Source organism: Phycodurus eques, chromosome 9 (assembly GCF_024500275.1).
Source record: "Phycodurus eques isolate BA_2022a chromosome 9, UOR_Pequ_1.1, whole genome shotgun sequence".
Lineage (NCBI taxonomy): Eukaryota > Metazoa > Chordata > Actinopteri > Syngnathiformes > Syngnathidae > Phycodurus > Phycodurus eques.
In genome coordinates, this window is record NC_084533.1 from 1,275,698 (window position 1) to 1,382,444 (window position 106,747).

The 106,747-nt window shown below is 44.5% G+C and overlaps 8 protein-coding genes across 10 annotated transcripts; 3 read left to right on the plus strand and 5 right to left on the minus strand.

The window, feature by feature from the left end:
• Nucleotides 1-411: 411 nt before the first annotated feature.
• On the minus strand, nucleotides 412-2,922 carry eif1ad (eukaryotic translation initiation factor 1A domain containing). The gene is made up of 5 exons (XM_061685478.1): nucleotides 2,390-2,922; nucleotides 2,011-2,123; nucleotides 1,768-1,876; nucleotides 1,305-1,413; nucleotides 412-1,228 (listed from the first exon to the last, which is right to left on the minus strand). Exons 2-5 carry the CDS (start codon nucleotides 2,095-2,097, stop codon nucleotides 1,030-1,032), a joined length of 504 nt encoding a protein of 167 aa, XP_061541462.1. The 5' UTR covers nucleotides 2,098-2,123; nucleotides 2,390-2,922; the 3' UTR covers nucleotides 412-1,029.
• Nucleotides 2,923-3,018: 96 nt separating this feature from the next.
• Nucleotides 3,019-8,976, minus strand: ctsf (cathepsin F). Its single transcript, XM_061685474.1, is given in 15 exon segments — nucleotides 3,019-3,508; nucleotides 3,619-3,677; nucleotides 3,872-3,962; nucleotides 4,045-4,083; nucleotides 4,085-4,110; nucleotides 4,284-4,403; nucleotides 4,521-4,601; nucleotides 4,787-4,883; nucleotides 4,986-5,134; nucleotides 6,219-6,332; nucleotides 6,461-6,533; nucleotides 6,690-6,745; nucleotides 6,909-6,990; nucleotides 7,179-7,289; nucleotides 8,598-8,976. Coding segments are annotated over 15 exon segments (1,395 nt in total). The 5' UTR covers nucleotides 8,820-8,976; the 3' UTR covers nucleotides 3,019-3,433.
• Nucleotides 8,977-10,372: 1,396 nt separating this feature from the next.
• aup1 (AUP1 lipid droplet regulating VLDL assembly factor) lies at nucleotides 10,373-24,252 on the plus strand. Its single transcript, XM_061685185.1, has 13 exons — nucleotides 10,373-10,596; nucleotides 10,671-10,773; nucleotides 11,148-11,285; nucleotides 11,734-11,884; nucleotides 13,011-13,198; nucleotides 16,749-16,821; nucleotides 19,173-19,246; nucleotides 20,349-20,415; nucleotides 20,601-20,703; nucleotides 20,786-20,923; nucleotides 21,501-21,640; nucleotides 21,789-21,877; nucleotides 23,890-24,252. The coding sequence occupies exons 2-13, from the start codon at nucleotides 10,733-10,735 to the stop codon at nucleotides 23,933-23,935; spliced, it is 1,248 nt and encodes a 415-aa protein (XP_061541169.1). The 5' UTR covers nucleotides 10,373-10,596; nucleotides 10,671-10,732; the 3' UTR covers nucleotides 23,936-24,252.
• Nucleotides 24,253-24,329: 77 nt separating this feature from the next.
• fnta (farnesyltransferase, CAAX box, alpha) lies at nucleotides 24,330-36,417 on the plus strand. Of its 3 annotated transcripts, none has more exons than XM_061685187.1 (9): nucleotides 24,330-25,123; nucleotides 25,418-25,503; nucleotides 26,109-26,223; nucleotides 26,536-26,640; nucleotides 28,088-28,214; nucleotides 29,817-29,965; nucleotides 30,172-30,213; nucleotides 35,703-35,892; nucleotides 35,971-36,417. In XM_061685187.1, exons 1-9 carry the CDS (start codon nucleotides 25,002-25,004, stop codon nucleotides 36,118-36,120), a joined length of 1,086 nt encoding a protein of 361 aa, XP_061541171.1. In that variant the 5' UTR covers nucleotides 24,330-25,001; the 3' UTR covers nucleotides 36,121-36,417. The 3 variants fall into 3 exon arrangements, with proteins under 3 accessions (XP_061541171.1, XP_061541170.1, XP_061541172.1); XM_061685186.1 differs by having other exon boundaries at nucleotides 30,151-30,213; nucleotides 35,971-36,416; XM_061685188.1 differs by lacking the exon at nucleotides 30,172-30,213 and having other exon boundaries at nucleotides 35,971-36,416.
• Nucleotides 36,418-36,555: 138 nt separating this feature from the next.
• On the plus strand, nucleotides 36,556-38,879 carry LOC133407375 (transmembrane protein 271-like). The gene has a single exon (XM_061685189.1). The coding sequence runs from the start codon at nucleotides 37,367-37,369 to the stop codon at nucleotides 38,222-38,224; it is 858 nt and encodes a 285-aa protein (XP_061541173.1). The 5' UTR covers nucleotides 36,556-37,366; the 3' UTR covers nucleotides 38,225-38,879.
• Nucleotides 38,880-42,107: 3,228 nt separating this feature from the next.
• On the minus strand, nucleotides 42,108-89,699 carry pigg (phosphatidylinositol glycan anchor biosynthesis class G (EMM blood group)). Its single transcript, XM_061686671.1, has 13 exons — nucleotides 89,273-89,699; nucleotides 88,983-89,188; nucleotides 87,008-87,214; nucleotides 84,903-85,091; nucleotides 80,728-80,866; nucleotides 78,556-78,768; nucleotides 71,399-71,616; nucleotides 68,976-69,260; nucleotides 64,620-65,008; nucleotides 62,649-62,840; nucleotides 54,491-54,800; nucleotides 50,027-50,190; nucleotides 42,108-44,193 (listed from the first exon to the last, which is right to left on the minus strand). Exons 1-13 carry the CDS (start codon nucleotides 89,421-89,423, stop codon nucleotides 43,971-43,973), a joined length of 2,886 nt encoding a protein of 961 aa, XP_061542655.1. The 5' UTR covers nucleotides 89,424-89,699; the 3' UTR covers nucleotides 42,108-43,970.
• A 2,395-nt stretch (nucleotides 89,700-92,094) lies between these two features.
• Nucleotides 92,095-95,129, minus strand: LOC133408159 (wee1-like protein kinase). Its single transcript, XM_061686673.1, has 9 exons — nucleotides 94,799-95,129; nucleotides 93,907-94,091; nucleotides 93,760-93,808; nucleotides 93,448-93,602; nucleotides 93,080-93,348; nucleotides 92,917-93,006; nucleotides 92,551-92,636; nucleotides 92,294-92,464; nucleotides 92,095-92,210 (listed from the first exon to the last, which is right to left on the minus strand). Exons 1-9 carry the CDS (start codon nucleotides 95,006-95,008, stop codon nucleotides 92,118-92,120), a joined length of 1,308 nt encoding a protein of 435 aa, XP_061542657.1. The 5' UTR covers nucleotides 95,009-95,129; the 3' UTR covers nucleotides 92,095-92,117.
• A 940-nt stretch (nucleotides 95,130-96,069) lies between these two features.
• Nucleotides 96,070-102,506, minus strand: LOC133408158 (plastin-3-like). Its single transcript, XM_061686672.1, is given in 17 exon segments — nucleotides 96,070-96,577; nucleotides 96,853-96,977; nucleotides 97,195-97,318; nucleotides 97,404-97,537; nucleotides 97,643-97,763; nucleotides 97,862-97,940; nucleotides 98,210-98,396; nucleotides 98,599-98,694; nucleotides 99,289-99,428; nucleotides 99,574-99,739; nucleotides 100,005-100,086; nucleotides 100,155-100,287; nucleotides 100,480-100,609; nucleotides 100,766-100,917; nucleotides 101,410-101,478; nucleotides 102,369-102,426; nucleotides 102,429-102,506. Coding segments are annotated over 17 exon segments (2,007 nt in total). The 3' UTR covers nucleotides 96,070-96,444.
• Nucleotides 102,507-106,747: the final 4,241 nt, after the last annotated feature.

Below are 106,747 nucleotides of genomic sequence, written 5' to 3' on the forward strand. Positions count from 1 at the left end.
AACCACATTCTGCACGTATTACAACAGCGTGGCTTCGTCGTAAAAGAGTGCGGGTACTAGACTGGCCTGCCCGCAGTCCAGACCCCTCTCCCATTGAAAATGTGTGGCGCATTATGAAGCGTAAAATACGACAACGGAGACCCCGGACTGTTGAACGGCTGAAGCTGAACATCGAGCAAGAATGGGAAAGAATTCCACCTACAAAGCCTCAACAATTAGTGTCCTCCGTTCCCAATGTTGTTAAAAGAAAAGGTGATGCAACACCGTGGTACACGACCCTGTCCCAGCTTTTTTGGAACGTGTTGCAGCCATAAAATTCTAAGTGCATGATTATTTGCTAAAAACAATCGAGTTTATCAGTTTGAACATTAAATGTCTTTGTATTGTATTCAATTAAATATAGGTCGAACATGATTTGCAAATCATTGTATTTTTTTTATTTATGTTTAACACAGTGTCCCCCCTTCATTGGAATTGGGGTTGGACTAAAGGAGCTGCAAGCTATGAAATTGCAACTTACATAATTCTCTTTCATAAAATGATAAACGTGATACAATTTAGGATCCAGACAAAGTTTATAAGCACAAAATAAACGAATGGTGGTTTGGCTATATGTGCCCTGCGATTGGCTGGCGACCAGTTCAGGGTGCACCCTGCCTCTCGCCCGAAGATAGCTGGGATAGGCTCCAGCACGCCGGCGACCCTAGTGAGGAGAAGCGGTACAGAAAATGGATGGAAAACCGTGTGGAAATGTTCGTCGTCAATTTCAGTGAAATGTTATAATTTTATAAAAAAAAAAAAAAAAAAAAAAAAAAACATGTTTCTTGAGATTCAAATGTGGGTGCCCGTGCACCCAACAATTAATGACGTGCAAAAATGAGGCCAGCCCTCAAAGCGTCCATGCGGCTGTGATGTGAAGCCCGGAAGGAACGAGGAAGCTGTAGGATCAGCGGGGGGGGGGGGAAAAACTAAATATAACGCCTGAGAATTGTCACAATATGAGTCGGCAGCCTCAGTGTCCCCCCACTATCACTCTGTGTCCTCAGCGTCGCTGTCCTCTCCGTCGTCACTCTCGCTGTACTGGTAGGTGGAGCGGTTGGTGTTCACAAACAAATCGTCCTCGTCTTCGCCGTCGCCAGCGCTGTCCTCCTCTTGGTGTTTCTCCTCGGTGGTGTTTTCCTGGTCTGGCTGTTGGTTTGTCTTGGTTTCAATCACAAAGCCTTGGGGCCTGGAGGCACACGATTGGGACAATTTCACTCAAGCACGCACCGGTCAGTGTATGTTGCGTTTGACTTGCCACACACCAGAGATTCTGTTTTTGCAGGTGCACAATGTGATCTTTGTAAAGAATGGAGCTGATTTCTGCCTTCACCTTCTCTCCCTCCTCAATTGGATCCACGATCACATAGTCACCTTGATGCGAGGGAACAAATCCAATCAGAACGTCGGGTCAGAACCTTTTAGAGCAAGACCAAGGTGCGGAAAAATGAGATCACAAAACCACAAGCGTTGGCAGGCACATGGAAATGTGATGCTTTGATATGTCCAAAAACACGGAGGAAACAGGAATATTTGATATCATTTTGGTGTACTGGAAAAGACATTTTTAGTTGCGGTTAATGTCACCCAGAGAGAAAAGCATGACGGGTTCACGGTAGCATTAGGTTGGTAGGATGGGAGGTCGCAGGTCAAAAAAAAATAAAAAGTTGTGCGTCACAGACGTCGTGGAGGGCTACTGATGGCATGTCTTCCAACTCTTGCACTCACCTCTCTTGATCCAAATATTCTTGCGGAACTTTGTGGGCATGCTCACCAGGAACATCTCGCCCTGAGCTGTGACAGTTTCATGGAGGTTGTTACCACGGCTACCGGTCACCTACGAGAGACAGCGAGGGGGGGGGGGGATGAAGAATACAGCATCATCTTTAAATAGTTGGGATCCTGGCTCGTATGACAGGATTTGCAAGCCATTGGAGTAAAATATCACGGAGCATGAAAAGTCTTCCGAACCTTCACAATCTGCTGCTTCTCCGTCGGCACGAAAACGTCTCCAAGAATCTCCTTGACGACGTGCTTGCGTTTAGTGGCCTGTGACATTGTGAAACGCTCGCGTTCTAAGCCAGCTGAGGAAATGGGGAAAAAGAAACAAGCACATAAAGACAAGTCTACTGTTATTGTCACGCGAATCGTGAGAAAATGGTAACAGCCATTTTTTTCCCCCATCATATCACAACAACTTTTACAACAGAGACATTTTTGTAAGCTCCTCTCTAAACGTGTTTGCGAACGTGTGTTGACAATTTGACGTGAATCCTTTTTCCTCACGTGACCGCTACTTAGCTGACGTTAGCCAAGCGCTACCGGTTTCGTGCTAGTTATAAAAAAGTACCTTGAAATGATGAGCGTCTTCTCAGTAGCAGATGTGTCCCTGTGTCTTGTCAGGCTCCAAAAGTGGCCTCAAAAGAATGAAAGGGCTGTTGTATTCACAGTTCAATTGGACCACATGCGTTGCGCGTCCACTTTACTTCACTCCACTTCCGGAACACGTTCGAGACCTTCTTCTTCTGCTGCTGCTGCTGCTGCTTTTTCCTTCTTCTTCGTTTAACGACGGCCGGCAACAAACGTTCTGGTCCGTTATCGCCACCTACCACGGAGTTTGGACCGCCGTCACGATGCCTCCAGGGTGAACGCAAAAGAAAAAAATGCAGTAAAAATAAATAGATAAATAAAATGTTTTTTTTTTTTAATTTTAATAATACGTACAAACAGCTTTTCTGTGTGTTATTTATTCTACTTTGCAGTAAACTCAGACCGGTAGTGTGGCTGTGCCTTTTTTTTTTTTTTTTGCAAAAGTAAAAATATTTCACAGTAATTTGTTACTGATTTTTCAGGTACGTTTTAAACCAGATATCTACTTTCTGCTCCTTATGTTGTCAAAATGTTGTTACTATTTCCAGCCTTATCATTTGACCACACCATATAAACAAGCAAACACACAAATAAATAAATAACTACGGGTCCAATTCATTTGAATTTATTTCTTATCAGCTTCTAACAAACGTAACAGTAGGTAAACAAAAATGGGCTAATCTGGCCAGATGACCGTTGGTAAGAAAATTCATAGCACATGTGGCCTAACTATGACTAGTGCCTCATATAGACAGTTACCGTCAGAGAAAACGACTTCAAACCAAATGCTTGACATTTAAACAATTAAAAGCGCACATTAAATCGACGGCACAATCACTTAAAATTTCAGTATATTATTTTGAAGCTAGTGATAGTAGACGTGGTATGCGTTTGAAGGAAAACGAGGCTGGTTTCACGGTACGAGGACGCGTCATGCAAGTCCGGCTCAAGCGTCTGCAATCGCAATAGGGCATTTACGCATCTGCGCGAGGGGAAACGGCAAGAAAGTGCAAGTTTCATTGATTTAGGCGACAACAGCAGACGAGGCCATCCTGTTGATCCCACATGCATTGGAGCCCCTGTATAGGTAGTAGTAACCCTGTGTGAGAAACAAATAATAACGACACAACAGATCGAGTTTTACTGCGTTCAACGGTCCTTTTGTCATCCGCAAAGACCGCTTCCCTGTCTGCCTTGGGTTTGACTTACCTGCTCCCCATAATCCTCACCCCAGCTGTTTTTGATGGCCCAGAATGGAATTCCCTGACCTGAAAAGACCACAGTCCATGATGCCGGATTGATACAGCCTCGATGTCATGATCATTTCATATATGAAACCGAAAATAAGATGGATACAATTTGCCCAGTTGTGTGTCAATTCGCTCCTCCTGTTCACGTTGTAATTCGGTCGTCGGAACCGCCGCGCAAGCAATGGCTTCGCCGTTCGTAGAAAACCACTTACGATCTCCGTAGCCCACCAGGAGCACTGCGTGGTCGATCATCCAGGGGTTACAGAAGATCTTGAAAGGGTGGGAAACACCCTTCTTGTAAAACTGCACGATAAGTCAAATGAAAGCAATTTAGCCGCGCTTCTGGCTTCTTCTCAACGGAGTCGACGGCGACGCTTGGCCTTACCTGCATGGCAAAAGCATTCAGAGCTACAGAGATGGGGCCAGTTTTCAGCCAGCCAAGCTGCAATTTCTGCGAAAACCAATCACACACACACACACACACATATAGATCCTTTTCGAACAGATATTCAAAAGCCGAAACATCCACCACCTGCGCTGACCAATGCTGCCTTTTTGACAATTGCACATGATCAGTCGACTGAATGTCACGATGAGGTCTGCTCCTTCCTTTTGTGGCCTCACCATTTTCATCTTTGGACAGCTCCGCAGAGCTGTTGATGTATGCGGCGACCTTCCTGCTGGCGAACTCGCACTTCTGTTTGCGGCCGGTGTAGGAGTAGTCGCTCTCCGACTCCAGGCCGCCTGAGCCGCACGTGCGGGAAGACCATCGTGAGACACGCTGGGCAGCACGATGCATTGTTCCAGCACGATCCTCGGCGAGGAACAATGGGAATTGGAAGCGGCTTGACTCACGCTTACCGAGATTCTCAATTGCTTCGTAGGCATTGGACGGCAACCCGCCTCTGCACGCCTGGTCCAGCCCGTCGCAGTCAACCAGCTCTGTAACCCAGAATTCAATAAACCAATCGCACCATCCATCCATCCGTCCGTCCATTTTCTGAGCCGCTTCTCCTCACAAGGGTCGCGGGAGCGCTTGGAGCCCAACCCGGCGATCGTCGGGCAGGACGACCGTACCGTGCTGAGAATTTATTTCACGTAAAACAACTCCGGCGGCGGGACATTACCTTGCTCGGACAGAGACTGCAGAGTTCCGTTTTTCAGAAACCACTGTCCTTCGATGTTCCCCGTGACTGAAAATGCCCAGCAAGATCCACACATACCCTACAAGACGCACACGCACATTTAATACTGTGCGGTCTCGTCGTCGGTTTGAGCATTTCACTAGTCACGTGCTATCGAGCGCAAGTCCTACTGTCGTGGTACCTGGTTCTTAACAGGGCTAACGGCGCCATGATCTCGCCAATCCCAGCTGGCAGGGGCGGGGCTTCGGGCCGAAGGGGCCAATTTCATTGGTCGCTGGAGGGTCCACTGGCTCAGCAGCGGGTTCAGGTATGTCGAGCGAAACTCTTCCTCTGGAAGCAAAGTGAAGGAAACCGGTTCGCTCATGACTATCTTTTGAAAGAAAAGATCATCTTGTGTCTAGCTCGAAACAACGTGGCAGTTATATGCTAACATACAGTGGGTACGGAAAGTATTCAGACCCCCTTACATTTTTCACTTAAGTTCATTCCCCCCCCCCCCCCACATTAATGTACACACGGCGCCCCGTATTGACAGAAAAAAAAATGGAATTGTTGACATTTTTGCAGATTGATGAAAAAAGAAAAACTGAACTATCACACAGCCAGAAGTGTTCAGACCCTTTGCTCAGCATTTAGTAGAAGCACCCTTGTGAGCTCATCCAGCCGTGAGTCCTTTTGGGAACGATGCAACAGGTTTTTCACACCTGGATTTGGGGATCGTCTGCCATTCGTCCTTGCAGATCCTCTCCAGTTCTGTCCGGTTGGATGGTGAACGTTGGTGGGCAGCCATTTTCTGGTCTTTCCAGAGAAGCTCAATTGGGTTTAAGTCAGGGCTCTGGCTGGGGCATTCAAGAACAGCTTCAGGAAGGGTTCTGGTCGGCCCAAACGTCTTCCATTTAAGGGTTATGGAGGCCACTGTGCTCTTAGGAACCTTAGGTGCAGCGGAATTTTTTTTTGTAACTTTGGCCAGATCTGTGCCTTGCCACAATTCTGTCTCTGAGCTCTTCAGGCAGTTCCTTTGACCTCGTGATTCTCATTTGCTCTGACATTCACTGTGAGCTGTAAGGTCTTAGACAGACAGGGGTGGGGCTTTCCTCATCAAGTCCAATCAGTATAATCAAACAACGCCGGACTCCAATGAAGGTGGAGAACCATCTCAAGGACGAGCAGACGAAATGGACAGCACCCGAGTTAAATATGTCACAGCAAAGGTTCTGGCTGTGTGATATTTCAGTTTTTCGTTTTAAATGTAAAAACAATTCTGTCACTATGGGGTGCAGTGTGTACATTATTGAGGGGAAAAAAAATGAACTTAAATGATTTGAGCAAATGGCTGCAAAATAACAAGAGTGAAAAATTGAAGAGGGTCTGAATACTTTCCGTTCTTTTCCGTACCCACTGTATGTATACGCACCAGTGAGGTCACTGAACTTGGTGATGCCATACTCGGCAGATCCTTCATCTAAAGACTGGATTTTTGCAGCGGTCTTAAAGTTCTCGTGGAAGATCTGCAAGCGGCGGTCGGTCTCTAAACACGCAAAATAATACACAAGACGACCAGATTGTGCATTGCGTATTTGAAAAAACTCAATTCACATGAAATCCCAATGTGTACATGCGCAAACGAAGTCTTGCTTTGTATGCGGTTCTACTCACCCTCCTGGGTGCCATACACCTTACTGTGTTGAACCATGAAGTCTTTGAAAAGGCCCACCAACTCCACAGACCCCTGATGAATAGAGAACAGCCAAACGCGCATGCTCAATCTTATCCTACACTTCAACTCGATTGATCCATTGACTCAACAAAGACAGGCTCCGATCAAAACGACCGGTATTGCACTGTACACTGTCAACTGATTGAAGCATGACGGTTTTTTTTTCACCTCCGGATGCTGGTCAGGGGAAGCGTCCTCAACTGCAGTTGTTTCTTCCGGTCCGGCTGGTAAGAAAGAAGTTTGAAGTCAATACGTAACGTAATACACAGGGAGAACATGCACGTTCCACAAAAGAACCCAGACTATCATATATATATATATATATATATATATATATATTTCAAAGTAAAAAAAATAAAAATAAAAAATGACAAAGCTTTTATTTACCTTTTGGTTGGCATTTCTGTTTGAGCAGATTTGAAGTCGCCTGCCAGGGTATGTCCCAGATTTCAAACACACACACCTCAGGCTAGAAACAAAACAAAACAAATAAAACAAATAAAATCACACGCAAGCCTTTGTTTGACGGAATCACGTGCATCCAGAATCGCTTTAAACTGTTTAGGCACGGGCGGAAAGTCAATGTGCTAATCGGTCTGCTGAACATTTAAAAAAAAAAAAAAAAAAAAAAAAAAAAAAAAAAAAAAAAAAGCCTACCTTAAGTTGTCGTAACTCGGGATAGAAGTCGCAAGTCCGGAGCATCGTGGATTTCTTACACTGAGTGTTACTCATCTCCACCGTTATAGTGTAGCGGATTCCCTTAACCAGCTGGAAATAAAAAAAGACGGCATTTATTTGGATTGAACAAAGAAAAATCATTCTCTATATCATTGAGGCAGACATTGTTTTGATACATGCTTGTCCGAAGAAATACGACGGCCACTCCGGAAAACTACGTACAAGACAAGTTGTAATCTTATGAGGGGAAAAATACATATATTTGCTAGAAAAACATTTATACTTATTCACTAAAATATTGTGTATTTTCCAGATCAGATCACCGTGCCGCCGACTTCATATATTGAAAATATTAAAAAGATACATATATAGATCGATACACATAGATACAAATATAGTTTTTTAAATTGTCCTAATTATAAGCACAGCACAAATTCAAACTCTATCTTACATATATATATATCTTTTATGATGATCACTTGGGCGTACTATGTTACTTTATTTTATTGTCGATCATTACGGTGGTTCTTGATGAGTCAAGCATTTTTTTTAGGTGATAGTGGGAAAACATTGAGAACCAGTGAGCTAGGAAAAAAAGAACTTTTCATCTCAAAAATGGACAACTTTATTCTTCTAAAATTACAACTTTATCATTCTCGAATTATAGTACTTTTTTATTGAGAATATAAGACTTTGTTTCCTCAAAAATACAAATGTATTTCTGTAAAATTACGATTTCTATTTTGAAACTGTAGGACTTCACCATCGTAAAATAATGACTTTATTTCAGTATTTTAGAATTGTTTTTAATCAAGAAAATAAATGACTTTGTTATCATAAAAATAAAACTCCAATCATTATTTAGACTTGACACAGTTTTGAAACCATAAAATGTATTTTTTTTTTTTTTTAATCTTGAAAATACACAAGTGCATTCTGGTAAAATAATTATTTTCCATCTTCAACTCGTACTTGAATCTCTCTATTTTCCCCCGTGAATTTTCGCTTGACCCCACTTGTTCCGATTTTTTTTTTTTGTTCCGGTAATCTGTTGCCTACGTCATATTGTTCCCGTCGGACTGCTGCACCTGGCGGCTTCTTCCTGTTGTCGAACTTGAACTGTCACGTGATCCCATCTCGACCCAAAAAAACAAAACAAAAAAACACTTTCACTTCACTAAATGCCAGTTAAATAATTTCCTTTTACGCAAAACAGGAAACACGGAGAGTCGAGTTACCATTTTTTTTTTTTTATTATTATTTTTTTATTATTTTCCTTTTCGGATTGCAGCGAGGTCAGCGATGTGCTCCGCAGTCTATTTGTGGTGTCGTTTGAAAATGACAAAACACATGATTTCAAATATTTTGTGTGTGTGTGTGTGTGTGTGTGTGAAGTACCTGTTTGGTGGCGGAGATGAGCCGGCTGACTTTGCGGAGGTGCATCGCGTTGGAGCCCGAGTTGTAGCGCTCCTCGGCGAACCGCAGAGCCTTCCTCAAGCCGGGGTCGGCCTCCCTCACACGGACGGCGGAGCCGGGAGGGCCGTCGACGTCCTCGCCGAGCCCAGCGCCGAGCACCGCGACCAAAGCCGCGCACACAAAGGCCTGAAAGCCAGTCGCCATGTCGCCTCCGATGTGGCTGAAGAAGAAAGAGGACGACGCGCTTTCAGTTCGCAAAAAAACAAAACAAAAACAAACGAGTTCCGACTGTGAGATTTAGTTGTTGCCAAACAAATCTGCGACGGCTCTGTGGGAGGAGGCAGTGGAGTCGGCGAGTGGGGCGTATTCAAGAACACTCGAGTTCAAGCACTGGCACCAATGCGCACGCTAATTTAGCAACGCTGCCTTTCGTCACCGCTTTCAACCAGGAACTTGAACGGCGACATAATAAATATTGAAATCGACAAATAGTGCTCGCATTTACCCACACGATGGCTGCTAACGCTCTTTTCACATCAAAACAAAACGCATCTGACATTGCTCGATGAATAGGATGACGATTCTGATGAGGCGCAATATTGAACTAGCGAGCGGGGTGTGTTCAATAGCGACACGCGCCTCCGCTTATTTAGCATCGTCCTACATCTTTATGTACAGCATGTTATGGAACGTTCTACTTGTAACTTCATAAGCGACTCAGGTTGCCCTTGCCCGGACGCGGGTCACCGAGACCCCCTCTCTCTGGAGCCAGGCCTGGAGGTGGGTCTCGAAGGCGAGCGCCCGGTGGCCGGGCCTGCACCCGTGGGGCCCGAAAGGGTAACGTGGGTCCCCCTTCCCATGGGCTCACCACCTGTGGGAGGGGCCAAATATTTCTTTTGTAATTTAATTTACAAAATATAAATCACATTACTGGGAGAAAACCTGTAAGTAAATTACAGAGGCTTTTGGAAATTTCCACAATTACAATTTCAGGTACTTTTGAAGAATTGCTGCAAAAGCTCAGATTTTATATATATATATATTTCTTTTTCATATCACGTCCTCCTTCTAAAGCCAACGCTTGTGATTGGCTGTCTCTGGTCACGTGCTATTCTGCGCACACGCACACACACACACACACAGAAGAGAGAGTGAGAGAGACTCACATACAGGTTTGTATGTGTGTGTATGTATAATGCAACAAAAAAATTTTCATTAAACATTTTATTACGTTAGTTTTTCAATGTATTATTTGTGTAAAGAACAAATACATGTGGTGAAATCCTAAATAATGATGTGGTTTTAATCCACTTTTTAGAGGAAACATTCAAGAATCCTGTTGATGCAATCATTCAAAATTAAGAAAAGGAATCAAAATGCAAAGATCATGATTTATATTACTTTTGGCCCTCATCATTTTGGGTATGACGTATGCCCACAAGAGGACCACGCGCGTCGCGTGAGGACGTTTTTATTTCCAACCTACCTCTTGGAGGTCAATACCACATTTCACATTGTATTATCATGTTATTTAGCCGAAACATCGCGTATTTGGACATAATAGACGTTCACAGGTGATTTCATATTCGACAGTTGTGTTGATTCAAGAGGAGGTTGAGAAACAAGTCAATCGCCATAAGCAATGCCGATTGATTTTGTTCGATGTTGTTTGTTTTAACTTAAGTCACATAATACAATTTTGCTCAACATCCACAGTAATACAGTACATAGACAGCATTAACGTGTTGGTTTGTTTGTTTTTTTCGCTCGTTGGTCATTTTATTTTGCAGGGTTTGCTCCGGAAGCGATTTGGCGAAGGTTATTGGAGCGAATACCCACTAGCATGGCTAACAGAACCGACATTTAAGCTAACTCGTCAACTTTCACTTTGGGCTTTTCGAAAACCCCCCCCCCCCCCCAAAAAAAAACCTTTGTGTCCGAATTTCGTCACATCGTCGAGTGAACAGTAGCTTCCACACAGGTTTGCTTCCCGTGCGCTCTCGAATAAACGACACGTTTGTTTTTTCCTCATCGTGATGATTGATTTATTTTCAGGGAGAAGGAGCTGGTTGTTTTTATAGAGGCGTCGACTTGCGTAAAGCTCTGAGTCGACAGACATGGAGGCTCCGGTTATTGAAGATATGATTGACTTTCGCCGGTAAGTCAATGAAGGGTCACTGTGTTATGTAATGCTAGCTGCCTTATTACGCTCCAAATATTTGTAAGTAGCCATATTATCGGTAATGACCTTTCCGATGGTATCGTCTTTGCCCAATATACTCCAATTAGGGAGAGGTCATTCCGAATTGAGCTAACGTTTCTATTGGAATGATGCAACTTGTTGCGAAACATACACGTATTGCGACGTGTCGAAAGTGTCAACTCTTAACGTAGTGCTCGTTCTCTAAGGGCACTTAAAAGATTGTTTTCAATAATTATATGAAAGAGTATTCGATGTCTCTTAAGGACCTATTTAGTCATTTGTTCATGTCATGTTATATTCCTGATTATTCCCCATTTATTTTTGCACAGGTTACCCAAAGATACACTTGTCCTGCTGCTGTTGATGATTTACTTTCCAGTTGGCATTTGTTTGATGTTACTACGGATTTTTATTGGTGTCCATGTATTCTTGGTCAGCTGTGCCCTGCCAGAAAGTTTTCTAAGAAGGTAGGTAACTGTACATTGTCTGTCATTTACTCCCCTGACACACACAAACACACACACAAGATGTCGACTGTTGTGTTCTGCGCAATTTCCTCAAAGAGCAAACTTGATTGTTCTGAATATCGCTATCAGTATGTGAGTTTTAATGCTTGCTCACGCCGGTCGGTCATATTATTGTGGGACTCAAATGTAGTATTCTTTTGTTTTTTTTTGGTTATCCTGAACATTGCCTCATGTACCGTACAGGAAATACTTGCTGAAGGGCTGTCTTTCACAACTACAATGCCCGCGCTACATTTGTCCGCACGGGTTGCTGTGAGGTTATTAGCTGTTGACTAGTACAGTCAGGCAGCTCATGAGCCAAATTTTGCTTTTAACGTTGTTGAACTAATCTTCTCAGTCTGTACCTTTTTTTTGTTTTTGAGAAGTCACTTTTTCTCTGCCCTGACAGATTCGTTGTGCGGGTTATGTGTTCAGTCTTGGGAATGCACGTGAGGCAGCAAAATCCTCGCTCCAGAGACAAAAATACCAAACTTTACATATGCAATCACGTGACAGAGTTTGATCACAACATAATCAATCTCCTGACCCCCTGCTGTACTGTGAGTCTTTTTCTTTTTATTCTTCACTTCTACTCAGTATTTTTACTGAATGTGCAGTGAGACCCCTCAGGTGGAACATATTTCTCAAGTGTCCTAACATGACCTCAAAATTTCCCGTTGAAAATTACGAACGTTGACTAAATCTGTCCCAGGATCAAACTGTTGCCTTTTATGAATTGTCCAGGCATCGTCTCAGTTAATGTTCTCCACTGTCATATAAGTTAAAAAGATAATAATAATGTCTGTGTATTAAAACTTAAGTGTTCACACAGCGAACTACATTACCTCACTCCCTTATCTTATTGGTTACAACAATGTAAACACGAATGCTGAGTGCAAGTGATATCTGTCGCATTACAGAATGCAGTAAAGCTCGTGACGACGAGTCTTTCCCAACTTTTATTGAGCCCAGGCACCGATTTTTTTATAGGAGAAAAATCTCACGACACATTAGAAAACAAAAATGTCACAAAAATATGAATACTGAAATAATTCAGACTTTTTTTTTTTTCCCCCAGTTTACTCACAAATTGACTTGCCCAGTGCGGATTTTGGGCCTGTTTGCATTGAACACAACGCTGGTGTACAAGAAGCCCTGACTTATTCTGGAAGGATGGCAATGGGGATACACATTTATTGTACCTTCTGGGATTAATAAAGTACTATCTAGCTATCAAATGGTAATGCAAAAAGTTGGAAAGGCTATCAAAGGTGTATTGGTAAACCTATCCCGTTTCAACCCGACTAACTACTTAGCAGTCAGGATAGAGATACGCGTACCACGTTCTTGTCACTACGACGCTGCTACATCGTAATAAAATTTTTATTTATTTTTTTTGTTCGATTATTGTAATCGTCACACTTTTCCTCTTTGACCGATTACATTTCGACTGAGGTTTATTTTGTCATAAATGGAACCAACCAAATAAAAACACTAGCTATAGCAGTGATTGAGTGTGCCTTCTTATGCCACAGGACAACGTACTCTTATCCCGCCGGGAGTAACTTCGAAACCTCATAATTCAGGACTGCAAACCAAGGACTCCCTGCACTTCATTGAATGCTGAATATGTATGAAAATGGAAAAATTGTGTTTACTGTGCAATCCCTGTTCCTTGCTCACTAGCCCCAGTTTGAGGGCTCCACAGGTTTTGTGTGCTGGGCCAGAGGCTTCATGGAAGTGCACTCTACGCTTGGCAGAGGAGCGATAGGAGAGTCACTTCAGAGGTACTGCTCCACCGAAGGGGCCTCACCATTGCTTTTGCTCCCTGAAGAGGACACCACAAATGGGCGTGCCGGCCTGCTAAAGTTCAGGTCAGTGCAGCTACGAGAAGACTCTTGTCTTCAAATTTGAACAACTTGCGATACATCTGGGTTCGTACGCGTGGGTATCTTAGGGATGTTCAACACCACTTTTTTTTTTTTCAGACCCATACCAGTACGAGTATTCACTCTTCAGCACTCACCCAGTCTCACCGATACCATTGGTAACTTTGATACATAAAATTTCAATTAGGACAATCACAGATAATTGTGAATACAGACCTTTCTTTCTCTCTGATGCACATGATGATTCGCAGATGGACAGCGCAGGTCCCACTCACACAAAGACAATGGCTGTGTCCAAAATCGTTCACTCACTCCCTACTCCCCATGTAGTGTTGCTTTCTCTGAAGACGCAATGCATTATGGTGTATCATGACTCGGTGCGTGACCATTGGTCGCTTGCTACTTTTTGCAATGCTTTGTGAGACAATTTTAGTGCACTACATACGTTTGTGTGTAAATATTTGAAGGTGAATCCCTCCCGTGATCTAATGCTAAAGTTAGCTAGCCCGTCAATACGGTTTTCCACTGACTGATAGCATAGGTTGGCGATTTATAAACCGATGTGTGTCTTGTATTTAAATATTCAATGTGAGTCATTATTTTTGTTTTGCGTTTAGTTTGACAGTAAGCTCCAACTGGGGTGTCACGAAACGGCTTTAAGCACGCTCAGGGAAGGCAGAAGAACATGCGTCATACGTTTGCCACAAGCAACACGGTGCATTCAGGGTGCGTGTACAGCGCAGGAACTTGCATACACAACCGGTGCATCGGTACATTAATCGGTTTTCTTCGATTATAGCGTTTATATGATCGTGAGAAGCCAAAATTGAAATCACAAATTTTGGTTAATCGCCCAGCCCTACTGCCAGCATTGCTGCAGAGGTTAAGGGGTGGGGATTAGCCTGTCAGTGCTCAGACCATCCGCCGCACGCTGCATCAAATTGGTCTGCATGGCAGTCATCCCATAAGAAAAGCCTTGTCTAAAGATGATGCACAAGACAAGAAACAAGCAGGCTAGGGACTAGTGTTGCACCAAGTACCGAAACCAGTACCGTACTTTGGTATTTTGATGGGAAAAAAAGCACGGTACCAGTTGTTTTTTAGGCCCTGTAGTTTAAAAAAATAAAATAAATAAATAACTTATGCGACAGCACTCCATTCAAACGGTGTCTTAAAGGTCAGTCAGTACCCAAAAAGCCGACAGTGAGCCAATGACTGCCTGTCTTCCAACAAGTTGTGTGTGCGTGACTGTGTGGGAGCCGGGAGCATGAAATGGCTTCAAACTGCCGACAAGCTCAATATTATCTGCGGACAAGTTAGCACGTGTTAGCTTTAGCCACCGGAATGTAACCTCAGAGTCCGCAGCTCACAAGGCTATGTGAGCAAAGACAGTATTACAGCGGCTGAAAAAAGCATTGCATGTCACCCTTTTTCTCACTAAATATACTTCCAAAGGTGATATTGACTTGAACATTTCACCAGATGTTGGAAACAACCCAAGTAATCCATACAAACAAAGAAAGTAGAAAAATATGAAATGACACAGGGAAAAAGTATTGAACACATGAAGAAAGGGAGGTGCAAAAAGGCATGGAAAGCCAAGACAACACCTAAAATCTATCAATAATCAAACAGCAATCCAGCCCCTTGTCAGTGCAAATGAATATCAGCTGGTTCAGTCCTATTTGATGGTCTAGAAAAATGTAACATTGCCAAGGTGTGAGTCAAGACACATCTCAAAATGGGTAAGAGCAGAGAGCTGTCTCAAGACCATCGCAAACTAATTCTTGGAAAACATAACGGGCACATATCTAAGCTTCTAGACGCTCCAGTGACCTAGGTTGGGGCCATAATACGTAAATGGAAAGCCAATCATACCACCATAAATTTGCCTTGATCAGGTGCTCCTCGCAAGATTTCTGACAGAGGAGTGCAAAGAATAATCAGAAGAGTTGTCCAAGAGCCAAGGACCATCTCTGGAGAGCTTTAAAAAGACCTGGAATTCGCAGGTAATGTTGTCTCAAGGAAAACAGTGAGTAATGCACTCGCAGCGCGTCAGATGCTACACATCGCGAAAGCCTCCTTTGCACAATGTAATCTTATTCCAAGTGTTGCACTGAGGCCAATGGTCATTAATTTTAACAAAGTTAAGACACACTTTTGTTCGCCGCAGCCGCCATTGGGCACAAGCACGTCATTGTGCGCATTCTTCTTTGTTGGTTTACGCCGCTTCTTCGTTGTTTTCCCCCCACTTCTTCGCAGCTGGAGGACGAGGCATCGAAACCGGAACGTTAGTCCCGATTCAATCGGTTCTCGATGCCCAACCTTATTATTGAAGGAAGGATGAATGGGAAAATGTACCGGGACATTCTTGACAAAAATCTGCTGCCATCTACGAGGATGATGAAAATGAAACGAGGGTGGACATTTCAGCAGGATAATGATCCAAAACAAACTGTCACGAAAACTCTAAATTGGTTTCAAAGAAAAAAAATAAAGCTACTAGAATGGCCCAGCGAATCACCTGACGTGAATCCAATCGAAAATCTATGGAAAGAACTGAAACTCAAGGTCCATAAAAGAAGACCATGGAACCTTCAAGATTTGAGGACTGCTTGTGTGGAGGACTGGGCAAAATCACACCAGAGCAATGCATGCGACTAGTTTCTCCATAAAGGAGGAGTCTTGAAGCTGTCATTGCAAACAAAGGCTTTTGTACAAAGTATTAAATAAATACCAGTTGGCGTGCCCAATACTTTTTCCCTGTGTCATTTGACATTATTACACACAGCTTAATTTCTGAGCTTGTTTGTTTTACCTTCTTTGTATGTATGGATTACTTGGGTTGTTCCCAACATCTGGTGAAATTTTCATGTGAATAGCACCTTTGGGGAAAAAAAAAACCTTTTGGTTCAGATAATGTCAAGCATGTGTGGCGGCAGCAAGCATAGTGGAAGGATTGTCATGATGTTGGGATCCATGATTGCTGTTGGCATAAAAGTGACCCCAAACACAAGTCCAAGCTGACGAAGGAGAGGTGGAAAGTGTCTTCTTAGAAAGAGAAGAGTAGAGAAGAGGAAAGGAGAGAGGTGTCAGGTGTGTTATGTGACAGAAGCGTCTCTGCTAGGATGAAGAGCAGTTTAGAAGACAGTGGTGAGGTGAGGGGTCGCAATATCGTTAGGCCATATCGCCCAGCACTAGTGAGAACGTACAAATTCCGCACAGGAGGGCCTGATTAGAACCAGTAACTTTGACTATGAGGCTGACTTGATAACTACTAGTCCACCATGCCGCCAAATGGGACATTGTGTTTGTAATTCTTTTGTTTTTGTTGTTTTGATCATGGTAAAATGACAACGTATACAGTGAAATTATCCATCCATCCATTTTCTATACCACTTATCCTCTTCAGGGTTGCGGGAAGCTGGAGCCTATCCCAGCTGGCTTCCGGCGAAAGGCGGTCTGCACCCTGGACTGGTCGCCGGTCGATCACAGGGCAACACTCAAACTAATCTTTCTGTTTTTTTCTTCTCAGTTCTTGGCCCTTCTCTCTGACTGACTCCATTCAACCTGTGGCCTTGAGGGTGGCAAGACCTCTGATTGCTTTGGTAATATAATTTTTTTAGACATCTATAGGCCTAAGTGTGCAGAGATAAATATATAATTGTTATTTTATTGCAGAGTATTTTCAAGTGCATTATGTCTTCTATACTGTATGTTGTGTGTTGCACAATTAATAGACCAGAGAGAGTGGCTGTGCTAAAAAAATATATATATATATATATTTTGCCTTCCCATGGGCTCACCACCTATGGGAGGGGCCATAGGGGTCGGGCGCAGTGCGAGCCGGGCGGTGGCCGAAGGCTGGGACCTTGGCGATCCGATCCCTGGCTACAGAAGCTGACTCTAAGAACGTCGAATGTCGACTCTCTGGCAGGGAAGGAGCCCGAGCTGGTGTGTGAGGTCGAGAAGTTCCGACTAGATAGTCGGACTCGTCTCCACGCACAACTTGGGGCTCTGGTACCAGTCCTCTTGAGAGGGGTTGGACTCTCTTCCACTCTGGAATTGCCCACGGTGAGAGGCGCCGAGCAGGTGTGGGTATACTTATTGACCCCCCCGGCTCGGCGCCTGTACGTTGGGGTTCACCCTGGTGGACCCCTGTGGACGATAGGGTAGCCTCCCTCCGCCTTCGGGTGGGGGCACGGGTCCTGACTGTTGTTTACGCCCGTGCACCAAACGGCAGTCCAGAGTACCCACCTTTTTTGGAGTCCTTGGAAGGGCCGCTGGAGAGCGCTCCCGCTAGGGACTCCATCGTTCTGCTGGGGGACTCCAATGCTCACGTGGGCAAGGACAGAGAGACTTGGAAGGGCGTGATTGGGAGGAACGGCAGCAAAAGGCCCCGCGGGTGGATGAGATTCGCCCGGAGTTCCTAAAGGCTCTGGATGTTGTGGGGCTGTCCTGGTTGACACACCTCTGCAACATCGCGTGGACATCGGGGACAGTCCCTCTGGATTGGCAGACCGGGGTGGTGGTTTGGCAGACCGGAGGGTGTGTTCCAACTACAGGGGGATCACACTCCTCAGCCTCCCTGGTAAGGTCTATTCAGGGGTGCTGGAGAGGAGGGTCCGTCGGGAAGTCGAATCTCAGATCCAGGAGGAGCAGTGTGGTTTTCGTCCTCGCCGTGGAACAGTGGACCAGCTCGACAGCCTCGGCAGGGTGCATGGGAGTTCGCCCAACCAGTCTACATGTGTTTTGTGGACTTGGAGAAGGCGTTCGACCGTGTCCCTCAGGTAGTCCTGTGGGGGGTGCTTCGGGAGTATGTGGTACCGAACCCCTGATATGGGCTGTTCGGTCCCTGTACGACCGGAGTCAAAGTTTGGTCCTCATATCCGGCAGCAAGTCGGACTCATTCCCGGTGAGGGTTTGACTCCCGAGGGCAGCCAAGGCTGCCCTTTGTCACCGATTCTGTTCATAACTTTTATGGACAGAATTTCAAGGCGCAGCCGAGGCGTAAAGGGGGTCCGGTTTGGTGCCCTCAGTATTGCATCTCTGCTTTTTGCAGATGATGTCGTTCTGTTGGCTTCATCAACCCGTGATCTCCAACTATCTCTGGAGCAGTTTGCAGCCGAGTGTGAAGCAGCTGGGATGAGAATCGGCACCTCCAAATCTGAGACCATGGTCCTCAGTCGGAAAAGGGTGGCATGCCCTCTGCAGGTCGGGGATGAGATCCTGCCCCAAGTGGAGGAGTTCAAGTATCTTGGGGTCTTGTTCACGAGTGAGGGAAGAATGGAACGGGAGATCGACAGGCGTATCGGTGCAGCGTCTGCAGTGATACGGACTTTGTATCGGTCCGTTGTGGTAAAGAAGGAGCTAAACCGAAAGGCGAAGCTCTCAATTTACCGGTCGATCTACGTTCCTACCCTCACCTATGGTCTCGAGCTGTGGATCGTGACCGAAAAAACAAGATCCCCGATACAAGCGGCCGAAATGAGTTTCCTCCGTAGGGTGTCCGGGCTCTCCCTTAGAGAGAGGGTGAGAAGCTCGGCCATCCGGAAGGATCTCAGAGTAGAGCCGCCGCTCTTGCACATCGAGAGGAGCCAGATGAGGTGGCCCGGGCATGTGATTCGGATGCCTCCCTGACGCCTCCCCGGTGAGGTGTTCCGGGCACGTCCCACCGGGAAGAGACCCCGGGGACGACCCAGGACACACTGGAGAGACTGAGTCTTTCGGCTGGCCCGGGAACGCCTCGGAGTCCCCCCGGAAGAGCTGGATGAAGTGGCTAAAGCTACTGCCCCTGCGACCCGACCTCGGATAAGCGGAAGAAAATGGATGGATGGATGGATGGATGGATATTTTTTGCTTCCTTTACATATAGCAATTAGCTTGCCCTTGTTTGTCAGTAAGATGCACCTAAAATGTTTTGTAATTCAACAAAATAATTTCTGTATTTCATCTGCAGAGCACTCCTGAGACCAGTTGGTTGACAGAGCTGCTATGGACATTTTTTTCTCCATTTACAGTGTATCATGTAAGGTACTAAATATCTTGTATCATTATCGCTTGCTTCTTGGTTAAATCATCAAAACGTACAGTCCGTATTTTTCCTTATGGTAAATGGACGTCATTTGTATCGCACTTTTCTACCTGCAAGGTACTAATTAAAGCGCTTTTACGCTATTACCCAATTCACTCAGTCAAGATGATTCGTACAATATAATAGGAAAGTAACACATTCAGGCACCAAGACCAACTTTGGCAGTATCTTGCTCAGTGGGCTGCAAGATGTTATTTTTAAGATAGCAAACAGGAAAAGTATAGGGATGTCCCGATCACATGTTTTTAAATAGCTACTATCTTTCTGATCACCTTGACTGTTGTGATCTGGTCTTCTGGAAGCTCCTTCTGTCCACCGAGGGCCTGTCTCATCTCTTCTTGAAAAGCCACACAACACTCTTCCTTTCTCAGCTTCTACCAAATGGTTCTCTGCTCTGCCTTTTGTCTTCTTAATCGTCCTCCCCACCACCAGAGTGATTTTACACACCACCATCCTGTGCTGTCTAGCCACACTCTCCCCTACCACGACCCTACAGTCGGTAACCTCCTTCAGATCGCATCTGATCTACTTCGCCTAACTCCTTCCAGAACGTCTCTTTCCCCTCTAGGTCACATCCTCCCTGTGGGGCATAGCCACAAAAATCACATTATACATAACACAATCGGATACTCGTCACCTCCAAGACATTCTTAGCTAACTCTTCCTTTTAAAATCACCCACACGTCACTTTCACAGAAAAAAAAAACAGAAAGGTTACATTGTGTAATATCAGATGAAGCTATTACGGTTCCATTTCGCAAGATATTTGTATTTTTGGATTATTTTGTCACACTGTGACATTTAAAATGTCAAAAATCTTATGATCGAGCCCAATTTTCAATCACGTGAACGGATCGGGTCATCCCTTGTTTTTTTTAAAGCAGAAATCACAAACAGCCTCAAGAAAACTTTTACTCAACTTCTCCCTCATAAATGTATAAATATACCTGTACATTACAATTTAGTTGCACTCACAAGAGAATAGATTTTTTTTGAAATTATTTTCCAAATGTCCAAACTTTTTTCATTTTTTGCCTTCAGTTGGTTGCCACCTATTTTCCGACAAGATGGTGAGTCCTCCCAGGAGTTTGCCAACAAAGTCCAGGAGGTAAAAAAAAAAAAGCCACTTGAATACAAATTTGTGAACGTCCAGTCGCAGAAATCTTTTCTTAACTCTGCATTGCTATGTTTGTGCTCGCTACTGTGTTTCTAAGTGCAGAAAGGGAATCGCTCACTGGTCGATGGTTGCCTGCCAACTAAACTGTGTTTACTATGGGATTTTTGCCTTTGCAGTTGCTCGCCTGTGAACTCGGCTTGGTCTCAACAAAGATCACCAAAGCTGACAAAGCTGAGCACATCAAAAGGAAGCGACATGCTCTGCCGCAAACATCTACAAGTAAGCAAGTAAATCCAACGGATGCAAACAAATATCACTCCGATGTTTTTTTGTATTTTGATTGACGTGTTCCTCACTTTAGGCATAAGACCTGCATCTATTGGCCTGGGTTTTATGGTGCAGGGTTTGGGAACAGATGAGCGTGGGATAGCTAAAATGGCCCAGCAAGTGAAAGATGTACTGCCTCACATCCCCCTGAATGTCATCACAAACGACTTGGGTATGACGCTCTCGGCACACTTTTACTTTCGAAATCCCCCCCCCCCTGTGCTGTCTTCTGCAAAATTCAACCTTCTTACAAAAGTTATTGCATTGATCTGCTCCAACATCTTATCCCAGATTCGCTGCTTACTCACTTTTTTTTTTTTTTTGGGTGCACTTAAATACGTCATTTTCCTGCATGTATTTCATCAAATGTTGCGGCCACCGACCATTTGAGAAACTGAAAGCAGACTCCTCTTGGTTGCTGAAAGAATTCGCTTGTGGAGTCAAATAGTGAAAGAATGCAATCCCGAAAAGCCAATGATTGTACTGCGCAAGCACAAGTGTTTTAAAGGGTGTGGGAGGGATAAAGTAAATCATTATCCCTAACATATCCCCCGTGATAAGCAGGGGCTTCACTGTAGTTCAAACCTTTAGGAAGTGTGTGCCAATCAATTTGGCCAGATAACCGGGACCATCACAGTCAAGTTGGCCTGCGAAAATAAAATGACGAGTATGACCTCTTTTTCCTCAGTCTGAACAATTTACATCTTCTATGCAGTGACTCTGAAAGTTGCCTTTTGATTATTTGACAGCAAAAACCAATTGTGTTAACATCACCATAACAAACCTGCTGGAAAACAAAGAGGAATCTTCATTAGAAGATACTGAGACGTCGGCGTTTGGAGCATCAGTGAACAGCTCTCATTCCTCCAGTTCTTCTCCGACCATAAAGGTTTTCTCTTGGATTCCATGCTAACGTGTGCCATTCGTAGGACAATTTGCGTTGAGAATTTCAACAAAGCTACGATAGTTGTCACTCCTCCCGTCTTTTTAAATGTAATCCCTCAATGCAATCTCATTCCATCTTGTCTTCCCCACAGCCTGCTGCAACATCTTTTGGGAAATCACCTGGTGACAGGCATTTGTCCCTCCAAGAGAGGAAAGAAGCGCTGTATAATTTTGCAAGAAGGTTTGATTTCCTTGTCCTCAGCAATATTGTGTCATAAACATGTTATGTACTGTGCGAGTTGCAAGAAAACGAAATTGCAACTGCTGTAGTTGTTTGAGAGATGCTCTTCAGCATCCTGGCGACTATCGAGGTGCCCTTGAGCCAAGGCACTGAACCGCCCCTGAAACTCAGCTGAGTCATCTCACGTTGCATCTCTGTTTTTGTGTGGTCTGCAACCAAAAATATACAACAGTGTCATTTAAATTTCATCTTGAGGGATTATATCTATTCATTAGAAACTAAATAGTGTTAATTAAGCAGTAAAAAAACATAAAGGTAGCTATTAAATACTTTAAATTGATTAAAAAAAAAATACTCAGCTTTCCCTGGGAAAATCCAAATTGGCTTCAATGTGCGCATGTTGTATCAGCGCACGAGAGTATTGCTCACTGCATATTGACTGAATTATTTTCCCGTCCGTTTTTAGCACATTTGACACGCTTGCATTGTAGCCTGCTAGCATCACTACAAATTGATTTGGATTGGTTCCTAAAGTTGTTGTTTTTTTTTTTTTTTTTTTTTTTTAACCTGAAGTATGTAACTATTTTAGTTTGAGGGGGAAAAAAAAAAAAAAGTCAATTTTACCCAAGCCACTATTAGAGATGACACAATGCCGATTAAGCCTTTTAGCTCCTTCTCCATCCAGCTCTAAATCAACATCTTGCTCTCGTTTTCAGTATTTGATTTTTTTTTTTAAACACACTATTGCCAAAAGTATTCCCTCACCTGCCTTGACTCTCATATGAATTTAAGTGATATCCCGTTCATCATAATCTGTAGGGTTTAATAGGACATGACCGTCCCCCCTTTGCAGCTATAGCATCTTAAACTCTTGTGGGAAGGCTTTCAACAAGGTTTGGGAGTGAATTTATGACCGTTTTTCCAGGAATATATTTGTGAGTTTACACACTGATGTTGGATGAGAAGGCCTCGCTGTCAGTCTCCGCTCTTAATTCTTCTAAGAGTGTTCGTATATGGTTGAGATCACAGGATTTGTGCAGGCCAGTCAAGTTAATTCACATGAAACTCTCTCATCAGTGTCTTTGTGAACCTTGATTTGTGCACAGATTCACAGAGATTTTGGAACAGGAAGGTTCCATCTCCAACTTGTTCCCACAAAGTTTCAAAGGTCCAAAATATTAGCTCCAGTGAAAGGAACTCTGAATGCTTCAGTTTACAAAGAGATTTTGGACATTTCCACCTCAGTGGGCACAGTTTGGAGATGGCCCGTTCCTCTTCCAAAATGATTGTGCATCAGTGCACAAATCAAAGTTTATAAAGACATAGATGAGGCAAATTACTGTATTTATTGAATGCCTGTGAATTAATTTCCCATGCTGGCCCACTTGGTGGCGCACTGAAAATGACGGCAGAAAAGTGATGCCTTCTACCTAGCAATGGACGGAGCGCGGCCCCTTGTCTTTTGAAAAAAGCTCATTAAACATGTTTTTTTTTCTGGAGTAGAAAATAGTCACACAGTAATTACTGTGTAAACGAAAACAATAATAATAATTGCTGTGACAGAACAAAACCTTTTTGCGAGGAACCCTTAGCTGCCCATTAAGGTATCTGACTTAAAATACACGCAGCGACCAATGTATACACAAACGCAGCAATGCTAGGGAATGACTCACTCTGTCTGCATTGTATACTGCCTCTTCTGAAGAATCCATCTCCCCCCCCCCCTCCACCGGCTGTCCTTCAAAACAATAAAAACATTGTGGAATCATCACATACAATGGGCCCCGTTCGTCATATCGAAGCAACAGTTTCTGTTGTTGTAACACTGAAGTCCAGTCTAGGGGGCGACAGAACTTCCGAATTATAATTTTAAGCAGTGTCCTGACAAACAGCAATTGTAACTGTACGGCAGCACTAATGGGGGAGAAGGTCACTTGAAGAAGCTGAAAATAAGTGTTTGTCGCTGTGTTAAACCCCTATTAAAGTGTCTTTGTTTTTTTTTGTTTTCCCAGACGCTATATTGAAAAACATGGATTGGATCAAGAAGACAGTCACTGAACACTTTGGGTCAAGTCGTCATTCTCCAGAAAGAATCTTTCAATGAATCTGTCTCGCCTGAAAGATGATTTTATATTCAGTCAACTGGTGGTGGTGGTGGTGGAAAACCGACTTGCTAGACAGGTCATGGAATGTTCTGACCGTGTACAGTTTAAGTTGGTGGAAAGGTGATTAATGCATGTGTTGAGTTCGTCATTCTTGCTGATGCATACTTTTGATAACACTTTGTATTATGATCCACTTGGCTGTGAATCATCTATTTATTTTTATATTGTCCAGAGTTGTCAATTACAAATAAAGTTCAGTTTGACCTTTCAGTGGAATCATTTCACAACACTGCGATTGGCTGGCGATCAGTTCCGGGTGTACCCCGCCTCTCGCCCGACGATGGCTGGGATAGGCTCCAACGCGCATGCGCCCCAAGTGAGGAGAAGGGGTACAGAAAATGGATGGATATTTCACAACACTCGCACTATACAACCGGACACAAGATTGATGCAACAGCACGTGATATTCTAAGCGTCATTGTTTTTGCTCTCCCCAAATGTTTGCCTTAGAATGTGAATATACTGTTTAGATAATATAGTGTGCAGTTCGTGCCATTCCTGTGCATACACATGGTTAATTGGTTTAACACTGTAACGTAAAATAAATGTAATACCGGGACAGGACGAAAAAGTTTCCTGTACGCATAATTTAAGATTGACACTGTCATGGGAAATGTATTCCGTAGTGCAGATAAATACTGTAATGTAAATTAATCACAAGGACAGAACTGCATCGTGGGGGGGGGGGGGGGGGGTTGAAATCCTGTACGTACGCTGTACGTATTTGAGTAACACTAACGAAATATGTAATTAATGTTAGAACAAAACGAAATAATCATTGGGGTGTGCAATTCCTGTATATACAAATAATTATATGGATACTGAAACGTGCTGCAGACTATCCGTATGTTTTCTGCTGTAGCACAATGTCCCGCTGAACTCAAATGCGTCTTCCCGTCCAACCGGAAGTCGCGTTGCCGCCTTTCCTTCCCTGACCCAACTCATTTAGCACGTTAGCAATGTCGGGCATTGAAGAGATTTCCAACGATTCTGTGACATTTAAAGAAGACAACGAGTTTAACGTGGAGGCGGGGGACCGCATGGACGATGACTTTGTCATTCAGCGATATATTTTTTACAGGTATTGTTCCGTTCCAGAAACGTACTTGTGTCTAACGAGCTAGCTCTCTTCCACTCAATAGAACCTCCACTGAATCTACTTTTGAGTGCAAAAGGCATGAATGAGCTTCGAGCCATTGGGCATTGTACAGTATTTACCGTTGTCTAGTTGTATTGATTTTCTTCCAACGCTCTCAATGTGAAATCACTCCCTGAACAAGTCCCCCCCCCCCTTATCTGTCGTGTTTTGTGTCCAAGTTTGAATTTAGAGCTGAATTTGATTGTCAATGATCAAGGTTCGTGTTCTGTGTTCCAGAGACAGGAAGGAGTGGGCTGACTTGGAGCCTGTTCCTCAAGATGATGGACCGAACCCTGTTGTCAAGATTGCTTATTCAGAGAAGTGTAAGTAAGAGAAGTGTAAGAAACATGATTTGCTGGCATTCCCAGATTCATTTCTAATTGAACAACAGTATTGCTTTTCATCAAACGCAGTGATGTCGCGTCATAACATTCTCTGGCCCATATTCTCGCTCATCTCACACACTTGCGCTGACATTGGTGCACATTTAGTGTGATTGCACAAAATGTTCTTTTGTTAATGGGACTTTTGTTGTCAATGCATAGCATGTATACACGCACCTGTGCGCTTTGCCCGTGAGAAAAGTCGCAGTTAAACGCCTGTTAACTGTAATGGTGGAAGAAAAAAAAAAAAAAAAACTTATTGTAGAAATAGTTTATCTGAACTCGTATTCTATGTTTAATTAAATTGTGGTAGACACGCTGCTGCTCAGACTGGGACCAGGCTAATTTAGGGGTGGGCAAAGTAGACGGGGGGCCCCGCTCCGTGATGTAATCTGTGCTGCTCAGCCTTTACATTATCAAGAGTTGCAAGTATTTATTGCATTAATATAGGCCATAATGAGTATAGTCGATGGATGAAGGTATAACTGTAACCAATGTGTCTGTTTCGGTGTCCTAACATTTGAAGCTTCCCCCCCCCCCAACAGTCTCTGATGTCTTTGACTATTTCCGTGCCCTGCTGAAGAATGACGAAAAGAGCGAACGAGCTTTCGCCTTGACAGCAGATGCTATTGAGCTGAACGCAGCAAATTACACCGTGTGGTGAGCTTGCTCTTAATGTGTTTTATTGGGGGGGGGGGGAAAAAATGATGGTTTCGATGTGCATTGAAAATGGTTTCCTTTGAGATGGTCACCATTGCCTCAATTAATAAATACTGTAGCATTGTTTTAGCCAGGCCATTACCTCACGACATAGGTTCAGTTCTTACCTTTGGCTGGCTGGTGATTGTATTTGTAAAAGTTAGTTCATTTATACGCAGGTTCCAAAGGACCAACGTACTTTTGCAAGTTACTATCGGCATGTAGATAATTATGGTGTGGAAAACCGTTTTTTTGTTGTGTGGGAACATGCAGGCACTACAGGCGGGTTTTACTACAAGCGTTGTCGAAGGACCTAAGGGACGAAATGAGGTACATTACGGCCATCATTGAGGACCAACCGAAAAACTACCAAGTCTGGTGAGTGGCAAACCAGTATACGTTTCATCCGTGCGTCCATTTTCTGTACCGCTTCTCCTCACGAGGGTCGCGGGCGTGCTGGAGCCGAGCCCAGCTATCTTCAGGCGAGGGGCGGGGTACACCCTGAACTGGTCGCCAGCCTATCGCAGGGCACATATAAACAAAACAACCATTCGCATTCACATTCACACCTGCGGGCAATTTAGAGTCTTCAATCAACCTACCACGCATGTTTTGGGGATGTGGTAGGAAACCAGAGTACCTGGCGAAAACCCACACGGGCACGGGGGAAACACGCAAAGTCCACACAGGCGCGGGGCCAGGATTTGAACCCCGGTCCTCAGAACTGTGAGGCAGAAGTGCTAAACAGTCACCCACCGTGCCGCACGTTTCAATGGAACTTTTTTTTTTTTTTTTTTTTGGCGGTAAATAATTTAACCAGTCATCCGTTGCAGTTACAGTGTTGAACAAATGTATTTAAAAACATCATAAAAATGAGAAGTCAAGTAAAGTCTACTAATAATGGCACTTGCTGTTGCTTTGGCTCCATCTGAAGATCCCAAGAAAGGCTTTTTCAATTCCGCTGGAAATGGATTTGTACGGCAGTATATTTATTAATTTTTTTTCCTGTGGCACACTCGTATTCAAATTTTAGTGATATCTTTTCCAATGAGTTAAGAGCGGCGAAAACACTTATTATTAACTTCCGTGAAGCCCGCCCTGGCTAATTTAACCATAGCCGTTGGCAGAGAAACTCTGTTTCGGGGTGGTTATGCAAATTAGCCCCACTGTTACATCACAGTGGGCTGATGTGCAAGAATGACTTGCTCACAGACACATCAGGAATAGGCCGATCGTAAAAGATTTACCTGGCTCTTTAATTCCACACTTGATGGCTGGGAATTTGCTGCAGGGGCCCTAAGATTTGTTGCGCATACACAATCAATAAAAGTCAATTCTCCAGAGTATGTCAATTTTAATGACAACTTAACTACTGAGCAGCCAGGACAGAGAAACCGGTACTGCTTAAGTTGTATACTATCACGAATGTAGCGATAAGTTTGAGCAGTCACATTTTTCCTCTTTACTATCACTGGTTCCCTTCACCCACGACAAATATCTAAAAAGCAATACGAAACTTGTGTGTAAATCATTTAAGATATGCACTTATACAGTGGGTACGTAAAGTATTCAGACCCGCTTAATTTTTTCCACTCTTTGTTATATTGCAGCCATTTGCCTGAAATAATTTGTTCATTTGTTTTCCTCAATGTTCACACAGCACCCCATATTGACAGGAGAAAAAAAAACCGGAATTGTTGAAATTTCAGAGAGACTGAAATATCACATAGCCATAAGTATTCAGACCCTTTGCCACTCTTTACATGACTGTTTGTGGATACTGTGTTTGAGACCCCGTTTAGTTAAAGGTATGTCATTCTTCCAGGCATCACAGACGTATAGTAGTCGAGTGGTTGAACGATCCCTCAGAGGAGCTGGAGTTCATTGCAGACGTCCTCAGCCAAGACGCAAAGAACTACCACGCCTGGCAGCACAGGCAGTGGGTCATCCAGGTTGGTGGTTTCTATTGTCCACATGCACGGGTTTGCCTGCCTGAATCCTTGATGGTTTAGTTTATGTATTGATTTCATATATTATTTTTATGTTTGTGCCAGAATAAATACAATGACAATTTAATAGGAAAGCTTAAAAAAACAAATCAGTGCAATGAAACATGCTGGGGCAGTGCCAGCTGACGCCCGCCTTGGTCCCCGGCTCCGGCTACTGGCGGGGGGTTGGTGGGGTTCCCCTGTCGCGCCTCGGGCTTACTTCCTCCTCTTCTCTCCATTCCTTGCGTCCCGCTGCTGTCTCCTCCTCCTCCTCTTCTGGTGGGGAGGGGGGCTGTGGTCGCCTGCGGGCTGTGGGGCCTGCCTGGTTTATGGCGGGGGGTGGGGGGGTCCACACTCATGGGGCGGGTAGTGGGTGCTGGCTGGAATGTGGAGGGAATGCTGGGGTTGGTGCTGCGGGGCCCGGGTGGGGCGGGCCCGACTTGCAGGAGAGCATGCCTCTCAATCATCAGCACACACCTGTCATCATTCAAAGTGCCTCTGCTTTATCCAAAAGACAGTTCAGATGTTCTAGTAGGCTTTTATTGACAGTGTTGCTTTCTCGCTGAAGTCGGACAGTGTGTGCTAACGCTGACTGGTAGGCGCTACCGATCAATGCAAACTAGAACCAGCAGACATTCCAACAGCTTCTTCCCTCTTGCCATCAACTTGCACAATTGTCAAAATATAATTGAAAAAAAACCACCAACTTTGTACCGGCATTACTAGATAACTAGCAACCCTTTATTGCGCAGTGATTGTTTTTTGTCAATGTCTTTATGTCTCAACAGTGTTCTCTGTCAATTGACTCTCTGTTGTCGTACTCGAGCGGCTCCAACTACAAATTCCTTGTGTGTTTTTAGGACATACTTGGCAAAATACAGATGATTCTGATTCTGTTGCTGTCAGCCTCTTGGCAGCCTCCCTGACCAGTATTCTTCTCGTTTTGGAGGAAAGTCCAGTTGGTAATGTTACTGTTGTGCCATATTGTCTCCACTTGATGAGTCTTCACTGTGTTCCACGGTACAGTAGATTTCATGTCTCGGAAATTATTTTTGTACCATTCTCCTGACTGATCCTTCAGATGCCGTGGCTTGTGCTGCAAAGGTGACAACAAAAATAGCAGGGAAGGCCTACAGGAATAGCTGAACTTGATATGAATCACTTAAAATGGTGACAGTTGTGTGCTGACCTCCATTTCACAGGAGTTTGTATGTGATTGGTTTATTCTGAACACAGCCAATGACGGTGTGCGCGCTTGTGCAACCACACCGTCGCGATTGCTTCTCGAAAAGGAGTGCCTGTTTTTATTGAGTTGTACGGGTTCTAGTTCACATTAATGGTGGGAAAAGTTTTTCTTGGTCTCCCTTTTCCACTAGACCTGGCAGTTGAATAGGGGTCCTTTTTCCAGTCCAAGGATTCTAATTGGGCCAGTTTTGAATTTGTAATGTTGTCACTTGAACCATGCAGTGTAAACTCAGCCTGAAGTGCAAAGTGCTCCATGCTTGCTGTAACTTTTTGTTTTGTTTGTGTGTTTGTTTTCTTTTCGGCCACTCCCCAAACCATCAGGAGTACAAACTGTGGGACGATGAGCTGGAATTTGTTGAGAATCTCTTGGATGAAGATGTGAGGAATAATTCTGCGTGGAACCAGAGGCATTTTGTCATCTCACACACCGCAGGCTTCTCGGATCAAGCCGTACTCGAGCGAGAGATTGCGTAAGTGTGGCGGTTTTGGAGAAGGGCCTCTTCAGATTGCATTTTTGCTATTAACTGCAAGACCAACAATCACCACGTGATACACACTGAATGTTCCATTGGTGACGTTGCACCGTTCTTGCATCTTCAGTTTGGGTGCATCTACAACTGACTTAATCTTCTTTTATTTGTATTTTTCATGTAAGATACTGTCTGACCCAAATCAGAAAGGCCCCCCACAACGAAAGCGTGTGGAACTATTTGAAAGGGTAAGACATTTTCCAACAACAATTCACAAACCCCAATTCCAATGAAGTTGGGACGTTGTGTAAAACGTAAAGAAAAACAGAATACAATGATTTGCAAATCCTTTTCAGCCTGTATTTAATTGAATACACGACACAGACAAGATATTTCATGGTCAAACTGATTCACTTACTTTTTATTCATTTTTGCAAATATTCACAAATTTTGAATTTGATGCCTGCATCCCGTTTAAAAAAAAAAACAAAACAAAAAAAAAAAAAAAGCTAGGGAGACTAGCTTAATGGGAGACGGGTCTGGACTGCTGGCAGGCCAGTCTAGTACACGCAATCTTTTACTACATAGTCACGCTGTTGTAACACATGCAGAATGTGGCTTGGCATTGTCGTCCCCGAAAAAGACGTTGCTTGGATGGCAACATATGTTGCGCCAAAACCTGTATTTACCTTTCAGCATTAATGGTGCCTTCACAGATGTGCAAGTTACCCGTGCCATGGGCACCAAGACATCACACGTTTCTGGGGTTTGTTGATACAGTATATGGCTTTCGCTTAGCCTGGTAGAGTTTTAACCTGCATTTGTAGATGAAGCATCAAACTATTAACTGACAATGCTTTTCTTAAGTGTTCCTCAGTCCACATGGCAATATCCTTTACACAATTATGCTGTTTTTTTTAAAGGGGTTTAAGGTCACAGACATTCAATGTTGTTTTTTTGGCTTTGCCGCTTATGTGCAGCCTTTTCTCCAGATTATTATGATGATTTTTTTTATCCTTATATGAGGATATGGACTGTGGATGATGAAATCCCTAAATTCCTTGCAGTGCCAGCTTTTTGGGAAACTGTTGCAGACATCAAATTCAATATGAGCAAGTATTTAAACAAACACAAAAAAAAAATAACTGTCTTCAATTTGAATATTATATATTGTCGTTGTAGTGTAGTCAATTGAACATGGAATTGGGGTTTTTAAATGCATTAAAAAAAATAAATCGTGATTTGAATCTACATGACTCACTCACATTAATTTGTCTGAGTGATGCCTGAGAAAACTGGAGTCATCTCAGCATGATTGGACTCAATCCGTAAAAAAACATTACTGGGATATGGCATTGATAATAAGAATAGTACTGTTTTTGCTGCTGCCTTTTTTTTTTTTTTTTTTTTTTTTTTTTTTTTTTTGTATTTCTAGGATTGTAGCAATTCATTAGTCATTAACCATTTGATGAGTATCATTTTGCATTGATTCGAGAATATTTGGCTCATCTGAAACGATGTAAAATTGGTTCAACTCAAGACCTGTAAATTTAGAGTGATGTTTCATGTCTGTGTGTGTGTGTGTAGAAATGACCAATCCATCCATCCATCCATCTTCTACCGCTTATCCGAGGTCGGGTCGCGGGGGCAGGAGCTTTAGCAGGGACGCCCAGATTTCCCTCTCCCCAGCCTCTTCATCCAGCTCTTCCGGGGGGATCCCGAGGCGTTCCCAGGCCAGCCGAGAGACGTAGTTTCTCCGGCGTGTCCTGGGTCGTCCCCGGGGTCTCCTCCCGGTGGGACGTGCCCGGAACACCTCACCGGGGAGGCGTCCGGGAGGCATCCGAATCAGATGCCCCGGCCACCTCATCTGGCTCCTCTCGATGTGAAGGAGCAACGGCTCGACTCTGAGATCCTCCCGGATGACCGAGCTTCTCACCCTCTCTCTAAGGGAGAGCCCGGACACCCTGCGGAGGAAACTCATTTCGGCCGCTTGTATCCTGGATCTCGTTCTTTCGGTCACGACCCACAGCTCGTGACCATAGGTGAGGGTGGGAACGTAGATCGAATGGTAAATCGAGAGCTTCGCCTTTCGGCTTAGCTCCTTCTTCGCCACAACGGATCGATACAAAGTCCGCATCACTGCACACGCTGCACCGATTCGGCTGTCGATCTCCCGTTCCGTTCTTCCCTCACTCGTGAACAAGACCCCAAGATACTTGAACTCCTCCACTTGGGGCAGGATCTCATCCCCGACCTGGAGAGGGCACGCCACCCTTTTCCGACTGAGGACCATGGTCTCAGATTTGGAGGAGCCGATTCTCATCCCAGCCGCTTCACACACTGCTGCGAACTGCTCCAGTGAGAGTTGGAGGTCACGGCTTGATGAAGCCAACAGAACCACATAGTCTGCAAAAAGCAGAGATGCAATACTGAGGCCACCAAACCGAACCCCTTTTCCGCCTCGGCTGCGCCTAGAAATTCCGTCCATAAAAGTTATGAACAGAATCGGCGACAAAGGGCAGCCTTGGCGGCGTCCAACCCTCACCGGGAACGAGCCCGACTTACTGCCGGATATGCGGACCAAACTCTGACTCCGGTCGTACAGGGACCGAACAGCCCATATCAGGGGTTCGGTACCACATACTCCCGAAGCACCCTCCACAGGACCACCCGAGGGACACGGTCGAACGCCTTCTCCAAGTCCACAAAACACATGTAGACTGGTTGGGCGAACTGCCACGCACCCTCGAGGACCCTGCCGAGGGTGTAGAGCTGGTCCACTGTTCCACGGTCAGGACGAAAACCACACTGCTCCTCCTGAATCTGGGATTCAACTTCCCGACGGACCCTCCTCTCCAGCACCCCGGAATAGACCTTACCAGGGAGGCTGAAGAGTGTGATCCCCCTGTAGTTGGAACACACCTTTCGGTCCCCCTTCTCAAAAAGGGGGACCACCACCCCAGTCTGCCAATCCAGAGGCACTGTCCCCGCTGTCCACGTGATGTTGCAGAGGCGTGTCAACCAGGACAGCCCTACAACATCCAGAGCCTTGAGGAACTCCGGGCGAATCTCATCCACCCCCGGGGCCCTGCCACCGAGGGGCTTTTTAACCACCTCGGTGACCTCAACCCCAGACATAGGAGAGCCCTCCTCAGAGAACCCAGACTCTTCTCCCTCATGGGAAGGCGTGTCGGTAGAATTGAGGAGGTCTTCGAAGTATTCTCCCCCCCCCGGCTCACGACGTCCCGAGTCGAGGTCAGCGGCGCCCCATCCCCACTATACACAGTGTTGATGGTGCACTGCTTTCCCCTCCTGAGACGTCAGATGGTGGACCAGAATTTCCTCGAAGCCGTCCGGAAGTCTTTCTCCATGGCCTCACCGAACTCCTCCCATGGCCGAGTTTTTGCTTCAGCGACCACCGGAGCTGCATTCCGCTTGGCCAGTCGGTACCCATCAGCTGCCTCAGGAGTCCCACAGGCCAAAAAGTCCCGATAGGACTCCTTCTTCAGCTTGACGGCATCCCTCACCGTTGGTGTCCACCAAAGGGTTCGGGGATTGCCGCCACGACAGGCCACCTTACGGCCAACAGCTCCGATTGGCCGCCTCAGCAATGGAGTCGCGGAACATGGTCCACTCGAACTCGATGTGAACTCAAACAACAGTCAGGACCCGTCCCCCCACCCGAAGGCGGAGGGAGGCTACCCTCTCGTCCACCGGGGTGCACCCCAACGTACGGGCGCCGAGCCGGGGGGCAATAAGTATACCCACACCTGCTCGGCGCCTCTCACCGTGGGCAACTCCAGAGTGGAAGAGAGTCCGACCCCTCTCGAGTGGCCCGGTACCAGAGCCCAAGCTGTGCGTGGAGGCGAGTCCGACTATATCTAGTGGGAACTTCTCGACCTCACACACCAGCTCGGGCTCTTTCCCTGCCAGAGAGGTGACATTCCACGTCGCTAGAGTCAGCTTCTGTAGCCGGGGATCGGGTCGCCTTCGGCCACCTCCCAGCTCACACTGCACCCGACCCCTATGGCCCCTCCCACAGGTGGTGAGCCCATGGGAAGGGGGACCCACGTTACCCTTTCGGGCTGTGCCCGGCCAGGCCCCATGGGCGCAGGCCCGGCCACCGGGCGCTCGCCTTCGAGCCCCACCTCCAGGCCTGGCTCCAGAGGGGGGGCCCCGGTGACCCGTGTCCGGGCAAGGGAAAACGTAATCCAATCATTTTTCTCATCATAGGGGTCTTTGGAGCCGTGCTTTGTCTGGTCCCTCACCTAGGACCTGTTTGCCATGGGTGACCCTGCCAGGGGCGTGAAGCCCCAGACAACTTAGCTCCTAGCATCATTGGGACACACAAACCCCTCCACCACGATAAGGTGACGGCTCAATGACCAATGTCAAATAAATTCAACTTTATGAAAAACCAAATTCAGAACCTGCTCAATATGTAACCCCAAAAAGTACATCCTCCTCCTTGTAGTCAAGTTAAATGAGTGCAGGTTGAACTGGCTAGTGTTTGACAAAAAAAAAAAAAATGAACATTGTCGAGCCGTCTGGGATCAATTGCACTGCACATATTAATACAGTGGGGCAAAAAAAGTTTTTAGTCAACCACCAATTGCGCAAGTTCTCCCACTTAAAAAGATGGGACAGGCCATTTTCATTATACTGTAGGTTTTCTGCACCTATGAGTGAGAAAATGGAGAAGAAAAAAAAAAAAAACCCCAGAGAATCTCATTGTCTGATTTTTAAAGAATTTATTAGCAAATTATGGTGGAAAATAAGTATTTGGTCAATCACAAAAGTTCATCTCAGTACTTGGTTATATCCCCTTTGTTGGCAATGACAGAGGTCAAACATCTTCACAAGGTTTTCACACATTGTTTCTGGAATTTTGGCCCATTCCTCCATGCTGATCTCCTCTAGAGCAGTGATGTCTTGGGGCTGTCGCTGGGCAACGCAGACTTTCAACTCCCTCCAAAGATTTTCTATGGGGTTGAGATCTGGAGACTGGCTAGGCCACTCCAGGACCTTGAAATGCTTCTAACGAAGCCACTCCTCCGTTTCCCGGGCGGTGTCTTTGGGATCATTGTCATGCTGAAAGACCCAGCCGCGTTTCATCGTCGATGCCCTTGCTGATGGAAGGAGGTTTTCACTCAAAATCTCACGATACGTGGTCCCACTCATTCTTTCCTTTCCACGGATCTGTCGTCCTGGTCCCTTTGCAGAAAAGCAGCCCCAACGCATGATGACAAGTCGAGTTTTTACCAAAAAGTTCTGTTTTGGTTCCATCTGACCATATGACATTCTCCCGATCCTCTTCTGGATCATCCAAATGCTCTCTTGCAAACTTGAGACGGGCCTGGACATGTACTGGCTTAAGCAGGGGGACACGTCTGGCACCGCGGGATTTGAGTCCCTGGTGGCGTAGTGAGTTCCTGATGGTAGCCTTTTGTTACTTTGGTCCCAACTCTCTGTAGGTCATTCACCTATGATGACAATTACAGGCCTCTCTTATCTTTTTTTTTTTTTTTTTTTTAAGTGGGAGAACTTGCACAATTGCTGGCTGACTAAATCCTTATTTTTAAATTTTTTTTTTTTTGCCCCACTGTATCGATACCCTCAAAGACAATTGTTATACTGACAATACAGCCCCCGCAAGCGACAACTACATGCTGGATATTCGGACTATAACTATAGAATGGATACCGCCGTTTCTTATTGATACCTCCTCCTCCCCCAGGATATTTCAGCACCGAGGTTTATCGGCTCAACCTGGCCTGCTGGAGAAAGTCCTAGCGCTGAAGGAGAGCCATTGTTCCTCTTACCTTCTCGCATTTCTCTTCGATTGCTACGAGGATGCGTTGGAGAACAACAGTCGAAAGGGACGAGCAGAGGAAGACCGGCTGGACATTTTAAAAAGAGCTCTGGAAGTAAGTGATTCAACTTTTAAAAAAAAAAAAAAAAAAAAAGAAAAGGTCCATATTGTCCTGTCTGTCTCTCCGTCCAAGATTTGTGAACTTTTAGCCCAGGAGAAGGACAGCATCCGCAAGGAGTATTGGCTCTTTTTAGGACGTTCCCTGAACAACAAATACGGGTCGAGCGGGCCAGCCGACGCCGAGCCGCCATCCGCGCCGGCCCAGCAGCAGGAAATGAACTAGTTGCACAAGTCCCAATCCACTCGTTTTGTTTTCTTATTACTGCACTTTGCTATTGTGTGTATTGCAGCTGTTGTTGTTTCCCCCCCCCCCCCACATACCCTCTACGGTGCATCACAGAGGAAACAGAATAAGAAATATGGATTATATATACAGCAATTCTGCGGAAAGTCCTTCCTTCAAAACCATCCGTCCACCGGTTGCCCATACCGCTTCGGGCTTCATTCATTCATTTAGGCTGTTGTTTAAATTCTGTTCTAGTGACTCATCACTTAAGTCCTTCGCCTGTTACTCCTTTCGTTGTTTTTTTTTGGGAAGATTCGGTAATAATAAAGCAAGGGCAGTATTATCCTAACACCGTTTGTTCTGCTCCCCCCCCCCCCCCCTTAATCGTCGTCGTGAGGCCAAAACCGCCTTCGCCAGCACCCGTTCGGACTCGGGAGAGTGCGGAAATCCATTCGCATCACTTCGTCCACGCGCTTCCTTCATGACAAAGTGCTTTTTCCTACTGGAATAGCACTGCTGCTTCTTGTACACACACACAAAAGCAATATACTATTTGAGACATCGTCACCTCCAAAATGTAACCTGTGCAGCTGCATGGCCATGCAGAACGGTGGCTCTGCATGCGTTTGACCCCGTTTTGTGCGGGACAGTACAAGTCATTGCTGTTGCCCACGATGTCCACTGGAGGGCGCACTGACGAGCACTTTCCACCACCCCCCCCCCCCCCCCCCCCGACCATCTCGAATTGGCTGCAGCTCAAAATTGCACGTCTGATATCGATGGCTCTAAAGTGGCCCCTTCCTGCAGCAGACGAAACCCAACTCCACGTGACATGCTGTGCTCTGCTAAAATGAATCCCTCCTGGAAATATTTGATGAGCGAATGACGACGACGACGCCATCATCATCCTCCTCATCCTCGCAGCAATCGGATGACTCGGGCGCGCACCCCCCTCTGCGTTGATGATCAATTTAGCAGCGGCGGTCACGGGACCCCCCCCCCCCCCCCTCCCCGCTATTTATTAGGATTTGACACTCAAATACATTTTTAGCGAGCGTTGCAAAGCGCGTCAAATGTTTCGTCGAAGTGGCCCCCGGCCCCCGAGTTTGGGCACCGCCGAACTATGACCCCGGGCGAGCGAGTACGTCGCGGTCGGGAACGCACATGCGCGGAGGCGCCGCAGCGGCCGAGCGCCGGCGACGGAGCGGACGGAGGATGAAGGCGGCTGCGGAGGCGGACGATCATGCGGTGGAGCGGCGACGGGCTGCGCGCCGTCGTGTCCGGCGCGCTCCTCTCCGCGTGCGCCCTCGGCGAGCTGGTGCTCGGGTTGCGCTGCGTCTCGCTGGGCTCCGGCGTGAGGGAGCCCTTCCGCCTCGGCGGCGCCGCGGCCGGAGCCTTCTACTCCGCGCTGCTCGTAGGCGGCGGCCAGCTCCTCCTGGGCGTCGCGCTGCGCCGGCGACGGCGCCCGCGCCCGCGCGGCGCCAATCTGGTCCTGCCGGGGCTCGTGGTCTTCTTGCTGGGGATCCTCACCGCCTTCTCCGGCGCCGTGGTGGACGGGGACGCCGCGTCCCTGGTGCGGAGGAAGTACGCCCGCCACTGCGCGCCCTCGGGCCGGGCGAGCCGCGCCTGCGAGGCGCTGCGGGAGTACCAGCGGACTTTGGTCATGTCCGCGGCGCTCAGCGCGCTCGAGTGCCTGCTGGGGCTCGTCAACCTGGCGCTCATCCAAAGGTACGAAGCGGCCCGGCGCAGGCAGGGGCGGGGGTCCTCGGCGCACCTCCGGCCGGTGTCCTACGTGGATTTAGCCGCCGCGGACGTGCTGGGCGAGAGCGGCGCGGAAGCCCGGCGCGGCGGGCACCCGTCCGTCGAGCTGCCGGGCTACTCGCCCGCGGACCCGCGACTCGACCGCTGCTTCCCTTCCTCCTACCCGCCGCCCGGTCAGGTGCCGCCGGTTTACGAGGACGTCTTCCCCGCCGGGGAGCGCGTGATTTTCGGACAATCGCGCGTTTCCGCGCGCATTGAGCGCCACGGCGGGGCGACCTTGCAGTCGGAGGACAACTCGAGTTTCTCTGTGAATATTTGCTCTTCACGTTTATACCTGTGAATAAAAAGGATATTTAACCTCACTCCCCCCCCACCCCAAAATATTCTGGAGAGCTTTGTTGTTACTTCAGGTAGTGCGGTGGCGTGCAAAAGAGGGGGGGGGGGGTCGTGGGTCAAACTGCCCGCTGCAGACATATTTAAGATGCGCCAAGCATCGCTTTGACTTTGTGCCTATCAAATTGCGCTCCCGAGCTGCGCCACAACTTTTGGGAAGCGACTAACCCGAAAATGCCAAATGATTATTATTACTATTATTTTCTTCAGCTGAGACAGAGGATTGCCAAATGCTGGTCATTTCGAGGCTGGCGCGCAAGACACAACACGAGCACTGCTGGAGCTGACAACTTCTAACAATTGCCTTCGATCCGCTCATTCACGGGGAATATCTCGCTTCTCCGAATCTGGCGTTGCCGTTGTGGACGCTCCCTGAGTCTCGGTCCTTCCCGTTTCCCGACAGATAAAAGATCTCAATCGATCAAGACCAAATCAACTGTTTATTTATTTATTTGGGGGGGGGGGGGGGGGTGTGTGTCCTGTTCGGCTGTTAGGTCAAACAGAAAGCAGGATCTGTATTGTTATTATTGTTATGTCTTTTTGTGACACCGGTCCCGGAATCATGCATGCATGTCCATGACAATAAAGGTGATTGTTGTTGTTGTTGTTGTTCTTCTTCTTCTCCTTGGACATTTTGTAGTTTTGCGCGCTACAGAGGAACAGCTCGCCGGCGCTGATGTGATTTCGTCGGAAGCCTCGGAGCGTACTCGGTGTAAAATCGGTGTTCTCCGGGCCCGAGAGGATTGCATTGCCGCATTAGCGTCATGAGCCTCCGGCCGCGCGAGGTAGCGAACCGCTGACTTGCAAAAAAAAAAAAAAAAAAAAAATGCCAATTCATAACTCTTCAACTGATTCAGTTTAGTACGTTCACGAAAAAGATGATTTCTTTTGGAACGACGCGTTCGAAACGTGTTTTCAGCCACTTACCGTGACAAATATTTCACGAATTTAGAAACAAATCATGACAATGACTTTGCAGGAACTGACTATCATTTGCTAGACCTGCGCAAAAGTCTGTTTTGAAGTCCGATGCGAAACATATAAAAAAAAAAAAAGAATCAAAAATAAAAAAAATACCCGGTGCTTGAGCAGCACCCAGTGGCTGCGTGCGCACATGCCTGGTTCCGCGGCACCTTGGTTTGGAGTCGCTGCCCTGCGAAAAATAACATTTACATCCGACAATCAAGAGAAAACCTCTCACTCACACGAAACAAAAACCACTTGCGCAGAAATGCAAATACACGAACACCACAAAAAACAAGAACAAAAAGATCGCACACACTCAACTCACCAATTCATATAGCGCTTTGCACAACGGGCACACCTGTAACGACGCACTGCGCACAAAACATAAAATAATCATTATAATCGCAATCAATGACAATAAATCGTCCTGTTCGTTGTGAGGTCATCCGAACTTGATTACCTGCTGGCGGGGCAACACACCTCCGAAGACGAAAACAAAAATGGAGTTGAAAGCTTATTCCAAGAATTTCAAATCAGAGGTGGTAACTTCCTTCGATACTATAAAAGAACAGCAATCCTTAAAAAAACAAAAAAAAAACTCCCAACACGTGAATACTTTAGAACTCCTCGGTTTTGGTTTTTGCCCGGCTGAATTTTCAAAAAACAGAATAATTAAAACATTTTTTTAAAAAAATAATCAGAGGGAGTATTTCAGACTCCCCTGTTGCGCAGAAAAAACTGTTCCAGCACAAAACGGATACAGATCCACCAATCTGCAAGGCCGTGCAGCTGAACAGAACAGTTTCAAAATCAAATTAAAAAAAGCAATAAATGACGTGTCATCCATTGTTTAATCTCAATTGAGACACGACTTCAGATTACAGCAATCGCCTGGGTTAGCTCATTTTAGAGAGGGCTGAGTAGCAATCCCTGTGGCACTCCGCATGTTAACATTGTAATACTCAAGTCACATTACAATGGATTAACTGGTGCGTCCTTTCTGAGAGATAAGAGAGACAATCCGGTATGTGTGTACCCTGAAGTGGCCAAGAGGTTGACTAGTCGGGAAGGCAGCAGACGGCCTCCAACCAAGATCATTCACTGGCCGACACTAATCACCGACGAGAAACATGCATTAGAATGTTTTTTTTTTTTTTTTAAAGCCAAGTCTTGAAATTTGCCAGCAACAGTCACACAACCTTACTTTACGGAAAGTCATTTCTTCTATTCTTGAAGAACATAACGCATCAATTGGTAGGAAAATATTTCCATAAAAACCCACCTGGCACTGTTAATTTGACATTTGCTTCCGAACTTCACAGACGTGACAAATCACCACAGCTCACGTACGGTGGGTACGGAAAGTATTCAGACCCCTTCGAATTTTCACTCTTTGTTATATTGCAGCCATTGGCTAAAATCATTTAAGTTCACCCCCCCCCCCTTATTAATGTACACACAGCACTCCATATTGACAGAAAAAAAACAAAATTGTTAAATCTTTGCAGATTTATGAAAAAAAGAAAACTGAAATATGAAATATCACGCAGCCATAAGTATTCCGACCCTTTGCTGAGTATTTAGTAGAAGGGCCCTTTTGAGCTAATACAGCCACGAGTCTTTTTGGGAATGATGCAACAAGTTTTTTACAGCTGGATTTCGGGATCCTCTCCAGTTCTGTCAGGTTGGATGATGAACGTTGGTGGACAACCAATTTCAGGTCTCTCCAGAGATGCTCAATTGGGTTTCAGTCAGGGCTCTGGGCTGGGCCATTCAAAAACAGTCACAGAGTTGTTCTGAAGCCACTCTTTCGGTATTTTAGCCGTGTGCTTCGGGTCATTGCCTTTTTTGAAGGTGCACCTTCGGCCCACCCAGAGGTTCTGAGCACTCTGGAGAAGGTTTTTGTCCAGTATATCCCTGTACTTGGCCGTATTCATCTTACCTTCGATTGCAACTGGTCGTCCCCCACAGCACGATGCTGCCACCACCATGCTTCACTCTTGGGACTGAAGTGGACAGGTGATGAGCATTGGCTCGTTTTCTCCACACATACCACTTAGAATGAAGGCCAAAAAGTTCTATCTTGGTCTCATCAGACCAGAGAATCTTATTTCTCACCATCTTGGGAGTCCTTCAGGTGTTTCTTTTAGCAAACGGGATGTGGGCTTTCATGTGTCTTGCACTGAGGAGAGGCTTCCGTCGGGCCACTCTGCCATAAAGTCCCGACTGGTGGTGGGCTACGGCGATGGTTGACTTTCTAGAACTTTCGCCCATCTGCCGACTGCATCTCTGGAGCTCAGCCACAGTGATCTTTGGGTTCTTCTTGACCTCTCTCACCAAGGCTCTTCTCCCCCGTTTGCTCGGTTTGGCCGGACAGCCCCAGCTCAAGGAAGGGTTTTGATCGTCCCAAACATCTTCCATTTAAGGATTCTGGAGGCCCCTGTGCTCTTAGGAACCTTAAGTGCAGCAGAAATATTTGTGCAACCTTGGCCAGATCGGTGCCTTGCCACAATTCTGTCTTGAGCTCTTCAGGCAGTTCCTCGGACCTCATGATTCTCATTTGCTCTGACGTGCACTGTGAGCTGTAAGGTCTTATATAGACAGGTGTGTGGCTTCCCTAATCAAGCTCCTTCAACTTCCGTTGGGTTTGAAGGAGCCAATCAGTATCATCAAACACAGCTGGACTCCAATGAAGGTGCAGAACCATCTCAATGATGATCAGAAGAAACGGACAGCACCCGAGTTAAAGGTATGAGTGTCACAGCAAAGGGTCTGAATACTTATGGCTGTGTGATTTTCTTTTTTTAATAAATTGCAAACATTATTTCCCCCCCCCCCCCCCCCCCCGTCAATATGGTGCAAAATTTAAGGGGGTCTGATAACTTTCCGTACCCACTGTACACGCCAACACAGGAGGTTGCATAATTACGACAAAATCCACCGACAAACCACAACATTAGGATTATTTGTATACTCGTTTCAGTAAAAAAACAAAAAAAAACAAAAAAAAAAGTATTACTTGCATATGGAACAGTGTGTAGTTCTACACTGCAGAAAACTACAACCAATAATAAAAATGAAAAAAACATTTGAAATGAATACATCTTTTTCAATGAATTCGATCGTGCGTATGCACCTAAAATTGTATACAGAGCTAATTCATTCAGGTTGTGCGTCTAATGCGATTATTAAAAGCTTTTTGTTTAATAATCATAATAATAATACATTAATACACACAGCGCTTCTCAAGACACTCAAAGACGCTCTACACTAATCTGATGACAAAAACCGGAAGGTGGGTGAGCGGGGAGCCCGGGCGCCGGTGTCGACGACGCTGCCCACCATGGTGGGACCAACGTGAACCGCAGGGATGATTCAACTGAATGAGGACGCACTGAAATGATTCTGTGAAAAAGGAGCTGAACGATTCGGCGAGTGAATCTTTCGATCAAACCGATTCAGGGCAAAGAACTGTCGTGCCCATCACTAGTTTGCAAATATGAAAAAACGTTTGACAACTTATAAGACCTGCTCTTCCCCATCACAGCAAACGAAACGATTGCGTCGTACCTTTTACGGTCAGCGTTGACAGGCTGAATGACGGGAGCCCCTGGTGATGCTCTCGCCAAAATGGTGCCCAAGTCACATTCTTGACAATTGCTACATCGTTAGCCTAATAGCATAATTGCCTCAGTCATTTTAGAACACTTTCGGGAAACCAAAATAAATAACTAAATACAAATTCAACAAGCGCGAAGAGTCTGGTTGCAGATTGCCCTGGATGACTGAAGACTAAACTTTGTCTAAACGGACAAAAGGAAAAAAAAAAAAATTATTAGTGAACAACAACACAGTATTATTCATTGACATCGTGAAAGGAAGTTAAAAATGACTTGGGCAATTGTGCTATTCGGCTGACGATACGTAGAATTGTACGGCACCACACTAAAAGCCGTTTGTAATAGTTTGGTCACCTCATTTAGCTACATGACAAAATCAAAACATAAAGCTCTTAATATGATGCAGTGCTATTCTACGCCACACGTTGCGCAAGTAGTGAATATGTTGTGACTGGTCCGTGCATGTTTTTATAGTCAAGCCCTCTGAAGAAACGATATGCATACAACAAACAACTGAAACATGTTGTATTAAGGGATTTCAAAAAACACCGCCGCCACCGCCATCTTCATAATATTTTCCACTGTCCAACATGATTCATAGCCTTTCTCCAGACAGGCAAATCAAACATGATAAATGAACAGTTGATTTGAACATTTTAGATTTTGCTCCGTGCCAGAATCCTTTCAAATGGTGCACTTCCTCAAAAACGGTGCAATAGGATCGCAAATGGAATGTTCGATGATCGTTAATCATCATGACGACGATGATGATGATGATAGTGGGTGGAAAAAAAAAAAAAAAAAAAAAGGAACCACTATGCTGTACAACAACTTTAAAATAATATAAGTACTGTACTTTCCTCTACTTCCTCTCAATTATAAAGCTGGATTTAAAGTAACACGGTGAGCTCTCGGCCAACTTCCGTTGAGTTTCCTTCGGGTTTTGAAGGAGCCAAAAATCAATTACTGTCCGGTACAGTTGAGCAGCCTTCTTCTTGGGAGTCCCTGAGATCTTAAAATCGTCAAAAAGCCATTTTCAGATAATGAGCCAATTTTAATTTGGCTCAGGAAGTCAGCGCCGACTCTCTTACTCGCCGTGAACATGCCCTAAGACGAGGCAGAGGTGTGGCTTTGCTCCACAGTGTTGAAGATGAGGCAGACGCCGGCCGTGAGCAGCAGGTGCATGGCCTCGTAGAGTAATTTGGGAGAGAAGACGCTCCATATGAAGAGATGGTAGCGCAGGACAGTCACCAGAACAATGTAGGCCGCGGCCGGCACCGACCTGAGCACAGCCAAACAGTAACACCCGTGGCCGACTGCAACAGGACTCCTGCGGAGGAAAGTGTTCATCATCAGAGGAGGCAACGCCGAAGTCAACGCCACAATTGCTTCACAACGTTTTGAATAAAGAAAAATAACACCATTTTTAAAGCACCAGCTCGGGTTGGTCGTTTACAGTCGGCATCTGAATCACCTTTTTTGTGTAGATGTATGCAATACAACGAAATGGTTAACGACAATAATTGTTACAACGGCATTGGGAAGCCTGAGCACAACAAAACAGGTCTTTGGAGTCTGGAACATGCTATTTTTGGGACAGTAACAAGTTTTTGTCCAGCCGCTGGCCTTTGGCAATGGATTTGTAAGAAGGAAGCACACCAATGCCTTGCAGCTCATGAAAGCGACTCGCCTATGATGAGTACTGTTCGTCAACAATGTCACCATGACACTGGTGTGGTAAGCTTGGATAAAATGTGAAACCTTCAAACATATTAAAGCTTTTTAAAAAAAAAAATATATATATATATATATATATATATATAAATATAATAAAAACAAAACATAAAGTGCTTCAACATAACGGACATTCGGCTATATTGGACGAGCCCACGCCCCTACTCGTCCGTTCTATCGAGGCGCCACTCTACAATAATATAAGTACGAAAAAAGATAGGAGTAGTACCGAAACAAAATAGTGCAACGCACATAACACTAGTACACCGAATATGAGAGTGTAAAGAGTTATTGCACGTTAGATGCCCTTTCATTTTTGTGATATTCAGTGGGAGGTTGTTTTCTGTCTGTTGATCTCATCTCTCTTTTTTTAAGTTTTGGTTCTTTTTCAGGACATTCCAAATTGTTGTATTGGCTATGCCCAATGTTTGTACAATAGCTCTGATTGATTTTCCCTTCAAAATGGTTTGATTTTCACCCGTAGACCGCTCTCTGGTCTGCATGTTTGCTGAACAGCAAATGCAGTTTTCACAGGTGAAACCCAAAGCTAAAAACAAGCACAATCAGTTTAAGCAATCAATCTAAAAGGCAACACCTGAGCAACTAGAAAGACCCATTATTAATCACATGCTGCCCACTTGAAAAGTGGATTGGTTCATACAAAATGCGCTCTGTCCTGAGTTGTTTAACAGATGTAAATACCATGAAATAAAAGCTGCAATTGTGAACCTTTGTCTCATATTCATCTTTTGCTCTGAAACCAAGTGTCTTCAGTGTACACCAAAAACAAAGAAATTGCCATTGATACTTTTGGAGGAGACTGTACAGTGCGTCCGGAAAGTATTCACAGAGCTTCACTTTTTTTCACATTTTGTTGTTACAGCCTTATTCCAAAATAGAATACATTTGTTTGGGGAGATTTCTGCAAATATATTTTTAAAAAACAAAAAACTAAGACTGACATGTACATAAGTATTCACAGCCTTTGCCACCAAGCTCAAAATTGAGCTCAGGTACATCATGTTTCCACTGATCATCCTTGAGAGGTTCTTACAGCTTAATTGGAGTCCACCTGTGGTACATTCAGTTGATTGGACATGATTCGGCAAGGCACACACCGGTCTATACAAAGTCCCACAGGTGACACTGCATGTCAGAGCACAAACCAAACATGAAATCAAGGTAACAGTCTGTACACCTCCGAGAAAGGATTGTCACGAGGCACAAATCTGGGGAAGGCTCCAGAAAAATTGCTGCTGCTTTGAAGGACTCAAAGAGTACAGTGGCCCCCCATCATCCGTAAATGGTTCCGAACCACCAGGACTCTTCCTACAGCTGGTAGCCCATCTAAACTGAGCAATCGGAGGAGAAGAAGGGCCATAGTCAGGGAGGTGACCAAGAACCCTTTGGTCTGGTCACTGTCAAAGCTCCAGCAGTCTTCTTTGGAGAGAGGAGAACCTCCCAGAAGGACAACCATCTCTGCAGCACTCCACCAAGGAGGCCTATATGGTAGAGTGGCCGGACGGAAGCCACTCCTTAGTAAAAAGGCACATGGCAGCCTACCTGGAGTTTCTCAGATCATGAGAAAGAAAATTCTCTGAACTCTTTGGCGTGAATGCCAGGCATCACGTTGAGAGGAAACCAGGCACCGCTCATCACCTGACCAAAACCATCCCTACAGTGAAGCATGGCGGTGGCAGCATCGTTCTGTTGGGCTGTTTTTCAAGGGTACGAACTGGGAGCAATTTAATGAGACCTGGGGAAACCTGTGCAGGCGCTTTGAGTTTAGTCAATCACTGGTGTGTGACACTCAAGTTTCAAACATTTATGGCTTGCAAAATTTGTGCTGATTTCTTCGCAGTATTCGAATTTTTTGAACTCCTGATTTCGTGGGTTTTATGAGCTGGAAGCCCAAATTATGTTAAAATAAACAAATACAATACTCCAAATTGTTAACATTGTGGGCCCTGAATCTATAATTTATGAAAGTTTGAAACTTTCTGAATGGCATTATGGAAATAAATCAACTTTTTCCATGATATTCAAATGTTTTGGACAGCGTCTGTACCGTGCCAACATAACGCTAGCCCTGTGGGGGCTCAAGGTTTCTGTTAATTATGACTACTGTCAAATCTGCGGCTAGTTTATTACGATGGGGAGTCGTGGCAACCATGCCCATGGGCTGTGACTACAACGTGACGACTTGATCCAGGGTTGAAGGACAGCGCTGTTGAGCGACGAGGATGAAAATAAAAACTTTGATAAAGGCTTATTCCTAGTCAGCTGGTCAAAGTTCATAAATGTAGAGTCAGTATATTGTGCAAGTGGTGATAATGTCGCTTGTCGGGGTCTATGTATAACTCATGAGCTAACTGCATACAAAACCACCTGATGCTAACCTATATGCATCAGTCTGGTCTGTCCATCGAAATTAGACCTTTATTGCGTGTGCGTTTTAGTTTTGACTGTTCGGCATGTAAGCAGAGTGGTTCCAGTTAACGAAATCAAACGGCATTTTCCCAATGACAAAGCTCTCGTGCCCAAATGTGATCGTTAAGCTTATCAACATGCGGGCCAGGAGGAAGAATGCAGAGGAAGGAGATGAGGCGATTTGCCCGGGCACGTGTCCCGGGTGAGGGGGAGGGAACTTGGGGCAGATTCCAAAGAGGGGGAGCGAAGAAGTGGGAGACATGGGAAGGAGTCCAGTTTTGGAGGGAGAAATGTCTTATGGTTATATATGTGATCTGTGGACCTGTCCCGTGTGTTTACCATGTAACTGTGGAATATTGTCTCTCTCTCTCTCGACAGTATCACAGTAAACGAAAACGAACGAAATCACGAAAACCAAAATTGGGGGGGAACAAAAAACGAGAACGTTAACTCACTAAAACGACATTTTACGTTTGCAAAATTAAAGGGGGAAAATGTCCATTAAAAAGCAAAGTTACTTTGGGCCACCATTAACAACGGACGCTGGTAAATGGAGTGCTACAATAACACGACATTTTATTGGTTTCAAGTTTTTGGGAATGCATCATCTATTACATTTTTTTTTTTTTTTTTTAAATGTGATACGTGATTAGGGCTGCAGCTATCGAATATTTTGCCCGAGCCACCTCATCTGGTATTCAGACCCATTGCTCAGTATTTACTAGAAGCAACCCTTTTAGGTAATAAAGCCATGAGTGTTTTTGGGAGTGATGCAACACGTTTTTTCACACCTGCATTTGGGGATCCTCTCCAGTTCTGTCAGGTTGGATGGTGAACGGTGGAAAGCCATTTTCAGGTCTCTCCAGAGATGCTCAATTGGGTTTAAGTCAGGGCTCTGGCTGGAGCATTCGGAAACAGTTACGAAGTTGTTCTGAAGCAACTCCTTCGTTATTTTAGCTGTGTGCTTAGGGTCGTGAACCTTCGGCCTAGTCTGAGGTCCTGAGCACTCTGGAGAAGGTTTTCGTCCAGGATATCCCTGTACCTGTTCGCAGTCATCTTTCCTTCGATTGCAACTAGTCGTCCCCCACGGCACGATGCTGCCACCACCATCCTTCACTCTTGGGACTGTATTGGACAGGTGATGAGTAGTGCCTGGTTTTCTCCACACATACCGCTTAGAATGAAGGCCAAAAAGTTCTATCTTGGTCTCATCAGACCAGAGAATCTTATTTCTCACCATCTTGGGAGTCCTTCAGGTGTTTCTTTTTTTTTTTTTTTTGAGCAAACTCCATGTTGGCTTTCATGTGTCTTGCACTGAGGAGAGGATTCTTTATTTCTAGAACTTTCTTCCATCGCCCAACTGCATCTCTGGAGCTCAACCACAGTGATCTTTGGGTTCTTTCTTTACCTCTCTCAACAAGGCTCTTCTCCCCCGATTGCTCGGTTTGGCCGGACGGCCAGTTCCAGGAAGGGTTCTGGTCGTCCCAAACGTCTTTCCATACTCACTGTATAATAGTGCACTTTTTTGCCATTTTCCTGCTCCTTGGATCAAATATGTGCATCTCGCATTGAGGACGTTAAGCACGTTGTCGTGCGTTTGCCCTGCTGAGCTTCACAATGAACTGATTCCTACCAATAACACACAGCTGCAGTATATATTAGAGGTGCAAGATCGGGCAGATTCTTTTCACAGATCATTTTACAAAATGTACCACCGGCAGGTCAGACGAACGGTTCTAAAGGATATGACAAAAAGTGATATTTTGGAACACTTCAAACTCTCCTTTTCATCAAGTCCTAAAGGCACAATCATTTGGATCACAGTGCAACAGTGATTGAAGCAAGGCCATTTAAGGCAATGAAAAATGGGGATAATGGTACATTTTTAAAGTAGGACTCCCTGTACAAAGAAAGCAGGACATTAATTAGTACAATTAAAATTGTTATGTTGGTAATAGATTATTGGTCAGGGACTTGCAACCATGGAGCTAGTTTATACGGCATTACATAGATTATCTAACAAAATCATGATTATTCATTCATTTTAATGAATAATTAACAAACGTTCCAGGGCAGTGGTTTGTAAACTTTTCATACCAAGAGCTTAAGCAAAGGAAAATAAGTAACTATTACAATAAGTATTAAGGATTCAGTTCAAATGTACTGTTAGCTAAACATTGTACCTCAAGAAAATAAAAACAACAAAGTTCTTAAAGATTAAAAGTGAATGTATTGTAATGCAAGTTCAATAAAACTGAATTATAATTAACAGATGTACTCTACTGGATTCAAAAAAAATTAACATACTGTAACATCATGTACAGTTACAATTTCACACATTTAATTCAAGGATTTTTTTTTTTTTTTTTTGCGTACCACGAGAGGGAGATCACGGCCTACTAGTGGTACTCGTACTACATTTTGACCATCACTGGTTCTAGCCATCCATCCATCCATTTTCTGTACCGCTTCATCCTCACAAGGGTCGCGGGCGTGCTGGAGAGGCGGGGTACACCCTGAACCGGTCGCCAGCCAATCGCAGGGTACATAGAAACAAACAACCATTCGCGCACACATTCACACCTATGGGCAATTTAGAGTTGTCAATTAACCTACCCTGCGTGTTTTTGGGATGTGGGAGGAAGAGTACCCGGGGAAACCCCACGCAGGCACGGGGAGAACATGTAAACTCCACACAGGTGAGGCCGGATTTGAACCCGGGTCCTCAGAACTTTGAGGCAGATGTGCTAACCAGTCGTGTGTTCGCCATATACTGCACATTACACCCAAAAAGTTGTTTTTTTGTTTTGTTTGTTTTTTGTGATCTCATTTCCAACAAATTTGACGAAATCCCTCCAAAATGTTCGACATCAATTTGACCTGAGAATATTTTGCACATGATGGTAGTGTCGGATGATACATTTGGTAAGATGCTGCACGACACAATCACAACAGAGTTGCCGTACAGTTTATACGGTACATAAGTAGTGAGCACTTACCCGTTTCTCTCCGAGCTGAGGTAACAGACAAGGTGGCAAGCCCAAAGCAGCGGCCCGGCATATGTACTGACGGCTGTTAAGAACATGGCGGGAGCTTCGACGAAGTAGTCAAAACCAACAAACCAGACTGAGATGTCGACCGTCGAAATGTTGTTGGAATTACCCTGCAAGGAGCGCGGAACGTTTTATTTTAGCATTACAAAAAAAATAAAAAGGCACAATTGACCTAATAGAAACTACAAGCAAAAAAAGTCATCGATGACTTTGTGGGTCCTTTGCTTGCAAGTTCTTCCCATATCTGGGACAGTCCATGAGGCTTAACACTACGTTTGTCCTCTGCAACATCACAAAAGCTGCGTTCAAGATGCAATTCAAGTGGAGATTCAATTCTTGTCATCTTTGTCAAGCCAGCCACCACAACTCTTGCCTTAAATCAAAACCTGTCTCGGGGGGGGGGGGGGGGAACAAAAAAAAAAAAAACAGCTGCGCGTCGCAATTGACACGTCAAGACTGCACAGAACGCCGCAGCGGTTCCGTTTCTGCACCCGGCCGACTCGCTGATGGCGGCGGCCAAGATAAAAAAAATAAAAATAAAATGAATAATTTCATAAACTGATTCAGCGACTGTAATGAACTGAAAATGTGAACGAAAGAACACTGGACTGCACGTCGGTCGAGTGATACGGGACAAATAACACTGGGGAACAATTTGGGGAAAAAAAACACTGTTGAGTGAAGATTTTTATTTTTTTAGTTTTCAAAGCTTGTAAATATTCCATCCTAGTGTTTTATTTAAATCGGTATATACTTTTTCTTTGTTCCACTTTGTTCTAAAACTTGACGCCATAGAGAAAAACTGAGATGAGCTTTGGATTCTGCACCCAAACAGTTAAAAACGGCTGTCAGACCCAACTCAACGAAAATTGTGTTCCCCTGTGTAAGTCCGAAAAACGAGCAAAAAGAGTCAAAAAAAAAAAACTTCTTCAGAGAGCTTCTTTTCTGAAGGAAAAAGGCCACTTGAGGTCACACCTTGACAGCCGGTCCGTGAAAAAAAATGGCTCCTCTAAAGAGGTCCACGGTGCAAAAAAAATGTTGGGGACGACATAATGAAGCCTTAACCATGCATTCTCCCCCTGGTGGCTGGCTGACTGGGTTGAGAAAGTGAGTCATATGCTGCAGTGGCCGCATTTGAAATGTTACAAAATAAATCAATAAAACTCGGCTGGCGATCAGGCTAACTTAGTCGGAGCAGCCAAAATCGTGATCATGACGACATTTTGATTAACTGTGCACAGTCCGACTGGGGACGGTTTTAATTCGGGGAAGTACACTGAACAAAAATATAAATGCACCACTTTTGTTTTTGCTCCTTAGTTAGAGAGAGCAGACTTCGATGGTTAGGACACATCCAGAGGAGAGGTCCTCTGCCGAGGTCAGTTCCTTTGTTTTTGTTGTAGACTGAAGACATTTGGGTTTCAGATCAAAAGAGTTCAAAATTCCACCTTTCATTTCGTGGTATGTGCATCTAGATGTGTAAAACAAGTCAGGACAGCGCACCTTTAGTTTGAAGCCACCCACTTTTCAAGTGAGCAAAGGTAGAGATACAGACATGATGAAAGTGAATAACATTTCATATTTGTTGGCATAACCCTTACTTGCAATAACTGCATCAAGCCTGCAACCCATTGACTTCAGACTGTTGCATTCATCATTCGAAATGCTTTTCCAGGCCTTTACTGCAGCCTCTTTTAGTTCTTGTTTGTTTTTTGGGGGGTTCTCCCTTCAGTCTCCTTTTCAGGAGGTACAATGCATGCTCTATTGGGTTAAGGTCCGGTGATTGACTTGGCCAGTCTAAGACCTTCCACCTTTGTCTCCTGATTAAGTCCTTTGTTGTGTTGGCAGTGTGTTTTGGGTCATTGTCTTGTATGATGAAGCTTATCCCGATTAGTTTGGATGCATTTTTCTGTAAATTGCCAAACAAAATGATTTTGTAGACTTCAGAACTCATTCTGGTGCTACCAAGCACCGTGAGTTAAAAGACGAGTGAGCCCGTTCCAAAAGCAGCCATGCAAGTCCAAGCCATGACACTATATTACAAGGCACATTTATTGTCAATTCTTCAATACATAATGCGTAATACATACAGCGGATTGAAAATACGGTACTCAAGGGCCCTCGGTGCTACAAAAGAGAGAAGTACAAATAGTAACAATATAAAAAGTAAATTAACTATAGTATATACAATATAAAATGTGTCAATTGAATGTGCAAATATCAAAAGGTCAGGTGACGTGTGCAACATAGTCAAGGTCAGAGAGCCAAGTGAAATAAGACATTTATAAATTGGATAACAAAACCCCAATGCTGCAAAAGTGGCTGGTGCGACCCCGAATCTGGTGTGAGTGTGTGTGTGTGTGAGCATCTACATGTTTGCGGGACATCAGAGTTCAGGTGGGCAGAGGACAGAAGAGGTAGAGGGGGCAGAGCTGGCACAGAGTTCAGATTCCTGACAGCCTGATGAATAAAACTGTCTTTGAGTTGGTTAGTCCTGCAGGGATGGAAGAGAGGTTTCTGATGATCTTCTCAGCCTCCCTCACTGTGCGATGGAGAGTCTTGCGGCAGGATGCGGTGCAGGCACCGTACCGCACAGTGATGCAGTTGGTCAAGATGCTCTCTATGGTCCCTCTGTAGAACGAGCACATGATGGGGGTCGGGGCTCTGGCTATTCTCACCTTGCGCAGGAAGTAGAGAAGGCGGTGAACTTTCTTGGCCAGTGATGAGGTGTTGCTGGTCAAGGAGAGGTCCTCGGTGATGTGCACTACCAGGAACTTGGCGCTGCGCACAACTCTCCACCGCAGCACCGTTGATGTTCAGGTGAGCATGCTGGGAGTGCGCTCTTCTTAAGTCCACAACAATCTCTTTGTTTTTTTTCCACGTTCAGAGAGAGATTGCTGACTGTGCACCACCGAGCCAGTCGGCTCACCTCACTCCTACAGTCTGTCTCATCCCCGTTGCTGATGAGACCCACCACAGTTGTGTCGTCTGCAAACTTGACCACCGGAGAGTAGTCATTGAGGCATGATGGAGACGACTTCTTCGGGAGCAGGATGATGGTGGTGGCTTTGAAGCGTATGTCCGTGAAGACATCTGTGAGTTCAGCTGCACAGCCCCTCAGAACACGAACAGGTATGTTAGCTGGGCTTTTCATGTGTGGATCATCTCGAGAGAACTTCACTTTGGCCCGGGTCAGTGTCAGATACTTGGTCACCAGGATGGAGTGGAGTCTTGTGTGCAGGGGTGCTGTTGTGTTCCTCAAAGCGAGCAAAGAAGTCATTCAGCTCATTTAACAGGGAGGTGGTGCTGTCGTAGTTCTGTGGTGAGGGTTTATAGTCCGTAATGGTCTGAATACCTGACCACAGACTCCTGTTGTCACTGCTGTTACTGAAGCGGCGGGCAATCTTCCTGGAGTACTCCCTCTTGGCCTCCCTGAGGCCACGGGACATATTGGCTCTGGCTGTCCTCAGGCCCTCATCATCACCAGACCTAAAAGTCGCGTTGCGGACCTTCAGCAGTCTGTAGACCTCCCCCGACAGCCATGGCTTCTGATTGGCACGGACAGTGATGGATTTAGTGGTTGTGACATTACTTCACAGATGAGCTTGTGTGTTTTGGCTCATAAGCAGATCCTTTCTTTCTCCATACTTTGGCCTTTCCATCACTTTGGTAGAGGTTAATCTTGGTCTCATCAGTCCATAAAACTTTGTTCCAAATCTTTTGTGGCTCATCTCTGTACTTCTTTGCAAAACACCAGTAGTTTTTTTACTTTTTCATGACATTCCTAATTGTTTTATTGGCTATGCCCAATGTTGGTGCAATAGCGCTGATCGATTTTCCCTTTTCTCTCAGCTTCAAAATGGTTTGCTTTTCTCCCATAGATGGCTCTCGCCTTCATGTTTGCTTAACAGCAAATGCAGTTTTCACAGGTGAAACCCAAGGCCACAAACAAGCACTAATGTTTAAGCAATTAATCTAAAAGGCAACACCTGAGCAACTAGAAACTCCCACCAGTCACATGTTCCAATACTGCTGCTCACTTGAAAAGTGGGTGGGTTCAAACAAACGGCTCTCTGTTGTTTAATATATCTAGATGTAAATACCATGAAATTAAAGCTGGAATTCTGAACTTTTGTCCCATATTCATCTTTTGATGTGAAACCAAAATGTCTTCAGTATACAACAAAAACAAAGAAATTGACCGAGCGCTTCTAATACTTTTGGAGGGGACTTTAGCTACTATGAGGTTTTGGTTTTGGATGACTTCAAAAATCCTACAGAAAAACTGTAACAGTAGCTTGAATAATTAATTCATTGACAAATATTGTACATTATTAAATACTGCTCAAAAATCACACCAGACATTTTCTCGACAATATTTCTGGATCACTGTTTCTTTTTATTGCTTACCTGAAAGTAAAAGAAGGCCTGACCAAACCAGTAGTGCATGATGGTGGTCTGGGCTGCATCATAATGAAGCTTCTTCCAAATGAATTGAGCCATAAGTGTTTGGATGAGCAGACAACAGCACAACACTGGCAGGTTGTGGGCACGAAACAACAGCGAAACCAGCAAGACCAGGCCACTGTAGATCTCCCACAGCCCCCTGTTCTTCAACTTGGCATCAGGTGTGATGATTTGGGATCGCAACAGGTCCTTTGTACCCGTGAAGAGGATACCCAAAACAAACACGTATACGAAGCGTGCTTCAACGGTGCCCCTAAAAGAGACAGTGACACACAAGGTCATTCCTAAAGGCATGTATTTCATATATTCCACTTCTGTTTACATTCGCAAATAGTGAGGTACTGTGGTAATTAGACAATTACGCTTAGCAGAGAGCGTTAGAAAAGCCGCTAGCGTTAGAAATACTCTACTGCATTTCAAAGTTTAATACGTTTGAGGTTGTTTGCTCAATGAGAAAGAGGAGGCATTTTAAAAGGTGGACTGCCAATGTAAAAATTGTTGAATATTTCTTTCAAACCCAAACACATTTCTGGAGCTTGGGACCAGATGTGATCACAATGACTCAATATATGACATGATTTGTGGTACTTGTTAGATATGTTGAGTTGCGTTGGTGTTAGCTTGTACATGCACCATGAATTCAGGATTCCCTTTGTATAGCAGCATTTTTGTTAATCCAGGCTCGCTTCAGCATTCAAGCAGAGTGAACACCTTTGGAATTACTTGAAATAACAGACCACAGTCTCCTCTGTATGTGCCACATGGCTATGCTTATGTACTGAGTGAGCCCTCTTCTGTACTGTTGCTCAGACCTAAACATGTTTTTTTTTTTTTTTTTTTTTTTTTTTTTTTAAGTGACCTCACAGTGGCACGATTTTCAACAGCTCAACAGTAAAAAAAAAACAGTCAAACTTTGTGCATGACAACCCAAAAAAATAAAGAGAAAGTGGATGCCTGGCGCGCATACACGTGTGTGTATTAAAAAATATATGATGCCCCACCCCCGCCCCCCCTCCTTTGCACGCCACTGGGGAATGCTGGTAAAAATGCTGATAGATTCCGACCTGACTTTCAACCGTCATATCAAATCAATTACGAAAAACTGCTTTCTACCATCTGAAGAACATATCCAGAGTGAAAGCTTGCATGTGCCAAGCAGACCAGGAGAAACTCGTCCATACTTTTATCTCAAGTAGACTTGACTATTGCAATGGTCTTCTGACTGGACTCCCCCAAAAGAGCATTAAACAGTTCCAGCTCATTCAGAATGCTGCAACTTGGGTTCTGAACCAGAACAAAGAGGTCAGAGCATATTACTCCAATTCTACGTCAAGTCTTTACACACTGGCTCCCAGTCAGTTTTACACTAGATTTTAAAGTTCAGCTACTGGTCTACAAATCACTAAATGCTTTCGGTCCTGAATACATGAATGAAAGGCTAATGGAATATAAGAGATCTGAGATCGACGGACTCAGGTCAAATAGTGGAGCACAGGGTCCACGGCAAATATGGTGGACCAGCATTTAGCTATAATGCTGCACACAAACGGAATAAATTGCCAAGAGAAGTGACGTCAGCCCCAAGTGTGAATGATTTTAATCCCAGGTTAAAAACTTTTTTCCCCCCCCATGCTTTTCCACTTTTAAATGATATTTTTGTACACTGCACTGTACGCTGTTTTAATTGTACTAATTTTTTCTCATCGTTTTAAATGTTGAGAATCTGTTTTTTTTTTTTCTTTGTTTTTAAATGCTTTTAATCATGTAAAGCACATTAAGTTACCTTGCGTATGAAATGCGCTATATAAATACATTTGCTTTGCTTTAAAAGCAAGTAAATAAAGAGAGAGAGTTATATGCATTCAAATAAAGTGCAGAAAAATAAAGTGAGTTTCCCCTTTTCTGTTTGGCATCTTGACACAACAGTGAAGTCTCAAACAATTTTACATATTTAATTTTCACAAATCTTAACGGAACCGTTTTAGAGGTTATGTTTGCTCAAAACCTTTGTTTTGGTTCATAATGTTGTTGGACATATTATATGCACTTTTAATAAGAGCTCCCAGTGGGAACTTCCCACTGAAAAAGACTAACAAAAATTACTGCCAGTTCCTTATAACTGCCCGATTAAAATGGAGGCATCCCGTATGTCTTGAATCATAAACCTCTCTTTTTGGGCGATGCTGTGGGTCCGTTTGAGACTGCTTCTGGGTCCGGACGCGGACTGCGAGTTAGTGACCTCTGTTTTAAACGATGTCCCAACAATCGAGCGAGCCAGCGTGAGTCGTTTCGCGCCGTAGCACACCAGCTTGTTAGCTGGCGGGCTCGCAAACTTAATGAACAGTTAACTTTCCCTGAAATGTCCAGGTTCTTTGCATCTACGGCACCAAATCCGATCAAGTATGTCTTGAAAGGACCCCTTGAAAATGAGATGTTGCATCCTAAGGGGCTATATTGTTGAAATAAATACATCCGTGAACAAATAATTATATTTTTTGTATAAAGGCAGTGGTCCCAAAACGTTTTCGAGCCTCTGACCGTTTTCATGTTCATCCATTTTTTATTATTTACACCATAGAGATAAATAAACATCTCTTATTTACGCACGCCGGCCGTATGCCGTATTCCGACGAGTGCTGTAAAGTGTCATGCGGTGCACGTTTTCTTACTTTTATGATGACTAAAGCTCTCGTTAGCACACAGTTGTCGTCTGTGAATTATTGCACATAATAATTCTGTCAAGGGAGCTTGAATTAGTGACACTACCCTTATTCCTCACCGCCATTCCGTGGTCCCGCTGCCGGTGGCGTTAGCTTTGGCGATAAACTCGAGGCTAACACCAGTTTCCTATCAAGCGCATGTCACATTTTTTTTTTTTCCTTTCATCATCACAGCATCCTGTCTCGGCTGGGATATTTCAGTAAAAAAGTACCGAAAATGCGCTTTTGGCCCATTTTCAGCGGGCAAAATCTTTCGGTAACTTAGAAATTTGTACTCCTGGCCCGAGTGGGCCAGCGTGATTAGGTATGTGGTGGTCGCACTGCCCGAGTTGACATTATGCTAGGAAATGAAAGCATCGTTGAGGAGAACCGGCATTGTTGGAGGTGTACAATTCCAATGGAATCTTGGCAATTGGACCAAGTTCTCAGTTGGAGCGGGTTTTCGATTCCCACCCACATGAGCGGGAGTATACATTTGCACTGTGTCCTGATGCAGACACTGGAGACTGACTGGGCAGCGGCACTTCATTCAACTCTGCCGGGCGACAGCATTCCCCGAAGCGCCCGGCAACAATTTTTATCCATAAGAAAGAACAACAACAAATCTAACGGACCTCCATCAGAATGTGAAAGGCCAGGAGGAAAAGTACCGTAATTTCTCGTGTATAATGCGCACCTATGTATAAAACGCAGCCCCAAAGTTGACCTCAAAATTCTGGAAAACCCTTCTACCCATGTATAATGCGTTTTTACAATGCATGATTTTGCTTCTACCCATAAGATCAAAACATGAAGTATTATCTATTTTTTGTTCGATTTTTTTCAAAGAATTATTCTGAAATTAAGCACTTCATTTGAACACGTAATACTTTTTTTATTGACTTGCTCTTCTTTTGAAATTCACAGCCCTACTTTTATTTAGTAAATGAGAAAACACACAGTTTGCTCATATGTTTACCTGGGGATAATTTGTAAGATGGGTACAATTCTTCAAAGAAGACACGAAGGGCCAGGCGAAACACTTTTAGTTTTATTTCAATGGGACATCGTGTTAATGTAACTGAAGCAAGCCAGTACCAGCAAAATAATTGTGAAGCTGTTTAAGGAACTTAAAAGGTAAAAGTTCCCTTGCAAAATTGCACCCCTAATTACGAATAGACACAGACACAACAAGGCTGAAAGTGTGAGGTAGGCAAAACGTAATGGCCCCAAAGGATCAAATGGTGACATTTGCAAAGCACGTACTCTTATCTCATTTGGGCAAATTAAGGTTATTTGGCATTTATGTCGTCATACTAAACTGCTACCTACCAAAATGGCTGCAGTTATTTCCACCTTTTGCTCCCAGATTCATGAATATTTCATGACTCTTCCCATTAACATTTTCTACAATGCCGGCCCACGCCACTCTTGCTTTTTCCTTGAAGACCGACCCCATTTTCTAATTTAAATTTGATTCTACTCCCCGTGTCAATTATGTATCAAATATATTGTCTTCTTAACCAGGAACATATCAAATGCCTGGTATTTGAAAGGTTATTAAAGTCACCAGTACATGGCAAGGTGAATCAATTTGACCTAGGTCTGGTGTTAATAGTCACAACAGAGGACGGAGAACTGTATCTCTCAAGGTAAGGAGCAGAGAGGCTGTCAGGATGTTGTTACCTTGGAAACAAGCACTGGTGTGGTTATGAAAAAAGACTGTGCCCAATCCCCTCATGTTTTGAATGCCCTCTTCATAAATCGCCTGCATGAAACGTAACACATTCAGTAAATCAGCCCAAAACATGAAAGCAGAGAGTGGAAACATTACATTCTCCAAGGGATAGAATCAAAATACAGAAATAAATAAATAAATACTAAATTAAGAATTGTTTGGCAATACTTTCAGCCTTTTATACAAATTCTTTTTGCATACAGCACTTTATTTATTTATTTTTTTTTTTTTTTGAATGCCACTCAAAATCTTTATTTCTTCCTTAACAAACCACCACATTTGGATTTTGTCGAGCCTAACTTGTTCTTTCTTGACTGTTCATCACTAAAGTACAGCACAAGAATCCAAAAAAGCTCAGTGGTTGTGGTAGACTGATGACTTTGTCCAAGATGCACGTTGTACACAGCAAAACCATGGTCGAAAACTTCTTTCTGGTTAGTATGCGTCTTAGATTCTATGCATTTATTGTTAGCAATTTTCAAGCAAACTGATGAGGACTGCTGTAACACCTGATATTTCCCCTTTGGGATCATTTGGCAATCATCTGGAATGCTGAAGTGTGCCGTGGGTACTGGTTAATATCACTTTTCGGAGCAGGAAAATATAAAACAGAAAATATATGACAGATCCTGGGAAGGACAGAAAGAGCCCCAGTGTGTGTGTGTGTGTGTGTGTGTGTGTGTGTGTGTGTGTGTGTGTGTTTCTACGTGTATTAGGGGTTCACAGGTGTCTCAAGATGGGTTTGAATATATTTCCATTTTTAAGCGTGATCTGGTATGCATGAATATATTTGAACTGGAAACAAGGACAACAGTTCCGTACAAGATAAAATGGTTCATGTCTCATGCAGCTGGGAACTCCAAACACAACGAACATCGGCAGGTTTCTGTTCGTTCAAGTCGAAAAGCATTCGTATCCCGACGGAAGATGACAGCGAATGTTACAGGGTGTTCATCTTCAAACAATTGCTTTGAGGGTGAGCTACTTCAAAATGAATCCCCCCCCCCCCCATTACGTATTTTAAATAAATACTTTGCTTTGTTTCTCATGCTTTTCACCGATACATTGCAAATTGCGCAACCAGTTTACCAATAAATAACTAAATCTAAGACATTACATTCTAAAGGAGCACATAATCATAACATGAGAATTGTAACCTGTTTTTTTTTTTCTTTAGCTGATAGTGAGGATAAGCGGTCCAGCAAATGGATGGATGGATGGATATAACACAGGCATGCTGTTGTTTTTTTTGCAGAAACAAATGAACTCAAGCGTACAAGTTTGAACATAAAATCTCTTGTTTTGAAACTCATTGATAGGAAACAAATATATGGAGAAAGGCTTCCTACTAATGGACTGGTTGTGGTCTTGACGAAAACGCTAGGGGACAAGATGGCTGTCAACATGTCAATCATACAGTTTGTTCAAAGGGGCGAGGGTCCCCGCAATGCTTCATTCGGGTGCACTTAGTACGGGCGACGGTGAAAGGTTGCGCTTTTAATGAGGCGCGCACGTCGGAGACACTGCCAAGAAGGACAGGTAAGGTTATGAAAGGCCAAGAAACTGCATGGTGATAGTTGGGCTCCAACTACACCTGAAAAACTACACAGAGAAACTGAACAGGACTGCGCAATTATTATTTGAAAAAGGAGAGAAGTACAGTGTGTGTGTGTGTCTAGTGGGTACAGAAAGTATTCAGACCCCCTTAAATTTTGCACTCGCTTTAATATTGCAGCCATTTGCTAAAATCATTTAAGTTCATTTTTTTCTACATTAATGTACACACAGCACCCCATGTTGACAGATTGATGAAAAAAGAAAAACTGAAATATCACACAGCCATAAGTATTCAGACCCTTTGCTCAGGATTGAGTAGCAGCACCTTTTTGAGCTCATCCAGCCACGAGTCTTTTTGGGAATGATGCAACAAGTTTTACACACCTGGACTTGGGGATCCTCTGTCATTCCTCCTTGCAGAGAGCCTCTCTAGTTCTGTCAGGTTGGATGGTGAAAGTTAGTGGGCAGCCATTTTTAGGTCTCTCCAGAGATGCTCAATTGGGTTCAAGTCAGGGCTCTGGCTGGGCCATTCAAGAACAGTCACTGAGTTGTTCTGAAGCCACTCCTTGTTTATTTTAGCTGTGTGCTGAAGGGTCATTGTCTTGTTTGGAAGGTGAACCTTCGGCCCAGTCTGAGGTCCTGAGCACTCTGGAGAAGGTTTTCGTCCAGGATATCCCTGTACATCTTTCCTTCAATTGCAAGCAGTCGTCCTGTCCCTGCAGCTGAAAATAAAAACCCACAGCATGATGGTGCCACCACCATCCTTCACTGTTGGGTCTTTATTGGACAGGTGATGAGCAGTGCCTGCTTTTCTCCACACATACTGTTTAAAATTAGGGCCAAAAAGTTCTATCTTGGTCTCATCAGACCAGATAATCTTGTTTCTCACCATCTTTGAGCCCTTCAGGTGTTTTTTTTTTTTTTTAAAGCAAACTCCATGCGGGCTTTCCTGTGTCTTGCACTGAGGAGAGGCTTCCATCGGGCCACTATCATAAAGCACCGATTCATGGAGGACTGCAGTGATGGTTGATTTTCTAGAACTTTCTCCCATCTCCCGACTGCATCTCTGGAGCTCAGCCACAGTGATCTTTGGGTTCTTCTTGACCTCTCTCACCATGGCTCTTCTCCCCCAATTGTTCAGTTTGGCTGGACGGCCAGCTCAAGGAAGGGTTCTGGTCATTCCAAATGTCTTCCATTTCAGGATTCTGGAGGCCACTGTGCTCTTAGGAACCTTAAGGGGAGCAGAGCTTTTTTTCGTAACCTTGGCCAGATCTGTGCCTTGCCACAATTCTGTCTCTGAGCTCTTCACGCAGTTCCTTTGACCTCATGATTCTCATTTGCTCTGACATGCAACAGTGAGCTGTAAGGTCTTATATAGACAGGGGTGTGGCTTCCCTAATCAAGTCCCATCGGTATAATCAAACACAGCTGGACTCCAATGAAGGTGGAGAGCCATTAAGCAGATGACGGTCACAGCAAAGGGTTTGAATACTTGTGGCTGTGTGATACTTCAGTTTTTCTTTTTTCATACATCTGCAAAGATATCAACAACTCCGTTTTTTTTCCTGTCAATATGGGGTGCTGTGTGTACATTGAGGGGAAAAAATGAATGTAAATTATTTTACCAAATGGCTGCAATGTAAAAAAAAAAGTAAAGCTTTTAACGGGGTCTGAATACTTTCCGTACTCACTGTATATATGTTCTGCGTAAAGTTGGAGTATAAAACTGTCCATTGTCAGTGAATATAGATTATGAAAAAGCAAGACATCCTCTGGGGATTTTTTTCTGTATTATAGCACTGCACGAGATAAACATCAGTGACATCATCAGCAACTTGTCGACGCTGACTTGACTTTCAGCATATTAGTTAAATTAGAAAAAATAATAACAAAAAAAAAACAACTCATGCAATCATGTAATAAAAAAAAAAAAGACGATAGGCTCCAACACACACCCGCGACCCTAGTGAGGATAAAATTTGAAGTTGGTATGCTCAAGTGTGTTGCAACATTGACGGAAAACCTTTCATGGGTAGGGCCGGCTGGCAATGTTTGTTTTACACTGTCGTGAGCAATGGTCATGGTCAAATGCTTCATAAAAACTTACTTGGACATATTCCGACCGGAGTGTTGCCAGGGAAACAAGACATTGCCGACAGCTGCCCGGTAGCTGTAAACCCCCAGAAGTCCGAGTGCGAGGGCAATCTTGGACACCAACGAGCACCGTCTTTGAATCAGGAAGTAGATGAGAACCAACGAGAAAGCGGACAGCAGAGACAGGACCACTTTGTGCTCAGAGCTACAAAGAGAAAAACGAGACAAAATAGACATGCAGTTTTGCAATTTAAAAAAAAAAAAGTCACATTCTTGGTTCTCAAAAACAAAAAAGGCACAATTTAAGAAGAATTTTTTATTTTATTGAATTAAACTGAGATACAAAGTTCTATTAACCGACGTCATCAAGGTTGAATGACGAAGATAACTGCAGAGCTTGAAAAGGTGAAAATCACCGTTGTTGGTCTTTAGTTTAAAACTTGACACACAGATCGTAAATGGTACACTGAATTTCAGTTTGCACTTTTTTTTATTCAGAAATAATAGATGTGACACAAAGTAAGACATGGAAAAGGTATTTGGCATAGTTTCCCCACTTTTATGTTTAAGATCATTGAACAATAGACAGAGCTAACCCAAGTAACCATAAAATGTTACCCGCCCCATGATTACAGTCTTTGATATCACTGCTGATCACTTTAATTTATCCTCGATGAGTGTTCTTGAACAGAGCCGTGTAATTCTGTTAGACGTGTACTGAAACCTTAACACAAATGTTTGTACATCTCAGTCTTTGGACAGTCGATGTGAATATATGGAGATTGGATATAAAGTATATTTAATGAAAACATCCTAATCATTCTGTATATTTATCAGATATCTGCTTGTGCACACGAAAGCTGAACATCGCCAATACAACCAGTTAGATGGACTGCAATATTAACCTTTGCCAAAGTAATGGAATTTTTAGGTTCGACACCTGCGGATTCACCTATTTGGATATTTTTTTTCAAAAACTTTTTTTCCCCCCCCCATTTTTTTTTCTTCCATTTTTTACAAATTGGTTGAGAATTAATTACATTTTTTTTAAATTTTTAATAGGAATTGATAAAGCATTTCTGAAAAGCACAATCATGAAACTGAACATATCAAAAGAAAAGAGAAGAAGCGGCACGGTGGACGACTGGTTAGCACATCTTGCATCATCAACAGACGCGAGACACAGGCATTTGCTTTGACATGCCAACGCCAAGTGAATTGCCAGCACCTGGAGCTTCAAAGCGGAGACTAAAGATACAGAGTTTGCAGTAGGACGCTTAATTAGTTTCCTTCCACCACCAGCCAGCCCGGAGGATTTCACCGGCCAAGGCGTGTCCACCCTACGGGGTACCGCGCCAACTTGGCGGCTCAAGCTGGGAGTTTGGACAGAGCAACAGCGAAATCCACAGGCGACAGAACACCACTGCAGACGCGGGTTCATGAAACACAGTCTGTACCGGACTTGGCCGGGAGTTAATATTTTAAGAATTTTACATGAACGCCACTAGTGACTATATTTCTGCAAACTTGAATGACTGATGTCGAATCTGTTGTCAACTGAACCAGATGACACAAATGCCACATTGAAAATAGGAGTGTTCTCAACAATCACATAACATTTGGAACATTCGTTACAGGTGTTAAAGAGGATGAGCATGGGACAATGCAAAGCGGGAAAATGGTCTCGTTATCTTAAATCCAATTATTAATATTTTTATTCCACTGGTTTTGAACCACCAAATAATCCCAAAATGGGAAATTAACACTCAGAGGCGGTCCAGCTCCCCTTTTGGTCCCAAAGGTGAGGGGAAAGGAAGGTGGGAGAGGGTAAACCACCGCCTTCTGGCTCGCTTCATGGTGCCCCCCTCTTATATATAAAATAGCTTGATTTATAACGCTGTAATTTAAATTTACGATAAACCGGAAGCTCATTCTTTTCTCCTAAATTAATTACATTTTTATTGAACCCATTTACGCTACACACCTGTTAAGCCAATGGCCCAGATCAGGGAGATGAGCCCACTGCATGCCTGTCTGGTTGAGGTAGCGCAGCAGTCGACAGCAGAGCAGAACAAAGGGGGGTGTGGCTAAAGCTAACCACTTCTCAGGGTACATCTCTTCCTTATGGTAGTCTTTATAAGGAAGGACATGCTCTTCTTCACCTCCGGGGCCGCTCTTCTCTCTGAAGTACTTGCAACACACATCCTGGAAGACTACGAGGCAGAGGGTGTTGAGCAGGAAGTACCAGGTTTGATGCTCCTCCTCGATGAAGCTGCTGGATGCCAAACTGAGGGTGTGACCAGCTGTGCCCACCAGCAGCAAAAGATCCAACTCTGACAGTGACCATTCGCTGCTACTGCTTTTCAATGGTGACTGTGGAAAGGAAGAAACGCTTAACCTTTAAAGCAGTAGTTGAAAATGAATGTCATAGGGGTGGGGTTTTTTTGTACTTGGACTCACACAGAGACAGACAACCATGTCACACTTACAATCACACCCACAGTTGATTTAGATGAGATTTTGACTGCCTGGAGACCTCCACACTCAAAGATCCAAGCCTGAATTTGGGCCCTTGACCGTACTCTGCTACCGTTTTTACTTTAATGACAACTTTGTGTGACAGTTAAACCAAATGATCAAGTCCAACTATCAGTCTCAGAGAAGCGCAAAGAATTGATTCAATCTGCTCCACTGTAAATTTCTTTTCACTGGATTTTCATGATACGTTTTGCTGTATCAGTATCTTGCAAGTTCATAGAAGAGAAATGAGAAGTAACCTTTAAAAGATATATGATAATGAGCAGACGGATGCAACAATGAAAGATTTATTAGACCAACTGAAAGGAACCAAAAGTTTTACCCTTCAAAGTAACTATCCCCAGTACCATTCTACAGATGACTGTTAGTTGAATTTGATGAAGTAACTAAGCAATTAACTAAAACTCGACAAACCCTGCCAAAACAGGACTCGACACCATAAGTGACAAATAAGGCCAAGTTAGATGTAGCGTATATTTGATAGCATGTGGGTTTTTGTTTATTTTCATCCAAGCAACTACTTTTCTCTCTTCTAAGTTCATGTCTGCATCATAATGGACAAACTATATATATATATATATATATATATATATATATATATATATATATATATATATATATATATATATATATATATATCACGATTAATGGTTTCAATTTGTCCAATCTCAATTATTATCACAATTTGTTTTCTGGTTTTAAAGCATCCATCCATTTTCTGAGCCGCTTATCCTCACAAGGGTCGCGCGAGTGCTGGAGTCTATCCCAGCTATTATCGGGCAGGAGGCGGGGTACACCCTGAACTGGCTGCCAGCCAATCCCAGGGCACATACAAACAAGCAAACCATCCGGACTCACATTCACACCTACGGGCGATCGAGAGTCGCCAATTAACCTGCCATGCATGTTTTTGGGATGTGGGAGGAAACCGGAGTGCCCGGAGAAAACCCACGCAGGCACGGATTGAACCCCGGTCCTCAGAACCGTGAGGCCGACGCTCTAACCAGTCACCCACCGTGCCGCCGGTTTTAAAGCATCTGTACTGACGACTCAAGAAGCTAGAGACGAGTTCAATATTTGATTAACGCCTTTTGTTCACAACATTCCCAATATTTAAAACAGTAACCCCAACATATTGTTGGCATGCTACACAAATAAAATGTAGAAAAAAATAAAAGAAAAACTTTCACTCAACAGTGCAACGAATAGAACAAATAGCAACCTATAACGACAGTGCACAAGCTTGAAGTCCTGAGTATTTTTGGAGGTAAACGATACTGCCTACTCAGGGATAAACATTATCACTCTCCACTTTTGATGCTACATACTATGTTAACATGATTGCTACTTTCAAATGTGCATCATCTTTAATAACAATACAGATGAACTAGTTTTGTCATTTTACAAACCACATGAATAATGATGACACGACTGACTGGTTGCTTTGGTCTGGTGGCCCAACCACTAGCAGTGGCTAACTGCTAATGCTACTTGTGCTGGCACAGGCTGTACTGACTGCGCTCACATTTGTATGCTTTCCACAGAATCACTTGGGTCGTGGTATTTCTTCAAGTGAGGCGTACCTTGCACATCGGCGAGTTAATAGCAATGTTCCATGTCGCTTTGGAGACACCGCCACACACTGGACGGAAAATTGCCATTCCCAAAAAGATGGGACAGGGGCAACAAAAGACAGGGCCTAACAAAAGAGCCCAGAACAACCTCCAAAGAAATACAAGGTACTTCAGTGTCAGATCGCACCATCCATTGTTGTTTGAGCCAAAGTGGACTTCAGGAGAGACGGCCAAGGGGGACACTACTGTGGAAAGTAAATGATAAAAAACGAAAAATAATCATAAAAAAGCGAGACTGGAATTTGTGGTGGCAAAGCTCCTGGGAGAATATCTTATTGACAGACGAGACAAAACTGAACTTTTTGGTAACACTCATCAGCTCTATTTTTAAAAATGAAACATACCAAGAAAACCACTGTCCCTACGGTCAACCATGGAGGAGGCTCTGTTATGTTCTGAGGCTGCTTTGCGGCATCTGGCACATGGTGTATTGAATCTGTGCAGGGTACAATGAAATCTCAAGACTATCAAGGTATTCGAGAGAGAAATGTGCTGCCCAGAATCAGAAAGCTTAGTCTCACTCGCAGGTAATCGATCTTGCAGGACTAAAATGACCCGAAACACACAGCAAAAAACACCCAAGAACGGCGAAGAGCAAAACATTGAGCTATTCTGATGTAGCCTTCGATGAGCCCTGATCTAAATCCTATTGAACATTTGTGGAAGGAGCTAAAACATGCCGTCTAGAGAAAGCCAACCTGAGACAACTGGAGCAGTCTGCTCATGAAGAGTGGGCCAAAAAACCTGCTAAATGGTGCAGAAGTGTCATTGAAATTTACAAAAATTGTTTGATTGGCTCAAAAGGTTGTGCAAAAAAATATTGAGGGTTCCATCATTTTTGTGCAGGCCTGTTTCATGAGTTTGTGTTATTAAGATAATTATGTTGAACCACAGTCACTGATGGTGTAGTGGTACACTCGCCTGACTTTGGTGCGGGTTCAGTTCCCACTCAGTGACGGTGTGAAAGTGAGTGCGAATGGTTGTCCGTGTCTATATGTGCCCTGCGACTGACTGACCAGTTCAGGGTGTAGTCTGTCTTTCGCCCGAACTCAGTGTGTGTATAAATGAGAGTTAAAACTGTACCACGCAAGGCGAAAGCCATATATCAACAACATCCTGAGACACTTCTGGCTTTTCTGGGCCCAAGCTCATCTAAGATGGACTGACGCAAATTGGAAAAGTGTTCTGTGGTCTGACGAGTCCTCATTTCAAATTGCTCCTAGAAATCATGGACGTCGTGTCCTCTGGGCGAAAGAGGAAAAGGACAATCTGGATTTTTCTCAGCGCAAAGTTCAAAAGCCAGCATCTGTGATGGTACGGGGATGTGTTAGTGCCCATGACATAGGTAAACTTGCACATCTGTGAAGGCACCAATAATGCTGAAGGTACATGCAGGCTTTGGAGAAACATATTCTGTTCAGGGATGTCTCTGCTTATGTCAGCAAGACAATGCCAAGCCACATTGGTATTGGTAGTAAAAGTATTGGTCGTAAAAGAGCGAGTACTAGACTGGCTTGCCAACAGTCCAGACCTGCCTCCCTCCCCCTGACTGTTGAGCAACTGAAGTTGTACATCCAGCAAGAATGGGAAAGAATTCCACCAATATACTGTAGCTTAAACAATGAATGTCCTCAGTTCGCAAACACTTACTGAGTGTTGTTAAAAGTAAAGGAGACAAATTCCTTGTGTGTTTTTTGGACATACTTGGCAAATAAAGATAATTCTGATCCTGATTCTGATGGTGGTAAGACAATGGACGCATGCCCCTGTCCCAGCTTTTTTGGAATGTGTGTTGGAGGCAACACATTATTAATTATCTTATTTGTATTGTATGCAATTGAATATACCTGTAGGTTGAAAGGGAATAGCAAATTATTGTATGCTGTTTTTATTTACGTTTTACAAAACGTCCCAACTTCACTGGAATTGGGGTTAGTAGCATAGTTCCACTATAACCATAATGATAGAACTAGCAAGTGAAGAATTTAGGTAAGTGACAAATATATACAGTATTAAACTGGATTGTGTTAGCTTCCAAGATCAAGTGAAAACACACTTTCTATTCTTGTCCATTTAATATTCTTATGGTTTCTTGGAGTTTAACCATTTGTTCGGTTTAAAAGTAATTTCCAGTGTTACAAACGGAAACACTTAAGTGCACAACTTACCTTCCCATATAACTTCAGTCCCAAGGGAAGTCGTCTTGCCATCATATAGAGCATCAAACAAGACATGGCTGAAGAGAAGGCGATAGCAGCAAACACAAGACCCCAGGAAAGGCTGCAGAAGTAGCAGGAGCTCTCAGTAGATGTGCACACTAGCACATGCACAGACGCAAGCAGCAGGCACAAGAGGTAAAAAGGCAACGAGAGCAGGGCCGAGATGACTGGGAGGTCCACGGATGCTGACCCGCTCAGGGCTTCAGGCATGGCCAACAATAAGACCAACAGCAGCTTGGAGAGAATGGAGTAAAAGGCTTATATTAGTACAACAGAATGGTGGACAGGTTACAGCAATTGCGTCTCAATGTCTTATGTATAAAGTCGTGTTTGTTGAGCGATTGTCTGATTCTGATGTGTGAATGAACATTCAATGAATACGTTATCATAGATCATTTTACATTTGAGTCTATGTGAGTCCCAGGACGCACATGTCAGGGAACCAATGAGTCCCATCCCTGGAACAATGAGTCCCTGCAGCTTATCATCACCGAATACTAGACTTTACACCGATCTGATCGGTATCGTCGATAATTGGCTTTAATGTCACAATGCGACGACCCGATCAATGACCGCAAAAGACATTTACTCCACGTCGCGTACAGAATATTCAAATCCAAAAGCTAGTTCATTTTTAGCCTTGTCGCAGTACTGTAAATATCTGACCAACAATAAAGTTATTAAAAAAAAAAAAAAAAAAAAAAAAAACATCGTGGCGGTGTGGGAATGACCACGGACACATAATCCCGGATCAGACTACAAGACAAATTTGGTCTTTCACAATTGCACAATGTTAGACTGCTGCGATGATCGGTTTTTTTAAACTCGCTGATCAGCCCCAAAAATCCTGATCGTGTAAAGCCGACTGAATACTGATACAGTAATCCTACATCGCGGTTCTTGCTTCACGGTTTCGCTATATTGCAGATTTTTATTTCTGTTCCGGTTCCTCATTAATCTTTAATATCGGATACTGTTTGTACAATATTTTTGTTATCCATTGCTCTTAGGTGTTTAGGCCTTCCACAATAGCAAATTTGTTTAAAATATATTTTCCCAAGAACTTTCAACTGAAACAATAGTATCGTTGATGGTTTATTTTTTTTAAACCACTGATATAATGACATTAGAGCACAATAAAGATTTGTCCACATTTTACAAATTCTACCCTGTACGACGGTGTAATAATGTTGTCTCATTTACTAAATAAAAGTAGGGCTGCATTTCACAATAAGCGCAAGTGAATAAGAGAAAGTTATGTGTTCAAATAAAGTGGTGAACTTAAGAAAAGTAAAGTTTGAGTTTCCACTTATCCGTTTGGCATCTTGACACAACAGTGAAGTCTCGACCAATTTTACATAGTTGAATTTAACAAATCGTAACTGAAACGTTTTAGAGGTTATGTTCGTTCAAAACCTTTGTTTTGGTTCATAACGGCGTTTCACATTTTATATCGACTTTTAATAAGAGCTCCCAGTGGGAACTTCCCACTTAACAGCTAGCATTTTAGCCTTTTGTGACATATTAATACATTAGACACATGGCTGTGCATTTCTGAGTTCAGACCAGCTGACTAGGACGAAGACAAATATTCTTTGCACTGTCTGGGTACATGATGATGATTGCGCGATGTTAACTTCACCTTCGTCTCTTGGGTCCCGAGACGCGGCGTCATACTCGGCGAAGAGAAAGGTCGGTGTTACAACGAACGGGCGCTAGGCTTGCATTTCACGATGAAAAGCTACCACACTTTCGCCATTTGTCCTTTTTCTCGCTCTCTTCTCAATTCGGTGTCACGTTTTGTAACCCCCCTATCTTGGCGCTTTTCAATTGAACGCTTTACTTCTGCGTCCACGCAATCGGTGACAGAAGCGCGCTGTGTCATATACGCCACTGCCGCCTTCGCGGTAAACCTGATTGGCACTCTTGCTAATCAATGTGTTTTTTTGAATGCGCAAAATGTGAAATTTGACCCGGAAACTGCGATGCGAGACCGCTTAATTCGAGCCTTGCACACATAGGTAGGTAAGCACGTAGGTAAGCAATGTTGTGTGTCAGTGGACGCACATTAAGCAACCTTTTTACGTCCATCGTCATTTGTGTGCGTCTGGGACGCAGGACGCACATCAAATGAGATGCCTGCATTATTAGACCAAAACTACCGATGTGTTTCATATTTATTGGCAGTTACCCTCATGTGATATAGGGGAAAATATCTTCAAATAAATTGAAACTGATCATCCAGTTTCAAATGATGGCATTGTCTTCTCATCACTTGCCAAAGTTCGACAGCGGTTTCAATCTAACAATGACAATCGCTGACATGATGCGACTTGGAAGAAATGGTAAGAAAGAAAATCCTTGGTCCTTACCTGAAATACAAAGACCATTCCAGCAATCATGGAGTAAACGTCGTACTTGCCCAGCTGTTTGCTGAGGGCTGAGCTCATGGTGGACAGGGCCTCAAAGTACTGTTTCAGGACCTTCTTGCCCATGTTGGTCAAGACCTCTGACATGTTTCCCTCCAGGTAGCGCTTCATCCAGCTTCCATGTGCCTTCTCTGCCACACGGTATTGCTCAAATCCTGCCTCTGGATTCGAAAAAAAGGCAGTATATTTTATACTACGGATTGGACCTGTGCTTTACAAATTTACAATACCTATGATGATGTCTATGATTTCGGAGTTCTGCTTCTTACGTAGCCTCCTCGCTAACTTGAGAAGGTTTTAAAGAGGCTTTCAGCAGATATCCGTGTTTTGTTTTTAAATATATTAAATGTGTTTGAAGTGGGCGGCACGGTGGACGCCTGGTTTGAGCGTTTGCCTCACAGTTCTGAGGACTGGGGTTCAATCCCCGGCCACGCCTGTGGAGTTTGCATGGTCTCCCCGTGCCTGCGTGGGTTTTCTCCGGGCACTCTGGTTTCCTCCCACATCCCAAAAACAAGCGTGAATTGGGGACTCTAAATTGCCCGTAGGTGTGACTGTGAGTGCGAATGGTTGTTTGTTTGTTTGTATGTGCCCTGCGATTGGCTGGCAACCAGTTCAGGGTGTACCCCGCCTCCACAGCTGGGATAGGCTCCAGCTTATCCCTTGTGAGGATAAGCGGCTCAGAAAATTGATGGACGGATGTTTGAAGTGCTGAAAATGTATGCAAAGACATAATATAGTACTGTAGCTTAAGCATCTTTTTCACCGTTTGAATGTTCCTGATTTAGTGGGCAGGGCTAAAACACAGCCCTGTCACAGGGCTGGACGAATACTTTCTAGCGAGGTGTTCCCTCCCCCACTATAAAAGTACAAAGTGACCTCATTTCGTTTGGCTATGCTGCTCAGTTGTTAGTTGCCTGTGCTTAGCTTCTATAACAAGGCCCATTTACCCCTCCAGCGTGCAGTTCGCTGGATGCCTCAATTTACAGAACAGCTCAGTGACATTTTTTAAGCTCCCAAAAACATTTGGAAATAAAATAAGCGATGAGATAAAATAAGACTCACGCAGAAGTACGAGTACTTTGTTACATCTTACCTCGAGCAAAGACAACATTGTTTTAACTTGTTTTGAAGATCGACATTTGTGCTTTTACAATGTCATTTGTGTTGAACAGTTGTATCGCCTTCAAATTGCAATTAATGGGGCACCAAATTATACATTCTTTAGCATTCTATGATGCATTTACATGCAAACAAACGAAATGATGCCATGAAAGAATTTTATTTCTCAATAATGCTTTTGTAGCACATTCAAGGACACAGCAGTGCAATAACTTGATTTTGAATACATTAATGAATATACACGCGCTTCTAAAAATATTTAGCAGTACAACATACTGTATCTCAGCAGCAACGCTGGTGATAAATGGTGGATGGGGATTTGCCAGAAGGGTTGCTCGAAATATTAGAACCTTAAACAACAGGCAGGAATAATACAATGTCGATGGCTGTGGCGAATGTTTCATCAGTCTCAAAGTACACCAAATAGATAATGGCCTTTCAAAGATGCATGAGGTTGGAGGCACAAGAAAAACACAGTAAGATGACACAAATTATTCAACCCCAATTCCAATGAAGTTGGGACGTACACGAATACAACGATTTGGAAATCATGTTCAACCTATATTTAATTGAATACACTACAAAGACAAGATATTTCACGTTCAAAGTGATAAACTTTATTGTTTTTTTGCAAAAAATCTATTTAGAATTTTATGGCTGCAACATGCTCCAAAAAGGCTGGAACAGGTGGCAAAAAAAGACATGTTAAAGTTGAGGAATGCTCATCAAACACCTGTTTGGAACATCCCACAGGTGAACAGGCTCATTGGGAACAGGTGGGGGCCACGATTGGGTCGAAAAGGAGCTTCCCTGAATTGCTCAGTCATTCACAAGCAAAGATGGGGCGAGGTTCACCTCTTTGTGAACAAGTGCGTGAGAAAATAGTCCAACAGTTTAAGGACAATGTTCCTCAACGTACAATTGCAAGGAATTTAGGGATTTCATCATCTACGGTCCATTATATCAGCAAAAGGCTCAGAGAATCTGGAGAAATCACTGCATGTAAGCGGCGAGGCCGAAAGCCAACATTGAATGCCCCCGTGACCTTCGATCCCTCAGGCGGCGCTGTATCAAAAACCGACATCAATGTGTAAAGGATATCACCACGTGGGCTCAGGAACACTTCAGAAAACCAATGTCAGTTCGGCGCTTCATCCGTAAGTGCAACTTGATTTTCTACGATGCAAAGCAAAAGCCATTTATCAACAACACCCGGAAACGCCGCCGCCTTCTCTGGGCCCGAGCTCATCGAACATGGACTGATGCAAAGTGGAAAAGTGTTCTGTGGTCCGCCGAGTCGACATTTCAAATTGTTTTCGGAAAGTGTGGACGTCGTGTCCAAAGAGGAGAAGAACCATCCGGACTGTTATGGACGCAAAGTTCAAAACCCAGAATCTGTGATGGTATGGGGCTGTGTTAGGGCCAATGGCATGGGTAACTTATACATCTGTCAAGGCACCATTAATGCTGAAAGGTACATACAGGTTTTGGAGAAACATATGCTGCCATCCAATCAACGTCTTTTTCATGGACACCCCTGCTTATTTCAGCAAGACAATGCCAAACCATATTCTGCACGTGTTAGTAAAAGAGTACAGGTACTAGACTGGCCTGCGTGCAGTCCAGACCGGTCTCTCATTGAAAATGTGTGGCGCATTATGAAGCGTAAAATACGACAACTGAGACCCTGGACTGTTGAACGCCTGAAGCTGTACATTAAGCAAGAATGGGAAATAATTCCCCCTACAAAGCTTCAACAATTAGTGTCCTCAGTTCCCAAACATCTATTGAACGTTGTTAAAAGAAAAGGTGATGTAACACCCTTGGTAAATATGACCCTGTCCCAGCTTTTTACTATTTGGGGGTGCTGGAGAGGTAAAGGTCAATTTTAAAAATACCTCTTTACAGATTGTATTCTTTTGGTTTCACTGGGAAAAACAAATACATTCTGACACAATATCTGCAAAACATACAACCATGCAACCATGAACCACTCAGCTTCATAGGCTCACAGGTAACTGAAGCTTATCCTAGCACCAATCAATTGCACAGCACATATAGAAAAACACACATTTACACTCACCTATGGGCAATACCTAAGCATTTAGGCTTGTGTCGGGAAGCCAGAGTCTCCTGACTGTGAAGCAGACATGTTAACCACTACACAACAGTACTGCCCGGCAAAATATCATTCTCAGAAATGTTCCTTTACTTGTCTGAAGTTGTTTTTCAGATCAGTCTGTCAATGCTGACCCTAACCAGCTCCTTAATAAACATCTCAGGTGTATTTCCTAACAGTGACAACTCAAGATTCAATGTTATCTGTGTGGGAAAGGAAAAATAAATAAATAAACCAACACATCCAGAAGTAGCTTTGCTGAAATAATTTCCCTCATCTCATCACCATGGAAACCCTAGACTAAACTAGAGAATAACAAAATTCAGTCTGTCTCTCTGCCTGTCCGTCTACGAGGGAGAACGTGCAAACTCCAACCAGAAAGGACAAGCCAGAGACTGTTTCACCTCTATTTCCATATTCTGGTCATAGCCATTAAATTTGGTTCTGAGCTTGGGCATTATTTATCATCATTATATTACTTTACCTACGGCAACTATTATATCACTGCATCTGTGAGAGTGAAGAATGGCAACAGAGACAGACTGAGTGAGACAGAGACAGTCAAGAGGCGTAGGAAAGCGGCTAAAGGTGGTTTCAATGAGGAAAAAAAATACAAAAGATTAAATATTTAAGGAAATCTTTGTTGCTGCAAAACCGAGATGGACTTATCACATTCACTGGAGAGTTTAATTCTCTGTTTCGATCAGGCGTGTGATAATGTCTGCATAACAAGTTGATTGATGTATTTGTCCTCAGAGAACACCATGTTAACTTATGTTTGTGCTGTCCTACTCCAGTTCCCCTTTTAGGGACATTCATGGGGGTAGAATACAAACATTTACCGCTGTAACATCTGAATAGGTAATGTACTATTGAATTGTTTAACTTCTTTCAAAGGCCGTATTCTTAGCTCGTAAAGTGGTCTGTATGAATTAATGTACATTGGGCTTGCTTTGCCACACAGTGAAATTCACAGCATAATAAAACTAGACCACAGATAATTTCCAACACCATGGTGATCTCGTATGTCATAGTTTGGCCAATCACTAGATTAGATGATGTGCAGGCAACACTCTCAGTGGCATGGAAATAAGCAATTGCTCCGATTGGATGCCAGTATCGCAAAATCAAACATGCATCGTAATTGGTTGCTATGGTGATGAAATATTTTCAAATATAATCTATATATATTATGTTCAGGGTCATTTGAATGAATACTTTTTAATAATTCCGTTGATAATTAATATTGATGAAACCCCTAAATTCCTTGCAATTGTACGTTGAGGAACATTGTCCTTCAACTGTTGGACTATTTTCTCACGCACTTGTTCACAAAGAGGTGAACTTCGCCCCATCTTTGCTTGTGAATGACTGAGCAATTCAATTCAAAATTGTTGAAATTTTTACAGATTTATGAAATAAGAAAAACTGAAATATCACACAGCCATATCACACATATATTTAACTCTGGTGCTGTCCATTTCTTCTGATGATCCTGGAGATGGTTCTAGACCTCCATTGGAGTCCAGCTGTGTTAATTATACTGATTGGACTTGATTAGGAAAGCCACACCCCTGTCTATATAAGACCTTAACAGCTCACAGTGCATGTCAGAGGAAATGAGAATCATGAGGTCAAAGGAACTGCCTGACGAACTCAGAGACAGAATTGTGTCAAGGCACAGCAAAAATGCTGCTGCACTTAAGGTTCATAAGAGCACAGTGGCCTCCATAATCCTTAAATTGAAGACATTTGGGACGACCAGAGCCCTTCCTAGAGCTGGCCGTCCGGCCAAACCGAGCAGTCAGGGGAGAAAACCCTTGGTGAGAGGTAAAGAAGAGCCCACAGATCACTGTGGCTGAGCTCCAGAGGCTCAGTCGGGAGATGGGAGAAAGTTCTAGAAAGTCAACCATCACGACAGCCCTCCACCAGTTGGGGCTTTATGGCAGAGTGGCCCGACGGAAGCCTCTGCTCAGTGCAAGACGCGTGAAAGTCTGCATGGAATTTGCTTAAAAAAAAAAAAAAAATTATAATAATAATAATCTGAATGACTCCAACATGGTGAGAAATACGACTCTCTGGTCTGATGAGACCAAGATGGAACTTTTTGGCCTTAATTCTCAGTGGTATGTGTGGAGAAAACCAGGCACTGCTCATCAACTGTCCAATACTGTCCCAACAATGAAGCATGGTGGTGGGAGCATCGTGCTGTGGGGGACGACTAGTTGCAATCGAAGGAAAGATGACTGCGAACAGGTACAGGGATATCCTGGACGAAAACCTTCTCCAGAGTGCTCAGGACCTCAGACTGGGCCGAAGGTTCACCTTCCAACAAGACAATGACCCTAACTATGCACACAGCTAAAATAACGAAGGAGTGGCTTCAGAACAACTCAGTGACGTTCTTGAATGGCCCAGCCAGAGCTCTGACTAAAACCCAATTGAGCATCTCCGTAGACAGCTGAAAATGGCTGTCCACCAATGTTCGTCATCCAACCTGACAGAACTGGAGAAGATCTGCAAAGAGGAATGGCAGAGGATCCCCTAATCCAGGTGTGAAAAAAACTTTTTCCCAAAAAGGCTGTATTAGGTCAAAAGGGTGCTTCTACTAATTACTGAGCAAAGGGTATGAGTACTTATGGCTGTGTGATATTTCAGTTTTTCTTTCTTAATAAATCAAACATTTCAACAATTCCCGGTTTTTTCTGTCAATATGGGGAGCTGTGCGTAAATTGAGAAAAAAAATGAACAAATGATTTGCGCAAATGGCTGCAATATAAGGGAGTGAAAAATGCAAGGGAGTCTGAATACTTTCTGCACCAACTGTATATGGCTAACACCCCCCCACCCCCACACACACCATTTTCTTTTCTCCTATTCGTGGATCGCATTCCAAAACCCTCGAGTATAAAATCCATACCTTTTTCCTTGTTGATCCAGGTTTCGGATATTAGAATGATATTGAAAGGCTGTGTGAATTGATTTAAATAGTATACAGGCTTCTACTTTTGAAATGTATTATTGATATTTTGTTTTCAGTCTTGAAAGTGCTGTTAAACTAATCATCTGTGCAATAATGGCATCCGTAGGCGATCAATAAATGATTCAGAAGATTCAATAAAATGTTTCCTGGATCAATATTATTTTCAATATGTAATTTATGTCCAGTATATTTAAAAGGTATTTAGCGCCAGCTTATCCCGTTCAATGATTCTTGTTGAGCATTTTGTTTCCAGGTGTGTAGATGTGTCCAGAGTCAGGTAGAGAGTCAGTGTTTTACAGACTAGTTATTTTGATGTGTTGGTATGTAAAACACTGACTCTCTACCTGAATCTGGAAATATCTACCTGAACGTCAACGCCAAAACAATTTTAAGTCGTTCAACCCCGACTGCGACCTGCAGAGCACACGTGAGCCCTGGCAAAAAAAGCATGCATTCTATTTTGCCTCGTGGCGGCAACACCGAGGCGCTAAGTTACAGTACACTTGTCACTACAGTGCTGACCTACGATTACGGCACAGCCGGACTCCAGCCATCACTTGAAAGTGGATCTGGATCTTTGCCCAGCCTAGTCCGAATCAATGGGCGGAGAAACTCTGTGGGGCCGCGTATTATGTAAATTAGTTACATAACAACCGCGAGAGGGTGCCGAACGGCTCACTCACAGACACATTTTCAGAAATTGATTGACTTGGTTGTTTAATTTCACAATTGATAGGTGGATAGGCACTCCAGAGACCCCAACAATTTGTATACAGTAAAGGTTCCAGAATATGTCCCGTTTAAAATAAGGTCAAGTTAAAGATTAAAGCAAATATTTGTGTTGCTCATTCTAATTAAGCCAGTGGATTTGTAATTTACCTCTCTCATAGTCCGGAATGCTGTCTTTGAGCAGGGATTTTAGCTGGTGGCCATTGAGATGCAGAAAGCGCAGCTGGTCTCGAAGTGAGGTTTCTTCAAATACACTCTGAATGACACGGCCCACACTGTTTTGAGATATGGGCAGGCCCAGAGACAGGGCCAGTGTTGGAGTCAGGTCAACCTGCTCAACTTCGTCAGGCTTCTCCATCCCCACTGAAATGAAAGGCAGAAAAATGTACAAACATATGCTAATAATTTAGAATCATACATAAAAATTTTACTACAATGTTTTTTTTTTTTAAATGAAGTACTGTAATTTCTCGTGTATAATGCACACCCATGTATAATACGCACCCACAAAGTGGACCACAAACTTCTGGAAAACATTTTTACAATGCATGATTTTGCTTCTCCCCGTATGATCAAAACATGAAATATCTGTATTTTGTGAGGTGTTTTTTTTTAAAGAAATATTCTGAAGTTAAGCACTTTATTTGAAGACGTAATACTTTCTTTTTATTTACTTGCTCTTATTTTGAAATTCACAGCCCTACTTTTATTTAGTAAATGAGAAAACTCACAGTTGTGCTCATATGTTTGATTACCCAGGCAGAATTTGTAAGATTGATACAATTCTTTAAAGAAAACATGAAGGACCAGGCGAAACACATTTAATTTTATTTTAAAGGGATTCAAATTAAACTGTCAAGAATTTGAGAAAAGCAATATTAGTAAACAAACCATAAATTGATGATGGTTATTGTTAAGTCATCAGTTACACACACAAAAATAAAACATTTCACAAATTCTGCCTGGAAATTTAAACTTATAAGTACAACTGTACAAATATACAGGCATATGTACCCTGTCACGTTGGAATGAAAAGTAGAGGCTACTTCTTTTTCATAAACTCTAGGTGGCGTTGGCATACTAGAATGAAAGTGTACACCTTTTTCATAACCTCTAGATGGCGATGGTATATTGGAATGAAAGTCTACAGCCTTTCCGTAACCACTAGATGGCGGGATACATTTATAAAATGTTTTGTTTTTTGTTTTTTTCATTTTCCCCGATACCCCTATGTATAATGTGCACTGTTGACAATTTTTGGGGGGTGAAATGGGCATTATCCACGAGAAATTACTGTAATTTTCCTGCATCAGCCTTTATCCTCAAATGACTGTATGTTGTGCTACTGTACTTGTGTTTTCTAATCAGAGACTGATGCTATAAAGGGCAGACATTTTCGATTGATTTGTTTCTGGGAATGTGTTCAACCTTTGTTCACCCTCAAAATATCCATTTTCCACTAATGACAAAACTTGCTCTGCAACACAATTCGCCTTTCAAAGCCGAAGTCTGTTTTTTTTCAAAACTATCACTGTTTGCAGACATTTTAATGTTTACACAGAGACAACAACAATTCCCCGTGTGTGTGCCATTGTGAGTCTTGCGCAAGCGAGCTACGATATTAAAACATTTGTTGGAATGGTAAGAAAATCACTGCAGCTCAATGTTTCTGATGTAAACATATGAGACAGTTGCAGGTTGCGACAAACAAAGCTCAAAGGCAAAGGGGGTATTTGTACATTTTCTAGCCGAAAAAGACTGGTTCGTGGCTAAAGTGACATCATAAATCATAAATATTTACAGTGCTAAGATTTCTACCCACCCCCCGCTTAGTTTTATATTGTTTTACCCCAAGCAAAGACGTTAAAATTGCAAGACCACGAGGCTGTCTTTGCATTTATTTTTACCTAATTTACAGTATTTACTTTGAACTGGTAAGCCTACATGGAGAGAAGTACAAGAGAAGTAAAAGGTCGACGTGAGTTCATATGCACACACTGCCTCTCTTAAGTAACACTATGACTCAAGCTGGACAGAATGTTTTAAAGTATTGCTTTATCTACAATGCAGAAGGTTATAAGGATATGATAAGGAAACAGCCATTCATTGTGGTGCAGTTAGTATTAGTACCAAAAGTCCCTCCACCTTGACTTAAGGCCTGGGGCCAGGTGAAGAAAAACAAACCCAAAATGATGTAGATAGCTTTGGCTTAACTTTGCAGGCCTGGGATGTATCCACAACATATAAGTTTCTTTGGCCGCTAACTTGGGAGGGAAAACAGCCGACACCACTTTAAACAAAAACCAAGACAGATCGGTTTACCTTTCCTCTTGAAGGCAGGGCTTATGAGCACCAGGGGTGTATTGACTTCTGGTTCTGAGGAACCTCCGTGGCTACCTGTCTCTGACATCCCATGATCCGCACACAGAACCAGCAGATAGGGAAAAGATCCTTCTGCCTCCTACAATGACAAAAAACACCAAAACTTAAGAGACTACTTAAGGCCCCAAGATTAAAAAAAAAAAAAAAAAAAAAAAAAAAAAAAAAAAAACAGGACAAAACTGATGATTGTTCCCCTGAGAACAGCCTTGACTTAAAACAATTAAAAAAGCAACTGAAATCAAATCAACAAAACAGAAGCTTTTATGCAGTGAATATATAATATATATATTCTCTTTTTATTCTGAGGTATACCTACGTTAAATGCATTACAGATATTTGTACTGCAGCAAATGGTCAGATACATGGTCAGGGACTTTAACAACTGCAATTTCCGTATTTATTTTAACTGTTGTAGGATGAAGTTCAAAGCCCTCCACTACACCATCGAGAGAAACTGATCTCAATCGCCGTCCGTGGGTGCCGAACGGCGAGTATCCAGCAGTCCACTGTATATGTGTGACAGTGATTCCCAACCTTTTCAATGCTCCACACCCGTAGGAAATTACTAAGATCTTATCATGGCAAAAGGGGCTTAATTTACATGAAGTTTGAAACCAAAACATACATGTTTATCATGAGAGGTTAATCATCTGTGAAAGAAATAGATCCACAAATGAGGGCAGATGGAGGGGGGGGGGGGGGAAATACCAAATAAAACTGGAAACGGTAATATTAAGCGAGACGAAGTCATGGGGTCACTCTCGTTTGGCAGTGTCGACCTCTTTCCTTCTTGATAATCTAAAGGATACGGGTAAGAAGTGTAGTTTATTGGCTACCACGGAGGCGATGATTTGTGACTTACAATGCGTTACACACACAAACACAGTGTACTGGCCGGAATGCTGGCAAACATGGCGGCAAGTAACACACAAGCTCTTTTATAAATCGGGGCTGTTGGGCGGAATCCCAATCAAGTTGGTATTATCAGAAACGGAATCAGACTCATCTTTATTGGCCAAGCATGTTAAAACACACAAGGAATTTGTGTCTGGTAATTGGAGCCACTACTACGACAAGTAACAGCCACGACAACGGAACGTAAATGTAGGACAAAAAAAAAAAACCACAAGTAGCTTCAGAGAGTCATTGAGCAATGTCAGGGTACCAGTGATGTGGTAACGCGGATGCAATGACAATTGTGCCAATGACGCAGACCAGTCAAGTAATTTAAAAGTTATTTCAAGTGACTGGTCAGGCGATAGTCTGATAAAATGACAATGGTGCAAATAATGCAGAGATTCCTCAAGCGCAAGTGGCCAGTAGTATTCAACAACAGTTACAATAATGGAGTGGCAAAAATTACCCAGCATGTCACACTGGATTTGTAAGTCAACAATTTAAGAAGTTAATGGATAGGGAGAAGACGATATGAGAATCTCTGCCGGTTTTAGTGTGCATTGTTCGACAGCGCCCATAGGAGGGAAGGAGCTGGAAAAGGTGGTGACTAGCATGTGGAGGCTCCAAGAGATTTTCCCTGCACTTGTCTTAGTTCTTACAGCATGCAAGTCCTCAAGAGTGGATATGGGGGTACCGATAATCTTTTCAGTGGTGACAACTGTCCGTTGCAGTCGGATTTTGTCTCTCTTTGGAACAGCACCAAACCAGGCTGTGATGGATGAACACAGAACTGATTCGTTGACCGCTGTATAGAACTGCCTCAACAGCTCCTGTGGCAGGTTGTGCTTCCTCAGTAACTATGATAGTCAACATTAAGGTTCTAAAATTTTGGCCCAAGGGTAGCATATACAGGCTGAATAGGAGGGGTCCGAGAACTTACCCTTGAGGGACCCCATAGGTCATTGCCATTCTATGAGATTGAACACTACCAATGGTTACAAAATAACTCCTTTCCTCCAGGTAGGGCTTGAACCATTTAGGGACTGCTGCTCCATTTCATCCTACCCATGATTTGCTGATTTGAGCTGATATTTAACCTGATGGATTGTATTATTGCACTAAAATAACAAGCAAATTCATTCCATTTATCTGCTGTGAGGAGTTCTGGAGCTATCTGATTCGGGTGAGTGGTGAGCTTGTCAACCACAGCAAACAAACAGAGTGTGAGTATTGTTGAGGTTCTTACTGACGATTTCAGAGAAGTTTGTTGAGGTTCTTACTGACGATTTCAGAGAAGTGTTGCTGTCTAGCTAGCCCTGACTAACTGCGTTAAAATTACTAAGACTGTAGAGGTCGTAGTCATTTTGGAGTTTAGTTTTTCTCCACTTACGTTCTGCTTGCCTACACTTTGATTTAGAGCTCTTTGGCATCATTGTGCTCCTCCAAGGTGTTCTAGGTCACCTCAAGATCGTCTTAGTTTTAATAGGAGCGACGGCATTCATAATATTTGAGATATTCCAGGTGAAATTATCGAAAGGTTCATCAACTGGCTCAGCATTCACAGTTTGTGGCACAGCTGTGGTCTCCATAAACTTAGTGGCCGTACTCTCATTTATGGACCTTTTCTTAATGGACAGTGAGGTTCTCTGAACCTTTGGGAGAATCACAAAAATGGTCAGGAATAGCCATATCCTTCATGTCAACTGATAGAATTTCAACATCCTCAGGGATGACCAGGTTTAAGATGTGACGAGGTCTAAGATGTGACCTTGAGTGCGGGTTGGACTCTCTTAATATGTTGAGAGGTCAAATGTGTCCAGAGTTCTTGAGATTTTTTTCCCAGGTTATTGTCAACATGAATGTTAAAGTGTCCCATTATGACAAAATAGTTGGACTCAGTACAAATAACTGACAGCAGTTCCTAAAAATCCATACATTTTCCATTGTATCTTGGAGATCTATAGATTATTAAAACAATAACCTTTGGATCAAAGTGGAGAAAAATGTTGTTTGTAGCTGTTTTGCAGCCACGACCGCTCACATAGTCAGATTTGGAGAGAAGATTCTTCATGGGTGGAGGAGGGGCCCCCGCATCTTAGTGGACGTTTCAGACGAGGCGGGATGGGAGGAAGATCTTGGCGTGGTGTGCGTTGGAGTCCATCGTTGACAATAGTCTTCATCCTTTCCGTCACATCTAACAGAGCATTTAGGGTAGCTGATAGTGAGTATTGTTTTGGGCTTTGCTCCAATTGGGTGCGGAGGGGTGTAGGAGATTCCAAATGCTGCCCATCTCATTCCTCATTCGTTCCTCCAGTTGTTTGGGTGCACCGCTAGTCGTCGTATCTCTTGTTCCTCCGATTGTTTAGGTACAACTGGACACTTCTGTGCATTTTTGTCCTCTAGCCTCTTTAAAATATTAACAACTGTAAATTGGTGAATATTGCAAGAAAAATAACTGATTACGTGGGAACAGACCAATAGTATCAATCTGTGAAGTGACCAAGAACACGCACTAGAATAAGGAAATGTGCTTGTCTTCTGTCGGTGATGTCAGCAGGCTCACACAGAGGTTTTGACCTAAATGCGGGCGGGTGAAAATCTGGCTAAAAATCAAATATGTTATCAGAAAACAAGCCTAAAATTACCAACGAGTCTATTTTGTGGGCAATGTTTTCTGCAGACATCGTTCTTGAGTCCAGAATTATGCAATCAGTGCCAATGTTCACAGAATTAGATAGGTCCCTTATTGCAAACAAACAATGCAACATTGAGAACATCAAATAGCATGGATTGCTATTTTAAAATAAAAACACATTGCTACATTTTTGGTTGGGTTTTTGGGGCGGCTCGAACAAATTAATGGAATTTCCAATCATTCAAATGAGGAAAGACGATTTGAGGTCCGCGTGTTGGTTTACAAGCGTGGTCAGTGAACAAATGAAACTCTTATCCCAAGGCAAAACTCTATTGGCGGTATGGGCACTTACTTTTTTCAGGCACACTCCTGCACGTAAAAAGCCGCTCAAGTTGAAAAAACCAGTGCTCTGCCCATAGTCATCATAGTACCAAAGGACAGGCTTTGGACCAGCAGTATAAGGGGCAGGGTAAACAGTCGCTCGCTTGTATTATGAGCCGGGCCGGTCCCTCAACATGCTACACAGTTAAGCTTATCAAAACCTCTCGCTGAATGAATGAATGAGCAATATTGTCACGTTTACCTTTGAAATGAGGAAACCGTGGATTTTCTTCAGAATATCATCCATCTCCAACAGTTTGGGCGGAATCAGAGAACTGTGGGGTCCACTGATATGACCAATATGGTCAAGGCCAAGGTAGTGGAGGATCAGAATGTCCCAGTCATCTCTCTTGAGCGTGCTATCCAAGTGGCGGGTCACATTATTGTCAGCCTGCATTATACAAGATCAAAAGAATAAAAAAAATTACTGTCTGGAATATAATAATACATTTCTAAAGCTTCGGATTCCAGCAAACCATAGGGAGAGCCATTATCCTCACATGGAGAAAACATGGAACAGTGATGAACCTTCCCAGGGGTAGCCAACCTACAAAGATCACCCCGAGAGAACAGCAATGATTCATCCAGGAGGCCACAAAGGAAGTCAGGACAACTTCTAAAGAACTGCGGGCCTTTTGGGAGACTATTATATGGACTGACGAGATAAAGAGTTTTTTGAAAGGTGTGCGTCTTGTTAGATCTGGCGTAAACGTAGCACAGCATTTCAGGAAAAAAAAACAAAAAATACATCATATGAACAGTGAAACATGGTGGCGGTAGTGTAATGGTCTTGGGGTGCATTGCTTCTTCAGGACCCGGACAACTTGCTGTGATTGATGGAACCATGAATTCTGCTGTTCAACAGAAAATCCTGAATGAGAATGTTCAGCCATCAGATTTTGCCCTCAAGCTGAAGCGCACTTGGGTTCTGCAGCAGGATAACGATCCAAAACAACCCAGCAAGTCAACTTCTGAATGGCTTTAAAAAAAAAAAAAAAAAAAAAAAAAAACTCAATGAAGCCTTTGGAGTGGCCTAGTCAAAGTCCAGACTTGAATCAGATTGAAATGCAGTGGCCTTAAAACCTTAACCTTAAAAAGGCCATTCATGCGCTAAAATGCTGAATTTAAACAATTTTACAAGGAAGAGTGGGTCAAAATATCTCCAAAGAGATGTGAAAGACTCTTTGCCAGTTGTAGAAAATGCTTGATTTCGGTTGTTGCTGCTGAGAATGGCCCAACAAATTATTAGGTTTAAGGGCCCATTACTTTTTCCACACAGGGCCAGGTAACTTTTAATGGGTCTCCCCCCCCCCCCCCCTTAATCAATGAAATTGCCATTTAAAAACAGCATTTTCACTTCACTTGGCTTATATTGGTCTGATATTTACATGTGTCTCACGATCTTAAAGTGCAAAAATGTAAGAATTTGAGAAGAGGGTAGTCAATACTTTTCCCCGCCACTGTATGTAGCTGTGCATTTCTCACGGCGCTTGACCGCATAAATCGGACTGATTTTCAGGGTATGGTATCGTTGTTCGCCCACCTATACCAGCAACGAACAGTGACAGGCGGCACAACTAAATGCTGCTCTACGAGATGGGGGTACATAACTAACCTGTGTAGCCATACTTTTGACACCTTTGTTATGCATTGTGCTGTTAAGACTTTTCTAATGTAAAATATGTGACTTGGTTCAATAGATGTTTGATAACAATGGTGTTGTGGAAGGATTGCAGAGAAAAAAAAAAAAAAAAAGGCAGGACAATTTTGACCAGATCTCTATTTCAGTCTATTAAAATGGTTGTCATTTGCATTTGGACTCAAAATGTTAAGTCCCATACTTTGGCTATTTAGACCTCCATAGAGTGACTTCCTAACATGGACGTAGTATAAAAGTGTGAATTTCCTTTCAAAAAGCACCTTTGCTTTGTCATAGGCATGTCCAGAAAAGGACAGCTACTTCTGTTTGACCCAGTTTTGTATCCGCTGTGTCCATATTTGGCTCAGACAGCCCCCTTTCCTCGGTGTAGAAAACACACTTGTGAGAGCGCAGGCGCTTGTTACGTCGACAGCGCTGGCTCGGGAGCACAGAGGGAGGCGAAGATCTTAACTCGTGACATAGATAGCCTAGAGAAATTGGAATGTCCTGACAAACTGACTTTGCTTATTAGTTAACCCGTGAGTCAATGGATTTCATTGGATGGGGCAATTTTTAATGAACACGGCCCCCACGTGAAAAAAACACATCGCTCAAGGCAAGCTCACAGATCTTCGCCAAATGCAACTATTTATCCGTCACAAACTTACCTCAGTGTAGTCAGACACAAAAGAAAGCGTGCCATCGTACTCCATGAAGTGCTTGGGGAAGAGTCTCACCCACGTTTCATCGCCATAAAAGATCATTTTTTTCCCCGCTGTTTTGGCCTGCCAGATAAGATTGTCTTCCAATAGGGCTGCGGAATTAAGATTCATCAGCACATCAATGAAGCCCGGGATGCTGCCGGTGGTAAGAGCCTGGGGAGGGACATGTTTGTGTCAGTCTCCTGAGGACAATCAAGCGTTTCACGATGCTGCACAACCACACAGTTTCATCATGTAAATGCATCTAATTTCAACTGATCGTTAGGTCTTCGTGGAAATGTTTTATTCATGTTGAATGGCGGGGAAACCAACAGGAGCAATTATTCTTATGAGGCCCACGATTAAAACAAGCGTGACACCATTCCGAAGGATTAACTCAACGCGTTTTCCTTTTCTTTCTGCCTTTTATGTGTGTTTGTTGTCAAAGACTCCACACACTGGATGGACGGATGGATTTAAAACATTGCCCGTATCGTTCGTAAAATACATTGGGATGCCGGCTCAATGGAACCGGACTGGTCGCTCATCAACGTGCTAATTACTGAGCGTAAAGACTGATGTAAAGCAATTGGGCACTTGGTCCACGACGTTCACACTCATGAAGAAGCAGCTACTCAACTTTTAGACATCGCCAGTGAGTCGCTGTCATTGGCGCGGCGGCGGCGATTGCCAGAATTGACTGTCAAAATTGAGATCCTCACAAATATGTGCTGACTGACACCTGTGCCGGTCAAGACAGAATAAAAGAACGGGGGAGCAAGCCGATTCCTTCCCGGCTTCTTGCCAAGAGGGGACAACATCGCAGTGGCTTAAATAACAATGTCGACTTTTTAGGAATAACGAGCATTTACCCGTCAATGCAAACAACAAATGCGCTGGTGTCAAACTGAATGGCGGTGTCACAGCCGCCACCATGATTTATTGGCATGTGTCAAGGAGGCTGCGATGCAGTGACAAGATGTGCTAATAGTAGGTGCGTGCTGCTACCTAGTGGCACTGGTAATATACTTTGGATCAATGTTGTGGTTAAAAACAAAGCCACTTAATTGTAAAATAACGAGCTCAGAATACGGAATGCGTTTTAGCACAATCCTCCAACTGTATTGAGTCCTGCTTTGTGCTCATGTCGTCAGCAAATCTGTCATTGACGGATGACGGGAGAACAACAATAAGCGTTTCGTGTTTCGGCCCTAGCCGCCCAGTGCAAAACTATACATTCATTTAACCATTTCATATTTGGTGGCCGTGCTTTGTCTGGTCCCGAGTACTAAAGCGGTGAATATTGCTGCTCTTACAACTTAAGACCGGTACAGACAAAGACAATTGGCCTGTTTTCGTGCCATGTTTTTTTTTTGTATAAAGGTGCGTTCCCCACACAGCAAGAAGTATTTTCCACACAAAGTCATTTTTTGTGTGTGATTCACACGCTATTCTGTCACACCTTCCGTCTCGACGGTCTCTGATTGGCTTGCCCTGTCATGGCGGGACAAGTTAGAAAATGAAAAACAATCAAGATATTATTACTATTATAAAGAGGCGTAACGTCAGTCAGAGATGGATGATTTTTTTTTTTTTTTGAATATATCAAACCAATAATATTCTACTGTCAGGTCATTACGGGCATTTTAAACGCGTGGCAAAAAGTGTGATCCGTGGAATGCAAAAAAATAAAATTAAAAAAAAAAAAAAAAAAAAAAAAGCCCTTGAGGGGTGGGGGGGGGGGGAGTATTTGTCTCAATCTATCAGAGGTATGTAGTTCAATGAATACTTTCAAAAAGTACGCAATATTCGGTTGGGTCGGGTCATGATTTGCGACATAGATATTGCGGTTGGGTCGGGTCATGATTTGCGACATAGATATTGGATCCTAGCTTGTGTTGAGGTCCACGTGTAGGTTCCGGTAAGGGCAAGAACAACTTACCTTGATCCTGGGCATGGTGACAGTTGGGCTTCTAGCTTTAGCCACGAAGCTAAGCGTTGAGCCTCTTTCCACCAGGTGTCTCGTGTAGGGCATGTGCACGCGACCGTCGGCCCCGAACACATAGTCCTCCCGCATGGCATCGATTAAGACGATGACCAGCCTTCCGAACAAGGGCCGCGGGAGGTAAGACGCGTTGGGCGAGCCCCCTGGAATTCAAGCGACCTCGTTCGTGAGCGGCGGCAGGTTTTCCAGAGTGAGTGAGTGAGTCGGCACAAGCCGGCGGAGCTCACCTGACAGCGGCTCCGCGGGCAGGTCTTCGAGGCTGCTCTTGGACGACAAAGACTTGACGGGTGCAGGGAAAAAGCCCCTCAGGAAGAGGGCGACCCCCAAAACCTCAAACATTAAGATGAATGACGCAAATGCAGACGAACGGACTTTCATGTTTTTTCTTTTTTTTTTTTACTTTATGATGCGACACCGTACTACGTGACTAGTAACCCGAGAGCTAGCGCGAAACTACCGCATATAAGTTCACGTGACATTCGATAGCGGCTGTCAAAACAACAGACGCGCTCCTTCCCGCACAATTTATAGACCGCAAACAAGAAAAACACATCTCGGTGGAGCCAGTCGAAACAACTTCCGCGTTTATTGCTGAACTACGGGAAGCCCAATGGGTCTAAATAACTCATACGTCACTTTCGCTGGTTAAAAAAAAAAAAAAAAAAAAAAAAAAAAGTAAATACATTTTTTTCTCTTCTGGTTTAAAACGGTATCCAATACAGGATAAATAATTTTAAGGTGAAAACAAGAAAAACACATCTCGGTGGAGCCAGTCGAAACAACTTCCGCGTTTATTGCTGAACTACGGGAAGCCCAATGGGTCGAAATAACTCATACGTCACTTTCAATGGTTTTAAAAAAAAACCCAAAAAAAAAAACTACTTTTTTTTTCTTTTGGTTTAAAACGGTATCCAATACAGGACAAATAATTTTAAGATGAAAACAAGAAAAACACATCTCGGTGGAGCCAGTCGAAACAACTTCCGCGTTTATTGCTGAACTACGGGAAGCCCAATGGGTCGAAATAACTCATACGTCACTTTCGATGGTTTAAAAAAAAAAAAAAAAGTAAATACTAATTTTTTTCCCTCTTTTGGTTTAAAACGGTATCCAATACAGGACAAATACTTTTAAGATGATTAGGTCCTTCATCTGGACTTTTAACAAACCAGGGCATTTACACAGTATTTGAAGAAGTATCAGCCAAGTAATGCAAAATGCCCACAATATAGTATCATACTACAGTACAGTATTTCTATATTTCCCCAAGAAAGGTCAACATACATTTCTATTTTGTTCATGTACTGTTAAAATGTTCGACGCGGCGTTCGTAGAAGAAGAGGACGCCGCTGCTGTGGAGTTTTTGCGGCCGCCCCTCGACGAGCGACACTTGGCAGTCGTCCACGTGGACGGTGACGTGCGGTAACAGCAGGTAGGACCACATGTGACCCGTGTACGTGCCGCGACCCCCGTGAGCCACGACCGACGACAGCGTGTACGTCAGCTTCTCGTGGTCTCCCAGACGCACTTCCATCTCTTCGCTGGCGACCGCACGCGCTGCGGAGTCACCTCGGGGCAGGTGAAGGGTCAAGATGTCAGGAAACTTCCAGGAACGCTTGGTCTCCGTCACGTGCGTGCACGCCGCGCACTCTCGCTCGGAAACGCCAGCCCGCCGGGCCAGAGAGGACACGCTGACACCTGTGGCGCGTCGCGGCAGGACCAGGACGTTGCCCAGGTCCGAGTTTCGGAATGTTGTTTCGTTGCAGCGTTCGCAAGTCCTGACTTCATTGACGGAAATCGCCGTCTGAAGACCGCAATGCTCGAACCAGGACAACAAAGGCCGCACCAGATCCAGCGGGTCATTCTTCCACAAAACGATCAGCTCCTGCGAAAGTTCGAACATTTCCTTCTCGGTGAACGTTCGTCCTGGGTTCTGGAGGGCGCTGTGGAACACCTGGGGCAGCGTCGTCATGGATGACACCTCGGCCAAGAGGCGCCAGGGTCTGCGTCCGAACTCCCGTTGCACCGCCTTCAGATGGAGCGCCGCTTGCAGCGTGGCACTGATCCAGCTGTTGCGGAAGGTGTTGGGAAACCTGCAGACGCTGCTGCGCGGGTCGCGGAGGTCGTAGGCGGGCTCGAGGTCACGTGACTCGGGCGAACCGGAACCCGGCGGCCCGCCTGCCGCCTCCACTCCGCGAACATGAAAAAGCCACGACAGCAGGACGGTCCACAGCTGGAGGACCAGGCGGCCCAGGTCGTGACCCAGCGAGAAGATGGGCATCCATCCGTGGAAATGCATCGTCCGCTTGTGACCGAAAAGTACAAAAAGGCGCTGGCATACACGTGGAACGTGCGCCACATTTGTTTCTGTCTTTCATTGACCCTCTGGTCTTATACTCCCAACAACAAAGACATCAAGGATATCGAAGAACCCTTATTTGACGTCATACGGTCACGTGATGTGTTGGATGTTTTTGTTTTTTTCCCCCTCCAACAAAAAAAGCTTTCATTGTAATTACGGATGAACGACGTCTGTGCGGCATTAAGCCAAATGCAGCAGCCCGGTAGCCATGCTAGGATGCTAGTTATTTTGTTAACGGGAACTGTGATGTTCTTATCCGACGATAAAAAATAAAAAAATATTGTTATTTTTTTTGTTTTAAAAAGACACGTGTTTGAATGCTACGCTAACGAGCTAGCAGGTGTAGCATTGCCATTACGAACGTTCGAACGAGTCCATGCGAAAGCCCGCAACATGAACAATGGATTCTGAGATTCACCTTGTACACAGTCGCCTAAGCTTTGTAAGGCGCGAATACGAGAGCATGGGTCAATGTGGAATAATGTCGCTCATTACAAATACTGTCAAGTGTTTGTGGAAACCGGAAGTTCCTCTTGGACAGACCATATCAATTTCTTAGCTACTTCCTGCGTCTTGAGTATAACCAATTGTTATTACTTGGAGAGAAAAAGTACACTATTGTATATACAAACACAAGTTTGACACAAAAAAAAGTGTGCAAGAAGTGACTCAAACTATATACACAAGAGTTTTATTGATATTTTTGCTATTTACAAAACCAAGCTGCTTGCTGTCTGGATAACTGGGTGCCTGAGGATGTCAGAGGTCGAAGGCCGCCTTGTTGGGTCAGGGTTGATCATCAACTGTAATTGACACAGGCTGTAGGAATTAAAAAACCAAAACGCAACCATAGTTTTCTTCTTTAATAGTATTATTGTATGGTCACCTCGAGAAGACTGAGAAAATCTGGCGAAAGCACACGGGGCACAGCGGGGAGCTCGCCCCGTCGGATTTTGTGCCATTCGTGCCCGTTGGAGGGCAGAGGCTCCACCCCTGAGGCGCTTACGACAGTCAGCGCCAGAGCGAAGATGTCGGCCTTTGTCAAGTTATTATAGTCCTACAAAAGAAAACCGGTGGGAGATCATGTTAAGAAGCGGGAATTTGTTTTTTTTCTTCTTCTTCTTCTTTTTAACAATGACAAACCTCTTGCAGAACTTCATTGGCCAGATATCTGCTGTCCCCTTCTTCCACTTGAAGACTGTTGACCTGCGTCACATGACCAAGATCACCTGGAAGAGCACACAGTGGCGCGGTTTTTCAAATGACCTCAGCAATAGGTCCCAGTGCATTAAACTCATGGGTGAACTCTCGTTCAGGCTTTCAAATCTTTGCAAAAAAAAAAAAAAAAAAAAAAAACTATTGTAGCCGTCCTGTCACTTGAAAGGTGCTCTCAATGCTGATAAAACAAAGCAGATGTTTTCTAAAAAGTCTCGGGTTTTTCAAATGAAGGGCCCAAGGACGACCTGTACAAAGAAGTTAACAAAAGCGGCCCAATATAAAAGGTCAAACCTATTTTGTAGACAACGCTGCTGGTCAGCGCGTCATCCTCATCACATTCATGAGAGCTGCTGACAGACTTCTTGGATATGAAGATGTTGCCTTGGAAACAAAATCCCCATCAGTTTTTTTCAGTTGCAACGCGCCCGTCCCCGCGCAAAGCACCTCGACTCACTTGGTTTGATGTCCATGTGCACAAGCGACATTGAGTGGATGCACGCCAGGCCTCGCGCAACCTGCCGCAGCACATCCCGCAGGTCCAATTCCGACATGAAGGCGAGGCGCGTAGCGTTGCGTTCGATGACGTCGAACAGCGTGCCGCTGTCACAGTACTCGTTCTGGATGAGCAAGCGGTCATCCTCGACCCAGGACGAATAGTAACGCACCACGTTAGGGTGCTGGGCCAGCACGGCGTGGGCAAACACTTCCCGCATGGTATATTGCCTGTACGGGAGGAAGAAAGAATTTGCATTTCAGCGCATCAAATAATTTCCCCCGATATAATACCCACCAATTCTCCGTCAAATGAAATGCCCCACGTACTTCTCTATCGAGCCCACAAGGGGCTTCTTTGATCGCTTGATGGCGTAGATGCAGCCATCCAGCCTTTTCGCACATTTGAACACGGCACCGAACTGCCCACTGCCGATCTTCTCCAGTTCGACGAACTCCGAGGTGTAGCGGGGCGCGGGCAACCTCTAAAAGTAGCAAGCAAAAAAAAAAGAAAGAAGAAAGAGACAAACAGAATTGTAACTGAGCCCTTGTCCTCGCGTCGGACATGACCGCTTTGGAAATGAAATGTGAATATCTGTAAATCCAGGAACAAATTGAATTCCGACAATAATAAAAATGCACCTTTGAGATTGCTTTAGCATTACTCGCATTGCTGTCTCCTCCATAGGACCTGCACAACAAAGAAACATTCTCGTCAGTTGTGGAGAAACCCCATGACGGAGAGCATTTATCGGCAAGGATCATTGCAAATACAGAACAAATGCATACATGCGTGTACTGTCACGCTTGTTCTTCTGCAGTGGAGGACACTGGATGAGGAGGGAGAGGGGACTGAAGGGATTCAAGTTGACCAGAGGTCTGATGCCGCCGCCGCCGCCTTCTGTGGTGGACCTCGCTGAAGGTTTCCAATTCTTGAACAGGGATCTCCTGCAGGGGTTTGAGAGGCGGGAGCCCTTCGGCGGGGGAGAAGGCACGCGCATTCAGTACAAATGATTGCCTCGCCGCACAGCGAGTTTGAAATTCGACAACAAAGTCAATCAATCGTTAGTGAGCAGTGTTTGTGGGCGAGTCTTTCAAAAGCCCATCCCACAACTTGGCAATTCGGCTGGGGCGACGGGAGGCTGATCTTCATGACCGATTAGTTGTCAATTCATCGATTCAATTGTCACCTCCGCTTCGAAAACGAGTGCGAAAAGAGTCCCAAAACATTTGTTGACGTTATTAAGAATCCTGGCAAGTCACAACTCTTTTAAATTGCGATTTAAAATAAAAAAAAAAAAAAAAAAAAAAAAAGCACAAAATGATTTCACTTACAATCTTGGTTTGTTAAGCCTTCCAAATAATGTATTCTCAACATCGGTCACTGGCATATTTTTATTTCAATTACACATTAGGGTTACATATTTTGGATTCATTGAGGTTAATCCAGTATTGTGTGGTAGAAAAAATAAAATAAAGTTAAAAAAAAACACACAAAAAAAACGAAAAATGATACTTGAAAGTGTCACCCCGCATCACAATTCCAATTTGTTTTTATTTGACCTCGACCGTTACATAACGACGCCTTGACTGGACGGTGGCCCGGAGGGAACACCGTAACCAAACCCCCCGGCCGCGGAAAGTGAATCGTCGTGGGTATGCTAATGGGGGCAACACGAACCTTGCTCGGGTGCGTCGTGTCGTCACAAAGTGCTTTCCTCGTCGTTTTGCGCGGAGTGCTCGTACGTCGGCTTCGTTGCGGTGAGCCCTCGTAGAACGGCGGTGTCGGGGAGCCGCGTGGCGTCGCCTCGTCAGCCCCGCGCGGGTGGCTCCGCAGGGGGCTGCGGCGGTGCCTCAGACGCCTGACGGGGGTGCTTCGTCGCTCCAGCATCGGAAAGCGCTTCTCGGGTCTCGCGTGGACAATGTCGTTGAAGCAACGTTTCCGAAACACCTTTCAAAGCGCCGCCATCAACTGTGGCTGACGTCACGAGGGGCGGCCAATCGGCTGCTCACTCGTCTACTTCTTGAATTGGTCGGGTGGCAGCTGGCGACTCGAAAATGGCCACTATCGCCATCTAGCGAGCTTCAGTAGTATTTTCGAAAAAAAATGTTGGCTGCAAATACATGGCGCATCGCTAGCAATCACAATATTGGACTGTCGACAATCCTCGGCAGTCATTTATTTCAATAGTTTAAAAAAACAAAACAAGTGAAACTCATTATTTAGATCCACTACCCATCGTGGAAAATGTCATGCTTTTATTGAAAACCTCAGGGGTGTCACTCGCTTTTTCACACGGCACCCCGGAGGGCCGTTGTGTGTTGAACCATACAAATGTATAATCACCGAATCATTACATATGCTGCACAGTGGAAGCTCGTTTTTCGTTTTCACGTGATTCAAAACTTGGGTTTTTTTTGGGGGCCAGAAAATTTGTCCTCAGTTTTCACACGGTTCAAAATGGTCCGTCCACCTGTCCACGTCACTCCTAACTTCATTTTAAAATTTCGCAACGTTATTAAAAGACATTTTGAAACGTTGGTTCGGAAGAGCATAGACGCGCGTGATTTGCTTACAGGGGCCTCCTGAAATGATATGGCGGGCCTGATCTGGACCCCCGGGCCTCGAGTTTGATATTGTGACTTACAGCCAACGAAAACCCAAAATTCACCATCTCAATTAGATTACATAAAAAAAATACAAATAAAAAAAACCCAGTCATTTGTTCTAAACATAAATGTAAACTGAAACTTGCAATCATTGAAGTCAACCATCCTCCAGGTAACGCGCGGCCGGTGTGTGAATCGGGACAAGCATGCGGTTTCGTGTGAATTGGAATCGTGTTAACGGTTGTTTCATTTGGGATCATTCGTAGTTTTTTTTTTTTTTTTTTTAATTAGAAAGCCTCCATACTTCTGCTGCTATTCGTTATATTGTGACACATGAAAGGGACTGTTTCACATTTGTTTTATTCAAACATGGCCTCTCTGGGTTATCTCTAAAATAACAACTGACATACAGCGTCTTTAAATGATTCCCCATGTACAATCGTATGTATGAAAACATTCCGATTTCATAACGGTCTTGTCAGGTCGCAGCATTTCCCCCCCCCCCCCCCCCCCCCCCGCCAGCATGCACTGCGTCCTAACCCTGATTTACAACTCAGCCACGATGTTGCCACCGGATAAAAGATTTAGATACGAAGAAACCCCAAGCTGCTAAATTGACACCGTGCGCCCCATTTGGCTTCCACGGAACGAAAACGGCAGCCCAACCGCCCAAGAGAGTCGAGTCGGTAGACGCGGACATCGGCGTTCATCTGGCCTTTACGCCCTCTTCATGCCTCTCCCCATGAGGCAGGCAAAGATGGTCATCACCATTTTGGGGTTGACCTCGACCAAGTCCTCGGGGAGGGCATAGACCTTGGCGCCGATCTTCCTGGCCGTGGAGATGGCGTACCTGGTGGAGAATAAGGGTCACGGTTCAAGTCCACTCTGCCGAAAAGATGCATTAAGTGGGTATTTTGTGCGGGCACAGCGCAAATTTCATTCGTGGCTTCAATCAAAATGACAATGAATTTCAAAATGTGATCCGGCCATTGCTTTGAACGCACACGCGCGTCATGCATTTTCCTGGTTTATTCAAACGTCAGCTCGGGGAAAGATAATAATCAATAGGACTTGACACAAATTCCCCAAAACGGTCGATCAGTCAGAGAAAAGCTGGGCTTTTACTTGGCATTCTTGAGTTTGTCTTCATCGGTCAGATTTTCCTTTTGAACCAGCTCGAAATTCACACCGCCCGGTTGGATGGCATCGATCAGGTCCAAAACCGGAAGGCTCGTGTTGAGTGACCTGTCCTGGGCAGCCAAACAAATGCAAAAAAAAAAAAAAAAAAAATCCCGCAGTATGAGCGACATCCTCCATTGGTGCACAATTGGGAGGTGTAACGACCAAAACATGCACAGTTTGAAAATACCATCACGCCGTCCAACAACTTTTTTTGTTTTTCTTCAAAACTGGCCCAGGGAAGACACTAACAACATATTGGCGCATCACGCTCATGTAGTTAGTTACCTTGAAGCTTTTGATCGAAGAAGTCTTGCCAGCTTCAGACAAAGTCTTGTTCACCCATGTGATGATCAAATCCTCCCCGGCCACTTGCCCGTCCCCGAGGTCTTCGAGAACATTCAACGTGTACCTGGATCAGGAACTCATTTGTCAGCCAATTTACGTTCGTGACTCCGGCGCGCCCAGTCTTGCCCTGAAGTTGAATTCGAAATCACCTTCTCATCAGCTGCCACACCAGCGCAAGGGTGAGCGTTGAATTTCCATCATAGAGGTCCTGTCCTGCGATTCCCACAAGGGAGAAACCCGCTTCTTTCTTTCCCAGCTCCACGGCGTAGTTACAGTTTTCTATCTGCCGTATTTGACAAACGAGACGCACACAAACGTTTGGACTTTTCCGGTGGCTGGAAACGTTAGGGCTCACCCGTGTATTAACGCGACATGATTTGGAGTTGACCTTTTTCAAATGACCTCCCCCTACTGCCTTGAACGGAGGCAGGTTGACTCTGTTGTCCCAGTCCACTGGCACCTTACTTTTTTCATACAGTTGGAGAATAGCCATGGCATCCTGAAGATCGCTGTGTTAACCCACATACACGCAAAAAGTTAGGCGTCCATGTGTCTGTATCGCAAGAGAGCGCCAGCGGGAAGTCCTTTCCCCGGCAGAGACACGGACCCGTAGATGTGGTGAACACGTGGGCTGACTCCCAGGGAGTTCATCCAGTTCCTGAACGTTCTCTCCTCTCTGGTCTCACCTTGGAAGTGCAAGAGAAAGGGGGAAAGCAGAGAGGGGTGAGTTGTACATACGGCCGCCAACGGCGCACGAGCAAGTCATTTTCAGAACATGTCGTGTAGTCCTTTCGAGGGCAAGGGAAGAAAGGAGCGCGACTTGACCAACTCCCTCAATTAACTGGCACAAATGGGGAAAAAAAAATGTTGGGAGAATCTCACGCTATTTGTTCTGAAAGTATTGAGAACGTTTCCATGTCTGAATAGCAAGCGGCGTTATTGCAACGAGTCTCACTCTCAAGATTCCAGTCTTGGTTCTCCGGTTTCGTCAGAGCCGGGTGTTTGTTGAATAGCGTGGCCACAAAGGCCATGTTGAGCTTGGCATTTCCAGATACGACGTCGGCGGCGGTCACGAACTGCCGACAGCCGAGAAGGTCGGCTTGCTCGAGCAGACGCTCGGCTCTCTTTGCAAGATCTTTCTCCTGGTGACACACGTGCACACAATGTGTGTGTGATGTCAATTCATTCGCTAAAATGAGATCAAAAGTCAACACACTCCTGACCAAATGACTTTGGTTCAACAATACTACTACTTAACATGTCTGCATAGATTCATCAATTTCAAATCCCATCATGGCACAATTGTGTCGTCTGCGAGAAATAACTTTTGCTTTGCCAGCTTACATAAAGTCCAGTCATGTCGAGTTCGACTCGATCAACGTCCTCCTTGCTGCCATCCGGTGCGATCTGCTCCAGGAGGTGGAAATACGCCTTGGAGTCCTGCACCCAGCGAGAGACGCACCGGCACACAAAACACAAGTCATGTTGACATTTTGTTCACACACTCAACGCCGCTCTAGTCAAAGCCCTGACCACAACCCTATTGAACATTTGAAAACAACAGACAGCTGAAACTTGGACGCGATTAGATGTTCCAAACATTTCAAAAGAGGTTTTGGAGTGGATAAAGATTGCTAACATTGAGCTTCTGGAATGGCCTTTCAAAGCCCTGACCACAACCCTATTGAACATTTGAAAACAACAGTTAGACAGCTGAAACTTGGACGCGATTAGATGTTCCAAACATTTCATAAGAGGTTTTGGAGTGGATAAAGATGGCTAACGTTGAGCTTCTGGAATGGCCTTTCAAAGCCCCGACCGCAACCCTAGTGAACATCTCGAAGCTGTGTCCGCGCCAGGACAAAAAGCCCACCAATTGAAAGGAACTTCTTAATTATCCGGCTGAGAATGACGACCGAAGCATATTGACGCCGACAAAAAGCCATTGCGTGAGCGCCATTCCACCTTGAACGCAGTGCTCGGCATTTACGCACAATCACGAAACGGCCGCGGTGCCAAATCGTGTCAGCTAACCTTAATATCCCCTGAAAAGTTTGTCAGGGTCATGCCGACTTTCTTCAGGTGGAAATTGGCCCAGCGCAGCAGTAACTCTTCCGGGCTGAGTTTCATCAACTCCTCCAAAGTCTCCCCCTCCTCCAGCAGCGCCGCAATCGCTGCACGTAGAATAAGAAGCATAACGGGGTACACATTGGCGACAAATCTCACCAGCTGGCTGTCGTTAGAATTTCAGTCCTACTTTGGAACATATCCGAGGCCCAGCTTATTGCGTTGTTCCACGGTACGTCTTTGTGTCAGTACCTTCATTACGGCTCAGCTCGATATCGGCGAAAAGTCCAATCTTTATGATTTGCCAGAGGAGTCCAAGGACCAAATGAGGTTTTCCCTCCTTCAGATCTTGAGCTCCAATATTGACGACTTGGCAGCCAATAGCCGAGGCCGAGTTCAGAGCCAGATTCAGGTTCTCCTGTGAGTGAGGAACACAATCGAAGACAAATAGTCCAAGAAAGTGAGAACATATTTTGAAATTGTCCGAGAGATGCAAATGACGGTCCAAAATCATGTGTACATGACTAGTTGCATCCAACCATTTTGTACCAGGTTATTTCTCTATTAGTTGCTCACGTTCGTGCTACTTTTTTGCTGCGGCATTAAAACGGCTCGGCGACCGACACAATGGCAATGGTGCGTTCGCGCGATGACAAAACAATCCGCGCCCGGCCGGCACCCACCTGTGTCGTGAACGCGGTGAGTTTCTTTGTATTGATTGTTCGTTCGTCAATGGTCTCGGGGACAGATTGGTTGATGAGTTTGCTGCGCAAATAAACCAAGAGATCCAATATGAACTGAATATGGGTATGAACGGTGAAATCAAGGTTTACCAAAGTACGATGCCGTCTGCCAGCGCTTTGAATAGAGCGCCGGTCTCTGGGTTGATGGGGAGCACGTGTTTGCAGTCGGCGTCCTTCTCCAAAGTGCAGTTGATGTAGTTTGCAAAGGCGTAGCGCTCCTGTTCTGGAAGACAGTTTAGCCGCGCGTCACATCAACGGGACTCAAAAATGGCAATATCATCACAGTGCGCCCGAAGCGCTTTACAAAGCGTCGCATTCACCCATTCATACAACAACGGGCAACTACTGCCATGCGCGGCGCAAATTCGGGTTCCGGGATTGTCATAGCGCAAAGACTTATTTGCCCCATTCTTACCAGAGATTGAATGTTGAGTTCCTTCACTTGAGATTTCGCTGGTGCCCCCGATGGCAACAATGCCTTCCTTCTTGTTGAGAGCTTTTCTGAACCCCTGGGCCATGCGGTCGTCCTTCATGTCCTTAAAAATCTGAAAGGAGTCCGCAAAAAAAAAAAAAAAAAAAAGCACACAAACGTGAAACCCAAACTTGACTTTACTCTTCAACTTCTTTATTATACAGCCGTGTTCTTTGAGGACGGCCGGTTCTTTTGTTTGCCGGCTAGTTGGTCAGTTAGTGTTACCTACAGCGGCGAACTCTTCAAGATTTATGCGGCTGTCGTTGTTGCGGTCAAGTCTCTGGATGAGTTCGCGGATCTGGTAGCCAGGTAGAGGGCAACCGACCTCCCGGAAGAGACGGCCAAGTTCCGAGGCGCAGATGTACCCGTTGCCGTCCGCGTCTGCATAGATTGGACGAAGTGAGAAAGCGCGTGTTGCTCTGACAGGCTTTTGTGCTTGACTTTGGGTTTTTTTTGGTATGATGTTTTGATTTCTTTCCGTCCGGGGTTTTGACTACTGAGATTAGATAACCTCGTGTTGGGGCTTTGTCAGCGATACAGCGTTCCCTTCCCAGAACGACAACTGCCATATTTCATCAACACGCCGTGCAAAATATCCCATCAATATCCCATCTTTTTTTTTTTTTTTTTTTTTACACATTGATGTACTTTAAAGTTACCGTCTGCACGGATCCCTAATCGGATGCTTTGTTCCCGCAAACGTGGCCTTGATGAAAGAGTAGCAAGATGAAAGCCGTTGGAAGAAAAAGAAAGTCAGAAGCTGTGTCTGGGAAGGAGGTTTCTTTTTTTTGCTCGCTCTTCCCCAAATTCAAGACTAATTGAGTAATAATGTGTGCAAAGAAGAAAAAAAAAATAAACTAATGATTTACTCGCCTACTTTCTCGAAGCCCTCTTTGATCTCCTCCATTTCCTCAGCGCTTATCTGCTGCGACATCGTGACACCTAACAAGAGAGACCCCGTAGGAGAGCAAGGACAGGCGACATTAAGGTGGGCGTCTTTGTCTTTCCTTCCAAATGCTTTGAATAATAAATTGCAGTAAGAGCTATACACTAGCCACAATAAATATCCAATGTAGACATAGCAAACATTTGATGTAATGTCATTCAAATAACAACAATGCATGTTGTTAAATTATTACCTCTGAGCATTCATGTATTTGTGAGGCAGAAAACTTCATAAGCTATGTAGGGTGTTAAATTGTCATCAGGTTGTGACGAGAGGACGAGTACAGTGGCGGCATGCGTTTTCACCTCCACCAGATGGCGCTGCGACAGGAGCAACATCAAACATCTTTTTCCTTTGTTGCTTTCTAAATGTTTGTTATTTCGGCTTTTTTACGATTAAAAAAAAAAAAGTGCACTCTATGTCTAGCCAATCCAATAAAATATAATTATTTTAACATTTTCATTGATGTCGTGATTGTTAATTTATTAAAAAATAATAATAATTTTTAACCCCACGTTGCTCAAACGTCACAAAGTCAAATTAATCCAATGAATTTACTCGAATAGGTTCTCAAAAAATGTCTCCAGCACACAATGCGTGTATAACTCCAATTTCATCCTCACACATATATATATATATATAATATTTTATATATGTATATATATGTTGCCAATGACAAGGCAGTAAAAATGAAAAATCCCGATGATAACAACGTGAGACGTACAACATGTATAAAATGGTTGAATTGAATGCCTCACAAGGAAACCATGTATAATTGAACAAATACTTCTTTAAGACTGTAAAATGCAACGTGTGACGTGTCAACGGCTTTCAGGGACCACGGAGTCATGGAAGAGTGCAAGAGCTTAGCGGCTTCGCTTCCTACCTGAAGTCCGCCAAATGGCTGCGATGAGCACGATGAAATTCTCCCCCCCTGAGAGACGAGTCGTGTGCGCGTCGGCTTCAGGGAGCTCCCGCTTTTCTTCAGCCGACGCCGCCCGGCGAGAACTGTAGCTCCGCCCATTTGCGCCGCCCCTTCCGCTAAATCGAAGCGGCCCCTCCCTCTGTCTCCCGTCAGCAAAAGTCCTCCCAAGAAAACCACCACGTTACATCGTTCCGTTTGGAAACAAAGTTTCCTTTAAAAAAAATAATAATAATAATAAAATATATCTATATATATTTTTTAAATGTACAGGTTAAAACTGAGCTGACACATTTTGCCAAATAGTTTGTTATTTGCGGTGGTGCCTGGTGGAAAGAAAACCAAGTCAAATTATCGGCAGCTGGTATCGGAGGACGCGATACCTCGAAATAAGGCCGGTATCAGCCCGATACCTGGTATAGGTACTGGCCCATTCCTACTTTTTACTTTTAGTCCCTAATTTATAAACAGATATTCATATGACTTTTAATCTTAAAAATATGAACCCATTATATCACTTTATACATTGAAATCATATCAAAACTATTCTCAAAAATCCACAAATTTTCTGCCGTAAAACCAATTTCAATCTCGGAAATATCTTTCAAAAAAGCACTTTTTATTTTTTTTATTTTTTTATTTTTTTTACAAGTTACAAGCAATTCTATTGGCTTTATCGCCTTCACTGCTCCCCTCGTTACTGGAGGAACACAATTGGCGCGCTCACACGGGGAAAATTACACGCAACTTGGAAGATAGTTATGATGATATGACCGAGTGAACATTCGGCGGATATTCTGTGGCTGTAACATGGTGTCTTGCGAAGTCCCTCTGCGGCCTCGACCAGTCTCGACTTGCACAAATTCCTCATGCCTCGTCTCCTCCTACCTTCCCAGGCAACCCCCCCCTAATGGCGATATGCTGAATCTTGTCAGGGTAAATTCCTCCTCTGTGGCAGATTCCCCTTATTTTGTAGATATGTGTTTTGTTTTCTTTCAAGTCATTAAATGGGTTCAGTCCCCAGTTGCAATGCTGCCTTGCACAGACTTGTTCAGTGCACTCCGGACACTTTGAAATGTTCTCATCGCTCACAAAGTTAACACCAAAATGACTCATCAATCATCACCAAAAAATGGATGTGGACATCCCTACTTTATGCCCCCTTATCCGAGGTCGGGTCGCGGGGGCAGTAGCTTCATTCAGCAGGGACGCCCAGGCTTCCCTTTCCCCAGCCACTTCATCCAGCTCTTCCGGGGGGATCCAGAGGCGTTCCCAGGCCAGCCGAAGGATGTAGTCTCACCAGCGTGTACTGGGTCGTCCCCGGGGTCTCCTCCAGGTGGGACGTGCCCGGAACACCTCACCGGGGAGGCGTCCGGGAGGCATCCGAATCAGATGCCCCAGCCACCTCATCTGGCTCCTCTCGATGTGAAGGAGCAACGGCTCTACTCTGAGATCCTCCCGGATGACCGAGCTTCTCACCCTCTCTCTAAGGGAGAGCCCGGACACCCTGCGGCGAAAACTCATTTCGGCCGCTTGCATCCGGGATCTTGTTCTTTCGGTCACGACCCAAAGCTCGTGACCATAGGTGAGGGTGGGAACGTAGATCGACCGGTAAATCGAGAGCTTCGCCTTTCGGCTTAGCTCTTTCTTTACCACAACGGATCGATACAAAGTCCGCATCACTGCAGACGCTGCACCGATCCGCCTGTCGAGCTCCCGTTCCATTCTTCCCTCACTCGTGAACAAGACCCCAAGATACTTGAACTCCTCCACTTGGGGCAGATCTCAACCCCGACCCGGGGTTGAGATCCTGACAGAATCGACAGAATCGGCGACAAAGGGCAGCCTTGGCGGAGTCCAACCCTCACCGGGAACGAGTCCGACTTACTGCCGGATATGCGGACCAAACTCTGACTCCCGTCGTACAGGGACCGAACAGCCCGTATCAGGGGGTTCGGTACCCCATACTCCCGAAGCACCCCTCACAGGACCCCCCGAGGGACACGGTCGAACGCCTTCTCCAAGTCCACAAAACACATGTAGACTGGTTGGGCGAACTCCCATGCACCCTCGAGGACCCTGCCGAGGGTGTAGAGCTGGTCCACTGTTCCACGGCCAGGACGAAAACTACACTGCTCCTCCTGAATCTGGGATTCAACTTCCCGACGGACCCTCCTCTCCAGCACCCCTGAATAGACCTTACCAGGGAGGCTGAGTGTGATCCCCCTGTAGTTGGAACACACCCTTCAGTCCCCCTTTTTAAAAAGGGGGACCACCACCCCAGTCTGCCAATCCAGAGGCACTGTCCCCGATGTCCACGTGATGTTGCAGAGGTGTGTCAACCAGGACAGCCCCACAACTCCAGAGCCTTTAGGAACTCCGGGCGAATCTCATCCGCCCCCGGGGCCTTGCCACCGAGTAGCTTTTTAACCACCTCGGCGACCTCAACCCCAGAGATGGGAGAGCCCACCTCAGAGAACCCAGACTCTGCTCCCTCATGGGAAGGCATGTCGGTGGAATTGAGGAGGTCTTCGAAGTATTCTCCCCACCGGCTCACAACGTCCCGAGTCGAGGTCAGCAGCGCCCCATCCCCATTATACACAGTGTTGGTGGTGCACTGCTTCCTCCTCCTGAGACGTCGGATGGTGGACCAAAATTTCCTCGAAGCCGTACGGAAGTCTTTCTCCATGGCCTCACCGAACTCCTCCCATGCCCGAGTTTTTGCTTCAGTGACCACCAAAGCTGCATTCCGCTTGGCCAGCCGGTTCCCATCAGCTGCCTCAGGAGTCGCACAGGCCAAAAAGGCCCGATAGGACTCGTTCTTCAGCTTGACGGCATCCCTCACCGTTGGTGTCCACCAACGGGTTTGGGGATTGCCCCCACGACAGCCACCAACCACATTACGGCTACAGCTCTGGTCGGCCGCCTCAGCAATGGAGGCGCAGAACATGGTCCACTCGGACTCAATGTCCCCCGCCTCCCCTGGAATGTGAGCAAAGTTCTGTTGGAGGTGATAGTTGAAACTCCTTCTGACAGGGGATTCCGACAGACGTTCCCAGCAGACCCTCACAATACGTTTGGGGCTGCCACGTCGGACCGGCATCTTCCCCCACCATCGGAGCCAACTCACCACCAGGTGGTGATCAGTTGACAGCTCCGCCCTTCTCTTCACCCGAGTGTCCAAGACATGCGGCCGCAAGTCCGATGACACGACCACAAAGTCGATCATCGAACTGCGACCTAGGGTGTCCTGGTGCCAAGTGCACGTGGGGACACCCTTATGCCTGAACATGGTGTTCGTTATGGACAATCCGTGACGAGCACAGAAGTCCAATAACAGAACACGGCTTGGGTTCTGAATGGGGGGGCCGTTCCTCCCAATCACGCCCTTCCAGGTCTCACTGTCATTGCCCACTTGAGCATTGAAGTCCCCCAGCAGAACGCTCTCCAGCACCCCCTCCAAGGACTCCAAAAAGGGTGGGTATTCTGTTTGGTGCATAGGCACAAATAACAGTCAGGACTCGTCCCCCCACCCGAAGGCGGAGGGAGGCTACCCTCTCGTCCACCGGGGTGCACCCCAACGTACGGGCGCCGAGCCGGGGGGCAATAAGTATACCCACACCTGCTCGGCGCCTCTCACCGTGGGCAACTCCAGGGTGGAAGAGAGTCCGACCCCTCTCGAGAGGACTGATACCAGAGCCCAAGCTGTGCGTGGAGGCGAATCCGACTATTTCTAGTCGGAACTTCTCGACCTCGCACACCAGCTCGGGCTCCTTCCCTGCCAGAGAGGTGATATTCCACGTCCCGAGAGCCAGCTTCTGTAGCCGGGGATCGGATCGCCAAGGTCCCCGCCTTCGGTCACCGCTCAGCTCGCATTGCACCCGACTCCTATGGCCCCTCCCACAGGTGGTGAGCACATGGGAATTGGGACCCACGTTACCCTTTCGGGCTGTGCCCGGCCGGGCCCCACGGATGGAGGCCCGTTTACCGGGCAATCTCCTTCGAGCCCCAACTCCAAGGCCTGGCTCCAGAGGGGGGCCGCGGTGACCCGCGTCCGGGCAAGGGAAACCTGAGTCCAAAATTTGTCTTCTTCATACGGGGTCTTTGAGCCGTGCTTTGTCTGGTCCCTCACCTAGGACCAGTTTGTCACGGGTGACCCTGCCAGGGGCATAAAGCCCCAGACAACTTAGGTCCTCGGATCATTGGGACACACAAACCCCTCCACCACGATAAGGTGACGGCTCAAGGAGGGGTAATTGCTACCCTTTGGACGATCACAACTGCCAACAATTCAAATACTCATATCAGGCAAAATTCATTGTTTTCCAGTGGGGCATGTCTTC

Bases quoted from the DNA above. Each gene is read 5' to 3' on its own strand.
- eif1ad (XM_061685478.1), bottom strand. From the start codon at position 2,097: ATGTCACAGGCCACTAAACGCAAGCACGTCGTCAAGGAGATTCTTGGA. The intron at 1,877-2,010 runs GTTCGGAAGACT...TGTCTCTCGTAG, and splicing joins AGAAGCAGCAGATTGTGAAG to GTGACCGGTAGCCGTGGTAA. The intron at 1,414-1,767 runs GTGAGTGCAAGA...CCTCGCATCAAG, and splicing joins GAATATTTGGATCAAGAGAG to GTGACTATGTGATCGTGGAT.
- fnta (XM_061685186.1), top strand. From the start codon at position 25,002: ATGTCGGGCATTGAAGAGATTTCCAACGATTCTGTGACATTTAAAGAA. The intron at 30,214-35,702 runs GTAAGACATTTT...CTCCTCCCCCAG, and splicing joins GTGTGGAACTATTTGAAAGG to GATATTTCAGCACCGAGGTT. The intron at 35,893-35,970 runs GTAAGTGATTCA...TCTCCGTCCAAG, and splicing joins TTTTAAAAAGAGCTCTGGAA to ATTTGTGAACTTTTAGCCCA.
- LOC133407375 (XM_061685189.1), top strand. From the start codon at position 37,367: ATGCGGTGGAGCGGCGACGGGCTGCGCGCCGTCGTGTCCGGCGCGCTC.
- LOC133408159 (XM_061686673.1), bottom strand. From the start codon at position 95,008: ATGCTGGAGCGACGAAGCACCCCCGTCAGGCGTCTGAGGCACCGCCGC. The intron at 94,092-94,798 runs GTTCGTGTTGCC...CCCCCGCCGAAG, and splicing joins ACACGACGCACCCGAGCAAG to GGCTCCCGCCTCTCAAACCC. The intron at 93,349-93,447 runs GTACGTGGGGCA...CCTCCCGTACAG, and splicing joins CTTGTGGGCTCGATAGAGAA to GCAATATACCATGCGGGAAG.
- pigg (XM_061686671.1), bottom strand. From the start codon at position 89,423: ATGAAAGTCCGTTCGTCTGCATTTGCGTCATTCATCTTAATGTTTGAG. The intron at 85,092-87,007 runs GTAAGTTTGTGA...TGTATAATGCAG, and splicing joins TTGTGTCTGACTACACTGAG to GCTGACAATAATGTGACCCG. The intron at 69,261-71,398 runs GTAAGGACCAAG...ATTCTCTCCAAG, and splicing joins GAATGGTCTTTGTATTTCAG to CTGCTGTTGGTCTTATTGTT.
- aup1 (XM_061685185.1), top strand. From the start codon at position 10,733: ATGGAGGCTCCGGTTATTGAAGATATGATTGACTTTCGCCG. The intron at 11,885-13,010 runs GTGAGTCTTTTT...CTTGCTCACTAG, and splicing joins TCCTGACCCCCTGCTGTACT to CCCCAGTTTGAGGGCTCCAC. The intron at 19,247-20,348 runs GTACTAAATATC...TTTTGCCTTCAG, and splicing joins TTTACAGTGTATCATGTAAG to TTGGTTGCCACCTATTTTCC.